Source organism: Macaca nemestrina, chromosome 7 (assembly GCF_043159975.1).
Source record: "Macaca nemestrina isolate mMacNem1 chromosome 7, mMacNem.hap1, whole genome shotgun sequence".
Taxonomy (NCBI): domain Eukaryota; kingdom Metazoa; phylum Chordata; class Mammalia; order Primates; family Cercopithecidae; genus Macaca; species Macaca nemestrina.
This window is the reverse complement of record NC_092131.1, coordinates 131,313,215-131,457,393: the sequence shown is the minus strand read 5'-3', so window position 1 is coordinate 131,457,393 and position 144,179 is coordinate 131,313,215. Positions and strand designations below refer to the sequence as shown.

The window sequence follows — 144,179 nt, the reverse complement described above, 5'->3', positions numbered from 1 at the left end:
CCTGGATGCACATTAGGGACATCCCCTGCCTTGGGGTGGGACTCACTCCATCATAGGAACACGTGTGTGCATCCACACATGCTCACACAAACACATTCATCCAAGAAATATTTATCAATTGAAAGCTTTCTAGAGACAAATGAAAATGAGAACACAACTTACCAAAACCTATGAGCAACAGCAAAAGCAGTCCTAAGATGGAAGCTTATAGCAATGAATGCCTATGTCAAAAAAATAGAAAGATCTCAAATAACAACCTTACCTTATTCCTCAAAAAACTAGAAAAACAAAGACAATCTAAGCCAAAAATAAATAGAAGGAAAGAAATAATAAAGATCAGAGCAGAAATAAATAAAATAGAGATTAGGAAAACAATATAAAAGGTCAACAAAACAAAAAGCTGATTTTTAAAAAAGACAGTCAACAAACCTTTAGCTAGACTAAAAAAAAAAAAAAACCTCAAAATAAACCAGAAATGAGAAAGGAGACATTACAACTAATACCACAGAAATACGAAATATGACTACCACAGTAGTTGCAACAGACTACCATGAACAACTACGCACCAACAAATTGAAAAACCTAGAGAAAATGGATAAATTCCTACACACATACAACCTACCATGATTGATTCATGAAGAAACAGAAAACCTGAACAGGCCAATAAATGATGAGTAATGAGACTGAAGCAGTAATAAAAAGCTTCCATCGAAGAAAAGCCAAGGACCTGATGGCTTCACTGCTAAATTCTACTAAACATATGAAGAAGAGTTAATACCATTTTTTCTACTCAAACTGTATGTATTAGTCTATTCTCACACCACAAATAAAAACATACCCGAGACTAGGTGATTTATAAAGAAAAAGAGGTTTAATGGACTCACAGTTCCATGTGGCTGGGGAGGCCTCACAATCATGGTAGAAGGAGAGAGGTGCATCTTACATGGCAGCAGGCGAGAAAGAATAAGAGCCAAGTGAAAGGGGAAACCCCTTATAAAATCATCAGATCTTGTGAGACTTATTCACTATCACGAGAACAGTAGGGGGAAACCACACCCATAATTCAGTATCTCCCACTGGGTCCCTCCCACAACACGTGGGAATTATGGGAGCTACAATTCAAGATGAGATTTGGGTGGGGACACAGCCAAACCATATCACTATACAAAAAAAAAAGAAAGAAAGAAAGAAAAAGAAAAAATGAAGAGGAGGGAGTGCTTTCACATTTATTCTACAAGGCCAGCATTACTCTGATACCAAAACCACACAAAGATACAACAACAACAAAAGGAAACTACAGGATAATATTCCTCATGAACACTTATGCAAAAATCCTCAACAAAATACTAGTAAATAGAATTTAATAACACATTGAAAAGATCATCCACCATGATCAAGTAGGATTCACTCCAGTGACACAAAAATGGTTCAACATACACAAATCAATAAACTTGATACATCACATTAACAGAATCAAGGACAAAAACCATATAATTATTTCAATAGATGCTGAAAAAGCATTAATTAAAATTCAAAATCCTTCATGATAGAAACTCTCAACAAACTAGGAATAGAGGAATATATAATACCTCACCACAATGAAGGCCATATATGGCAAATCCACAGTTAACATTATACTGAATGGGGAAAAGTTGAAAGTTTTCCCCCTGAAATCTGGAATAAAAAGGGATGCCTACTTTCACCACTTTTATTCAACATAGTAGTGAAAGTTCTAGCCAGAGCAATTAGACAAGAGAAAGAAATAAAAAGCATCCAAACTGGAAAGGAGGAAGTCAAATTGTCCCTGTTCATAGATGGCATGATTTTATATATAGAAAACCCTAAAGATTCCATAAAAAAACGTTAGAACTAATAAATTAACTTAGTAAATTTAAGGATAAAAATATTAACATACAAAAATCAGTAGCATTTCTATACACAAATAGCAAGCTATCTGAAAAAGAAATCAGGAAAGGAAATATATTTACAATAGTTACAAAAAAATACCTAGGAATCAACTTAACCAAGGAGGTGAAAGATCTCTACAATGAAAACTCTAAAACATTGATGAAAGAAATTGAAGTGACAGTAAATGGAAAGATATTCATGAATTAGAATAACTAATATTGTTAAAGTGTCTATATTACTAAAACTAATCTATGGATTCAATGCAATTCTTATCAAAATATCAATGACGTTCTTCACCAAAGTAGAAAAAAAAAATCTTTTCTTTTTTATTTTTTTCTAGACGGAGTCTCACTCTGTCACCAGGCTGGAGTTCAATGGCGTGATCTCGGCTCACTGCAACCTCCGCCTCCCAGGTTCAAGCAATTCTCTTCCCTCAGCCTCCTGAGTAGCTGGGACTACAGCTGCGTGCCACCACGCCCAGCTAATTTTTGTATTTTTAGTAGAGATGGAGTTTTACCATGTTGGCCAGGATGGTCTCAATCTCTTGACCTCGTGATCTGCCCACCTCAGTCTCCCAAAGTGCTGGGATTACAGGTGTGAGCCACCATGCCCAGCCGAAAAAACAATCTTAAAATTCATATGGAAAGGCAAAGACCCCAAATTGCCAAAGCAATCTTCAGCAAAAAGGACAAAACTGGAGGCATCACACTACCTAACTTCAAAATATACTACAAAGCTATAGTAACCAAAACAGCATGATACTGGCATCAAAACAGATGCATAGACCAGTAGAACAGAATAAAGAACTCAGAAATAAATCCCTCCATTTTCAACCAACTGATTTTTGACAAAGACACTAAGAATACACATTGGGGAAAGGATGGTCTCTTCAATAAATGATGCTTGGAAAACTAGATATCCACAGGCAGAAGAATGAAACTAGAGCCCTATCTCTCACCATATACTAAAATCAACTCTAAGTTGATTAAAGACTTAAATGTAAGATTCAAAACTATGAAACTTCTAGGAGAAAATATGGGAGAAATGCCTCATAAGACTGGGTTGGACAAGGATTTTTTGGAATAAGACCTAAAAGGCATAAAAGGAAAAATAGACAAATGAGATTACATGAAGCTAAAAAGCTTCTGCACAACAAAGGAAGCAATCAATAAACTGAGGAGATAATCCACAGAAATGGAGAGATTATTGAAAACTATGCAGCTGACAATGGGTTAATATTTGGCATATATAAATAACTCAAACAACTCAATAGCAGAAAAACAAATAATCCGATTAAAAATGGGCAATGGCCTTCTCAAAAGAAGACATACAAATGGCCAATAAATACATGAAAAAAAATATTCAACATCACTAATCATCAGAGAAATGTAAACGGAAACCGCAGTACAATATTATCTCACCCCAGCTAGAATGGCTATAATCAAAAAGACAAAAATAAATAAAATAACAAATGCTGGCAAGGGTGCAAAGAAAAGAGAATTCTTATATTCTGTTTGTGGGAATGTAAATTAGTATAATCATTATAAAAAACAGTATGGAGGCTCTTCAAAAAATTAAAAATAAAACTATAATAGAATCCAGTAATCCCATTCCTGGGTGTATATCCAAAGGAAATAAAATCAATATGTCTAAGAGATACCTGCACTCCCATGTTTACTGAGGCATTATTCACAATAGCCAAAATATGGAATCAACCTAAGTGTTCATCTAATGATGAATGGATGAAGAAAATGTGATATGTATACCTAATAGAATACTATTCAGTCATAAAACAAAATAAAATCCTATCATTTGTGACAACACAGATGAACCTGGAGGACATTATGTTAAGTGAAAAAAGTCAAGCACAGAAAGACAAACCCTGCACAATCTCAATCATATGTGGAATCTAAAGAAGTTGATTTCATAGAAATGCAGAGTAGAATGGTGGTCACCAGAGGCTGAAGAGTCTCTTCAATAAATGGTCTCTTCAATAAATGATGCTGGGAAAACTAAATATCCACAAGCAGAAGAATGAAACTAGAGGCCTATCTCTCACCATATACAAAAATCAACTCTAAATGCATTAAAGACTTAAATGTAAGATTCAAAATTATGAAACCTCTCCCAGTGGCGAGACTGGGAGAGGTTGGTCAACAGGTTCACAGTTACAGTTAGACAGGACAAATAAGTTCTGGTGTTCTATTGGACCAAAGAGTGATCACAGCAAATAACAATGTAGTGTAGATTTCAAGATAGCTAGAAGATTTTGAATGTTATCACCATAAAGAAATGATAGATGTTTTAATTGATGGATATGATAATTACCATAACTTTTTCATATGTAGGCATGCATTGAAACACCACATTGTCCTCCTTAAATATTTATGATTATTATTTGTCAATTATAAATAAAAATTAAACATAATAAAAGAAATATTTAAGTACTTACTTTGCACCAGAGCTTGTTCCAAGTTTTCAGAATACAGCAATGAAAAACACCATCTCTGCCCTCACAGAACTCACATTCTTGGCAGAAGGAGTGCCAATTAGAAAGGAGACCCTACTGCAGCCCATGGAGGGCAAGCTGCAGCAGGGCGGGGCGTCACCTACCCAGAAAGTGCAAGGGGTCAGGGTTTCCCTTTTCTAGCCAAGGGAAGCTGTGACAGACTGTACCTGGAGGAACGGTACACTCCCATCCAAATACTGTGCTTTTCCCACAGTATTAGCAACCAGCAGGCCAGGAGATTCCCTCCCATGCCTGATTTGGGAGTCCCATACCCACGGAGCCTTGCTCACTGCTAGCGCAGAAGTCTGAGATTGACCTGTGACACAGGAGCCTGGTGAGGGGAGGGACATCCACCACTGCTGAGACTTGAGGAGGTAAACAAAGTAGGTAGGGAAGCTTGAACTGGGTGGAGCCCACCACAGCTCAGCAAGGCCCTACTGCCTCTCTAGACTCCACCTCTGTGGGCAGGGCATAGCTGAACAAAAGGCAGCAGACAACTTCTGCAGACTTAAACATCCCTGTCTGACAGCTCTGAAGAGAGCAGTGGTTCTCCCAGCACAGTGTTCAAGCTCTGAGAATGAACAGACTGCCTCCTCAAGTGGGTCCCTGACCCCTGTGTAGCCTGGCTGGGAGACACCTTCCAGTAGGGGCTGACAGACACCTCATACAGGTGGGTGCCCCTCTGGGACAAAGCTTCCAGAGGAAGGATCAGGCAGCAATATTTGCTGTTCTGCAATATTTGCTGTTATGCAGCCTCTGCGGGTGATACCCAGGCAAACAAGGTCTGGAGAGGACCTCCAGCAAACTGCAGCAGACCTGCCACTGAGGGACCTGACTGTTAGAAGGAACACTAACAAACAAAAATGAATAGCATCAACATCAACAAAAAGGATATCCACACCAAAACCCCATCTGTAGGTCACCAACCTCAAAGACCAAAGGTAGATAAAACCACAAAGATGGGGAGAAACCAGAGCAGAAAAACTGAAAATTCCAAAAACCAGAGCACTTATTCTTCTCCAAAGAATCACAGCTCCTCACCAGCAACAAATAAAAACTGGACGGAGAATTAGTTTGACGAGTTGACAGAAGTAGGCTTCAGAAGGTTGGTAATAACAAACTTCTCTGAGCTAAAGGAGCATGTTCTAACCCATTTCAAGGAAGCTAGAAACCTTGAAAAAAGGTTAGATGAATGGCTAACTAGAACAAACAGCGTAGAGAAGATCTTAAATGACCTGATGGAGCTGAAAACCACAGTACGAGAACTTTGTAAAGCATACACAAGCTTCAATAGCTGATTCTATCAAGTGGAAGAAAGGGTATCAGTGATTGAAGATCAAATTAATGAAATAAAGCAAGAAGACAAGATTAGAGAAAAAAGAGTGAAAAGAAACAAACAAAGCCTCCAAGAAATATGGGACTATGTGAAAAGACCAAATCTACATTTGATTGGTGTACCTGAAAGTGACCAGGAAATGGAACCAAGTTAGAAAATATTCTTCAGGACAGTATCCAGGAGAACTTCCCCAACCTAGCAAGGCAGGCCAACATTCAAATTCAGGAAATACAGAGAACACCACAAAGATACTCCTCGAGAAGAGTAATCCCAAGACACATAACTGTCAGATTCACGAAGGTTGAAATGAAGGAAAATGTTAAGGGAAGTCAGAGAGAAGGTTGGGTTACCCACAAAGGGAAGCCCATCAGAACTAACAGTGGATCCCCTGGGAGAAACCCTACAAGCCAGAAGAGAGTGGGGGACAATATTCAACATTCTTAAAGAAAAGAATTTTCAGCCCAGAATTTCATATCCAGTCAAACTAAGTTTCATAAGTGAAGGAGAAATAAAACCCTTTACAGACAAGCAAATGCTGGGAGATTTTGTCACCACCAGGCCTGCCCTACAAGAGCTCCTGAAGGAAGCACTAAACATGGAAAAGAACAACCAGTACCAGCCACTGCAAAAACATGTCAAATTGTAAAGACCATCGATGCTATGAAGAAACTGCAACAATTAATGGGCAAAATAACCAGCTAACATCATAATGACAGGGTCAAATTCACTCATAACAATATTAACCTTAAATGTAAATGGGCTAAATGCCCCAATTAAAAGACACAGACTGGCAAATTGGATAAAGAGTCAAGACCCATTAGTGTGCTGTATTCAGGAGACCCATCTCATGTGCAGAGACACACACAGGCTCAAAGTAAAGGGACAGAGGAAGATCTACCAAGCAAATGGAAGCCAAAAAAAAAAAAAAAAAAAACAAACCAGGAGTTGCAATCCTAGTCTCTGATGAAACAGACTTTAAACGAACAAAGATCAAAAGAGACAAAGAAGGCCATTACGTAATGGTACAGGTATCAATTCAACAAGAAGAGCTAACTATACTAAATACATATGCACCCAATACAGGAGCACCTGGGTTCATGAAGCAAGTCCTTAGAGACCTACAAAGAGACTTAGACTCTCACACAATAATAATGGGAGATTTTAACACCCCACTTTCAATATTAGACAGATCAATGAGACAGAAGGTTAACAAGGATATCCAGGACTTGAATTCAGCTTTGCACCAAGCAGACCTAATAAACATCTACAGAACTCTCCACCCCAAATCAACAGAATATATATTCTTGTCTGCATCACATCACACTTATTCTAAAATTGACCACATAATTGGAAGTACAACACTCCTCAGCAAATGTAAAAGAACAGAAATCACAACAAACTGTCTCTCAGACCACAGTGCAATCAAATTAGAACTCACAATTAAGAAACTCACTCAAAACCACACAACTACAAGAAAACTGAACAACCTGCTCCTGAATGACTACTTGGTAAATAACAAAATGAAGGCAGAATAAAGATGTTCTTTGAAACCAATGAGAACAAAGACACAACATACCAGAATCTCTGGGACACATTTAAAGCAGTGTGTAGAGGAAAATTTATAGCACTAAATGCCCACAAGAGAAATCAGGAAAGATCTAACATTGACACCCTAACATCACAATTAAAAGAACTAGAGAAGCAAGAGCAAACAAATTCAAAAGCTAGCAGAAGGCAAGAAATAACTAAGATCAGAGCAGAAATGAAGGAGATAGAGACACAAAAAACCCTTCAAAAAATCAGTGAATCCAGGAGCTCATTTTTTTTTAAAGATCAACAAAATAGATAGACTGCTAGCAAGACTAATAAAGAAGAAAAGAGAGAATAATCAAATAGACACAATAAAAAATGACAAAAGGGGTATCACCACGGATCCCACAGAAATACAAACTACCGTCAAAGAATACTATAAACACCTCTACACAAATAAACTAAAAAATCTAGAATAAATGAATAAATTACTGGACACATACACCCTCCCAAGACTAAATCAGGAAGAAGTTGAAACGCTGAATAGACCAATAGTAGGTTCTCAAATTGAGGCAATAATTAATAGCCAACAAACCAAAAAAAGTCCAGGACCAGATGGATTCACAGCTGAATTCTACTAGAGGTACAAAGAGGAGCTGGTACCTTTCCTTTTGAACCTATTCCAATCAATAGAAAAAGAGGGAATCCTCCCTAACTCATTTTATGAGGCCAGGATGATCCTGATACCAAAGCCTGGCAGAGACATAACAAAAAAAAGAGAATTTTAGACCAATATCCCTGATGAACATTGATGCAAAAATTCGCAATGAAATACTGGCAAACTGAATCCAGCAGCACATCAAAAAGCTTATCCACCACAATCAAGTCGGCTTCATCCCTGGGATGCAAGGCTGGTTCAACATATGCAAATCAATAAACGTAATCCATCACATAAACAGAACCAATGACAGAAACCACATGATTATCTCAATAGATGCAGAAAAGGTTTTTGATAAAATTCAACAACCTTTCATGCTAAAAACTCTCAAAAAACTAGGTATTGATGGAATGTATCTCAAAATAATAAGAGCTATTTATGACAAACCCACAGCCATAATCATACTGAATGGGCAAAAACTGGAAGCATTCCCTTTGAAAACCAGCACAAGACAAGGATGCCCTCTCTCACCACTCCTATTCAACATAGTGTTGGAAGTTCTGGCCAGGGAAATCAGGCAAGAGAAAGGAATAAAATGTATTCAATTAGGAAAAGAGGAAGTCAAATTGTCCCTGTTTACAGATGACATGGTAGTATATTTAGAAAACCCTATCATCTCAGACCAAAATCTCCTTAAGCTAATAAGCAACTTCAGCAAAATCTCAGGATACAAAATCAACGTGCAAAAATCATAAGCATTTCTCTACATCAATAACAGAGAAACAGAGAGCTAAATCATGAGTCAACTCCCATTCACAATTGCTACAAAGAGAATAAAATACCTAGGAGTACAACTTACAAGAGATGTGAAGAATCTCTTCAAGGAGAACTACAAATAATAATATTCCATGTTCATGGATAGGAGGAATCAATATTGTGAAAATGGCCATACCGCCCAAGGTAATTTATAGATTCAATGCTATCCCCATCAAGCTACCACTGACTTCCTTCACAGAATTGGAAAAAACTACTTTACAGTTCATATGGAACCACAAAAGAGCCTGCATGGCCAAGGCAATCCTAAGCTAAAAGAATAAAGCTGGAGGCATCATGCTACATGACTTCAAACTATGCTATAAGGCTACAGTAATCAAAACAACATGGTACTCATACCAAAACAGATACATAGAACAATGGAACAGAACAGAGGCCTCAGAAATAACACCACACATCTACAACCATCAGATCTTTGATGAACCTGACAAAAACAAGCAATGGGGAAAGGATTCCCTATTTTATAAATGATCCTGGGAAAACTGGCTAGCCATTTGTAAAAAGTTGAAACTGGATCCCTTCCTTACACCTTATACAAAAATTAAATCAAGATGGATTAAAGACTTAAATGTAAGACCTAAAACCATAAAAACCCTAGAAGAAAACCTAGGCAATACCATTCAGGACATAAGCATGGACAAAGACATCATGACTAAAACACCAAAAGCAATGGCAACAAAAGTCAAAATGGACAAATGTGATGTAATTAAACTAAAGAACTTCTTCACAGCAAAAGAAACTAAAGAGTGAATAGGCAACCTATGAAATGGGAGAAAATACTTGCAATCTACCCATCTGACAAAGGGCTCATATCCAGAATCTACAAATAACTTAAACAAATTTACAAGAAAAAAACAAACAATCCCATCAAAAAGTGGGCAAAGGATATGAACAGACACTTCTCAAAACAAGACATTTATGCAGCCAACAGACAGTTGAAAAAATGCCCATCATCAGTGGTCATCAGAGAAATGCAAATCAAAAGCACAATGAGATACCATCTCATGCCAGTTAGAATGTCAATCATTAAAAAGTCAGGAAACAACAGATGCTGGAGAAGATGTGGAGAAATAGGAACACTTTTACACTGTTGATGGGAGTGTAAATTAGTTCAACCATTGTGGAAGACAGTGTGGCAATTCCTCAAGGATCTAGAACTAGAAATACCATTTGACCCAGTGATCCCATTACTGGGTATATACCCAAAGGATTATAAATCATGCTACTATAAAGACACATACACATGTATGTTTATTGCAGCACTATTCACAATAGCAGACACTTGGAACCAACCCAAATGTCCATCAGTGATAGACTGGATTAAGAAAATGTGGCACATATACACATGGAATACTATGCAGCCATAAAAAAGGATGAGTTCATGTCCTTTGCATGGACATGGATGAAGCTGGAAACTATCATTCTCAGCAACCTATCACAAGGACAGAAAACCAAACACTACATGTTCTCACTCATAGGTGGAAGTTGAGCAATGAGAATGCATGGACACAGGGCGGGGAACATCGCACACTGGGGCCTGTCGGTTGGAGGGAGAGTTTGGAGAGGGATAGTATTAGGAGAAATACCTAATATAAATGTCGAGTTTATGGGTACAGCAAACCAACATGGCACATGTATACCTATGGAACAAACCTGCAAGTTGTGCACATGTACCCTAGAACTTAAAGTATAATATAAAAAAAAAAGAAAAAGAAGGAGACCCTATCTAGTCATATGCTGTCTACCAGTTAGAATCAGTCCCACAGGCCACTGATTTCTTATGTCCTCTTCTTTCTGTTCAGAACCCATCTTCAGAACCTCTGGAGCCTTGAAGGCAGTGGCCGGCAGTTCCCACCCCAGCCCTCTCTCCTGTCTCCTGCCAGATTCTCTTTGCTTTTAACCTTTCTGTCCCCTCTCTAAATTCCCTGCCCTGTTCTCTGCCCCCCACCTCTCCATCCCTTCCACCACCTTGAGGTCTCTCCCCAGACCTTTCTCTCTCTTAGCAGTGGAAGCTGTGCACAGGGGAACCCTGGTTGGCAGGAGCTGAGCTGGCCTTGGCACCCACACCTGCCTGGGGACAGCCAGGAGGAGCTCCCTCCACTGCTAGCCAAGTCGTCCCTAAGGACCGTCATGGGGCAAGGGCTGGCCACCTATGGAGTCAGCCAAATGGGTTTCTTGTGCCTCTAGGAACATCCCGTAAAATCGCTTGGTTCCCAAATTAAAGCAGCCACCATTTGGTAAGTGCTTCCTATGGGCCAGGCTCTGGGCTCAGCTCCTAGAAGCATTACCTATTTTAATGCTCCAACAACCAAATGCAGCAGGTATAGTTATTGTAACTTAATTCCCCGTAGAGGACACAGAGCACGAGAGAACTTCCCAAGGTCCCAGAATAGGAGAAAAGCAAGGCCAGGCTTAGACACCCCACATGCCTGCTGTTGGCCTCTGTCTCTGCTGCCTCCCCCATACTCTGTCCCTAGACTTTCCCCCATGAAAACTACTTTTCAGTTTAATTTTTGTTTAACTTTTATTTTTATCGGGCAACTCTTTATCCTATAAAATAGAATGAGTGTTCCCTACATGAGAACTGCTTTTGTCCTCAAGTGGCGTCCAGTGAAACCCACTGAATTTGTCATTGATAACAGCTGAAGGTGTGCCCTTCCTATGGCCATTGGCATGTCATATACTATATTTTTCTAGGCCCAGACAATACATCTGCGATGGCAGAATTTCAAACAGACAGGGAATGGAGCAGATCACTTTGATTTGGGAACGGGGCAGCCCAGGGGTCCCGCAACACCTCCTCCAGGAGGCTGCCTCCTCTGCTGTCTCATAAAGCTGACCCGTCTGCCTGCCCCAGTGAAGCAATCAAACCCTCTGTTCCCTTATTCACTGCTCACCTAGCTTGGCTCCGAGACCAGTGTTGTAGACCTATTAATTATCAGGATAATTAGGGATGGGGAAATCCAGACACAGATACAATCAGTGCCCTCCTCCACCTCCCCGCACATTCCCCTCCCGCTCTCCCTGAAATCCTGGGATACGCTGTGTTCCCCTGTCATCTCCATGTTGCGGCTCCTACTAGACGCACCCCTGCCAGTGCCAAAATGCCCAAAAGTAGGCTGAGTCATGCTCTGGCCTGCCCAGCTGCCATTGTCATGCTGCAACTCCAGTGGAAAACGTCCTTTCGCCCTCTCTGGAGATCTGAGACACCCTAATGGGCCAAGTCTTCGCCCCTCACCCCTAGAGCTTAAACTGCCTCTCACCTTGCCCCCTTCCAACTCAGACTGTAGAAAACATTGGATAAGGTAAGACTTCCTAACCAGGCATCCCTGCACCTAAAAATGGACCACTTAATTTCAGGACCCCCTGAAATTGTCAGCAAAAGTTTCTCTGTGCACTTCTGTACATTTAGCTGGGAAGACTCCACAGCTTACATCAGATCGTCACAGAGTCCCAAGCCCCAATGGGATAAGAATCTCTGAATCTAACATGTCACAGAGACCACCCCCTATAACACTTTACCAAGAACTTAAGCCTCTAAGAGCTCGCTTAGTGCTTGCTCCCATGTGGAGAGGCGGGCCATCACTTGGTTTGGGAGCACCAGCCTGCAGCCAGACTGCCTGGGTTTCATCCCAACATTGCTCCTTTCTAGCTATGTCACCTCGGTTTCCCTATCTGAAAAATAAGATCACATGGCATCTTGGTTTCCTCCTTGCATCACTACAGGGATAGCAGCAGCCTGGGTGCTCCAACTGGAACTCAGAAATCGCTAGGGAACACTCAGGTCATAAACGAAAGGAAGAAGCACTACTATGGACTCAGGCTGAAGTGACAGTCAACAACTCTCCCTCCACCAAGGCCAGCACAAAGAGTCTCTCCCCAGCATCCTCATATCACAGCACACTCCAGGACTGGGGAAGCCCTGAGGATGGCCCAGGGCGGCCCAGCCTCCTTTCTGAAAACAGGATTCAGAGCTCATAGAAGCCTCCCTGCCCTGGGAGTCTTAAGAGAACACTCAAGCACAGAAACCTGGTTTGGCTTGGTAGGCATCCCTAGCCTGCGGAGCTTACCCCTGCCACACACATCTGGAGAGTCAACCATGGCAAAGAGAAATTGCAGGACTTGTCCTGCCCCTCCAGGATGGTGCTGCCAGTCTAGAGTAAAATGCCAAGCACAGGCTCAAGACTCCTCCCAATGCCAATGGTAAGCCAGGCTGCTTCAGGAAGGGAGGGAGGAGAAGGGAGGGAAGAAGAGAGGAAAGAGGAGGGAGGGAAAAAGGAGGGAAGGATGGAGGAGGGAAGAGAATCAGAGAGCGAGGGGAGGAGGAAGAGAGAGAAGGTGGGAGGAAGGAAGACAGAGAGGAGGAGGTAGGAGGGAGGAGAGGGAGGGAAGGAAGGAGGCTCTTCAAGCCTCTTCAAGCCTCTCCATCCCTCCCTCTTCAAGGCAAAATAGACTTTCTCTTAAAAAAAAAAAAAAAAACTCCCCCACTTCATCCTTTTCCTTTCTGAACAAGAGCTTTGTAACACTAGATGGTTGATCCGAAAATAACTATTTAGCCCTTAGACAGAGGTGTTTTTTAACAGGAGAAGCTGAGATATTTTGAAAGCCACCCCTGAGGCGAGAAAGTTGTGCAGAAGGCACTAACTGTCAACGCTCCCCAAGGACAGCCCGCCTGTTCCAAGGCAGGAGGAAAGGGCTGAGCTGTCAGCGCCCGATTCCTGGGGGAGTCTGCCTCGCCCGCGCTCAGCCAGCCAGGCCAGCTTCCTGCCCGGCATGGAGGAGATAAAACACAGGAACACAGATGATCTTACATAACCGAAGCGGGACTGAACATTTTCAGCAAATTACCTCTGTTATGAGCTCTGCCGTAAAATCGCCTCACAAGTGAATTTAGTTTTTCTTCCCTCCGTGCCCAATCAATTAGCACATGAGTAATACCAAGCCCATTAGGACAAACTGATGCCGGGGGAGTTATGTCATCTGCTATAGAAATGATTGCTTAATATACCAGTTGGCTCCGAGGAGCTCTTAGCCACACACAATCTTGCCATAATCAATAGCAACAGTCAAACGACGCCGTTTCCAACGAGAACACTGCTGGGCAGAGCCTGAGCCAGAGCCAGTGTCGGGGACACAGAAGCTGAGTGGGCCCCAAATACCAGCTCCCTCCCTCCACCTTCCTCCTCCAACCTCCCCTCCCTGCTGCTGCCCTTCAAAGCCAACAGAAGAAGCCTAATGGTGACTCAGAGGAATAGAACCCCAGGCACGGTGGGGGCCGAGACGTGGGGGCCGAGACGGTGAGAGGGAGTGTCATTGGGGGCAGGGGAGTGCGGAGAAAGCCTGGAAGACTGGGCTTGCCAGAGCCTGGGAGTTGTGGGAATTCCTATCCAAGAGGAAAAGGAAAGGGATGGGACTCTTTCTGCCTCCGTATTTCCTAGCAACTGCAGAATGGGCTTTCAAAAGGAACATTGAAAGACGTGTGGGATTAAACCCTCTGTGGACCTGAGCACATGTGCGTTCTCAAGGCATGTGTATGTGTGCACGTGTGTGGGCATATTCATACACATGAGTGTAAACAAGGACAGGTGCCCGCACCTACATGTATATGTTTACATATATGCATGTACAGTCGGTGGGGCCAGCATGGAGGGCTCTGTGTGTGTGTGTGTGTGCACATGTGTGTGCGTGTGTAGCTGCTGGAGTACTGCATACATGTGTGCATATGAGTATATATTTGCATGCAGGTATGTGCATGTGTTCCCATTACTCTAGAATGCAGCCATCCTGCAAGATTCACTGGCCTCCCCTATCATGCTGTTCAATCACAATTCTGGGCTGCAGAAACCAAAGGTAAAAAGCTAAGAACCTTTTCCCCAAGATGATGGAGAAGAGAGACAGCGAACTGCAGCTGGCAGCCACCTGAGCATGGCATCATGGAAAAGCACCAGCTTGGTTTTGGAGCTAGATCACCCTTGGATCTGGGCCCTGTCCTGCCATGTAGAAGGGCAAGTTCTTTAATTTCCCTGGGCCGCAGATGCCTCATCTGTAAAACAGAGATGTCAGCATGACCCCGAGAAGGCTAGGCTAAGGGTTGGTACACAGAAAGCACTTAGCAGAGCCTGCCAGAGGAAGCATGCACTCAGCTCAGCTATTGTGATTCACTGCTGTGCTCCTGCCATCTCCTTGGCTGCCCAGACAAGGACCCAGATCTCCAGCCCCTCCCTGCTCCAGGGGAGGCTGAGGGAGCCACTCCATTTCCCTCCTAGCACCTCAGAGAAGAGTTGCCATATCCCAGAGGGTGAACACATCCCACTAGCAGTGTTTGCAGCTTTAGTCTCCACCCATCTCCTCTGGGCAGGCCCCTCGCCCCCTGGCTAGCTGGGTGTCTCCCTGGCAAGGTAATTCTTGGCCTCCATAGTCAGGCAGAGCTGTTTTCAACTAGCTACAAGCCCATGGGCTGGGGGCAGAGAGGGTGAGGGCCCAGCTTACATAGGTGAACCCGGGAGTCCAGCATCTCAGACACACAGCAAAAGAGCCACAGGCCTTGCAAACCTTAAATCCTTTACAGATGAGGAAACAAGTTCCCAAGGTCAGCCAGTGAGTTAGAGCTAGTCCCCGCATCAGACCCAGAGATGTGGGTGTGGAGGTGGGATTTTGTTCCCATGACAGTGGCAGGGTTGGGGGTAGGGGAGGCTGGACCACAAAGCATGCTGGGAGGGAAAATGGACCTGTGGCTATAAGGAAGGGCAAATTAATAACTGGGCATTGTGGGAAGCAGAGGAATGGGTACAGAAATGAGTGTCCAGTCCTCTGAAATGTTCCATGTTTAGAAGCAAGCTGAGTGCCCTCTTTTCCTCCCTAGCCTCATTTTACCCATTCATAAAATGGAAGAATGGACTCTCTAAGCCTATGCTCCCTCCCAGGTTTGATGCTCTGGGACTGGGCTGTAGGGTCCCTGGGTCCCTGGGACGTGGTTGCATGAGCTATAATCTTGCTAGCAGCCGTGGATGGAGAGGTGGATGGGAGTGGCGAGATTCTGGGATGGTGCAGCTGTGCTCCTGCCCCCCGCTCCTGTTGTAGTGTGGAGAGAAAGTCTTCCTCCTACTTTCTGAATCACACATAGGCAACTGTAGAGAGGCAGCTTGGCGGGGAGGCAAGACGTATCCTCCAGCCCCTTCCCTCACTGACTGCGCAGCCGCAGGTGTTGTGTGGTCCTTCTGCCCCTCTGCCCATCTGCCCATCTTAGAGGGCATTAAGGGCCACACTTACCCCAGGGTGGTTAGGAAGATTCAGAGAGGTTGTTGCATCAAGGGCCTTTTAAGTACCGGTCTACATGGCACAGACACAGCAGTGAACCAACAAAACAAACATCTCTGCCCTCTTGGAACTGACGTTGGAAATCAGACATAGGGACAAATTAAATTAAAAAAATAGAAAGAATATCAGGGGTGATGAGTGTCACAGATAAAAAATCAAACAGAGAAAGGGGGAGTGCAGGAGGGGGCACAGGGGAGGCATGGGTGCAGTTCAGTGAACAAGGCTGCAAGAAAAGAGATCTGTTTCTGGGCCTCAATTTCCTCATCTATAATGTGGGCACAAAACCACCCACCTTATCTATCTCCCAGGTTCCTTCTAGGGAATGATTATGGTCTAAGGGGCTTTATGGGGTTTAAAGTCTAGAGGGTGAAAGAGGACTTGGGGGGCACTGGCATGAAATGGGCAAAGGTCATGTTAACAATTGTTAGTCTGGGTCAGGACCACGGCTCAGGGCAGCGACCTCCCCACACTGACCCAGGCCCTGTTACTACTGAGCCAGGCCATCATGAAGCCTCCTTGTTGGGCCCTGTCCCTCCACTCTCCTCCAAGCCTCAGGAAGCACATGGCTTCTGGGCTCAGAGCCCTCTCAGCCCCAGGCACCCCATCTGACACCGACTCCCCACAACTCCCCTCTAGCAGACAGAGCAGGAGGGACTTGGGTCCTGGAGCTTGCTGGGATCTCCCACCTTGTGACTCCTGGGGAGCCAGCTCCTCCTCAGAGTTTCTTCTTTCTCAACGACTAGACAGGAGTCCCTGTGCGGGTGGAACACATGATGTGTGTCAGGCACCTCATCCCACACATGCTGGCAGATACCGGGAGCCCAAGGTTCCCCTCCTCATGTGTACACACATCTTCTTGTCTCAGAAAGTGGCGAAGAATAAATAAGATGCAACCATTAGCTAACTCAAGCATTTACTAGGTGTCACCTGAATACCTTTCATTTGTACTTCATTTAACCCTAAAAACAGTCCCACCGTGGTGTAGGCACACTCACAGTTCTGCAGGTGCCATGAAGTCACTGAACTCTTGGAGCCCCTCTTTCCTTATCTCTAGACCCCTGAGAGGGCGAGACCTTTCCCAGGCCACCCAGGAAGTGGGAACCCAGGCCGCCTATCTCCAGGGCCCTGAGAGTGACCACCCTGCAGTTCCTCCTCAAGATTGTGAATGTGGAGAATGTCTTGAGGACTGGGAAGTATTCAGTGAATGGCAGTTACCACCCAGGTTCAACTGCATCCAGAGGAAGGAAGGCAAGGAAGCTGGGTGGTGCCTTAGATGAGAACCACAAGTTAGGTTTCCCTCCTGGTCCCCAGGCAAAATGAAATTCCTCTGATGAAGAGCGGCTCACATTCACCTCCAGAAGAGCTGTGGAAATATTTTGGTCTCCAGCTGCCTAACTCTTTTCTGTCTCAATGAGTCCTAGACTCAAGGTGTCCTTGGTTAGGGTCCCTGCATTCCCCAAGATGTGTGATGTCCAGGCTTCAGTCTCCTCTTCCATAAAATAAGAGACTTAGAAGACAACAGCCTCAAATCGCTTCACTGACAGGCAGCATTTTTGGTGAGCTGAGCTTTAGACTGAAAGACAGGAGTGCTGAGTTCCAGTTCTAGCTCTGCCACAAGGTGCTATGAAGTCACCGAATGCTTGGGGACTCAGTTTCCTTATCTCTAACTCAAGCATAATATCACACACCCTGCCTATAACACAGAATTCTCATCAGGGAAGAATCAACCCTTAGCTCAAGGTAGGCGGCTTGATGAAGTAGAGAGAGCATGTTCTAAAGAGAGAAAAGAGACTGCCTGGGTTTCGGATTCTGGTTCAGCAGCTTCTGCACTGCTGCATCTTGAGTAAGTCCTTTTCCGAGCCTGCTTTTTCATCTGGGAAGGAAAAAAACTGCCCTAAGGCTGTCGTAAAGGTTAAATAAGCCAAGGAGGTGTTTAATGATTATCCCTCCCTTTACAGAGCATCTACCATGAATGGTATCAGATGTAGCCAGCCTCCGAGATGGTCCCTAGTGCCTGCTGGACCTGATGCCCTTAAGCAGCCTCCTCCACTCTGAATAGGCTGACCTTTGTTAAGAGAGAGAATTTGCAGAGAAGATGGAATGTGGCCTCCGAGCCTAGGTGGGACAAGACATTGCCACTTTCTCCTGCTCCCTTGGATCCCTCACTGTGGGGGAAGGTAGCCACCATGTTGTGAGGACACTCAAGCGGCCCTACTGAGTGTGGTTCCACTTGAGAAGGAACTGAGGCCTCCTGCCAACAGCCAGCATCACCTTCCCAACTGTGTAAGAGAGCCATCTTGGAAACAAATCTTCCAGCTCAGTCAAGTTTCCAATGACTGCAGTCCTGGCTGACATCATGACTGCCACTTCTTAAGGGGCTGGAACCAGAACCCCCAGCTAAATCATTCCTAAATACTGCTCTACTGATGGTAACTCATCATCAGTAACTCATATGCCTAGCTCTATTAGACAGTTTCAACATTTACCGTTGAAGAAAATGCTATACACACCGCACTGTTAAACACAGCGTTTCACACAGATGTCTCCACACTGAGGCACTCATTCATGCACCAACCTCCATTAAACACAGAGTGTCCGGACTCCTGACCCACAGAAACTGTGTGAGATATAAATGTTTATTGTTGTTTAAACTATGACATTCAGGGATAATTTGTTATGCAGCAATAGATAACAAATACTGATGTGGTCTCTGCCCTCTTTAACCTGGATTTAGAGGACAGAAAAGCACATGGAGAGATGGTAACATAAGGTGTGTGTGGTCAGAGCCAACCTTCAGCACCACAAGCTTTTCCAAGGCCAGGGCACAGATGATCTCTGCTATCATTCCTTTCCGAGGAGGTCAGGGAGGCCATGGGGGAGAAGTTGCCCTGAAAAGCAGACCATACTTTCTGCTCAGATGTGAAGGGTTGTTATTAAAAGAAGGGAAATGTCTGGGAAATGTTCCAAGCCTGACGGTTTGACCCCTGAGCCTGGCCACTGAGGGGAGGGTGAATAAGCACAGTTGCCCACATCTGAAGAGCACCGTCTAATGTCAGGCACTGGTGGGCTCCATGCTGGCCTGGCACTCAGAGTCACAACCGTGAGTCTTACAGAAAGGGCTCCTTTACTGTGACTTGAAAAAGAGGAGGAAAAGGACTCCTTAGCTCTCCTAACAGGCCCAGCCACTCTCTGATTTTCACACGCAATGGGGCAGGAAATTGCCCGTGGTGAATGAGCGAGACCTTCTACCTGTGGGTGGAAATGGGTAATGAGAACTTAAATCCAGGCACATCACCGGATCACATTAGGGAGTCAGCTTGCAAAAATGATTAGGAGGGTTTTAATATCCAGCGATTGGACAGATACCCATCTCCTGCAGCGACCTCGGACTCATTAACCTAGTGGTCCTGCGTGGGCAATCAATCATTTGTACTTGTGGAGTGGCCTCCGTCCCAGATCTCTTATAGGGCCTTCCAGAACCCAGAGATTTGAAATAATTAAAATCCTCCCTGGCATGATGCAACCAGCTCCCCTTAAGTGCAACTCGGATTCTCCTTCAGACCTTGCCTTAACGAATAGCCCTAAGCTCACAGCCCCGCCTGGGAGAGTGAGTAGAGGAGGCAAACTGCTGGGCTCACCTCCCACTTCCTTTTTTCTGCCCTCAGTACAGGTGCTGTTAAGAGGCAGTGCGGCCTAGTGGTAGAAGTACTGAGCCCACGGTGGGAGCGCCAGGGCCCCGGGGCTGCTCTACTGCCAGTGATCGTGTTATCAAGTCATGTCCCCTCCCAGACGTGTGACCCACCTGGTCTAGTTCTCTTCATGAGCTCTGTCACTGACCGACTCATAGACCCTCTCCCCGTGACTCCCCAGAGTCAGTTCCTCATGTTTCCTCAACCAAAACTCCCCATCTTCTCCCCAGCCACCGTTTTCCTTTCTGCACTCACTTTGGTACTTCCTTCCAGCAGATTCTATCATCTCATCTCTGCAAATACTTAACCCAGCCCTACCCCTAGGCCACACCTAAACACATCAGCCGAAGGCTTCCTCTGTAGCTTTCCTACCCCTGGCCTCTTCATTCCAGTAAGTCTTTTCTTGGACACTGCTTTCAACACATCATCCATCTGCTCCAAGACAGGCGGTGGCTCCATTGAGCATCGCAACTCTCTGTAAATCCCCCAGTCTGGCCCAACCCACCGCTCACCCAACACATGCTCAGTGTACCATTGGCGGAGTGGTCTCTATCCTAGACCTCTTATGGGGCCTTAGAACCCAGAGATTTGAAATAATTAAAATTCTCCTTGGTGCGGTGCAACCAGCTTCCCTTAAGTGAAAGCTGGTTCATCTTTCAGACCTTGCCTTAGCAAATTGCTCTAACCTTGCAGCCCCTCCTGCAAGAATGACTGGTGCATGCGCTCAGTATCCCACTCACCATGCCTTCCCTCTCCCTCTGTCTGGCAGACCCTGCCATCTCAGCATCTTGCTCAGCCTCTCTTCCTCCCAAAAGCTGGCCCTGTCAGCTCTGGCTCCTGTGGGTCTCTCCCCAACTGGGAACTCCTGCAGCACTGACCCTGCAGCTTCACACTGATTCCCACCAGCTGGAGGTCCCCTCACCTACCTACTTTAGGCTTTCTGCAGACTGACAAGACCTTTGAGAATCCTGTCATCCACATCCCCTTGCAGGGCCTGGAGCGGGGCTTGTTCAGTGTAAATGTACAGCAAATGTTTCTTTTCATCTAATGACTTAAGATAGGGTCTCTGCCCTTGAAAACATTCCTGGAGGAATATTCTGCTACATTTGTATTCATAGAATTTAGAGCTCAAAGGAGCCCAGGAGACCCCTGTTCAATCCCCTACAGATGAAGAACTAAGCCCTGCCCAGCCCCACACCTCCATGGGGGGCCAGATTATACAGTAAAAAGCAGCATTTAATTATCTCAAACACTAGATAGGAAAAGAAAAAACCTAAAATGTTATTATCTAGGTATCAGGAGAGCTGGTTTTGGATCTAAGGTGTGCCTTTTATTTGCTGTGTGACTTTGGGCAAGTCACTTAACCTCTCTGGGTCTCAAGTGTGGATTTTGCTTTATAGTCTGTGTGTGTGTGTGTGTGTGTGTAGCTTTTACATATATATATGTATATATAGAGAGAGAGAGCTTGCAGAGCTTTTGTAGAGTCATTGGCTCTAGGCTGAAGCAAGAGGGGTGGAGGAATGTCACCTTGCTGATAACCAGCAAGCCCCCTAAATCCAAGCTGCTCAGAAGCGGCACTGACCAATCTGCAGCCTCTTGTTCCCACACACCATCACTGCCAGCTGCCCTTTCCCCCTCCTCTTCCTTACCACCATGCCCCCCAGCTGGCCAGGTCAGCCCGCCCACACCAGGCCAGGCACCTCGGCAAACCCAGGCTGTTCCAGATCTTCCCTGAAACCTGCCAGGGGCCAGACTCCTTTCCAGACAGGATCCCTGTGGAGAACTAACTGGGGCTGACAGCCTGGAGGCTTTGTAATTATCTGGAGAGGCAGCAGATGATTGAAAGTTTTCCACAGCCAGACAGAGGGCAACCTCGCCTGGCCAGACTCCCCCCTTAGAGGCAGCATCAGGGGTTCCAGGCCAAGATCCTTCTTGGAGACCCACCAGCCTGGCTCTCTAACACCACCTATTTCCTGAATCAATCCCAGGGGATTGCAGGGTTGCATGCATGATGCCCTACTTGCAGGTAATAGGAGGAGCAAAGGTTCCCATGAATGTACAGTGAAAGGAAGTTCTAGGGAACATGAGGCTCAGCCCCACGTCACTCACCCAGGGGCTCCTCGAGAGCATTCTTGGGACGGGCTGCAAAGCGGGCCCACCAGAGAAAAGAACACTCAGTTTCCGCAGCTCTGCATTTTGATAAAAATGGCTGGCCATGATTAATGCATGGAGTACTATAGAGGAGGAGGCCGCTGGATGCTTTCTGAAGCAGCGCCCACCTTCCAGAAACATGGAAGGCCATTAATTATTGATCCTCAGTCAGGAGATGTGCCTCCCTGGGCAGAAGCAGCTCTGCGATGATTTCCTATGTAAATCTGCAAGAACCCACTGGGAACACCAATGCTGGGTGGGTAAGAGGGGGCCAATCACAGGCGGCCAGCTCCCCCATGGGCCGCCCCCACCCCCGGCTTCCCTGGTCATTCCCTTCGGGCAAGGGGTCAGGCCTGAAGGCAAAGACCCATCCCCAAAGCCAAATTATTATTATCATTACTATTATTATCGATTAAAAGGAGCCCCCACCAAGTCAGCTGACCCTCCTAACAGAGGCGCCTCATTAAATTCCTGTTGTGACAAGGCCAGAGCTTCGAGATCAAGAAAAACTGGGTGCTGAGAAAGGAACAGACACCACCATGTCCTTATTTATGACACAGAGTGTTTTATATATATGAAAAGCCGACCATAATTTGCTTATAAATAATTGACTTCTCCTAGATTAAAATCTCTAGAGGGATTCTCAGTTTATTCACAACAAGGTGCTTCTGCCTACAGTGCAAATTAGGCCCTTTCAAATCTGTCTTATCTCAACCCCGAACGTTATGAAGAGTAATTTTTTTTCCTTCATCCCCTGTAATAACCTTCAACTAACCTTTAAACCAGAGTGAATAATTTAAATCTTATTTTCATATCAATGGAGGAGTCAAGCCAAGCAATTATCTTTTATCTGTATACTCTGTCGTCAGAGCGGCAGGCATAATCAAGTTTTCCCAAGCGAGCCAGATGAGAGAGAGAAACAGTGAGGAAGTGAGAGATGGTATCTGAAGACATTAACGCAACAATGAATTATTCAATAATGAGTACAAGATCTGTCATAACACACACGCACACACACAAGCACACACACAGGAAGCTCTACATCTGCCCAATGTTCCAGGCAGGCCAAGGCTTTCAGTATTGGGGAGGGGGTGCCAGGAAGGGGGTCTGGGCTAAGCATGACAAATCGGCAGATCATCTGCTCAATTAGGACAGAGAGCAGGTGCACGGGGTGCGTTTGCAGCACAGGACGACACTGTTGTGGGCCAAACAACAGGCTGAGAGAAAACACCTAATTTGTGTGACAGTGATTTAGAACAGCTCTAGCTATGATTTTGCTAAAGGGGAGAGGCTCAGGCAAGAAAAAGATTTCAGAGAGGGGGCGTGGAAGGAAGAAGGGAAAATGTTTTTAAAAAATAAATAAATAAAAAGCGAGAAAATGTTGAAATTCCCCACGGTGCTCATTAAAATTCTACCGCACGCACTTCTTCCCTGGGTCCCCCTGGACTGCCCGTGATCATTTTTATTAATTCATAAAATATCGCACCAGTGATTGAGGCTGATGATTAGTGGAGCCGACAAACAGAAGAGCTGGTGAAATATTGCAGCAGCTCCTGTCGGGTCTCTTCAAGTGAAAACACAGACGTCGCATGAAAATTCATCCTTCAACTAGGCCTTGAGCATCCAGGCCGCGCTGAGGGGCATGCGGAGGGACCATTGTGTCTACTGCGGCTCCTGCCATCCCAGAGATCTCGCTTGTTAAGATACCCAGTGGCACCAGCAGACATTTCTCATCCCTATCTCTTGGATTACGGGAAATGCCTGCTTGAGACAGAGATGTCCTTTAACCTCCCATGGGAAACGGACTGTCAGGCATTAACAAGAAGCAGGTCAGAGGTTTCCACTAGAAACTCGGCTCCTGGCTTGGCAGGTGCAATGGCTTAGAAACCAGCACCCACAAGAGCCAGGGTGCTCCCACACTCATCCCGGGCTTTTTTCAAAATGTCCTCATCCTCTGTCCCTTCCCAGAAACTCGATCAGTGGCTATGGAGAAACTCCATTTCTGTGCATCATGTATTAGAACTCCCATTTTACAGGTGAGGAAACTTGTGTCTGGCAATGTTAAATAGTAAGAACAAGGCCTCAGGGCCAGCAGAGATGGAGGTCCTGGTTGCAGGAAAAGCAGAGTAAAATGTTGTGTTCAGTTATAATGACTGTGCTTGTAGGTTTCTACCGTGATTGTCTTTTTCCTTCTGGTTTCTGATGCCCTTTTCCTTTTTTTACTGATTATTCTATTCCACTTTTGCTTCTACATTTGAAGACATAGCACCTACTTTGTGACACTAGGTGGAAAGAAAGACTAAGTCAGTTGCTGTCAACACTGACCTCACCCGCAGAGACTTAATAAATGGGAATATTGAGGAAGGGGATGAGGCCCAGGAATCTGCATTTCAACCAGCTTGCAGGTGAGTCTCATGCTCTACAGATGGAGAACCACTGGCCCAGAGACATCAGAGCTCAAGGCCTTGACTGTACCCTAGAATCACTGGAAGACCTTTTGAAGAGTAATAATTTCCTAGGCCCCACCTCAGAGATTCAGATGCAATTGGTCTGGGGTAAAACCCAGGCACGGTATTGTTCAAAGATTTCCAGGTGTTTACAGTGAGCACCCAGCCAAGTTGAGAAACACTCAGATGTGACAACATTAGAGCAGAGTCTCCCCAATTCCACCGTCAGTTCCCATCAACTAAATATGATCCCACTCCCTAGACCCCTCCATTTACACAGCACCAGTAACTAGACAGGAACAAAAACAAGGTAGAATACATTCCTTTAAAAATATTCATGATTCCATTTGTTTTATGCCTTGGGCACAGAGTCCAGACTAATTTGCATGCATAGATGAAATATTTCAGTTTCTACTTAGAAAATAGCAGTGCTATCTATAATGTGGGAGGAAAGATATACTAAGTGCTTATGTGCTAAACTCAAAATCTTTTCTCCTCTCAATTAGCTCATATAGATATCAAGCTTGTGCTATACGCATTTTGCATTTAATGTATTTGTATAGCTTCTACTGGGATCATTTTAGAATCCTGAGCTCCCAAGTCTAGAGAAAGTATGCAAAGGCAGTTTTCATCTTAGGAGCTTGTTTTCAAAGTAAAGCTTGTTTCTCTTGAGAAAATTGTTCAATTTTAGACTTATTGACAATGCAAATTGTAAAACTGATTGGATTGCCTTCTTTGATTTAGCCACTGGGAAGCTCAGAGCCAAATTAGCCACTTCCCTCAAACAGGGTTATGACTTACACTGTTTATATTCACCTTCATGTCCCTCTTCTGCCCTAGGGTATAAGTACATAAATATGAATAAAGAAAAATAAAGTAAATAGGAGCTCATTTTGGTGCCTCTTGAACACCCATCTATCACCTCCTGCACCAGAAGTCCTGTAGGGATCAGGCAGGTACCATAAATGTGTGGGATAGGTCAGGGGTACCCCATTGCAGGGCTATGAAGACTGTGGAGAACTGGAGAGCACATGCCCCAGTTAAAGGTTCAAAAGTTGTAATAACAAACAAACAAACAAAAATGGTAATCACCGTGTTGTCAAAATGCACCTGCAGGCCACATCTGCCCACTGGCAGCCCCCTTGCTTAAGCCACAGAGAGGAGGCCCAGGACCTGCTTCAAGTCAAGTGACTCTACGAGAGATACGTGAGAAACACTTCCATTTTGGAGAGATTGTTTACACCAGCAGTCAATCTCCATCTTTTAATTTTCACTTTGGAATAACTATTCCAGCCTGAATAGGAGGAAAAGTGTTAAATTCCTGATTGAAGGGAAGTGGATGCTAAGGAAATGTTTGGTAAATGAGCTATTGAATGAGGCTCATTCTTTCCGCTCCCAAAATCTGCTTGAGTGTTGGGAGTTATCACTGAAGCAATCCATGCTTATTGCAGGCAAGATAAACATATGGACACAAACCAGAAAGAAAACACAAATGCATATAGGCAGGATGCAGAGGTGACATAGCCACTTAGCACCTCAGTATATGTATTCCAGGCATGTGTGTGTGCTTGTGTAAGTACAGTGCATATGCCTACTTTTATTCCCAACTTGCGTTTTTCTAGGAACTTCTTTCTTCCAGGGAAAAATCTATTATTTCCCTAAATTATTTTCCTAAACTCTTAGGAAATATGGCACAGAAGATAGGACAATCAGAAAATCTCTTCCAAAACTATATTAATTAAAAAACAAAGATGACTAAAAAGAGCAAAAACAATCAGAAAAATACTTTACAAATGTTAAAAGAAAACTTTCCTGAGATTAAAAATAATAAATCTATATTAATAAAAATGCAAATAAAATAATCTTGATATACCTTGATTAAGTAACTGAACCTTCAAGAATTATAAAAAAAAAGGTCTTTCAGTTATTCAGGCTAAATATATAAATTACATTTAAGACGCAAAATCAGGATGGCCTCAAAATTCTCCACAGAAACATTCCATGCCAAAAAAATTGCAAAAATATCTAAAGTTTGGGAATGGGGAAGTAACTCCCAAATTTTATACTCAGCAAAATTTTCATTCACATATAAAGAAAAGAAAGGCCAGGCATGGTGGCTCATGCCTACAATCCCAGCACTTTGGAAGGCTGAGGCAGGAGGATTGCTTGAGCTCAGGAGCACAAGACCAGCCTGGGCAACATGGTGAGACCTTATCTCTATGAAAATAAAACTAAAATAAAGAAAGATACATCCAAACCAGAGTTAACAAACAATGGATTATAGACCTAAAGATAAGAACTAAAACTATAAAAGTTAAAAAATATATATATATACACACACACACACACACACACACACACACATATACACACCAGAAAATCTTTGCAATATCGTTGCAAAGTTTTCTTACATAGGAGTGAACAAAAATTTATTAGCTAAGATGCAAAAGCAGAAATCATAAAGGAAAAAATTGATGAAGTTTATAAAAATTAAGAGCTTCTGCTCTTCAAAAGTCAGCCTTTAAAAAATGAAAAGGGCAGATCCAGAATGGGAGAAAATATTCACAGTATGAATATCTGACAAAGGGTTTGTCTCCAGAGTATAAAAAGGACACTTATGACAACTGGATTTAAAATAAGCAAAATATTTGAACAGACCCTTTACCATAAAAGGTATATGAAAGCACAATGAGCGCATGAAGAAATGCTCATACTTGTTAGTCATAGGCAAATGCAAATTAAAACCACAACCCCTAGAATGGCTAAAATTTAAAAGACTGATAATTCCAAGTGTTGACAAGGATATGGATCAAGTGGAACTCTATACACTGTAGGTGGGCAGATAAAATGGTACAATCACTTTGGAAAACATCCTGGCAGTTTCTTATAAAGCTAAATATACAGCAGTCATATACTCCATTCTACCACTTGGTATTCACCCAAGAGAAATGAAAACATAGGTCTACATAAAGATTTTGTACAAGCAACTTCATAGCAACTTTGTTTGCAATAACCCCAAGCTAGAAAGAACCCAACTGTCCATTAACATATGGGCAGTTATATAATCTATGAAACAGCAATAAAAAGGAATGAAATCCTGATAAATGTAACAACACAGATGACTCTCAGAAGACATTATGCTGAGCAAAATAAGTCATTTACAGAAGAATGCATACTTTATTACTCTTTAAATATTGAGTTTTAGAACAGATTAAACTAATTACAGTGATGGAAAACACATTAGTATTTGCCTGGGGTAGGGAGTGCAGGGAGATTGATAGTAAAGGGGCACGGGGAAGCTTTGGGGTTAATGGAAATGTTTTATATCTTGGTTGTGGTCATAAAAGTTATATGGATATATACAGAATATGTATTTGTCAAAAGTCAACAACTATTTAGAATTGTGAATTTTATGTATAGAAAGTATACTTTGGCCAGGTGTGGTGGCTCATGCCTGTAATCCCAGAACTTTGGGAGACTGAGGCAGGTGGACCACCTGAGGTCAGGAGATTGAGACCAGCCTGGCCAACATGGCGAAAACCCATCTCTACTAAAAATACAAAAATTAGCCAGGTGTGGTGGTGCACACCTGTGTGCCAGCTACTCAGGAGGCTGTGGCAGGAGAATCACTTGAACCAGGGAGGGAGAGGTTGCAGTGAGCTGAGACTGTGCCAATGCACTCCAACCTGGGCAGCAGAGTGAGACCCTGTCTCAAAAACTAATAATCAAATTTTTTTAAAAAGTATACTTTAATAAAGGCATATTCTAATTTTATTAAAGTCCAAATAACAATAATAGTACATATGGTGGATAATAAGAACTCACTTAAAATAAAGGTATCTTAAGGATTTTTAAAAACATCAACTTAATAGATAAATGGGTGATGGATGTGAACAAGTAAATGAAAACAAGTCAATGGAATACAAATGAATATTTGAAAAGATGGTCATTTGCTTATATTAAAAGCATAAAATAACACTCAGACATCATTTCTTGTCCATTAGATTTTCAAATATTAACATGATTTGGAATGCACAGTGTTTTCCAGGACTTGTGGAAGCAGGAACTCTTCCACACTGTTGGTGGAGGTACACATTAGTACCGCCTTCTGTGGGGCAATCTGGCAAAATCTGAAAGTGTGTAAACCCTTTCAACTGAAAAATTCGTTGCTGAAAATTTACCATACAGCTATACTGAATGTATGCTCAAAGGTTTAAAAGAAAATGTTGGCGCTTTGCTTGCCAGATTTAAAAGAAAGGAAACAAAATAATGTCCATCAGTATGGAAATAAGTAAATTCTGTTATATCCATACATTATACTTATACATAACAAAAAAGAAGACAAACTTATATGCATCCATATGAAAAATACCCATTTACTAAGTAGAACAGTAAGCTAATACATATTTAATATAATTTTATTTTTGTGAATATGTAAGTTTATAAATGCAAAATAAGAGTATAAATGCATACCCACCAAACTGTTCAGGGGCTTTCTTGGGGGTAGGATTAGGATTGCAGAGATGAGGACATGGTGAGGGCTTTATTCTCTCTTCTTCAAGCAATTCTATATTTTTTTACAAGTGTGATTTATTTTTATAATTAAAAATTTCAAAACAAAATCAGTTAATCCCACTCTTTTTTCCCAAACCACTTCATGACTCATCATTGTTTGTGAAAGTACATAGGCCTTAGCTTGGCAGTCAAACCCTCTGTGATCAGATCCAATTTATTATCATTATTACTATTTTTGAGACAGAGTCTCACTCTGTCTCCCAGGCTGGAGTGCAGTGGTGTGATCTCGGGTCACTCCAACCTCCATCTCCAAGGTCCAAGCGATTCTCCTGCCTCAGCCTCCCAAGTAGGTGGGATGATTACAGGTGCCCGCCACCATGCCCAGCTAATTTTTGTATTTTTAGTAGAGATGGGGTATCACCATGTTGGCCAAGCTGGTCTCAAACCCCTGACCTCAAAGGATCCACCTGCCTCAGCCTCCCAAAGTGCTGGAATTACAGGAGTTAGCCACCGCACCGAGCCTCAGATCCAATTTAACAGCCTCAGCAGTGTTTACTGATACACATATTCTCTCAGTTAATCTCCACAGCAGCCCTACGACACTGGGTCTGCATAATACATGACTGGACTCTGAGGACCCAGCACCATGTCTGGCACATGGTGGGTGCTCCAATAAATATTAATAGAAAGTGACCTGAATACCCTCCATCACTTTCTTCTACTTCTACTGGGAATTTCTCAATTCCCAGTGCTTCTCCCCTTTGTGATGTATCTACTCTGTGCACAGTGCTATCTCAATGAAGAAGCAAGGAGAAAGAATGGGACACAAAGATAAATAAGACATGGTCCAAGCCAGGTGCAGTGGCTCATGCCTGTAATCCCAACATTTTGGAAAGCCAAGGCAGGTGGATCCCTTGAGTCCAGGAGTTGGAGACCAGCCTGGGCAACATGGTAAAACTCTGTCTTTACCAAAAAAAATTGTTTTTAATTAGCTGGGTGTGGTGGCACATGCCTGTAGTCCCAGCTACTGGGCAAGCTGGAGTGGAAGGATGGCATAAGCCCGGGAGGTGGAGGTTGAAGTGAGCCAAGATTGCACCACTGCACTCCAGCCTGGGCAACAAAGCCAGACACTTCCGCCAAAATAAATAAATACATAAATAAAAATGTTTTAAAGACATGGTCCTTGCTCTTGTGGCTGTGGACAACAAAAATCTCAGCTATAGGTAGTCTCACAATTGGATCACACTACCTTGACCATCTGCCAAGTATGGTCAGGTCACCAAAGGTAGCACCCAAGATGACCTGGAGCAAATAAGCAGAACTTCCTTGAGTTTCTCTCATCTCTGAAGACATTTTCCCAGCCCTCATAGCCATCAGAGGGCTTCTGGATGTTTGACTGAAGCATCACCCTGTTCTCCTTAAATACAAGGAACCTTCAAAACTTTATTTTTCTCTATTCCAAAGCCTGCTACCAAATCTGGGTTCCAGGAGAGAGGTTCTTAACCCAGGCACATCTTTGACTAATAGAATGAGTTTCCCCTGATGGTGGTGGTGGGAGATGGTACCTTTGCATAAAAAGAATCTTCTTTCTCCTGTATTTTCCATGGACACAAGGTTTATCTGAGCACAGCAGTTCATGCTGCTCAGCATCAGGATTTAGTCAACTAAACTAGTTGGCTGGACAGTTGCCCCCACCTCCCACATCGCTCCCTGAGCATTGAGCCCAAAGGTTGATGAATGGAAGAGGACAAACCCTCCAGAGGGCAGAGAACCCATCCTCAGTCAAAAGGCTGAAAGCACTTTGGGAGGCTGAGGCAGGAGAATTGCTTGAGCCCAGAAAGTTTGAGACCAGGCTGGGCAACATAGCAAGACCCTGTCTCTACAAAAAAAATTAAAAATTAGCCAAGCATAGTGGTACTCACATGTTGTCCCAGCCACTTCGGAGACTGAGGCAGGAGGATTGCTTGAGCCCAAGACCTTGAGGCTGCAGTGAGCTGTGATTGCACCACTGTACTCCAGCCTAGGCAACAGAGTGAGATGCTCTCTCAAAAACAAAACAAAACAAAACAAAACGCTGTGCATAACTGGACAGATCTACTAAATATGCCAATGCAGTGCTGCTCTCAGCTCAGCCATCAGTTGAAAGTCCCCAGCTGAGAATGGTATCCTGAGCTGTGGGCCACCAACTTCTCCCAGACCCTCTCAAGCATGTTTGGGATGCTCTCCTGGGAATACAAAGAAGCAGGGCTAAAGGGAACATGAAGTAAGTCTCCAGACAGAGGCAGGAGTGAATAAGCAGTTTCAGAAACTGGTGGCTTATGAGCACTGAAATCCGGAAGCCCAGGAGGAAGGCTTTTAAGGAACACATGTCTCTCAAATGCCACCCAGGTTTCATTTAAAGAAGTGATTCCTTCAGAAGTGCAGGCAGGGGTCTCCTGGGGTCCAGGTTGCTTGGGGCCCATTGAAGAGAAGCCTAAGGCTGGAGGCACAATGGAAGGAATCGGGGGGAGGTGGAATTCCTGGGAGAAGGAAGGAGGTACTGGCAGCAGGGCTGGCACTGACTCAGCTGCAGGAAACGAACAGCACAACCCGAACCCTCCAGATGAGGTGGGAACAGACAGAAGGACACAGGGGGATACAAAAGTGTATCTGCTTGAAAGTGGTTCTCTCTGGAAGCCCACTCTCCTCCCGGAAGACACGTGCACCCGTGCCCACAGAAGCACGCCCTGCCTGCAGCGTTGGGATCCCATACGCCAGCCGGACCCGGTGCCCACTCTCACCGGGCAGCAGGCTGAGCAGGCACAGACACTTGCTTTGTCATTTCGTGCTCCTGATGACATGCGGGGTGAGGACCATTATCGTCCCCATTTGCTGGATGTGACACAGGGCTCATAGTGTTAAACAATTTGTCTAAGGTCATGTGTCCAGGGAGCGAAGGAGTGAACCCAGATGTGTTCAGGCATGTCAGGTGCATGCTCCTCCCGGAACCCTGTCTGCAAGGGCCCCCGGGGGAGGAGCTGTAAAGCCCACATGACTCCTTCCCTCCACGGGGACAAATGAGCAGGTTAACAATCCAGCTACCCTCCAGCGAGGTTTGAGGGACACAACATCCATGTACTTAGAATGCGTGTAACGACGGCGCTTCATTAGGATGGAAACAGCAGCGCAGAACAGCATCATCTTTACTCTCAGATCAGCTTCTCATGACAGGAGCAAAAGTTCAGAAAGTTACGGGTTGAGGTAGGGAATTCTTTTTCAACAGGATTTCAGAAACAGTGAGTTCTAGTCCTAATTCTGCTCCAACCTGTTTTTGGGGTAAGAGAAGGTGAAATTTAAGCTGGGCCTTGGAAGATGGGGAGGATGGGGGTAGGGCTGATAAAAGCAAGATCTGGAGGTGGGTGGGCCTCTCCACTGTGAGCGAGGGTCTCTATTAGCAGAGGGAGACGCACTCTGCCACAGTGCATCTCCAATGTTGCTGTTTCTCCCAAGAATTTACCCTCTCCGCCCAAGATGTTTAGTCTGTCTCTTGTTGACGTAATACCTGTTGAACCTACCATGATGCACAACGCTTTTCCATTACACCTCCCGTCCTCAAGCAAAATTGGAGAGCATAGCATAATTATAGCTCTCACCATAGATGCACGGTGACCATTTTACTAAATGTATTGGATGCAGAGGAAGTTATTCATGTTCACCCAGAAGTCTCTCTTGAAGCCCCCCACATCTGAGTAGAGGCTGGGGTGCAATAGACACCCCTAGCATGCAGGTAGATGGGGGTTAATAACCTTCCTGACAGTTACAATATGATGACAGACCTTGGGTGCTGCCTCGCACTTTCAAACCACATCAAACTTGGGCTCTCCGAGTACACAGACCTAGAAGGAAGAAACTGCTCTCTCATCCTAAAGAACACTCCCAGTCTCCTTCCCAATTTCTTAAAGAATGGTCTCAGTGCCAACTTAAATATTGCATTTGGTTGGGAGAGGAGGAACCGCGAGCCCAGAATGGAAGTCAAATTATTCCACAAATATTGCTTATTTAAATAACATTTAAAAAATACATCATGTTCAGTGATGAAGAACTACTAAATTATTGAATTCCCTGAAGCATCCTATGAGCTTTAAAGTGGCTCATGAAACCCTATAAAAGAATATAATAAATAGACAAAAAGGAACGCCGGGCTCCATGTCAGAATGCCTGTGCGCGCCAATGCTAAACATCTTCATGTAATCTTTCCACTTAAACCAATGATTAAACAGATTAAACAGATGATTAAACAAATAAAGATTAATGAAACAAGTAAAGTAATCAAATCTGTATTGGTGTATAAACGAATGATTCCAGACAATATTAGAACAAATTGTCTAAAACTAATAGCGAATGCGTCAGTTCAGCTCCAACAGCTTTTGTTGGGCTCTCACTTGGATGTAATCAAAACATTTGTTTAAACTAAGATGGATATGAGGCGCTAAGATGTCAGTTTTTTGAAAGAGAAAAATAAAACAAAAGCAATGTCTTTGGTGAGGAGATTGGCACCGCCAATGGGGCTGCATTACTGAGGAATCTGGAAATGTTACGTTAAGGGATACCCTGAAATTTAATATCTCTCTGTCTATTTTTGAAAATAGGCTCTGCCCAAATTATAAATATAAGCAAGCCAAAAGAAGATGGTGATATCTGAAGTACTTGAGAATTTGAGAGGGAGAGAAAAACCGTTTACCCCTCCACCCCCAGAACTTTAGAAACCCCTTTTTAATTATTGGTCATTGATATGCTAATTACAACACATGCTTATCATTTTCTTCTTTCCTTGAGAAGCGACTATTCCCTGTGTGCTCTTGGAAGGAATAAAATGAGATTTCTTAGCGAGAATGCTCTATTCAGATTTTTTTTTCATTAATTAAAACTAGTGAATTTTTTTTTTTGTCCTACTTACGATAGTTACTTTGTTTCAACCTGCTGACGGGTACTGGGGTTTTAATTGCAATTTGTTTGGGATTCCTGACAGAGCAAGTCTAAACCCTTGCTACTCCAGGTGTGGCCCTTGAACTAGCAGCCTCACATGGAAGCCCATTAGAAATGCAGGTTCTCAGGCCCTGTCCCAATCTGCTGAATTTGGATCTGTGTTTTGTCATTTTTCTCAGGTAGAGTTTGAGAGGCACTGAACTGTGTAGTTTGGGTGGTGGAAAATTCTCTCAGCACGTCAGCACAGAGGTGAAGAGAGAAGGGCCATTATCTTTCTTCAAGGTAAGACTCTGTAATAAATGCTTTGAAAACATTACTTAGTGAAGAGTGGCTAGCTGGAGGTCTGCTGCAATGTTTTGGCTGGGATCACAGGGCCTCTCAAGGGGTAAGCAGAGCAGCCTCACGCTGTGTCTGTCCTGCTCCTGGGGGCCTGGCCACGTTGCTGCCTGCTGGGACAGTGGATGCAGGCTGTGAGGGGAGGTATCTTGGTTGACACTGTTGGATTGCAAGCAGCAGAAATCAGACTAGACTAAGAAAAAGCATAAGTCATTTGCTTGTTTCTTTTCCATAAAGATGCAAGGAGGCTCCTGGAACCTATAGGCAAGATGCTGCTTCAGGAAAGTACTGATGCTATCACCCAGACAGCCCCATGACTCTCTCCCCTTCTCTCTCTCTCTCTCTTTCTCTCTCATTCTTTCCTCTGCCTCTCTCTGAGTCTCTGTTTAATGTGTCTCTCTGAAAACCAGCTCACTCTGTCTCTAGTTTTTGTCGCAGCTATCTGCCCGACTATACCCATCGCAGACATATTACTTCCAGCTACCTACAGACTTTGTCTCTCGGCCAAGTTCCAAATTCAAGATGAGAGACCGCAGGTGGCTTTGTTTAAGTAGTGACTACCCAGTCCAATCAACTATGTGGGTGAGACCATGTCGAACAGCCATGCCTATGGGGAAGGTAGCCCTGTGCATGGCAGGTGTGTGTGTGTGAGAGAGAGTGTATGTGTGTGTTCTCAGACAGACGGAAGCACAGCAGCTCACCCAGGGTTAGACAGTAGTGGCAGAGAAAACACTGTGGGCCTCAGCCTCCTCTGAGCCCTCCTCAGTAGTCTTCCTGGGGTCCTGTATGAGCTAAGCGAGCCTCATTGTCACTCTCCTTGCCCTCTCTCCATGCTATCACCTCCCTTTCAGCACCAGACTCTGGTCTTCAGTGCTCACAGGCTTTCCCTTCACTGTTCAGAAAATACCGTACCTGTTGGGGTTCCTTAGTGTCTTGAAATGTGCTGACAATGGCCAAAATGCCAACATCTCAGACCCTGATCTCTGAAGGAGGCTGCACCTAATAGCGTAAAGCAGTCTGTGTGGTGCCGTGGACGGCAGTGCGTGGCTGCACCATTCCTCCGGGGTAGCTTGTGGGAATCTCACAGGGGCCTCCAGAAAGCAGCACCTGCTCTGGAAGGTGGAAATGAAGTTATCTGGTGAGATATTTGAAAGAGGAGATATTTAGGAGTGGAATTGCTTTTTTGGAATTCCCTAATCACTCCCAAATCAGGGGATTGAGAGAGGGAGAGATCAAGAAAGAGCAGAGAAATTGATTAAAACTCAAAGAGCCTGTTAAAAATACAGAAGCCTGGACCCCACCTGATGGTCCTGAATCAGAATCTCTGGAGGTGGAATTTGGGGATGTAATTACTAAGCTTCCCTTGGCACCACTCCCCCGCCACCCTTCCCCCAAGTGACTGACTTGGCCTAGCCATATGGGCACCTAGGAACCACTGCACTGACCAGACAGGGACCCAGGGGGCCCGGAGAGGTCCCTTGTTCTATGGTCAAACAGCAAGTTGGTGGTGGGCTTGAGACTGAAGTCTGGGTCTCTCAACTCACATTCTAGTATGTTCCCAAAGCAGGGCAAGGCTCAAAGATGGGGGAAGGGGAAGCCAACCGAGAAAAAGATATAAAGTTCTTTAGATCGGAACAAAAATATTCAGAAGTCAGAAAGGCTTTAATGTGCACAGCTGCTGGCACCAGGTTAAGGACACCAGGACTACCCCTCTCCTGGGCCAACTAGAGTCCCCTCCCAGCCCACCCCAGAGTGCAGACTCGGTCACACTCCCTACTCACTATTAACTCAGGTCCTGTGGCAAGGGAAAAGACCAGAGACCTTGGAGTCAAAGGGGCCTGTGTCCAGGCTTTGGTTCTGCTCTTTGTGTGATCTAAGAACAAGTTCCTAAATGTCTCAATGTCTCAGTTCCTATCTGGACGTCAGTCCCCTCAAGAGCAGAGTCCAAGAAACAGGCTTGCCTGTAGGTCATTTACCTTGGAAAGGATCCAGAAGGAAGGACCAGCCAGGGGAACATGGGAGGTGGGAAGCTCATACAAGGATCCATTATTGAGTAAGCTACTGCTACAGCCACCTTCTGAGCCACCCTAGAGAATACATCACAGAAACGTCCAAGCAGGGAGGAGTGGAGAAAACATTCCTTGCTGGCTTCTGTTCCTCACTGGTTAAGGGCAACTGCACGGCTCCCTCTCCTGCCCATGGGGTCCCTGAGCCACTTGATGCTTTGGCATCCGACAAGCCCCGGGATAGGAAGTGAAAGCCCCCAGAATAGTGGGTAAAACCTTCTTGGAACTGCTCATTAGAGTGGCTGGAGCAAGAGGAGGGACCAAGATTTTCATAAAGTATCTGATAGAGTTCCCTGTATGGTTTTTATGGGATAAGAGCAGAGTAACAGCCCAGAATTGGGGCTGCAAGCAACAGAAACTAGCTGTGGTTATCACAAGCAGAAAGGACCCTCAGAATCAACAAGGAACTGAAGAGCAAGGCTTGCAAAATGGAGAAAACAAACGTAACTGCTGACAGCCAAGCGGTAGGTGGCACAATGAGCAGGTCCACTGCTGCGGGGCTCTGTCATGAGTCCACTCTAATGGTCTCTTTACCTTTGACGATTTGCTCATGATTCAGAGTCCAGGTGGGAGTGTCTGAACTACAGGAAGTAGGCCAGGTGTCCTCACCAGAAATACTCCTGGGACTAAGGAGGAAGCATCTTGCCCCGTTTCCTTTCCAAGGTGGAAGGCAGGGCTTTACCTCCCACCAAGATTCATCACTAGGAGAGGACTTAGGGTTTGGCAGTCCAAAGAATGAAAAATATTACTATTTAATACATAGCACATGTGAAATGTGCCCAATAGAGAGGCTGATGCTTAGCAGTTGCTCAAGAAAACTCAAGGAAGCTGAAGTGATTCACAGTCCGTGATGAAGTCATCTTTCTGACATTCTCTGGTCCCATACCTCACACTGTGACTGACCAAGGCATTTCTGTAAGGAACCGCAGGCCTCATTAAAGCCAAACCCAGAACCCACCAGGGAAGCTTCCTGATGAGAAGAGGCCGCTGTGCTGACGAGTTCCCGGCTGTTCTCCCTCAGCTCTGCCTCTCTGCAGGATTAACTTTGATTTCTGCCGCCCAGAGAGATCCTCAAGTCTCTTTCAGAACGCTTTGCTCCTTTCTAGCCCTGGAGAGTTTAAGGATTTACGTTTGTGTTGATGAGGGAGGTGCTGCCTCATACCATCAGGGAGCCCTAACATGCGAGAACTGGAAAGGATACTAGAGAGAGTCTCCCCATTGTCTGGATGGGGACACTGAGTCCAGAAAAGGTTGTCCAAGATCACATAGCTTGTGAACATCAGGGCAAGAACAAGGGACTCAGTTACAAAATCCCTCAACTCTTTCCTCTGGATTGGTCAGCTCTCCACATACACCCGCCCCCACCCCGCCTCCCCCGACGACAGGATGCTTTAACCCAATCACGTCTTTAGAGATTGCCTTTAAAAAGAGGCTCTTTCAAGTATCAAGGCCAGCCTTCTCTCGCTTCCCCACTCACTCCTGAGCTACTTCTGAGCCATTTCCCTTGTGTGCGAAGGTTGGCAGTGATGGTGTTTTGAGTGATTTCCATGACAAAGAGCCAATTTGAAGACCATGAAGATCTACAAATGTGCCAAGACAAGGACATTTCAGCAGAACCATGACACCACGTCCTCTTAGACCTGGAAAGAATTTTGGAGAATTCCAAAATTAAGAATGAAGCCTTATTTTGCCAATGAAGAAACAAAACCCATAGATGAAAAGTGACTTTCCCAAGGTCCCACAGCTAATCAGTGGCAGATCAAGGCCTAGAGTTAAATTCCATTCTCCAAGTGTGATGTTCCTTCCATCCCACTATGCTGGAGAACGCTTCCCCATCCCAAATGGCTTATCCGTTGAGTCATCTCTGGCAAAGTCCTTTGGCAAACTTTCGCCCTTCCTTTGTCCTCAAAAACAACATCTTTCCACACCACTTTGCAAGCATCCATTTGCTGTCCTAAAATTACTGCAGCCTCATGTGCTTATTTTAGCTACAATGGGTTGCAATTTACACTCAGCTTGTGTGAGTTGCCCAAAAGCCAGAATCAATCCCCAATCCCCATGCAAGCCTGTCTTTGAGTGGAGATCATGAAACGCAGGCCAGTTATGGCCAAAAAAAATATCAAGGAGGAAAGGATTTAGCGAGCTTCTGCCCTTTCCACATTCCCTGGGTCACTAAAGAAGCTACTTCCATTAAGAATTCTCACTCGTCTGTAACCCAAGAAATAAATCAGGTGCTCAACTGAACCACACTTCCAGGGTGGCTCCCCATCATGTATCAGGGAGTTGGCACTGCGGGCACCAATATTTATAGATCAGGTCAAGCAACGACACATTAAGCACGTTCTAAGAAACAGGTCTTTGCATGCTCGACACCAACAGGGAAGGAGTGAAAGAAATGGAGCGCTGGAGACCTGCAGAATGTTTCAAGCAGCCTTGAGGACGTGGAGGGCAGTGTGGGAGGTACGTAGGAATTCCCGGGTGCTTTTCAATATCCATTTAATCATCTAATAGTTCCTGTACTTTAAGGTGGTTGTCTGAATTGTGGGTGTTTAAGCAAATATCATGCTTTTCAGCTTCAATCCATCCTTGTATTCCTGCAGTGCCCAGCACAGTAGCTGGCACACATTGGGTACCCAGTAATTGTCTGCTGAAGGAATTAATTAATCCCTTTACAAAATAAAAGCAATGCAGTCTTGCTCATAGTTCTACCCAGCAAGGGTACACCCACTGAGTAACTGCTAGGTAAGTAGCTTTCCATAGGGTGTTCCATGGCTCCTGCCTTCAAGGGGCAGGCAATTTAGCAGAGGAAGCAAGTAGCATACACGTGGTATGATGATATTTTTAATCTTTAATGTGTTTTCTCTCTTGCTTTCTTGGAGGGTGACCTTGGTCCATCCCAGGGAACCATCTGCCTGGGGAGAGACTAGACTTTGTTTCCAAAGGGATGCAGAAAGAAAGATTGAGGCAATATTCAGTTATTGACACACAAAATAGGATTACGCATGGGAGCACTAGTCTAGTGGCGCACCCAGGTATTGTCTCAGAAAGGATATTTAAAATTCCTTTATCTTCTCCACTAGCAGGCTAACTGCCAAGACCAGGGGATAGTTCACACTCTTCCTACTCAGTGGGCAAAACATGGGCCCTGTTTGCCATTAAGGCTCAAGCAATCCAGTCAAGCAATGACACATTAAGGCCCAGCCAAGAGTTGGAGGTGGAAAGTGGGAGGATACGATGGGTGTGAGCCCCTCACTCTCCCCCAACATAGAAATGGCTGCAGCAGGGGGTGATGAGCCCACCACCAAGGTGGACTGCAGGCCAGAGGGCTAGACACAGGACTGGCTGACCTCAGCAGGTCTGCATCTACGGGCATTGAGAAGAGGCAGAGTCAACCAAAAGGTGCCACTGAACTACGGCCAAGCCAAGGGAGACCCATCACAGTCTTCCCCTGCCTCAGGCTCTAGCAGCGAATGACCCCAGAGCAAACAACACCCAGGTGGACAGGGCAAGGGAAGACAGGACACACCATCCACGGGCTTAGACTCATCCCCCACACTGTCACCATATGGATGTATAAGTCCCTCTTCCCATGTATGTGGACCCCACCTTAGCAAGTGCAACAGTTGAGTATTTTTACTCCAATGAGCAAAAATTTTCCTAGTGGGGCTGTTCAAAATTATTAGAGCCAACTACATTCAGTCATACTAAGAAATTCAAATTGATTTTTTTCCGTGCTCACCAGTATTGAGAGGAAGATCTGGTTAGTTATGGAAAAGTACCAACCAGTTATATTTTCTCTGCGTATATGAATACATATATCTCCTGCGCAAGGTAGCGTGTCATGATGGCCAAATGAATGGAAGGATGGGAGGCCGGCAGAAGCCCAGAGCAAGACCAGGCGAGGGGAGAGTGGGCATTTCTCATTCCTGTCTGACCAGCTCTACTTTCTCAGTTCCAGTCATCTGCTCTTCCTTGGAGAACACACCTCCCACAGGCCAGGTGGTCAGGGTGAGGTTATCAGTCACAGTCCCCTTCCCACCAAGGCTCAGGCAGATGATAGCCTCCACCGGCCATCAGAGAGGTGGCGGCTATGTGAATGTAGTGATTGGTTCTGGGCGGCTGTGTGAGCCAAGTAGGACTGCTCAGGTTTCCTCTAAAAACCGACATGCTGGGGGAAAAAGAGATGCTGGGAGAGACAGGAAACTTCTTCCTTTTGACTTTCAAGCCATAAGGAATCAGTCTTCAGGCTACCAGGGCCCATACTCCTTACCTCACATGGAGAAGGACACTGACTCACAAAGGGAAGCCAAGAAAAGAGATGGCTAGAGACAGACAAAGTCCCAATGGCATAATTTGTTCCCTGGATCCATCTGTGCCTCAGGTTAACCTTAGACTCCTCAGTTACATGAATCACTAGTTTCCATATTTTTCTTCTCAACCTAGTTTGAGTTGAGGTTTTTATTGTTACCACCAAAGACAGCCTTACTCATATAGAGCTATCAGGAAAGCTTCTGGAGCAGATGTGTATCAAGCTAAACCTTGGAAGATGAGAAGTGCAGTGGGCTGAATGTTTGCATCCCCTTGGAATTCATATGTTGGCATTCTAACTGCCCCTGTAACAGAATTAGAAAGTGGGGCTTTGGGAGGTGATTAGGTTATGAGAGTGGAGTCCTTATAAACACAATTATGGCTGAGCTCAGATGGCTCATGCCTGTACTCCCAGCACTTTGGGAGGCCAGGGCAGAAGGATCTCTTGAGTCCAGGAATTCAAGATCAGCCTGGGCAATGTAGCGAGACCCTTCTCTACAAAAATAATTAAAAATTAGCCAGATATGGTGGCTAATGTGCACCTGTAGTCCTAGCTACTTAGGATGCTGAAGCAGTAGGATCATGTGAGCCCAGGAGTTTGAGGCGACAGTGAGCTATAATCATACCACTGCACTCCAGTCTGGCTGACAGAGTGAGACCCTATCTATTAAAAAAGACACAAGAAACATGATCTCCCTCCACCACATGAAGATACAGCAAGAAAGTGGCCTTATGTAAACCAAGAAGAGGACTCTCACCAAGAACCCAACCATGCTGGCTCCCTGACCTCAGACTTTCAACCTCCAGAGCTGTGAGAAACTAAGTTGTTGCTGTTTAAGCCACCCAGCCTATGGTATTCCATTACAGAGGCCCAAAGTGATTAGGACAGAAACTTGTGTGTTCAATTTTTAGTCTGGTGACAGGGATGGACAACACAGAAAATGGAGGAGAATGAACGCGGACATGGAAGGTGGTATGTGGGATCTATCTGGTTGAAGCATAGGAGTGTAGAGAGAAGAAGTGGAGCACAAGGCCCAGAGTGAGACTAGGCCCAAATTACAGAGATTCTGAATAGCAGAGAGAGGAAGGCCCTCCATTTTCCTAAAGGCAGTGGAGATTCATAAAAGGTGTTTGAGCAGAATATGGCAATATAGAAATAGTCTCATGCGAGGATTACTCTGACCTTGAAGCCAGAGATCTTATGCAAATTAAACTACAGCTTCCAGGTGGTCATTCTCCCTGCATTTCTTTACATTGGTGTCTATACTCACAATTAAAATGAGCATCCTAAGAAGGACCTTAAAAATCACTGGGTCCAACTCCTACTTTTACTAAAGAGAAAACTGAGGGCCAGAGAAGGGACATGACTTGTCTGAGATCACTAAGCAAGCCAATGGCAAAGCGTAGACTAGAATCCAGGTCCACATGTGCCTAGACTGTAAAAGAAATGTCAGAATCTTTTAGCAACTTTTCTCCTAGGTAAGTGGGAGGCCAAACACCTGTATTTATTTTCTATTGATGCAGAACAAATCAGCACAAACTCAGTGGCTTCAAATAGCACCCATCTACCAGCTCATGGCTCTATAGGTCAGAAGTCAGCACAGCATTGCTGTTCCCTGATCAGGTAATGACACAACTGAGATCAAGGTGTGGCCAGGCTGAGTTCTCAACTGAAGGCACTAGGGAGAAATCCACTTTCAAGCTCATTCTTGTTGTTGGTAAAATTCATTTCCTTGTGGTTGTTGGACTGAGGTCTGTTTTCTCAAGGACTATTCTCAGCTTTTAGAGGCCACCCAAACTTCTTGCCACGTGGACTCCTCCATTTTCAAGCTAGAAATGGTGTATGGAATCATTCCCATACTTCAAGTTTCTAACTTTCTCTTCTGCAACCAGCTGGAGAAAATTCTGTGCTTTTAAAGGACCCATGAGATTAGGTCAGTCTCACCCAATAATTTCCTTGTTTTTAAGCCAACTGTTTAGGGACCTTAATTATATCTGCAAAATCCCTTCACAGCAATACCAAGATTGGGGTTTGACAAAGAGGGGAAAGTGTGTGTGAACCAGGGTAATCTTGGGGATCATCTCAGAGTTCTGCCTCCCACAGCATCATACTGCCATCCCCCAGCATGGGCCACTAATTGGGGAGTCAGACAGCTTATGTCATTGAAGTGGGATGTGCATTGGGTGATATATAACCACGCAGAAGACAAGACCATCACCTCAAATAAAGAACCAGAACTCAAGGCTCAAAGCAAGGGCCCCTTGGCCCAGGGCAGCTATCTGAGCTAAGCAGCCCACAGCTGTATCTGTCTGCATTGGGCATCTATGTTTGTTTAGGGGATTCTCCTCGTGATTGACAGTACTATCTGTGACCCACATAAGTGTGCCGGCAAGATTCAGCATGGTCACGTGCACTTCCTTAGTAACTCCTTCATTTGCGTTCCTGGATTTGTGACATCCTACCATTAGCTGGCCCGGCTCTTCCCCACCCCTCTCCTGCAACTAACTCATGGCCCTGAAAGAATCTGCACCATCCTCCACTCTCCTGGGCCAGCCTGTGCTGGTCACTGTGCAGCCTGGAAGACCCATCAGAGTGATGATGACCCATGCCCTCTGCTGAGTGACCACACTGCAGCAGCATGGAACCCAACATCTCCCGGGTCACTGGCCTGGGTCATCTGGATTCAACCAATCCAGCCCAGCCAAGCACCCTTATGTCAGCCATGAGCCACGTGATCAGTATTCAATAAGTGTTCAGCACTTAACTTGTTTAATCAATTCCTTTACAGAGTCCCATGGGACTGACAGAAAAAAACTACCCAAATACAGAAATCCAGAGGGAAACAAAAGGAAGAACCCATTGTTACTCTAATTCCAGCCCCTGACTTCCCTCCTCCCTACAAGGAGAGCTTGCCCTTGGGAGAGGCCTGCTTCCCAATGCCCTGGGACAGTTCTGGAAGGTTGGCACCCCCAGCAGGCCCCCCTAGCAGGAGCCACTCAGTCTGGGAGAAGCAGCAACTGCCACACTGTCTTGTGCTCCAGCAGAGGGCTGACTCTGATTCTCCCAGGCTCCAGCAGGTCGGCTCAGCTCCGAGCAGTTTGTTTTTTGAAAGTCTCATAAATTTCCAAGAAACTTCTCCAGACAACTGTCACGAGGCTGCACCTGCCAAACAAACACAAACAGAGCTCTCCTCCACCAGATTAGTTACTTAATTAAGAAGAGAAAGAGACAAGGCACATAATGTGGAGATAATTACCCATCTTGCCAAGTCTCCAAGTGTAGCGTGGCACACGCGAGCAAATTGCAGCACCGCCGCTAATGCATATTCATCCAAAGTTGTAACTGCTGTGAACATTTTCCACACAGACAGCAATATGTTCAACCAACAATCTGAGCTCCTTCTCAGATTCCAGCATCTTCCCACACCCTTACCCTGCCTTCCCAGGCTCCCTCTCTGTCTTTCTGTGAAGGAATTTGCTAAACAAAGCAAATAGCAAACCAGTTACAAGTGAATGTGACCAAAATCCATTCCAGGTGACGCTGTTGGGAACAATCAATTCTGGACCCAAAAAAATGAGGTGAGGTGTTCGAGTTTTTTCCCTAACCTGTTTACTCATTCAATTTAATTTCATGTAATTTAATTACAAGGATTTATTGAGCATTTACTGTGTTAGGCCCAGTGCCAATCAGTACTAAGACACAAAGATGAGTGCAATGAGGACTCATCCCAAGAGGCTCACAATCTGTGAATAGAGGAGCTCTCCTCCATGAGATAAGGTGGGTGGGTATTATTTTAATCCTCTTTGACAAATGAAGAAACAAGGCCAAACAGTTAAGTAAACTGCCAAAACAACAGAGTAACTAAATAGGTGATTGGGCCTTGATCCTAGATTATCTGACTCCAGTTTCTATGTACAAGGCAGACAAGGGGAAATTCCACCTTGGAGACAGAGGAGAACAGAAGAAAGAACAGAGCCTGGAAAAGCACAGGAGATGTGGGCTCTGCCACCTTAGACAAATCACTGAACTGTGAAGGTTTTCAATTTTCTCATTAATAAGATGCGGATGGCGAGATCTAAGAAATAGAAGTGATGATAAGATTAAATAAAACCAGATTCTTAATACTACTACCTAGGACAGTGACTGGCACTTGGTAGATGCTTAGTAAATAGTTGTGTGCTTCCCTTGGCCAAAATAGAAGGGCACAATGGGCACAATGGGAGACCAGAGGAAGGAGAGATCTAGGATAATGGGTGAGGCTGGGGAACCTTAGGCAAGAAGTGTAATTTGAGTAGATCTTGATGTGGGAGTAAGACCAAAGCAGACAGAAATGGAAGCAAGGACATTTTAGGTGCTGACAATAGCATGAAGGAGAGACACACAGTCAGGAGAAAGCAGCAATGCTGTGGCCAGAACCTGGACTTCTGAGGGTGAAAAGGGAGATCAGGCTGGAAGAGTAGGCTGGGGTCAGGTGGTGTGCTGTCCTGATTAGAAAAACAATCCAGGACACTTGAAATATAGTTCGGAAAAGTAGAGCTAAGGTCACCCCATTAACAAGCAGACAGTCAGGCCTTTAGAGAAGAAAGAACATGAGGAATCCCATACACATGGAGACAAAGGAATGGTTTGATTACTTCTAGACCATGCTCAGGTGGTGGGGAAATTGACAACGTTGTCAACTTGGTTTGAAAACACACTTGGCCATCTTTCTCAGATGGCCTACTCCTCTCTGTGTAGCCTTCCTTGCCCTGGGTCAGCCGAGAGAGCCAATGAGAGACCATGCTAAATTTCTTTAGAAAGATGAATACATTGGCTCACTCTGAAGAAACTCAGAATCGCCTTTCCCATCTAAAGCTAGGCCCTGAGGACATCCAAGGATAGTTAGGAAAAAACTACCATTACCACTGACTTTCTTGATCGAATCCTAAGCAATCAGGGCATTTCTATTTCTGCTTCATCTAGCAGGAGTAACAAATACATTCAACTAAGATGTCAACTCTAATTGATTGGATCTACCTGGAGCACAGAGTAGTGAACACCGTGAGGACACTTCTGGTTCAGAGAGAACATGCACCACTATTGTTTAGCAGTGCCTGTCAAGGGCATGGAATGGAGTGGCTACATAGCTATTTGCCATCCTTGGCAATCATTCCTTGGTCTCTGGTTACTTTAAGCCTACATCGAGTCTTGGTGTTTTTTTCCCCCCATTTCTAAAGGAGTGGAGATCAGAAAAAGAACAAAAGAACAACAGTAGCTACCCCATATGTTGAACTCTCATGGTGTTAGAATGAAGGGAAAGTAGCTTTGTTCTCAAATTGCCCTTTCATGGCTAAGAATGAGCATCAGCCTATTGTACTGGCTCTCAGCTTCCACAGTGCATCAGAATAGCCCAGCTTTCCGCGCTACCTACAGAGGGGTCCATACGGCGTTGTTCTGGATTCCCGTCGTAACTTAAAGGGAAACTTTCACAATGTCCGGAGCCCTTGATGTCCTGCAAATGAAGGAGGAGGATGTCCTTAAGTTCCTTGCAGCAGGAACCCACTTAGGTGGCACCAATCTTGACTTCCAGATGGAGCAGTACATCTATAAAAGGAAAAGTGATGGCATCTACATCATAAATCTGAAGAGGACCTGGGAGAAGCTTCTGCTGGCAGCTCGTGCCATTGTTGCCATTGAAAACCCTGCTGATGTCAGTGTTATATCCTCCAGGAATACTGGCCAGAGGGCCGTGCTGAAGTTTGCTGCTGCCACTGAAGCCACTCCAATTGCTGGCCGCTTCACTCCTGGAACCTTCACTAACCAGATCCAGGCAGCCTTCCGGGAGCCACGGCTTCTTGTGGTTACTGACCCCAGGGCTGACCACCAGCCTCTCACGGAGGCATCTTATGTTAACCTACCTACCATTGCTCTGTGTAACACAGATTCTCCTCTGCGCTATGTGGACATTGCCATCCCATGCAACAACAAGGGAGCTCACTCAGTGGGTTTGATGTGGTGGATGCCAGCTCGGGAAATTCTGCGCATGCGTGGCACCATTTCCCGTGAACACCCATGGGAGGTCATGCCTGATCCGTACTTCTACAGAGATCCTGAAGAGATTGAAAAAGAAGAGCAGGCTGCTGCTGAAAAGGCAGTGACCAAGGAGGAATTTCAGGGTGAATTGACTGCTCCAGCTCCTGAGTTCACTGCTACTCAGCCTGAGGTTGCAGACTGGTCTGAAGGTGTGCAGGTGCCCTCTGTGCCTATTCAGCAGTTCCCTACTGAAGACTGGAGTGCTCAGCCTGCCACGGAAGACTGGTCTGCAGCTCCCACTGCTCAGGCCACTGAATGGATAGGAGCAACCACTGAATGGTCTTAAGCTGTTCTTGCACGGGCTCTTAAGCAACATGGAAAAATGGTTGATAGAAAATAAACATCAGTTTCTAAAAAATAAAAAAAAAAAGAATAGCCCAGAGAGCTTTTGACTTGGTTAACCCACAGATAACTGGTTTCAGTTGATCTGTGGCAAGGATAGGCATCGGTATTATTTTGGCATGCGTTTTGGTTTTCTGTTTGTTTGTTTGTTTGTTTTAGACAGAGTTTCGCTCTTGTCACCCAGGCTGGAATGTAATGGCGCAATCTTGGCTCACTGCAACCTCTGCCTCCCAGGTTCAAGCGATTCTCCTGCCTCAGCTTCCCAAGTAGTGGAATTACAGGCACCTGCCACCATGCCCTGTTAATTTTTGTATTTTTAGTAGGGACAGGGTCTCACCATGTTGACCTCGAACTCCTGGTCTCGAACTCCTGACCTCAGGTAATCTGCCCACCTTGGCCACCCAAAGTGCTGGGATTACAGGCGTGAGCCACTGCGCCCAGCCTCATCAGTGTTTTTTAAAACTTTCTAGGTGGCTCTGATGCGCAGCCAAGGTTGAGGGTCTTTGTGCCTACTGTAAGCTCAACTGACGAAGCAACATCCAACATCCAGTTCATGACTTAGGTCCCACCATGAGGTTCCTGTTCCTCATTTGAAGGAAAGGCCATCAGAAGGTTCTAGCCTTTGCCCTGTGTGTGCATAAAGCTCAGCTGATGATAGATATAAGGTGATGGGAACTGTGAGAGGGAGAGTGTATTCTGCTGGTATGGTCAGGGAAGGCCCCACAGAGTCAGGCCTGAGCTGGGCCTTAGGAAGATGGGCAGAATTTGGACAGACCAACTGACTTGCAGGGAAGGCAGGGGATCATGGGACGTGGGCAGAGACTGGAGGCTGGTGGGAACAGAGGCCCTAGACAGGAGTGGTGAGAGAGAACATGAGGGACCAAACCCATGTGGCCACAGAGAACTTTCTGAGAAACGAGGTCATGAACCTGGGGCCAGCTCCTGCTAGGGGTGAGCTCTCCCTAGACTTACCTGCCTGCCAAGTCCTCCTTCTGGGGGCCCCACATCTAGCTAGCTTCTAGCCCCAGGTACCCAATTGTCCTTCTGATCACACTCTCTCTATAAATTTCATTCCAAAAATAAACTCCAAAAATAAAGTGAGACTTGACCTGACCTGCCCTTAAGAGTTCACTAAGGCCTCCCTCCCTCCCGACAGAACACTGGGCTTCCTTAGGCAGTGTCTCCCCTGCCTGAGCCCCAGGGCCCCTCCCTGTCAGTGTGTGTGCCTGAGACTGTCAAGAGCCTGTTGTTTCAACTTGAGACCTGTCCACATTGTTTCTCTTGTCCACCCCTGTCTTCCGCCTGTTCACAGGGACTTCTATATTAGTCATCTGTTGTCAGGGAAATGCTCGGCTTCCCCCAAGGTGTAAATCCTGAGGGATTCAAATGGGGAAAAGGGGGAAACGATTTACTAGGCTGGCTTGGTCCATATATTCTCCAACACGTGGATGGCAAATGCTGGAGTGGGGTCTCGCAAGGTGGGGTCCTCCTACTCCTAGCATTCGCATTACCAGAAAGGCTTGTTAAATGCAGACTCCTGGACCCCTACTCTGACTTCCTTAATAGAGGGTGTGCCTTAGGATAACCTGCTGATAACCTGGTAAAACGGGCATCTGGAGGTCAGGAAAAAAAATCATCTCAGGCATTGTTGGTATACAGAATATGGTTCTAGAGGGCTGTGGCATTTTCTCTGACTTGACCATGTCTGAGTGTTTTTAACAGTGTGTCCTCCTCACTTGCCATCCATAGGGATGTGTGTGTGTATGACACAGAGCTAGAGAAGCAGAGACACAAAGAGTAAATAAATACAGAAACCCAGACTTGTGCTTTGGAATGTTTTCTCTGGGCCCCAGTAAGCTACCTCCTATTCCCTTGCAAATCACTTGGAGCTCTCATGGTGAAAAGGGTGTTTCAAAGTTGTTAAAGACAAATCGGTATTTAATTAAATCTCCATTCCTGATAGAAAGAATAGTAGCGGTCAGAATCATTTTGTGCCAAGATCAAACACTCACAGCTCTGCCTGTTCCCCGGGGAACCACAGAACCATTCCCCACTGTTAAGTGGACCAAAGACTGTCTCTCTTTCTGCTTAGGTATCTGTTAATCATTGACACTCAGTTAGCCCTGTAACATATTAGAAAGTGCTTTGTAGAAAGTGCTTAGAAAGTCCTATTCAAATATGAGGGATAATTATTACACGGACCTGTTCTCTCCACTGAGAGCGTCTACTCCAGCTTGTGTGCTCTGCCACACATCACTTTGTGTAATTACTGGTGGAGGTCCTGGATTCTCATCCCTGTTTTACAGAACCAAGGAGACAGAGGTGTAAATGACTTGCCCAGGGTCACACAGACAGTGAGAGGCGGGGTTCTGTGTGCTTCTAGAGAAACCCTCTTTCTACTTTGCATTCTTCAGTGCCGCGTTTTCTTTCTTTCACCGAAGCCAGGATTCTCTCCACTGGTTAGTGACATCCCGCCTGACCTTCATCGTGTCCAAAGAGGCAGTGACATTTTCAAAGCAACTCATTTTAATTTCTTCTGATTAAAAATGCCTGCTGGCATATATGCTATGGAGACCATTAGGAGGTAAAAAGCAATGGCGTGAAAAGCAGCAAACCAATCACAGATGGCTGTCAGGTCACTCGACCTGGGGACATAGGTATGCATGCCCCATGTTACAGGGATTGTGAGCCTGCCTCCTTCCGTGTGTTAGCTGGATGTCCACTGTACGAGGGTCCTCGGGGGCAGGAGGAAGAGATGGAAGACACAGCCTGCCACCCAGGAACTTGTATTTGAATAGCTTCCATTTGTGCAGAATGTGCACTCAGCCCTTAGGCCTTCTTTTACAAGGTGGTTAGTGAAGAAGGCTTACGGGTTTAAAAGGGGAGCATTATTGGGAAGGGGGTGGTGGCATCTTAGTGATAATGCTGGTGGTGTAGAAGAGCAAAGCTGGATGGTCCTGGAGGCTCATGCCCGAGATGGCACCCAGCAGGTAGATTTGGCTCCAGGATCAACAGGCAGACTCCAGGCTCTGCACATTGGAGCCAACCACTTTGCAATAAGACCTCTTCATCACCGGGAAGCCCCCAGGTGGGGCCCAGGAATCTGCATTTAACAAGCCTCTCCAAGAATGCCAATGCTAGGAGTAGGAGGACCTCACCTTGTGAGACCTCACTCCAGCCTTTGTCATCCAGGTATTGGCGAAGTACTAGTGATCTACAATGACTACGCCACCTCTGTAGGCTCCGTAGTCAGGGCTTATTGACTAGATGTTCCCTGGCCCCTTTCCCATAAGGAGGTAAAGCATCACAAAGGCGGGAGTCTTCCAAGGGCACATCCAGTGTGGTGAGCATGGCCTAAATAGGCACTCTGAGAGATCATTCAAGCTCCAGGGTTGGGTGTGCTCCGCTATGTCTCTGCTTAGAGGTTGTACTCTGGGACACCTTACTGTATACATAAGCATGCTTCCTTTGCAGGGCAAACATGATGGTAATTGTATTTTTGTAAAGTGGAGTGAGCAAACAATATGCAAAAATCATGAGACTCTGTCTTTGCCTGGGGGCTGGTTCCAATGGCTGGGTTGACTATATGGGAAAAGCTTTAGAAAAGGTTTCCTGGTTGGGCCCAGCCAACTGCCAGGGACACAGCAGGGGAGCGAAAGGCCTTGTTTCTCTCATGGGAGTCCTAAAGGGCACCTGGAAACATTGGGACACTGTGGTGACACTTCTGACCGGGAGAACACCCTGGCCTTGCTGAGGGCTCTGGATGGATGAGGAGGAAATCCGGGTCCAGCCATGGTGATGGGCGGTTCCCTTCTCCATATGTCAGAAACAGACCCTGATCCCCTGCTCAAACAGAGCTGTGTCTGGGACTTGTGCCTGGTTCTTTAATTGGCAGCATCTCTGTTAGTCCTCACAATGACACAGTGAGGTCAGTGTTTTGAACACTGTTTGATCAAAACATTGGCAGTATTATTATTCTTATGAGTTATTATTGTGTATTTGGGGGGTTTTGAATGACTTGCCCTAAGTCACATAGCTGGTAACAGCAAAGTTAGATTTGAACTCAGTCAGCTCTGACTAATCCCAGAGCTCTTCTACTGGAACACCTCAGGGCAGCGGGTCTCAAGATGTGGTCCCTCAACCAGCAGTATCAGCATCACTGGAAATGCAAGTTCTTGAGCCCCTCCCCAGACCTCCTGAATTAGGCACATTGGGGTGGGTCCAGCAACCCACATGCCTCCAGGGGATTGATGCTGTTCAAGTGTGAGGATCCCTGGTATAGGGAGGTTCAACAGGATACTCACACACCTCCCAACCACCCCTACTCCCACCCCCAGATAAAATTTCAGAACTTTGGCCGCCTGTGGTGGCTCACGCCTGTAATCCCAGCACTTTGGGAGGCCGAGTTGGGCAGATCACAAGGTCAGGAGATCGAGACCATCCTGGCTAACATGATGAAACCCCATCTCTACTAAAAATACAAAAATTAGGCAGGTGTGGTGGTGGGCACCTGTAGTCCCAGCTACTTGGGAGGCTGAGGCAGGAGAATGGTGGGAATCTGAGAGGCGGAGCTTGTGGTGAGCGGAGATGGCGCCACTGCACTCCAGCCTGGGTGACAGAGCAAGACTCTATCTCAAAAAAAAAAAAAAAAAGAAAGAAAGAAAGAAAAATTCAGAATTTTTTAAAGCCTTGCAGGTGTTTTCTTCCAGTCTACCTTGAAAAAGTGGTTAATCTTTCCTTTTCTGGGCCTCACCATCGCAGCTTGGACCCCGTCACCCCCTTCCTCATGATGAGGAAATATCGTGCAAAGAAATATCAGGCAAAGCAAGTCTATGAGAGCTGAGCGGGTCAGGCACAAGGCAGCAATTAGAATCAGGGAGGAAGCTGGCAGCAACAGGAGGACAGTTATTTTGAGTGCATTTTTTAAAAACAACAACAACATAAGGTGAGTCATATCTTTATAAATTCATAAAATTTCCCTCCCACCCGCCTTGGTTCCCAGTCCCAGGAAGGGCCACTGGATGATGTGAAGACTGTGAGCTGCGTCCACTGCATTTCTCCAGCCCATGCAACCTGGTATCACGAGGAAGCGGGGATGGGGTCCAAGCTGCCACAGTGAGACCCAGGAAAGGAAAGATGAACCTCTTTTCCAAGGTCGGTTGGGAGAAAACACCTGCGAGGCCTGACATGCTTGTCAATGGAGGGAGTATGTGACTCCCCTGGCCAGGACTAGAGGGTGACAGGCAAGTGCCTGGAGCACATTTAAGGAGACCCTTGCCTGGCCCTGCAAGTGAACACTTTCTAAAAGTTTGCACCCTAGCCCCCAACCTACATGAAGGTCAGCCCTAACTTTACATTAAAATTTTTGTTTCCCCCGAAGAAGTTACCTGAGTCAGAGCCATTGTTTCCTTCCATGATTTGAAGGAGACACCTGCACAATAACCAGGTGACAGCCCAGAAACCTCTGCTAACACCTGCTTGCCAGTGGTCCCGCCGTGGGGAGCGAGCCTCCCTCCCCTCACCAAGGCGGGATTCATGCTGCTGGTACAGTGCCCGGGGGACTCCCGCCCGGCCCGCCCAGCTGCCGGGAGGCGGTACCCGCCCGCGCCAGCTGCCAGGCTGGCCTCTCCGTGCTCCAGAGCCGCACAGCTCTGAACGGCGGCAGCAGGTGGGAGCCCCACCGGGGAAGGCAATGAAACTCACAGCCGTAAACGAGTTTATTATTGTTGTTAACTGGGGAAATAAATGTCTCAAGCACTAATAAAACATTGTGTTTTCTGCTTTTATGTCTTGAAGCCCCGGTTTCTCCCAGCACCTTGTCTGCTGGAGCCGGGTTGGCCCTAGGTGTGTAGGGCAGGGTCTGGTGACTGGATTCCCTGGCGACCCCTTCTCCCATCAGCCCTGGCTCAGGCCCTTCTGGCTCCCTTCAAAGGTGTCAGGAGAGAATGGCACAGCAGGGGATCCTTGAAGGGAGACTTTTTTTGTATGGGGGAAATAGACACAGACCTCCAGATGCATACATAGAAGTGCCATCTTCTCCCTTCTGTTCTTGCTCGTGTGGGTGAGGGTCCTACTTTTATCTTGCAAGCACCTGACAGAGAATCTTGATGACAGACGAGGTGCTGCTCTCTCTGGGCCTCAAGCTCAGCATCTATAAAATGAGGGACCAGGTGGAGATTACATAGGCCCTTGAGGCATTGAAGTTTTATGAGTCCATGAGTGGATTCTAAGATGCTGAGGACAGGTTCCCCTCGGCCAGGTGTACCTTGGGCAAATGCAGGTGAGGACAAATTCTTCAGGAATTTTGGGCTCTTTATTGGCCATAGGTTGTGTTGTTGTCAGGCCAATGCTAGATGCTGTATCAGATAAACTTGAAATCATCAAGAGCTTAACATAAAGTAAGTTTATGTCTTGCTCCCTGAGGATGTTTCTGGTTGATGGGCCGCTCTCCTCCACAGAGTGATTCTGGGATCCAGGCTCCACTGGTCTTGTGGATCTGCCCTCCTCTAAGGCTTCCCAGTCCTCTGTATCCACTGGCAGATAAGGGAGGAAGACCAACCAAAGGTACAGAGGCTTCTGAGAATCCTGACTGGCTCACCCCATTGGTGGGAATTGGAGACACGACCCGTGATGTTAAAGGGGAGCCTGGGAGATGTAGCCCATGATTGAGCAGTAGCCTCACATATGGGCTGAGGGAGGTGTAAATTTCTGGTGGACAGCTGGTCCTCTTTGCTGTGGGCTGTAGCCACCACCTCCACATGTCCTGGCATCTGCCCCATGAGAGGGCACCATTGTCACCTGCCAGGGAAGAACCATGGTGACTCCACAAAGATGCCCTTTGCTGCCTCAGTTTCTCCAACTGGAAAATGGAGTGACTAAGAGTACCTACTCCCTCAGGCTGATAAACAGTTTAAATCGGATGGTGCGTGTTAGCACCCCCCACACGTGGTACCTGCACAGTGAAAGTTAATTAAGGAAGGTGGGGAGGGCTGGGGCGGGGGAGTCTGCCTTAGAGCCAGTGAAGCCGGGGAAGAGGCAGTTAACGTGAACGTGGAAGGGAGGCAGTCTGACCTCTGTCCTAGCAGACATCTTTAAATCCCAGCCTGTGGTTCTCATATCTGAGCCCGGCCATAGCCCAGTAAGGTAGAGCTGTGTGTATATGTGTGCTTGGTTTCAAATCACACAAGCAAAAACAAACTGATACCAAACACCTTCCCTCAGACAGTGAATATGTACACACAATCACACAGAGAGAAGAGAGAAACAAATAAATAGACTTTTTTTGTCCAGAAAAAATGATGCAGTTTTAGCCATAGATGCTTATGTACTATATTTAGTGTAGGTTTGGCACAATCATATACTGCCTTACATTATTTGAGGGTTTAAGCAAGTATTTCAATTCCAAAAATAATTACCCTGCTAAGAGTTTTGAGAGAGACAAAAATAAGAGATGTGTTGTCCAGCTCCCAAAGAGCCGACAGCGTGGATGGAGACGGCAACCTATGCGGGCCATTTAAATAAAAGCCCTGTCCCTGGAATCAATGCTGGCACCACAGCTGGGACAGCTCCAGGGGAGAGCAAGGGATTCTGCCATGATCCAGCAAAGCACTGATTCCTTTACCAGGTGACAAAGTCACCTTCCTGGATGGCCCCTTTCCTTGATGATGGGCTTGGGATGAGGAGGTGATGGCACCATGAAATGAGCCTGGCTCAGTGTCGTGCGAGCTGGCTTTCTGATCCTCTCTGGGTCATTTGAGAACTGCATGACCTCAACAGTTGTGAGAATCAGAGTCAATCTGTGTAAAGAGTACATTCAAGGGCCTGACACCTGGTCGACCTTCCACAAGCTGCAGGAAGTTCCCACTTGATGCGAAGGGAATGGAATGTTCTGTTAAGCTCTTGGGAATTGCCTACATATTCTAGAGACTGCTGGGCACACAGTAAAGGCTTAATGCATGGTTGAATTGGATCAGTGATGCTGCAGGCCAGTTCTCTCCCTCCCTCCCTCGTCCTTCCCTCTTCTCTCCCTCCTCCTTCACCTTTTCATCCCGCTCCCAGCATCCAGGCAGTTGAGACACCCCACATATGGAGAACATCCTTTGCTCTACTGAATTCTCCTGCACTAACCTGAAGGCACCAACCCACTGGGAGCCAGAATGGGATGTGTCTCCTCCTAATAGGGTGGGAAGCATACAATTTTAGGATTCGCATGGACCTGGATTCCAATCTCAACTCTACCACTTACTCATCATAGCTTTGGACGAGTTATGTAACCTCTCTAAGCCTCAGGCTCACCGTGAGCAAAGTGGGGGAAATACCTATCAGGAGAACGAAGGGACTACAGATGGAAGCACCATGTAGTGATTTTGCAGATATTAAATAACTGTCAGTCCCCTTTTCTCACGTGTAGTTTTTCCTGGGATCTGGGCAGCTCTGCAGCCCCACTTCTGTGCTCCACTCGATTCTCCACCATTGGAACTTCATATCTTTGGTCTTTGATCCCTGTGAAAATACAATGTCCGTTAGGAGAAAACCTGGCAGGCTGTGCATGGTGAAGAGTGCAGAGTAAGGAAGACTGGGGGACATCAAAAGCAAACTCATAACTACTTTCAGCCTGGATGGCAAGTAGATTCACCCTGACTTCTCATGTCAATCAATTGGTGGAGGCTACTGGGGGTGTTGTATTGAGGATATTGTGTTGAGGAAGATTCCACGGTCACATCCAGCTTGGGGAGAAGGCATGTGTGATCAACAGGTGGTATGTGTGAACAGGGCAGGGAAGTCCTTGGCTCTTGTAGGGTGTGGGGGCAGAAGGCTGAAGTGCCGCAGCCTGGGTGCTTTGGTTCTTGCCCTCCTGTGCTGAGGTTCCCTGTGCTCAGCACTCACTGGCTTGTCCCTCCCACCCTGATCATTCCTCCAGGAGGCCCTCCTGATTGCTCTTCCTAAGCATGTCCTGGCCTGTGCTTTGCTTTCTCCAGGCTGGTCCAGCCGCCTGGCTACTGGGCATTGATATTCCTTCACTGTAAGCCCAGCTGCTTCCAGCCAGAGCTGGCTCTTGCCACCAGAGGGAAATGGTTTTGAGCATGCAGCGCCATGCCCCAGCATTCTTCTCCCTGAGCCTCATTACGATATTGTCGATATTCCCCGCGAAAGGGCATCTCTCTCGACGCCTTTGCTTTTTTATTAATGTGTGTGAAGGCAAGTCAAGCCTGATTATCATGAAGACAATTGCTGCAATCCCTCCTGGAGAAGGCTCATCCAGACTGTGTAGGCGGTTTAATTTCAGAGACCCATTAATTGGCAAAATTGCTTAAGCAGCTGCTCTCGGTGTCATTTCAGGACCACTTTGTGAGAAGCAGAGAGGAGGGGAGAGGGAGGGGAGGAAGCAGGCTTCCCGGTGGGCCAGCCTGCCCAGCCCCGCGCAGTCCTTCTCTCCCTGGCACACAGACACCAATGTTGAGGGAAGATATGTTATGGCTTGGGCTTGCTACTGCCTGTGCCCCGGTCCTAGGCAAAGTCACTCGGCCCTCAGACGCGCATGCACACACCACCCTTCTCTCCACTGCCTCTTCTTTCTCCAACCATGTTCAGCCAGTAGCAAATTCCCATTCACTTTCAACATCCGGTTCAGAGTGCCAGCTCCTCCAGGAAGCCTCTTGGGATTTGATCTGTCCAGGACAATTTCTTTTTCTAGCTCCCTAGTCACTCCAGAAAGCTCCTCCTTCTAGTCACTGACACCACTCCACCACAAGTAACTCCTTTGACTGTTGGCACCATAGATTAGTTTTGACTGGAATCACAGTAATCTTTCCCATAAGGCTTCTTTTGCTCAACCTTTTCTGTGAGACTCATCCATGTTGTGTGTGGCTTTTGGAACAAATGGGCTTTTAATAAATGCCTCCTGTGAACCCAATTCTAGCAACACCCAGTTTACCCTTCCTTCCTGCTAACAGAATCCCAATTTATAGGAGGTAGTAAAATGTGCAGCTAAAGGACTACATTTCCCAAGCTTCCCTGCAGCCAAGGGTAGCCAATGAGATGTCCATGGAACCCCCTCAGCAGGGCTCCTGGAAAACTCTGCAGGGGATTGAGTGGGCTGGGAGGCCTTTCTGCCTCCTCCTTTTTATGCCTGGTATATGAGTGTGATTGGAGCTCCAACAGCCATCTCGGGTCATGAAAAGACTTGAGAATAGGGCCATGCGATAATGTGGAACAGAAAGCTAACAGAGCCTGGACCCCAGTGGCATCCTGGAGCCTCCACACGAGTCCTGGACTGCCTTCCTCCAGGCTTGCTTAAGCCACTGTTACTTATATTGTTGGTTATAGGCAGGAGAACTTAATCCTAACAGTTAACCAATTTGGTGCATAAAACCTTCCCATGGCATGCAGAATAAAATCCAAATTCTTTGCTGCGGCTCATATAGTCCTGTGTGATTTGGTTCCTGGCTTCTTTTCTGATTCTTCTCCTTCCATTCCCCCACTTGCTATCCACTCACATGGACCTTCTTTCATCTCCTTAAATAGCTCCTTAAATACTCCTTAAATAGCTCCTTTTTTGCCCCAGGGTCTTTGCACAAGCTATCTTTCCGGTAGGAGCACTCTTTCCTCTACAACATGCCTGCTTTCTCCTCCTCTTTCAATTTCACCTTAAGTGCTGTCTCTTTAAAGAGGCTTTCCCTGAGCACCTGATCTAAACTAGACGTCCCTGGCACTTTTCATCTTGGCACTTATCCCACTTGGTAAGTGGCTTATTTGTTCAAAGCCTGTTTACTTCCACTAAATCCTCTGTACTATGAGGGCAAAGACTGCAATTCTGTTTTGTTAACTTTAAGGTCCCCTGAGTCTACCATAGTACCTGACACATGGAAAGTGCTCCATAAACATTTCTGAATGAGTGAATAAATGAATGAATTTGAGAGAAATACAAAGGAGACTATAGCTCCCAGCTCTACAATAAAGGAGACTACAGATCTCAGCTCTATAATAAAATAAAAGCAATAATGCATATAAGATACCAAGATGAACAAAACAAACAGAACTTAGAAACCAAGGCCAGATTGGTGGGTGGATATCAAGGACTTATACAAACATGAAATGTCCTGAGACTCCAGAAAAAGGGAGGGGAGAGTTATCAGGGAAAGCTTTGAAGGATGGGGACAATTGTACTAAATAAAAGGGTGAAAAGCAATCAGCGTACAGAAGAAAGTCTATTAACTACAATTGAGTTCATCTGTGAGTAACAGAAGTGCCAAAATAACAATGGCTTAAAGAAGACACAAGTTTGTTTTACTCTCATATAAAAGAAATTAAGTTGCTAGGGACCTAGGTTATTTCTGTCTTGCTTCTCCACCATCTTTAGTGCATTGCCTCATGGTTTAATATGGTTGCTTATGCTCCAGCCACTACCTTCAGAATCCACACACCAAGAAGAAAGAAGGTAACAAAGAACTTATGCTAAGTTTTTTTAACATTTCATTGGACAGAACCTATTATATAGTCTCTTCTAGTTTGAGAGGAGGCTGGGAAATATAGTCATGATTCTGAGCCCAGATAAATGTCAAGGCTCTATTATTAAGGAAGCAGGGCAGAGTGGATACTGGGGTAAGCCACTGTAGTATCTACCCTAGGACAGGGAACTAATTCCATTTGTGGAGGTGTGGCAGATTGCAAAGAAGGCCACAATGCCACTATTCACAATATCAAAGACTTGGAACCAACCCAAATGTCCATCAATGATAGACTGGATTAAGAAAATGTGGCACATATACAACATGGAATACTATGCAGCCATAAAAAAGGATGAGTTCATGTCCTTTGTAGGGACATGGATGAAGCTGGAAACCATCATTCCAAGCAAACTATCACAAGGACAGAACACCAAACACCGCATGTTCTCACTCATAGGTGGGAATTGAACAATGATAACACTTGGACACAGGGTGGGGAACATCACACACCGGGGCCTGTTGTGGGGTTGCAGGAGGGGGGAGGGACAGCATTAGGATATATACCTAATGTAAATGGTAAGTTAATGGGTGCAGCACACCAACATGGCACATGTATACATAGGTAACAAACCTGCACACATACCCTAGAACTTAAAGTATAGTAAAAAAAAAAAGAAAGAAAGAAAAGAAAAGAAAGAAAAGAAGAAAAAAAAGAAGGCCACAGTGCATGGTTGTTCCTCTCCCAAAAGTAGAGTATATTTCCCCACCCCTTTATCTGGGCTGGCCTGTGACTTGCTTTGACTAATAGCATGTAGCAAAAGTGACAGTGAGGCTAGGCCTCAAGGGGCCTTGCAGCTTCCACTCTTGCTGCTTGTTGAACACTGTTGCCATATACACAGGCCTGAGCAAGCCGGCTGGAGGGTGAGGAAGCACAGGAAGAAAGATCAAGGCACTCCAGTTGATAGCTAGACAACCACCAGGTATGTGAGCAAGGCTATCTAGGACCAGCCAGCCCCCAGCCAACCTGCCAAAAGGTGCAAATGAGCAGAACTAACCATCAGACTTGTGAGCTGAATCTACTGCTGTTTAAGTCACTGAGTTTGGGTATGGGTTCTCACCCAGCAATAGATAACTGGTAAGGCTACAGGTGAGGACACATTGGAAGTGTCTGGGGTTGTGAGTGGAGAGGAAAATCCTTAGGAGGCTGATGTCAAGATTGTTTCTCCCAAGTAACCCCACTGATGTTTGTTTAATGCACTGATTCCAAAATGAGAGTGTCTTCCTGAGAGTCAAAATTCTTCCAGTTAAAAAAGCCCTGTAAGAGGGATTCAGGAGTCTCAGGCTCCAAAACTCAACAGTCCACAGCTATGGTGGGACCTGAAGCAAGTTCCAGCCCCTCTCCAGTCCTCATGGCCAGCCATGGTGTGGACTTCGGAGGTTACGCAGTAAGACCAAGTCAACTGACATGGAAGCAAAGAAGACCAAGCTGGGACTCAGAGAGATGAGACATGGCAATGCAGCGCTGGAAATCCAACAGTGATCCCTGAGCAGTCAAAGGAACATTTGCTGGAGACAGAAGGAAGAAAGAGGGCTCAATGCAGCCTCCAGCACTGCCTTCCTCTGGGGCTCTTTTGTGCTCCTTAAAGGTGATATTTGTCACCTCCCCTTATCTTTTCCTAGCAGAATCACAGAGACCCAAAACAAAAAGTGACTTTGTTCTGCCTAAGGCCACTCAGCGAAGAGATGACAAAGCTCACCTTCATTGTGTCTCTGGATTTTGCTCTACTGCATTCCCTACCATTCTAATTGTCTTGCCCCCAGGAGCCAGAGTGATGGTTGGTATAGGACCCCTGTGGCCCCAGAGCTCCAGGATGTCTGTGATGTACCAGGTCACCCCTCCATCCAGTTGGGATTGGGCCCTGGATCTCCATAGCTCCTCCACATCAAAGGGGCAGACAGCCATTCCTCAGTGAAGGGACACCCCACTTCACTGAGGAATGACTGCATCACTGCATGCTCCCATGGCCACACAGCTTTCCTCCCAAAGTGGGAGGCGATCTGTCCCCGTCTCCCCAAATCCAGCTCTGGGCATGAGACATCAGACCAAGAGGGCATAGCCCTGCTTTCCCATCCCCAGGAGGGGAGTGGGCACATCTGCTGCTCCTCTGCCCAGTAGCCTGCTGAACTCAACTCCTGGGGGCTACACTCCCTACCCTAACTACCACTTAGTGGGCTCATCTGCTTTCCTGGCTTCTGCCTACATCCCTGGTCAAAACACCTGGCCAAGCCGAACCTTGTGATCAGCAGTGCCCCTGAGAGTGAAGGAGCAAATGGTCAGTGCTCAAATTCCAGCTCTGTTACTTGCTAGCTGTGTGATCCTGGGCACTTTAGTTAACCTCTCTGAGCCTCATATGTAAAACCATCATGATACTACCCCACTCACAAGGTAGTCGGAGAGATTCAAAATTAACCTTCTAACAAGAAAATGTATCATCGCCGATCATTCTGGAAAGTAGGGGGTACCTGTGCCCAATAATGCGTGTTAGCGTCAGCATCCGCACTCTCTGGTCTTCACTCTCTACCCCCAGGCTATCCCTGGGAACTATATTTCCCAGGATCCCTTGCCTGCTGGCTTCCTGTTAGGTTCAGCCAACAGGAGACACTGGTGGGAGATTAGAAGGCAGGAAGGAGAGAGAAGGCATTTGTCTGCTCTCGGCAGAGACACTTTGTCACCATTGCAGGCTCCCCAGTGGGGAGGAGGAGGGAGCTCCCAGCAGCTGGGGCTTGTAGGCCCCATTGCCCAGAACAGGAGCAGCTTCCTCCTGGTCTAGGGGTAAGAACCCTCTTCTTCCTTTTGCCCCTCTGACTCTTTTAGCCCCCTTGTAACCAATTCTCCTCATTAAATCTGCTTGAAACATCTAGAGCAGCTCTTGTCTTCCTGTCTGGGCATAGATAGATGCCATGGACAACGGATGCCCATGTCTGGAGGATTTCTCACTTACCCTGTGCATCCTCCACTGAACCGTAGCTCAGGCCCTCCAAAGTGCCAGAGCCACCTAGGCACCCCCACACGACTGACACTCAGAGCAGACCCAAACTCAAGCCTCAGTTTACCTTATTTCTGGGATCAATGACTCAAGACCTTGGCCCTCCTCTCCACAAGAGGACCCAGCCTTTCTGTTCTAATTAGTCAGGTACCACACAACAACATCTCAGTCAACCATGGACCACATATACAATAGTGGTACCGTAAGACTATAATGCCAAATTGTTACTGTACCTTTTCCATGTTTAGCTATGTTTAGATACACAAACACACAATGTGTTCCAGTTTTCTGTGGTATTTGGTAGAACAACATGCTGTACAGGTTTGTAGACTAGGAGTAATAAGCTATACCATCAGCCTAGGTGTGTAGTAGGCTACACCACTTAGGTTAGAGTAAGTACACTCTATGATGGTCACACAATGATGAAATTGATGCATTTCTCAGAATATATCCTTGTTGTTAAGTGACACGTGACTGCACTTTCTCCCACCAGCCCCAGCCTTGGCCCCGGCAATCCTCAGCTCACTCATTCCCCACCCCTGTCAGGTGCTCCCAGCCACTCTGGTAGGACAGAATCCTAGAATGCATACAGCTTCCTGCCAACCCCTTTGACAAAGCAGTAAAGAGAACGGCTGTGCTATGAGGAAGGGTGCCCAGCACAACTCAGAGGTTACTCTGGGACTGGATCAGCCCTGCAGAGTTCTTCTAGTCCGGCCTTTCCTCATCAGAATGGGAAGATATTATTAAGCCCATTGTTCAGATAAAAACAATGCTGTGTTAGTCCATTTGCATTGCTATACAGGAATACCTGAGACTGGATAATTCATGAAGAAAAGAGGTTTATTTAGCTCATGGTCCTGCAGGCTGTCCAGGAAGCATAGTGCTGGCATCTGTTTGTGGTGAAGTTTCAGGAAGCTTCTCCCAATCATGGCAGAAGGCAAAGGGGAAGCCAGTGTGTCACAGGGTGAGACAGGGAGCAGGAGAGAGAGGGAGGAGGTGCCAGGCTCTTTTAAACAACCATATTTCATGTGGACTCACCATGAGAACTCACTCATTACCACAAGGATGGCACCAAGACATTGATGAGGGACCCGCCCCCATGACCGAATCACCTCCCACCAGGCCCCACCTCCAACCTTGGGGACCACATTTTACCATGAGATTTGGAGGGGACACAGGTCCTAACCACATCAAATGAGCCCCAAAGTGATTTGCTCATGGCTGTCTTCTGGGAAAAGCTCCCATCTGCCATCAGCACTCACCGCTTCCTCCTGTCAGTTCTTGACAACTTCTCTGCCCTATTTCCGGTGTTCTTAGGGTTGACATGCCCCTCAGCAACACACAGCCCTCAACTCAGGCTGAGTCCCAAATTTTGGAGTTTTCCAATCTTGAATCCCAACACAACACAATGTCCTGGATTCTATCTCTGTCAATTGCTATTTTCCACCAAGGAAGTGAAAAACTAATTCATACTGAAGTATCATGGGTCAGTGTGTCCTCTCTTCCTTAGAAACACATTTGTTTCTTAGCTGAGGCCTTCAGCAGGGCCTCTCTCTCCAGCTGTGCAGGCTGTGCACTGCACCACCCCAGTGGGTCTCATCCATGGCATGGGCCACGTGAATAGCCCTCCTCATCCACCTAGAGTTGTACAATGCACATTTAGACGGTGCCCTGCCTTTCCAGACACAATGTTGAATCCAAAGGAATACATTGCTAGAAAGAGCTCATGACAGGGACTTAAGAGACCCAGGCCTGACCTGGAATCTCACATGAGCCATTGACTCTTTCTGGAATTCTGTTTCCTCTCCAAAAAAATCAGAGCTCTACAAAATATATCTGTGCAGAACTGAATACCTTAAAATATTTATGCACACGCTTTCTCACTCAATCACATAGTGGGCAAGGCAGGCCCCATTCTCCCCATTACAAAAAGAAGCCAACCAAGGACCAGGGTATTGAGGACTTACCCAGCATCTCACAGCTCCAGAGGACTGGAGCCTGACCTTGGACCAGATTCTCAGGCTCTCCACCGAGTCCTCTCACACTGACATGGGGAGGAGCAGCTTTTAAGCTCTAAAGTTGTGTGAAGGTTTGTGCCCAAGTGGCGTGTTGGCCATCTCCGGCAGCACCATGGCCAGTGTCATGCCGCCTCGGGGGTCCATCGACTCACTCCCCGGAGGTGGCTCCGACTCCAGCTTCGGCTCAGCGTTGGCTCCTCGAGGTGCCAGGTGGAATCCCGACATTTCTTCCGCCTTCCCCAGGCCTGGCAAGTGGAGCCCAAAAACAGATGCCTAGCACCTTGTTCTTGGCGAGAATGACGGATTTTCGAGTCCCCTTCCAGGAGCCGCGCTCGCTTCCCCGGCGTACATACTGTGTCAGCCCTTCCTGAGCTAGTGAAAATAAACAGTGTCATTATCCCTCCGCTGGCTGCTGTGCAGTCTATCTATACCACTTAAGACACGGGATAAATGGCTTCTCCGTTTCATAATGAAAGGAATATTTCATTTTGCAGAGCTGAGGAACTGTTTATTGAGCATAAAAACAACATTTATACTGTGTTTTGATAATAAACTGATCTGGAAGTTGGTTCATTTAGGTGATGACTTGGATGTGACTCACTCATCTCCTCGGGCGTTGGTGTGGGTGGGGAGTGTACGGAGCCTGTGAGCTAGGGGGTCACAGGGCCCTGAAACACCCCTCCTATTTTCTGTGTTCATACTCAGAGTCTTCACAATGATCCTAGGAGATGGCTGTCATTACAATTCACAGGTGGGGAACTGAGGCATGGAGAGGCTAAGTAGCTTTCTCAAGTCATAGGTCTAGTAAATGGCAGAGCTGTGAATTAAATGTAATCAGATAGGCTGAGCACGGTGACTCATGCCTGTAATCCCAGCACTTTGGGAGGCCAAAGTGGGAGGAGCACTTGAGGTCAGGAGTTCGAGACCAGCCCTGCCAACATGGTGAAACCCCATCTCTACTAAAAATACAAAAATTAGCTAGGCATAGTGGCGGGTGCCTGTAATCCCAGCTACTTGGAAGGCTGAGGCAGAATTGCTTGAACCCAGGAGGTGGAAGTTGCACTGAGCCGAGATTGCACCACTGCACTCCAGCCTGGGTGACAGAGTGAGATCTATCTCAAAAAAACAAACAACCAAAAAAAAAAAGGAAGCAGACAGGCTCCAGAGCCCACTCTCTTAAATATTTTGCTGGAGATTTGTTCTCAGCCTAAGAGAAGTCTAGAGCATGGCAGGAATACACCAGCAGGAGGTGGATGAGAGACTTTTACAGTTTATGAACGTTGAGCCCAGCACTAGGTCTTTGCCCCAGCATTGCTCTGCAGTCCTGATCGCAGTTTCCTAAAAATGGAGCCAGTGGGGGAGTGGGTGCTGGGACTTTGCTCCAGAAGACTCCCTCTTTCAAGCTCCTCCTGTCCCTGTTTTTTGCAGACAATGCCTCCCATTCACAGGTTCTGCCTCGGTAGCTCTGGACAGTTACAGTCAGGCCCTTCACAGGATTCCCTGCTCAGAAATGATGGAGCCATCCTCACTGCTGGATGTGACCTGCCTCCACGCCTTGCTGATGAGGGTCCCTGCTGGCATCTCCACTCTGCCAGCACCTCCCCCATCGATGCTCTCGTTCACTCACAAAGGTACCGGATAGGGAGTTTATGGTAATACTTGTAGCCACCGGGTGTTGCTAGGTGCCAGGCACTGTGCCAAACAGTTTTCATGGGTTATTGTTCATCTTTACAGCAGCCATGAAAGTTAGGTATGACTTTCCTTGATTTAAAAAACAGACTCAGGAAGGTAAACTAACTTGCCTAAGGCCAAACAGCTGGTAGCTAACAGAGAAGAAATGCAAATCCAGGCCTATCCTCTCCCAGGCCCTTGGGCTTTCGCTACTGTGTCTCCTCTCAAAGGCTTCAAGAGTGAGGCCAGATTAGACAGATTGTGCTGGGTTTCCTGCCCTTTACCCTCTACTCCAAAAAAAGTGTCTAAATTTCCTCTCACTGTCTCAGTCTGTCCCTGAGGTAGGCTGAATAATGGCCCCCAAGGATATCCACATCCTAATCTCCAGAATTCACGAGTGTCGCCTTATATGGCAAAAGGGACTTTGCAGATGTGATCAAATTAAGAATTTCAAGAACAGGTGATTGTCCTGAATTATCCAGGAAGACTCTACCTGTAATCACAGATATCCTTCAAAGAGAGAGACTTGACTGCAGAACAGAGGATGGCAACGTGACATCAAAAGAAGACACTGGAGAGATGTGGCCAGGAGCCAAGGAATGCTGCCAGCCACCTTAGATGGTAGAAGAGCCAAGGAACAGGTTCTCCTCTGGAGCCCTCAGAGGGAAGCACCTCTGTTGACACCTTGATATTAGCCCTGTGAGACTCATTTTGAACATCTGACCTCCAGCACTTAAGAGAATAAATGTGTGTTGCTTTAAGCCACGAAACTGGTGGTAATTTGTTATAGCAGCAATAGGAAACTCATACAGTGCTATTCAGCCCAATCTTCCAGTGTGGTCCTGATGCCAAAACAAGTGTCCCGTGGACTCAATAGATACACCTGAATTTGTCGCTGTCCCAGTATAGAGTCAGGAAATCCTATCTCTATTTACATAGCGTTCCACTGAGGAGAATCCTGAAGTTCAGAGAGGGGAAGTGACTGCCTAAAATCCATCCTAAGTTAGCAGTGATGAAGATGGGACTCAAACCCAGTGCCTCTTGCTTCCATATGAATCTTTTATCTACATTTTAAGGCAATCAATAACTCTAAAAAGTTATAAAGAAAAAATAATTGTGGGATCTCAGAGCTATTTATTTGTGTGAGTGTGTGTGTATGTGTGTGTTTCTCTCAGCACTATTTTGTTTGTTTGTTTGTTTGTTTGTTTGTTTTTGTCCCCACAGCAGATTATAGGCCTATGGTATAAGTAAAAGAACATTATTCTGAGTTAGCAACATTATTCCACTTCCCGGTTTAGGGCTTTTTTGATGAGAATGAGATAACACTAAATGTTCACCCAAACATTTCATGTGCCTCTACGTGGGATTATTTGACTAGCTCTGGTCAAAAAATGTGGTGTGGTGGAAGGGAGATTTGCTACTTCCAGGCCTTGCCCCTAAAACCTCAATAAACTCCCCTTTTTAGATGCACCTTGCCCATTGACTGGGCAGCTGAAGACCTCGAGGAGGATTTGGAAATACTGAGGCCCTAGAAATACTGAGGCCCTGCTAAGGGTTAGCAGAGCCTAAGCTATGTAAAAAGAAACTAGATCCCTGAGTCACCACTTGGAGGAGAGGTGCCCAGGAGAGCTATCCGACAGCAGTACCCACATTGGACCTTGCAGTAGTGATAAATGAACTATCATTAGGTTAAGTCATTGGGAATTTGGGGCTTGTTACTGCAGCACAACTCAGCCTATCTTGACTGACAAAGATGGCAAGATGGTACTCAATGCCTCTCAGGTACTCCATAAATGGAATTACTAGAAGGGCCCTTAAAATGGAACCACTTCTGTGGGTGAATATCAGATAGGATCTGTGGTATATGTCTATACACACCTTTCCAGCTTCACCTGGACATTCACCAAAGGACTGAGAATTAATAGCCAAGAGTGGTTACAACAACCAAAAAAAAAACGGCTTGTTAACTTAACCAAACCTTCTTCTACTGTTTCCCCTTACACATCATCCCATCTGAGAGAGGTCATAAAGACAAGTTATTCCTGGAGAGAGGGTCAGGCCCTAGGAGAATGGGTGTGGCCCTGGAGGAAGAAAGGGGAGGGGAGCAAGAGAGGGGGGCAGGGTCCATGTAGGCAAGAGTAGGGGATCAGTCCTGGGACCTTCCTTTCCTCTGTCCCGCATCTCTGCATCACCACCCTCTCTATCCTCATTTTGAAGGAGATGCCATCAGAGACTTTGGAAAGTGGATCTAAGCTTAGCAGACTCTGGAGGACAAATGGCCAATAGACATAAAAAAACATGTTCTTATGAATCATCTCCCAAGGAATCCTGAGAAATGGGAATTACAACAACATATCCAGGGAAGGTTTAACCTCCTGTATCTTATCAACTGTAAGACACATTTCACAATCTGACATTGTGAAATCAGAATGTATATTACAGCCAATAGCATGTCACAGTGTCATTAGCAGTGCTTTTTATTTTTCGTGGAACATACAATAATAGTGTCTTAGATTAGACAAAAATGTGGTAGAAATGTGGTTGGAATCTTTTTTTTTTTTTTTTTTTTGAGGCAGAGTTTCACTCTTGTTGCCCAGGCTGGACTGCAATGGTACGATCTCAGCTCACTGCAGCCTCTACCTCCCAGGTGGAGTGATTCTTCTGCCTCAGCTTCCCAAGTAGCTGGGACTACAGGTGTGTACCACCATGCCTAGCTAATTTTTGTATTTTTAGTAGAGACGGGGTTTCACCATGTTGGCCAGGCTGGTCGCGAACTCCTGACCTCAGGTGATCCACCCACCTTGGCCTCCTAAAGTGCTGGGATTACAGGCGTGAACCACTGCGCCCAACCAGAATCATTTTTAAAAAGAGCATTGCTGTATTCAACTAGAAATTGTAATGGGACGTTTAAGTCTCTAGGCACATATTACAATAGCAGGAGCTAAATCCCTGAGTCACCACTTGGAGAAGAGTGGCCAGGCATAGCAATTTTCAAATTTATGAAAAATACATAGATGGTGGTATTTAATAAAAAAAAATAAGATTGCAGTATTTCACAGCATACATGTGATATTGGAGTAGTGAACATTGGAACTGCAGTTTTTATATTGGGACTATCTTTAGGTAAATGGGAAAATGGGTAGGACATGCCTTTCATGTAGTAGACATTCAATAAATAGTTGTTTAATTATTTTTAGAGTCTAGGTCTAATGACTAATCTTTCTTTAATTCTCTTCCTCTTAAATTTTGTTTCTCTTCCTTCCCCACTGCACTTTCTTAATTTTCTATCATGGGATGCTTGGGGAAAACTGTCAAATTTTTAAATATTTCAGGAAACTTCTCAGCCTTCAGGTCCACTTTCCTGTTTCCCAGCCCTTTACTGAAGCTTGTAACTATTGCCAAAATATGAACATTTTCAATGTGTCAGAGTTACAGGCTCTTTGAGTTGTCAATTTTCTTCCTGGAAACCTCTGTGGCCAGTGGTGCCTTTGTCCAAGTTCTCATCCTGTGTCCAGGAAGAATGAGGTACGCAGACAAGTGAAGGGTGAAGATGAAGAGGAGCTTTATTTAGTGTTAGAACAGCTCAGAGGAGACCCGCAGTGGGTAGCTCCTCTCCGTAGGTAGGTCATTTCATGGTGTGTTCAGTTTTCAGCAGAGAGGAGGCCCTGGAGGGGTTGGCTCCTCTCTGCAGACAGGTCATTCAGACATCTCTGCAGGTCTCTGAAGCTCTCAGCAGAGAGGGTAGCTCCTATCTGCAGCTGGTCATCCCATCTCTCCATCCTCTGCCCTGCTCTGGCTGAGCCCAGGGCTTTTACGAACCTCAGAGGGGAGGAAGTGCATGCCAATTGGTCCATGGGCAGCCATGGATGGGCCTGCAGGAGGCGTCACAGGTCCCCTCTCCAATGTGACTGACAGCCTAGCCCCCAGCCTTCAGGCCCTCCCTGGCCTGAAGGAAGGGCCTGACTGGGGACCTGCCTCCTTCCACCCAGGAATCTGTCTGCTTCCCATGGCCGTTCATGGTACCAGGGCTTGGCCCCACTCCGAGATCAGAGCAGGCACCAGGAGAGGAGAGAGTCCAAGCAGTGGAAGCAGATACCCCTGAGCCTGCAGGGACAGGGAAGGGCCTTCCTGGGTCCCTGAGGGTGTAGGCTGCAGGGATGCTGGGTCCCACGCCTGGGAGGGTGGCCACAGCTACACCCAGGGAGCTCCCACTGCAACTCAGAAAGGGCGGGACTCCCACCAGCTCCATGGAGTGTGCAGCCCCAGCCGTGCCTCCTTGCTGCACCCTGTGTGATAGCAGCAGTCACTGGCAACATCAGGTCCAATGCTCAACACTTCCCATTCATAGTCTAGAATTTTGTGAATCCTCTTTTTATGGCTCTTAACTCACCCTGCCTTGAATTTTAGCTACTTCTCTGCTTGTAAATCTCTTAAGGCAGGAGTTAGGTCTTTGGGTCTCCTAAGGGGTTTAAGAATGTTAAACCCCTTCATCTAAGGTTGTAACTAGCATTTAGCAAGTACAGATGCTCCTCAACTTACAATGGGGTTATGTCCTGATAAACCCAATGTACGCTGAAAATGTCATAAGTTGAAAATACATTTAACACACCTGACCTACCAAACATCAGAACTTAGCCTACCCTATCCAAAACATGCTCAGAACACCTACATTAGCCTACAGTTGGGCAAAATGACCTAATAGAAAGCAGATTTCAAAATAAAGTGTTGAATATCTTATGTAATTTCCTGAATTTTGTACTAAAAGTGAAAAATAGAATGGTTGTATGGGTACTCAAAGTACAGTTTCTACTGAATACATATCACTTTTGCACCATCCTCAAGTTGAAAAATCGTAAGTCGAACCATTGTTAGTTGGGGACTGTCTGTGCTCTCATGATTGAGTAGATAAAGGGATGACAGACGAGTGGATAGACGGATGAGTGAATGGATGAGTAGATGGCTGGATGAAATTATTTTTATACTTTTTACTCTTAAGTCATTGGAAACAGACCAAAACAAAGGTCCCCTATGACATCAGAAAGTTAGAGGTCCCTGAGGCAAGGTTAGATTTCGGAAGGCACAGCCTTCCGATGTATTGATGTATTCAATACTGCAAATGAGTAAAAATAATAAAGTTCCTGCAAAGTCCAGAAATCCAGATGGGTGTCTGCCCCTGGCCAAATACGCATGATATATTCTTATTAATAAAGCCAGACTAGTGTCCTCAAATTATCCAAGGAATACATTTGCCCACCCACAGCGGTGGGGGAAGCGATTACTTATTAATAAAGCGATAGCTAAATCTAATTATATCCCCATCAGAGGCAGCTGGTAATAAAACCAGGCTGGTCTTCCAGAGCTCGGTGACCCTGCTGACCTCAAATCAAAGTTTAAACCATCAGTCAGCTTCCAATGCATTCCCAGCACACCTACCAATTACGAGCGCCCTGGTGCTGCTGTCTGCCAGGGGTCAGAGGTCACCGCCTGCACTCGATAGCTGGGAGCTGGAATGGGGCTTTAGAAATCTCATTATCCTGTTAACCATACATTTATCTGACAAGATAAAAGAGACTAGGTGACCAAGCTATCATTAAAGATTAATAGAAAGTATAAAAAATTCAGCTGCAACCAGCATTGCTGTTTAGAGCTTGTGATCGGCATGACAGGGTTATTAATCAGGGAACCAAAAAGATTTAGGTCTTTGCTCTTGATATTTTCTATTTTTATTTTTAGTTTTGTTTTTTCCCTCCCTCTGTCTGAAGTCATTACCTCGTCTCATATCACCCCAAACTGGAGGTCAAAGGAGACTCCTGCTAATTGGCTCTTCCGGCTTCGAATCATAACCCATCGGGCTAATTAGAAAATTGCCAGCACTCGAGGTGACGTGGGATGCAGCAGGGGACGCTGGTGGGCTGGGGCAGCGGTGCCAGCTGCTTACTGGGCTGCCGCCCTTCTCGCGTGCCAGGCCTGTTAATCAGCGGGGGAAATCAATACATTTTAAATTTAATTCAGTCCTGTAAGGCACACCCAAGCCCCAAGATGATTTCTCCTCATTCGTGATTCCACTTCAGTTTTACATGAAAGATTTTCAGCCCACGCCTACCCAGGAATCAGAGGGCAGGCTCTGTTTTTAAGGCTTAGGGATTCTTTTTATTCTTTCCAGTTCTCTCTTATCGCCCACCCACCCCTGCCGACCAGCTTCCTCCCCACGGCATCCTCCTTCGCCTTTTTGATGATAAATCAATGTCCTTTTCCTCTGCTGCCCTGGAAGATGCAAGCTCAGATGACAACTCAGCTGCTCCCCTTCCGCCCCCAGGGCCAAGGTGAAGAGAAGCCAGGAAGATGTGCCAGTGAGAGAATGTGGATGGTTTCCAGAGCAAAGAGGCAGCTTTAATCAACCTGTGGAAGGGACTTGCAGCTCTGGATGATCTTTAGAAGGCTGATCAGGAAGCGACACTGACCAGGGGTGCCTGGCATTCTTCCCTGCCCTGGGATCAGTGTGGCCTCAGGAGTGCACCCAACAATGCCATCAGGCTGCCAGGACCCTCTACTGCCAACTGAGTGACCTTAGGAAAGTCAGCTGGCCTCTCTGAGCCTGCTTCCCTGGGTGGAAAACGGGGAAAACCCCTCCTTCTTGGGGTTGTTTGAAGATCAAATGGAATTCTTGAGTACAATCTCTTCCATTGTAATGGCTTCCTGGCTTGCTCCTACTTCCTCCCTGCTCCATTAAAGCTTAATCTGATAAATCAATTAAGTATAAAGTACTATTGGCTGACCTCTGGTTAGTTGCCAGAGTTCAAGGACAACAATTTATTCCTCTGTGCAGCTTACTACCCCCAACCAACCCAACACACTTCCCTTCAACACACACACACACACGCACACACACACACACACACACACACACAGAGTGAGTTCTCAGTGAATTGTCTAATGACTTCTTCTTCCAGATAGGAGACACTCTTCGTGCCTCCATGAATATAGGCTGGCACCAGTAAGTCCTGTATAAGTACTTAGTAGATAAAGGAATGAAAGCCTGGCCAGAGGGAAAATCCAAACCTCCTGCTAGGAGGAAAACCAAAGGTCAAAGCTGGGTAAATAGAGGAGAGGAACCAGTCCCAGTAGCCAAGGTAGGTGAAACAGAAAGAAAAATCAGTAGAGAAGAGACAGGTTGGGAAGAAGAGTGCGAGGTAGGTCAGGAGAGTGGTCCAGGTCGTGCAATGAACAAGGTCTTCCGGGCTTTGAAAGAGACATGACTGTAGCTTTGTGGCTTAAGGCTGGACTTCATGGTTTCTAGGACCAGGCTTCTCTGGAGACCATGGAAACTGCACTGCCCAATTGCGTGCTGGGGAGTTCTGGTGAAAAGACTGTTTTGTTCCACTGAGAAGCCAAGGAAGCAAAGACACAAATGGAAGAAATAGGGAGGTTTTTGAGCAAGAGTGGCAAGAGAAAGTGACATTTCAGGGAACAAATGATTAGTGACATTACACAGAACAGGTCAGAGGAGGAAAGAATGCAATTGGGGGAAACTAGTGAGGATGCGGCCCAAGGAAGACTCAACAAAGACTGAGGCCAGGATGACGACGGTGGGAAAGGACACAAAAGACATAAACATGAAAGGAAATCGAGACACAGACTCCCTCTCTGTGCCCCTCAGCCTGCTTCTCACCTTCCCTGCACCTGTGTCTCAGCCAAAGCCAGCCCTCAGGGCCCTCCCAACCGCATGCCCCGGGGCCAGGCCCAATTACACCAGGTAAATAAAAAGGAAGTGTGTGGTTTCTTCTTTCGTTTCTCTCTCCTGACTTCCTCTGACTGCCAAAATTTGTCTGTCCCATCTGCAAAAATGTGACATTTTATATTCAAAGCAGTGCATGTCTAGTTATTTACTAGATGTGCGTTTAAGACATAATTACATTTAAAGTATTTTCCCCCAGGAGTAGTGTTCCTTTAAGCAACAGTGCTCATTGTTTGAAGATCCTGCATTTGGGGAAAAGAGTTCAAGATGGCCCTGTAAACAGGTCTTGCAGACAGACACAACAACAGCTACTTCTAAAACCTCCTGGCAGGTTCTGGGGCTGGAAAGTTGTGTATCTGTGTGTCTGCACATGTGTGGGTCCATGTGTCTGTGCATGTCGATTTGTGTGGGTGTGTTCTAGGTATGTGTATGTGTGAGAGAGAGAGAGCATGTGTTCATGGAACATGTGTTTATGTCTTGTGTGTTGTGAAGGAGCAGAGCATGAAGAAGGAAACTAGTGTCTTTTGAGAGCCTACCGTGTTGCAAGTGCTTTGGGCATGGCCTTATTTAATCTTCAAATATTCTTGTCTCAGTGTAACAGCTGAAGAAACTGAAACTTAGAGAAGTAAAAGAACTTGCCCCAAATTAATCTGCCCATAAGTTTCAGAGCTAGAACTCTAATTCTCATAGTCTGTCTAGTTTGTGCTAAAAAGACTGAAGAAATAAAAGTACCATGTCATGTTTTCACTCAGTGGCATGCTTCGTATTTTCTCAGATCCATCCATATGTAATCATGTATATGTCATTTTCTGAGTCCCTCCTGTCCTAGGCATTGTGGTAGAAACCTTACATATGCAATCTAATGCAATGCTCACCACATCTCTGGAAGCAGGTTTATTGGTGCCATTTCAGAGATTTTAAAAAATGAGGCATCAAAGGATTAAGTAACTCCCCCTCACAGAGCTGTAATGCAAAGGCAGCTTTGTTCAACTCCAAAGCCCAAGCCCTTGCCCTTATATCCCACTGACTGGTTTCATTATTACTCAGTTTTGAGTCTTGAGAATTTAGAGTCTAGGTAGGTAGGAAAAGCATACATGTGACAACCAAAGTTATCACACGGTGGTCTGTATGTGAAGGCCAGCAGCTACCTTACATCACCAAAACTCAGATTATCTCCATCTTTCTGCTCTGCTACCCTCAGTCTGTCGGTTGCCTTTCCTTGTGGTTACAAGACAGCTCCCAGAGCTCCAAGCATTGCACACAGCCTTGACCATACCCAGTGAAAGACAATAGACTAGTTAATTCTTGTTTCTCTGTCTTTTTTCCTCTTTTAAAATCTTTATTTATTTTATTTCTACTATATCCATCTAACTTTTTGTCTGTGTGTATATATAGAGGAAGGCTGGGAAGATGTTTACCTGTTGAAAAGGCATCTTTGTGTACTTTGATGCATAGCTTGATTTGTTTTTGTAATGAACATACAGAACTTTTTAGAAAAAAATCTTTAAAAAATGATAAAGTCAGCATTAAAGAAATGAAACTAATCTCACAGTGTCATTCACCTGCGTAAGATGCATCATTGGCTTCCCCACCACAGACCGGATGAAGGACAAAATCCATGGCAGTTTATAAGGCCCTTCTGTCATGTGGCCTCTCTGTTCTTGCCAGAGGACTCTGGTCCTCAGACATGCAGATGTTTCTGTGCTTCCTGCCTTGGTTCTGGCGCTCTTTCCTGCTGAAGAACCTCCCCCCACTGCTCCATCAGTGGAAACACTGTGCCTTCCTCAAGGACCAAACCAAAAACACCTTGCTCCTTGCAGCCTCTCCAGGAAGCTCAGTCAGGAGATATTGCTCTCCTATCTAGAGGCCAGATTTTTGTGCATTTTGCAGTGTGGTGAGTTTGGGTCAGTGGTATGCTGGAGCCAGTGGCTTTCATCCACTCTTGAGACCTGAGTCTATGCATCCCTTCCCAAGATGTCATATTGGTGTCTTGGAATCAGCCACGGTGAGAATATTTATACTATGGGAATTGACAAATACTACATTTTTTTTTTCCTTAGGGAAAGTTAGTTGTTAAACGTTTGCCAGTACACCTCCAGTTTGGGGAGGGGTCCATCTCAAAAATTAACTCAGAATTAATTCAGGGAGGCCAGTCTTATTTAGCTCCAAACTCCATCCCCCACGCTCCTAGCACAGTGCTGTGCTCAGTTCTAGACAATTAGCTTCTGCAAGTAAAAGGGCAATCCAGGACCCCACTGTCATTGCCCCACTGTAGGAGCCAGCCAGCCCGTGGCCCTGGGCTGGAGCTATAAGAGCTGCCATGGTGCAGGTTTCCTGCAGGCTTCCTGGAGACATCGGGCTGTCGGGCCCCACCTTTTGGAAAGGGAACAAGCAGGGCTTAACAGGAATGATGGAGATGTAAAATGGCCCCAGGCCATCCCAAATCCCTAAATCTTACACAATAGAGAGGCTTAAGTGACTCAGTAAATGAGCCAAGGAGTTCAGGTCTTGGAAAATGCGAAGTGGTTTGCTAAACCATCCCAAGCAGCATTGATCATCAGCTTACTGGTGGTGTCAGAGGGGCCCATCCAGTTCCCTCAAGCACTGTCTGTGCTTTTCAAGAGAGATTGCAAGTGACAGAGGAGCACAAGAGGCAGGCCCTGGCAAAGCTCAGACTGGGCCCCTGAGTCCGCAGATTTACAGCTGCGACCTGGAGCAGGCCCGGACTGTGCGTGGCTAGGGTGGAATTAGGGGGCTAGGAGCCCTTCAGAGAACTGATACAGACAACCATGCGTCCAAGTCACTCACATCACAAAATCGTGTGGCCCTCGGAACCCATATCTACATGTGACCCTAAAGCTGTATGAGAGATGCGGAACAGCATCCTTCAGAGACAGATCCCAGAAATCGGGGTTCTGACATCCCTAGTCCCAGAAAATGCCCAGTCTGCAGGTCATTCTGAATCACATTTGTTGAAGAAATAAATCTGAGTTCTGGCCTGGCCTTTGCACTGTGCAACCTTGGACAAAGCCTTTCTCTGTGGGCCTCGGTTTCTCCATATGGACAATGAGGCACTTATTAAACTTTATGGGCTTAGTGATACCCTCTCCCCACTTCAGCCCTGTCACCTTATGTTCCTAGGTATTTCTAGCTGTGTGCCCCACATAAGAATGTAGGGCAAGACTGGGCGCTTGCAGGGGTTTAACTCACCCAGCTGGTCTGCACAGGCCAAAGCTTGGGGAGCCCCAGCCTCCCTGGCTCAGGCCCTGTGCAAACCAGTCTCTCGCCCTGTCAGAGGGAGGGACTGCTCCCTGGAGCCCACCCAGCTGGCTGGGAGCTCTCTGAGTGCCTGCCACTGTGTGACAGTCATGCGATGAGAGGGAAGCTCAGCACATGTCCCCAGCCACCATCAGTTGGCGGTTCCTTGAGTGGAGGGATGTCAGAGGCACGTCAACACTTTGGCGGCTGCTATTCCAGGCGGGCGAGGCAGGCAGAGGGCCTGTGGAGTCTGCAGAGCCAGCCCTCGGGGGAAAGGAGCCAAGACACAGAAGGGGCTCAAGCTGCCCTGCCCCTCACCCCGCAGCCTGTAGGGGGCTGGGGAGAAAGTGGGGGAGCAGAGAACTATTTCTTCCTGTGTTTTCTGCCTATTAAATACTTTACAATTTGGTCTCATTTCATTCTTATGATAACTGTACAAGGTAGATACTATACCATTGCCCCCATTTTTCAGAAGAAGCTCAGTGAGGTGCTGTGTCCTGCCCAAGGTCACTCAGTCCTCAAGGGCACAGAACTTTCTGGATGACAACTGCAAGCTACTGAACACCACACTCTCAATAAACCCAGTGTTCTGGACTGCGTGTTCGTGTCTTCCCCAGATTCTTATGTTGAAACCCTAACCCCCAAAGGATGGCGTTAGGTGGCGAGGACTCCAGGAAGTAGCTGGGTTCAGATGAGGTCGTGAGGGTAGAGCCCACAAGATAGGATCAGTGTCCTTAGAAGAAGAAAAAGAGATAAGGGTGCACTCTCTGCCTGCACAGACCAGGGAAAGCCACGTGAGGACACGGGCAGGAAGAGGGCCTCACCAGAGCCCAGCCATGCTGGCACCCTCATCTCCAGCCTCCAGAGCTGCGAGAAATAAGGTGTCGTCTAAGCACCTTATTTCTGGTTTGTGTTATTCCTTTACAGCAGCCTGAACTGACTGAGACACCTAGAAAGCAGGTGTCATCCATCCACTTGCTCAACACCCCACATTTCACCTGTTAATGGCGGGGTCCATCCACTCCTAGCCCAGCTGGAGGTGCCCTGGGCCCCGGTGTTCCCCAGGCTCCCCAGTGTCTAGAGTATCTTGTGGGGATGTCCACTTGGGACAGCAGAGTTTAGTTTGGGAAGCCTGTGTGGAGTTCCCATTCATATGAGGTTCAGGGTGGTTGGGGGCAGGCAGGCTGATGTGACCAACCCCTGGTGGGGAGCCAACCTGGGACTCAGATTTTGGGCCAGCCTTCCCCAGGGACACAGCCCCACTGGGGACCCAGCTCGAGGGACAGGTTAGGAGGCTGTGGCTCCCCCTGCCCCGTACCTCACATGCCTTCTCCACGCTCCTCCCACCAAGCCTCTCCATGCCCCCACTGTCGCCCATCTCATCTCTCCCCCAGGAAAAAGCCCTCCGTCTCGTTTCCTCCCAGGAAGCTTTAAAGGTCCATCGGAAATTGCTTTAAGACCCATTAGGCGACCACCCCAAAATTGGCGCAGTAAAAACAGGTTTGCCTGCCTTAGAAACCAGGCCACCCAACCCTCCACATGGCTCTTCCCTCAGAGGGCTTTTCTAGAAGGGAGGGGGACAGGGATCACAGACAAACCAACCCAACTTTAGTTCTCTTATGCCTCCTAGGAGGAAACTCAAGCTCAAAGAGGCTGGCTGGCTCACCTAAAGGCACCCAGAGGGCGACAGCAAGAGCTGGAATCCAGGTCAGCCGGGCCTGTCTGCTCCGAAGTCCCTACTTTCACCAGACCCTGCATGCTCTGCCGCCATTGTCTAGACTCCAGTTGCATGGAGCAGCTCTGTGAGTTATCTCTTCTCCCAGCCTCTGGGGACCCCCATCTTCTCCACAGTAAATATCAAGCCTGCCTTGGGCATGGCCCTGGGACCCTTCTCAGCCTGGGGCAGCTCCAACTCCCATACTCTTCTTTCTTTATCCCTCACGCTTCCTGTGTCCAGGGCTCCTTGTTGCCTCTCTCTCACTTCCATCTTCAAAGCAAGTATTGAGGGCAAGCTAGAGACTCCGCTAGTGCCAGAGATAGAGGTGACTAAGGTGAGCAAGCTCCCTGCTCTCAGAGTTGATACACTACTTGGGGGAGGCAAGTAAATGAATAAATCAGTAAGATAATCTCTCATAGCATTGAGTGTCAAGAAGGTGACAAAAGCAAAATAAGCTTTCCAGCCTGTCCCTGGCTGTTGCCCTGCATAGGGCCTCACAGGTCCCCTCACTTCACCTGGGTAGCAATCATGGGAGGGGAAGAGGAGGGGGCCGGGAAGACAGGGAAGGAAAAAAACGCCAGGACAAGCCCTTTGGAGTGCGATGTTATATGGAACTTCCATACTGACTGTGGAAAGTAGAGATTCTCCCCAGTGCGACAAGACAAAACTGAGAGTAAGAGAGGCCGCTCAAAGGCGTAGAAGCCAAAGCAAACTCCAGCTCTCCCGACTCCCATCCGGTCCAATGCTGTTTCCAAAGCACAAGCTGCCTCCCATGCTCAAGATGAGGCTATAGCCATTTCTTCTGCTCCCAGCCCGCATAGCCCCTAACCTGCAACAGCCTCCCTGCTCCTACCCCTGCTATAAATGGCCATGATGTGCAGCCATGACCGAAAGCACTCACCGAGGTGCGCCAGAGAGTCCAGCCAACGGAGCCATCTCACAGGAAGGCGTTCAGAGTTGTCATTTCTTCGTGGGCAGTGCTCTCCATCCAGCTGTGTATACACATTCGGCACCTGCTATGTGCCACTCGTTCGGTGAGGTGCTGGGCATATGATGAGGCAGGCAGAAGCCTGGCATTCCATAACTGGGTACAACAGCTCATGCTTGTAATCCCAGCACTTTGGGAGGCCGAGGCAGGAGGACCACTTGAACCCAGGAATTTGAGACCAGCCTGGACAACATGATGAAACCCCTTCTCTAGAGAAAATACAAACATATTAGCTGGGCATGGTGGTACATGCCTGTAGTCCCAGCTACTCAGGAGGCCGAGGTGGGAGGATCACCTGAGCCTGGGGAGGTGGAGGTTGCCATGAGCTATAATCATGCCACTGCACTCCAGTGTGGATGACAGAGTAAGACTCTGTCTCAAAAACAAGAAGAAGCAGTCTGACACTCCAGTGAGAACACAGCCATCCGGCCCACCATCACAGAAGTCAGTATGGAATCCCAGACTGGGCATACACTGTGGGCTGTGGAAGACAAGACAGGGTGGCACAAGAGCATTTGAAAGGAGAACTGTTGGATTCCAGAGGGTCCCTGAGGAAGGAACAATGATCTGGCATTGAACAGGCAAGGGGAGGGTTAGAAGGAGGAGGAGACACAACAGAAGGAACAGCCTGTAGGAAGGTACATGGTGTGTTCTAGAAACTGGGGAAAGGCTGGGTGGGTTTAGAAGCAGAAGCAGTGAGGAGTGATGGAAGAACTTGGAACTGGGGCTGTCAGCAAGGGCCCCACTACATAGGCGGTGGGCTGTAAGACATGGGAAAGCATTGGGCCTCGATCCTGAGGCTACAAGGAGACCTTGGAGCTCTTCGACGTGCTTGAGCTTTTAGAAGATGACCCGGCAGCCACGTGGGTGCATATCTCCCAGGACATCTGTCAGGGTCTATGAGTGGTTACCAGGAGAGACGATGGTGCCTTAGAGCAAGGAGATAACAGTCAGAGACGGACAAGCGATTGGTTCCAGAGACGTGAAATCCAGGAGGTGAAATTGAGAGGTGGGGACGAGGAAGAGGGAGACTAAGCGTAGTCTGAGTTCTAGTCTGTCAGCGAACATAGGTGGAAACTGCAGCCCGCATGGATGAGACTTGCTTGAGGTCTCACTGCCAGGCTTGATCCTGCATTCTGGACTCCAGCTCTGTTTCTCAGCGTCTTTCTCAACACACAGCCCACGCGGAGAAGAGCAGGGAACCACTATCTCTTTGTCCCCCTAGACCAAGAGGCCCTGGCAGACAGATGGCCCTGGTCATCCAGGTGGGCCCCCACTCCTGTTGCCCCATGGCATCACACACAGTCCTGGTGCACAGGGGCCCAGTGGTGCATGTGTTGGGTTAGTATAGTTGACCAGGGATCCAGAGAACATGTCTGAGTTCTAATCTGTCCCCAGGGAGTCACATCTCTTGGGAATCCTCTCTTTAAAATATTGTTTCTGAGAAGAAAATCGTATCAGGTTATGCAAAAGCCCTCCAAGTAGTACCAAACCATGGGGGAATGTAAAACATTTTCATTGCACAGCACAGGGAGGAGCTGCCTAGGAAGCTGAGAAGGATCAGCATGACAGGGGCAGGTGCAGTCCAAGCAAAGGCATGAGGTAGGGAAAGCGTGAGGCCACTGCAGGGAGGTGGCAGGTAGATCACAAGGGATTTTTGTGTATATTATCCTGCGGTTCGATCTTCACAACAGCCCTGTTCAGGTAAAATCACTCTTTCATTTCTCAGATAAGGAAACGGAGATGAACAGCACTGCAGCAAATTTCTCCAGCTCACCAGCTCCTAAGCAGTCGAGCCAGCTCCTCTCACCCACAGGTAGCCAAGCCCTTAATAGATGAGAAATCGCTTGCCGAGTTAAAAGTTAAAAGTGACTTACTGATGACAACAGTCTCCCAAGGATCTAGCTAAGGAAGAACTTTAAGTGGCCAGGACCTCTGAAGGTCCAGTTTAATCTTCCAAGGCAATTTGGAGAAAGAAATTGGCCTTTCTTGAGATGGACTGGAGCAAATACATTTGCTCTCTTTCAATTTTGCAAGCACCTGTCTCCCAGAAGCGGGGTGGAGGCAGACTGGAGGGTGAGGAGAGGCGTCCCTGCCAGTCTCTGCCTGCACTCTTCCCCTCCCCCAGCACCTCAGAGGGGCAGATAGGGAAAAAGAGTCATCGGTGACACTGTGTGCTGATCAGCAACTTGAGCAAAACTTAATTGCTTCCCTGAACCTGAAAAAATATCAAACTGCATAAATAAATGTGCTTTAAATTATTAATAAAGGCATTTACATCTGGAGTTGGAGCATGAAAATTAATTTAATTTTTTATGCTAAACGGGCTGGTGTAGCATATGATTTAAGGATTCGGAGATACAAAGGGCAGGGAAGAAAAGGGAGACAGAATGGATGCTATCTTGGGCATTTTGCATTTAAAATCTCAAAAACATAAGAAAGAGGAACGAGTAGAAAGAAAGGGTGGGAGAAAGTTCTTCTTCAGACGCAGACTCAGGCAACTTTAATTACTGAGAAACAAGAACACGAAGTTACCTCAGGGCTCCCGCAGTTTGAAGTGAACCTGAAGACTGGCAGAGCTCACATTTCTGTAAAGGGGGTTGTTGCCTGACTTCCTCAAGGGGCAGGCATAATTAAACCTGAGGTGGAGATGCCCATCAGATGCACTTGGAAAGTAGGTCTGAGAGCATCAAATAATGCCTGCGTGGCTTTGGGGAAGGGACCCAGAGCCTGCTGACCCCTGCCAGCAGCCCTGCCTGACACTTGCCTGGCTTCTGGAAAAAGGGTGGTACCAAAGAGCCCTGGGTCTGAATCCCAACTTGGCCACTAACTGGTTGAGTGACTTTGGCCCAAGCTTGTCCCCTCAGAGCCTCAGTCTCTTCCTCTGGAAAGTATGTTACAACGCCTGTCTCACAGCATTTTTGTAGGGGTGTAACATGGCATCTAAACATTGCTGAGACGGAGGCCAGATGCTGTTAGGACAGAGCATGGCCCCACCTACATTTACCAGGCCCTTTGATATCCCTTGATGTGCCTAGATGTTTGTTGTTTCTTAAGGGAGAAAGGAAAGGAAATGTGGGGTAGGGGACTTGATTTGAGGGGTGAAAGGAGAAAGAGAGAAGATACAGGACCCCTGGGACTGGGTGGAGCTCCGAGATCCAGATGCTTGAAAAAGACTTCATTAGACGTTGGAGAAAGAACCGCAGTGCAGAGAGGTGAAGTCCCCTTGCCTCCGGTGTAGTGAGCAGAAAATTCGGGATTTTAGCTGCTCCGGCCAGAGGCCATGCCCTGAATGACAGCCCCTGTTGCCTCTCACTTAGCAAATTCCCCACCTGTCACACAGACCTGGTAACACTGAACTTGCAGAACTGTGTGAGGATCAAAGAGGGCCACAGGGCACCTTGTACTCAATTGGGCTCTCAAAAAAAGTGTTCCCTTTCCTAGGCCCCGGGCCTTCCCAGAGCCAAGCTGGGACAGAAGGACAGAGATGAGCAGCTGAGCAGGAGTCCCTGGGGAATAGGTGCCCAGCTCCAAGATGGCTGGCATCGGCACCACCCCATGGCTGCCTCTCAAGCTGGAGCCCACTCCAGGACCTGAGCATCTGCCTCTGTCCTACCTTGACCTTTCTGCCTTTCAAAGGGTCAAAAACACAGTTGCTCCTTTTTCCAACAACTTCCATTTTCACTGCAATTAATTCATGTCAATGTCCCATTTCTCTCTGCCTTTTGCTGTTCCATCCATGATTTCTGCCAGTATCTGAAAGGCCTTGGCTTAGTAGAAAGTGTTGGCTGTGGAGTGACACAGGCCTGCATTTGAAACCTGGAGGACTTGGGCAGGTGCCTCTGGGCACCCTGGGTTCCTGCCTGAAAAACAAAGATGGTAACGGTCCCTACCAAGGTGGTCAGGCGGGGCAGGCAGGACTTAAAGGTCAGCCACCTCCTGGAGCAGGTCTGCCCCGTGCCATCACTGCCATTGGTATCACTCTTTCCCCCGCTTGCCCCTGGGACCCAGCCCCAAAGGCAGCAAAGTACAACAGAAAGGGCACGTTCGCTGTGGGAACACGTCTAAAATAAAAAGGAGGCACCTGCTGCAACTATTTTTTCATGGTTTTGGTTTCTCAAATATTGGCAATCATGCCTTCAAGAATGCTTCCAGAATTGTTTAAAAAAAAAAAAAAAGCTCCTTAAATAAAATTTTAATTAATCCTTATGAAAGATAGTACATTAGTTCAGATTGAAATTATGATACAGCAGAGGTCCATTTTATTGTCTATCTTTAGATTTTATTGCGCATCGGGGACCCTCTTGTAATCATAGTGTGAAGTAAACATTTACGTCCATTCTATAGGAGTTGAAGCACAGTTTTATATTTTATGTGACGATAGACGTCTACAACTGCCATCTCCATTATGACACAACTATCGGTCACTGCTTTGATTTAGTTACCATTGGGACGTTTGTTGGCAACATCATCCCCAGTCACTGCATGGCTCTTTTGGAGAAGTGTCTTCCACTTACTTTCTAAGAACAAACTGTTAAGGGAATCAAGGTATTTCTGAATTACACATGTTTTGTGTTGAGCTTGAGGGGGAAAATCACATTTTCTCAGAAATTGCTTTAACTATAAGTGGGGTCAAAAATTTCACCTGGGGCCGGGTGCGGTGGCTCACGCCTGTAATCCCAGCACTTTGGGAGGTCGAGGCCGGCAGGTCACTGTAGCTCAGGAGTTCAAGACCAGCCTGGGAAACATGGCAAAACCCCATCTCTACAAAAACCACAAAAATTAGCCAGGCATGATGGCGGATACCTGTAGTCCCGGCTACTCAGGAGACTGAAGTGGGAGGATGGTTCAAGCCCCTTGGAGGTGGAGGATGCAGTGAGCCATGATCACGTCACCGCACTCCAGCCTGGGCAACAGAGCCAGGCCTTGTCTCAAAAAAGTGAAAAATAAAAATTCACCTGGAAGTCAGGAAGTGCTGAGCCACCCATCAGCTTTGGTACTGTCCTCCTTCACTTTCTGAGGCTCTCTCCCTCCCAATGGGTGAGCACTTTCGAGCCTCTGAAATTGCCTGTAAACCCACGCATACTTTTTTCTGGGGACACAGAAAACAGTGAGAACCAGACCCCCCACTCACGCAGGCTGTGACTCCCCTCAGCCCACACTCCTACATCACGATCCCAGCTCGAAACCTTCTTGCCCCTTTTCCTTCTCTCAGTTCAGGGGCTCATTAGTCCAGCTCATCTCATAGGTGGAATTTGAGCCTAGCAAGACCCGATCCCAGTCTCACCATACTCTGTGACCTTAAGCAAGTCCCCTCCATTTCCTCATTTGTAAAACGAGGATGGGCACACCTACTCCACGGGGTTGATGGGAGGCTCAGACATGGTGGTGGGTGTGAAAGTGATTTGTAAACTGCAAACAGTCATACTTTTATCATGATCATCATAATTATTATTATTAAGTGATAAGCACACACCTGGCTAACTGTATTCATCTCTCTTAAAATACCCAAAGTCTCTTGACTGGAGAAGCACTTGTGTTTCTAAAGATGCAGTCATGGAGGAGGGAGCCTCCTCCTCCTCTCCCCAGGCTGCATCCCTGCTCATAGAGTATGGGTGTCCCCTGCCCGCTTTAGAAATGAGCTGGGACTGAGCGCCTGGATAAGCTGCTAATCTGAGCTGTGAGCCCACCAGACCTGGCCCAGTTCAGGGTGGGGAGACACGTCTTTCACTTCCCGCACTCGCGTGGAGGCCGTGCTCTTTTTCCAAGGATGTCGGGTGCCCACCAGCCTTTAACATACAGGCTTTGCCTCCTCTGAACTGTGCTCGCTGTGTGTGGAAGCTTCACGTGTCAGACCCTACAGGGAGGAAGCAGTGCAGGGCCTTGAATCCCTGGCACCCATGCTGAACCTACTAGATCTCCAGGTAGTAGGATGTCAAATGCTGAGTTCTTTATTTGTTCAATAAATACTTTCTAAGTAGTTGTTACAAAGCAGTCCCCATGACAGTCACCAAGAATCGGGAGATCAGAGGAGGAGGATAAGAAAAATCTGAACTAGGCCGGGCGCAGTGGCTCAAGCCTGTAATCCCAGCACTTTGGGAAGCCGAGACGGGCGGATCACGAGGTCAGGAGATCGAGACCATCCTGGTTAACACGGTGAAACCCCGTCTCTACTAAAAAATACAAAAAAATAGCCGGCCGAGGTGGCGGACGCCTGTAGTCCCAGCTACTCGGGAGGCGGAGGCAGGAGAATGGCGTGAACCCGGGAGGCGGAGCTTGCAGTGAGCTGAGATCCGGCCACTGCACTCCAGCCTGGGTGACAGCGCGAGACTCCGTCTCAAAAAAAAAAAAAAAAAAAAGAAAAATCTGAACTAATTGTCTCATTTCCCTCTCACATAAATTCTTCTCTGTCTGTGTCATACTGGGTTTCTGTCTCTCCCTGCCACACACATTTGCTCTCTTGAGAGGCCCTCTGGCTGAGGCCGAGGCCTGCTTTCTAGACAGGCTGGAGCAAGTGGAAACCCAGTTGGAAGAACAGGTCCACTGTGCCTCAGGAAGGCACCCCAACCCTGTCACACCCCTAGTCCCCTCCCCACACCCAGCTTTCTTCCAGACAGAGCTCCCCAGACCTCCTCTGACCCTCAGGCCCTCCCTGCCCGCCCACGCCTGGCTCTGCTTCACTTCCATTTCTAAGATTTAGAAGCAAAGACGGAAAGAGAAGCTTGGTGGGCCCAGCTGGGCTGTGGGAGGAGAGGGGAAGGGGCCCCAGGATGGAGCAGAAGTCGCTGATGCGCCCGAGTTGCCTTGCGGTTTAGGCCCAGAGGTTCACGCGAGCGAGCGTGCTGTGGTGAGCGCGATAACCGGTGAGCCACAAGGCGATTCGGAGAATTTCTGAAGGCTCTGTAATAAAAGGTGACAGCACAAAGCCCATGATAACAAGGCCGAGCCGCCGTGCCAAGAAGTCAGCAGTAGTGACAAGAAGGGCTTGGCAGAGGTGGGGAGCCAGCCGCTCCCCCTCTAGCAAGGGAGCACACACAGAGGATGCCTCCCTAGCTTTCGAGCAGAGACAATGAACCCACTTGGAAGAACTCACTTGTGCGTGGCTGGGGTGAGAGTGTGACAGGAATAGAGATGAGCCCCGGCCAGGCCCTCCCTGGGATTCCACATGTGCCTGCTGCCTGCAGTGACAGTCAGCTCCAGACCGTCCCAGCAGCTGTCCCCTCACCTCCTCCTGGCTATCTCAGGATGGACGTGACCCCGGCCTCCAGGGTAGCAGGCCAGGGTGGACAGCACAAGGATGATGCCCGGGAGGGAGAGCCTGACAGGGGCCCAGGTGGGTGGTTTCAGGCACACTCAGGGAGGCTGGGAGCTGCCGATAACCCAGGGCTAGGGGATGACGCCTTCACTCCTTAGTATGCACCCAAGTCCTGCCCACCCTGGTGCCAGCCTGCCCTCTCAACACCCTCTCCCCACGCTGGCTCTGATGCCACAGTGTCTTTGCACCACTGCTTCCTCTGCCGTAACGCTCGTCCCTTTCCTTCCTGCCTGCCTGTCCTTCCGGACCCTGCTCAAATGTTTCTCTTCTGTAAAGTTTCCCTTGACCCCTGGCAAATGTGTGTGCCAGAGAGAGACAGAAACCCAGTGTGACACACACAGAGAAGAATTTATGTGAGAGGGAAATGAGACAATTAGTTCAGATTTTTCTTCTCCTCCTCCTCTGATCTCCTGATTCTTGGTGACTGTCATGGGGACTGCTTTATAACAACTGCTTGAACTGCTTTATAACAACTGCAGAACACGCCCCCAGCAGCCATCTACTTTACACACCCCTCCAGCAAAACCATTTGTTTTCCTGTCTGACTCCCTTCTAGGTGCTGAGAAAAAGGGTTATGTCTTTGTTTACCTCTTGTTCCCAAAGTCTAGCTCAGAGTCTGGAATGTAGCAGGCACTCAATGATGAAATGATGAGGCAGGGAGGGAGGGAGAGAGGGAGAGAGGGAGGGAGGGAGGGAGAGAAGGAGGGAGGGAGGGAGGAATTGAGGGATGAATGGATGGAGGGATGGAGGGTGAATGGATGAAGGGAGGGATGGAGGGGTGGAGGGATGGAGGGAGGGAGAGATGGAGGAATGGAGGGAGGAATGGAGGGAGGAAGGAATGGAGAGATGGATGGAGGGCTGCGTGGATGGATAGAAGGAAGGAGGGAGGGAAGGATGGATGAATGAATGGAGGGATGGGGGATGGATGGAGGGGTGAGTGGATGTATAGAGGGATGAGAGAGGGAGGGATGTATAGAGGGATGGAAAGAGGGAGGGATGGATGGAGGGATGTGTGAATGGATAGAGGGGTGGAAGGAGGGAGGGATGGATGAATAGATGGAAGGATGTAGGGATGGATGGATAGAGAGATGGAGGGATGGGTGGATAGAGGGACAGAAGGATGGGTGGATGGAGGGAAGGAAGGAGGAAGGGATGGATGGATAGAGGGATGGAGAGAGGGAGAGGTGGATGGAGGATTGGATGAATGGGTGGATGGATAGGGAGATGGAAGGATGGGTGGTTAGAGGGATGGAGGGAGAGATGGGTGGATGGAGGGATGGAGGGATGTTTGGGTGGAGGGATGGAAGAATGGATGGATGGATGGATGGATGGATGGATGGATGGATGGATGGATGGATAGGGAGATGGAAGGATGGGTGAATAAAGGGATGGAGGGATGGGTGGATAGAGGGATGGAGGGAAGGATGGGTGGATGGAGGGATGGAGGGATGTTTGGGTGGAGGGATGGAGGGATGGAGGGATGAAGGGATGGAGGGAGGCATAGGCAGAGGGATAGAGGGATGGGTGGATGGAGGGATGAGTGGATGGATAGAGGGATGGAGAAAAGGAGGGATGGATGGAGGAAGGGATGGATGGGGAGATGAAAGGATGAGTGGATAGAGGGATGGAGGGAGGGGTGGGTGGATGGAGTGATGGGTGGATGGAGGAATGGGTAGACAGAGGAACGGGGGGATGAGTGAATAGTGGGATGAAAGGATGAGTGGATAGAAGGATGGAGGGAGAGATGGGTGGATGGAAGAAGAGTGAAAGGAGGGAGGGATGGATGAATGGATGGAGAGATAGAGGGATGAGTGGATAAAGGGATGGAAGGGTAAGTGGACAGAGGGATGGAGGAAGGGATGGGTGGATGGATAGGGATGGAGGGATAGAGGGATGGAAGGATGGAGAGATTGAGGGATGGGTGAATAGAGGGATGGAGGGATGAAGGAAGGATACAAGCAGGTAAACATCTTCGTAATCCCACCAAACCCCCACACCCCCTCAGGTGTAGTCTGAGGACCTGTACTATCTCCAATGCTGGAGGCCTGAGTCCCCCACCCATCTGTCATAAAGCCTCTGCTTTGTCTCTGACATCAGAGGCCCTGGCCAAGGTCCTCTCCTTGTCCACCTTTGTAATCTCATTCCTTGGATCTCTGGTTAGTACTTGATCCCTGTGAAGTGGGTTGGACCCCATACCTACAGGGGGTCATGGGAGCCCAACTTTCTTCTCAGAAATACACCAGAAGGTTACAGACTGTTCCCCTTGGCAAGCCCTGCCTGCTCTATCCGGAGATGGAAGGTGGGACAACTGCCCCCAGGTCAGCTCCAGCAACAACTCCCCATGCAGGCCTCAGTCAGTGCTCCCTGGGAATCCTCCAGGCCCTCCATCTCCCCACTAAAAGCCCTTCCTGCCCAGGACTGGGATCACATCAGTGCCCAACCCCAGGAAGATTATTCACATCAGACGTGCAGGCATCAGCCGACCAGAGCAACGCCAGCCATGAGCCAGAGTAGATGGGCAGGGGCCAGGAGGTGCAAAAGACTGACAGGAACAGGTGTAAGCCAGAGCTAGCCAGCTTGGTTCTGTCTGGTTCTGAGCACTGGAGGAAGGAAGGGATTCATACCTGGGAACCTGGAGTGGCCAAGGGTGTCTGGAAGCCTGGGCATCTTCTCTGCTGGATCCATTGCTGAAGATACAAACAGAGCCAGCCCCCACTCCATGGCTCCTCAAGGGACACAGCCCAACACAGACACAAGAGACACTCAAAAACAAGGCCAAGACTTCCTGTCCCCAGCCCCCTCCCTCGAGGGACCTCAGAGCACCAGGGAGCTCTGGTGACTGTCCCCACCCCAGAATTCTGTCCACATCTGTGTTCTTTCCTTGGCCTCCCTCAGAGAACTATTTGTGTCCCTGGCTTATGGGCAGTCAGACTGCCTCAGGTGTCCTCCCTTCTGGAAGCTTCCATCTCCTCCACCACGCACACTGCTTCCTCCAGGGAGCATCAAAGCCACACTGCAAAGACACAGCCAGGCCTCCGCCCCACGGCCCACCCGAGCCAACAGAAACAGGCCTTCCTGCTCTTCTCATTCTAGAAAATGGAGAGAAATGCTCTTCAGAGAAGCAAATGACAGGGGAGGCCCCCTATAAAGACAGGTCAGCCATGGGGCTGCAGGCAGAGCTGGCTTGGGTCCCCACTGAGTGATGTCTGGCAGATGAACTCCTCTGAGCCCCCGGTCCCTATCCTGTAAATAGAGATGATACCAGAATGCCTGCTGTATGGCTCCGGTGGTAAGCAGTAAGTGAGGTAGTTTAATCCTGAACTTAGAGGGTACGCTGCAGGAAAGGGTTCAACAGGCCACAGATCTCTTTGTCTGTGTGCGGATTCAGGGTCTCCCTCATGGACAACTCAGGCTCTGGGGTCAGACATCCAGGTTTGAATCCAGCCCCGCCGCTGACCAGCTTTGTGTGCCTTTAGCGACTAACTCAGCCTGCCTGGCCCTCCAGCTCCTCTTGGCGATGAGACCCAGTGACAGTCCCACATCCGAGGGCCTGTAGGAGGACTGCATGAGGGGCCAGCATAACATTTAACACAGCAACCGGCATGGAGTAAGCGCTCAGCGGTTCTTTCGTTATTTTTATTCCACACCAATCACAAGCACAAGGCTCTCCTCTTTTGTTCTGGAGCCACAAGTTCCTTGGCCTCCAGGCCCCTGAAAGAGCCAGGTGGAGGGGCTGCCAGCGCAGGAACCCTCAGAGACTGTTTCATCAACCACACCTCCTGACCAAATCAACATCACCTGTGGGACACTTGGCACCACTGTGTCACCCACCAGGAACCGGCTCCTTAGGTCAGGTCAGGAAACTGTGCCTGCGAGTGAGTTCCCAGAACAGGAGAACATTTCCCTGAAGCTCTGCCCCCTGGGCACAGGTGCTCTGCGAGGTGAAAGGGGATGCAAGCTGCGGGTGCACAGTGTCTCTGGCTGAGGCCCCAGGTGGGAGATCAAACGCTTGGAGCAGGCGCAGCCACAGCTGGGGTAAGGCTAGAGCGTGGAGAAACCTGCTCAAGAGAAGGTAAGTGACTGTCCCAGGGTCACGGGGCAGCCAGTGCTCGGCCACATCACAGGACTCTGTGTCATTGCTTTGCTACCTTTCTGCAGGCCAGAATTCTGAGGGATCTTCCTTTGCATGCGTGTGCCATTTTCATCACTTTTGAAAAGGCATATACATGTTTTTTTTTGTTTTTTTGAGGCAAGGGCTCATTCTGTTGCCCAGGCTGGAGTGTAGTGGTACAATCATGGCTCACTGCAGCCTTGACCTCCTCCCAGGCTCAAGCAATCCTCCCAACCTCAGCCTGCCTCAGCTGGGACTATGGGTGTGCAGCACCATGCCTGGGTAATTTTTCTGTGTTATTTTTTTACAGAGACAGGGTCTCCCTATGCTGCCCAGGCTGGTAGTGGAACTCCTGGGCTCAAGGGATCCTCTTGCCTCAGCCTCTCAAAGTGCTGAGATTACAGGCATGAGCCACTATGCCTGGCTTAAAAAGGCATCTTTTTGTTTTGTTTTGTTTTTGAGATGGCGTCTTGCTCTGTCACCCAGGCTGGAGTGTAGTGGCGAAATCTCAGCTCACTGCAACCTCCACCTCCTGGGCTCAAGGGATCCTCCTGCCTCAGCCTCCTGAGTATCTGGGACTACAGGAACATGCCACCAGGCCCAGCTAATTTTTGTATTTTCAATACAGACAGGTCACCATATTGACCAGGCTGGTCTTGAACTCCTGGCCTCAAGTGATCCACCCGCCTCAGCCTCCCAAAGTGAAAAGACATCATTTATATACCTTACGTCTGACCATTTTTTTCCTGAACTTTTTACTCAGATGATTTTTTTGATTGAGATGACATTCACATAACATACAATTAACCACTTTGAAGTGCACAATTCAGTGGCATTTAGTGCATTCCAAATGTTGTGCAATCATCAGCTCTCTCTAGTTTCAAAACTTTTTTTTATCACCCCATAAAAACACCTCATACCTATTAAGGAAGCACTCTCCATTCCCTCTCCCTCCCTCAAACCCCTAATAACCTCTAATCTGCTTTCTGTCTGTCTGGATTTGCCCCTCCCCTCCCCTCCCCTCCCCTCCCCTCCCCTCCCCTCCCCTCCCCTCCTCTCCCCTCCTCTCCCCTTCTCTCTCCTCCTCTCCCCTCCTCTCCCCTCCGTTTCCTTTCCTTTCCTTTCTCTCTCTCTCTTTCTTTCTTTCTTTTCTTTTTGTTCTTTCTTTTCTTTCTTCTTTCTTTCTTTCCTCTTCCTTTCTTTCTTTCCTCTTTTATTCTGGTTATAGTGTATAAAAGAAATCATCATACAATATGCAGTCTTTTGTGAGCAGCTTCCTTCACTTAGCGTGATGTTTTCAATGTTCACCTACTTGTAGCATGCATCGGTATTTCATTCCTTTTTGTAAGTGCGTAACAGTCCATCATGTGGATCTATCACATTTGTCTATCCATTCATTCACTGATGGACATTTGGATCATTTTATCTTTTTTAAACATACAGAAGAGTTTAAAGAATAATATAACGAACACTCATTTTCTCACTACCCAGATTCAGCCACGGGGCCAGGACTAAGGTGAGACCAGTAAAGTGCCGCCAGCACTGCATTGAAGGAGGCACTCACTCTTGGGGCCTGCAAGGGGCAGGGTGGACCCTGCAAGGCCATAGCTGAGGCACCTCGCTGGCCTGAACATAGCCCAGGCCCTGTTCAACTGAACATAGCCCCAGGCCCTGTTCAACAATTTTCATATGTTGCCATCCTGCCTTTATTTAGTTCTATGAACATTTGTTTTGCTGAACCATTTGAAGATAGGTTACAGAGCACACAAGGCTTCATCCTCAGTTCCTTGAGTCTCTTTTTTATAGAAAACTTTGTTCCTAATGTGTTCCTATTTGTTATTTACTCTTCTGTGGAAGAACAGAAAAATGTTCCCCTACATAGCCATGGACCCATTCTCAAGCATGACCACATCAACCATAATTCTGTATAGTCTCTGCCTCCAGTCCATATTCACATTTCCTGATTCTCCCAAATAAGTCTTTCATAGGTTTTTTGTTTGGTTGGTTGGTTGACTGTTTTGTTTTATTTATTTATTTATTTATTTATTTATTTATTTATGAGACAGAGTTTTGCTCTTGTTGCCCAGGCTGGAGTGCAATGGCGCGATCTCAGCTCACAGCAACCTCCACCTCCCTGGTTCAAGGGATCCTCCCACCTCAGCCTCCCAAGTAGCTGGGATTATAGGCACATGCCAACATGACTGGCTAATTTTTGTACTTTTGGTAGAGATGGGGTGTCACAATGTTGGCCAGGCTGTTCTTGACCTCCTGACCTCAAGTGATCTGCCTGCCTCGGCCTCCCAAAGTGCTGGCATTACAGACTCATGAGCCACTGCGTCTGGCCTTGTTTATTATTTTCACCAGGTCTTATGTCATTTCCCACAGCATTTGTGGACTTGGGGCATCTTTTATGCTAAAATATCCTCAAATTTTATCTCCAGACTATTGACTTTTTGAAGAGTCCAAAACTTACAGTCTTATAGAATGGCCCATACCGTGGATTTGCCTTATTGTTTTCTTTTTCTTTTTTTAAAATAAATTATTTTTGTATTTGTTTAAATAAAATTTTTTGTACACTTTTGTAGAGTTTTTTAAAATAAAAATTTGTTTGGTGGGTGCGTGTTTTGAATGCACTAAATGCCGCTGAATTGCACACTTTAAAATGGTGAATTGTATGTTATGTGAATGTCATCGTTTTTGTCAATTTTTCTTCTTTTTTTTTAATAAAAATATTTTGTCCTACTGTGTTGCCCATGGTAGTGTCAATCTCCTGGCCTCAAGCCATCCTCCAGCCTCAACCTCCCAAAGTACTGGGATTACAGGTCCAGCCCGATTATTTTTTCTTGTTGTCATTAAACTTGTTCCTCCATACCCTGTAAATCCTGTGATCTGAAAGTCGGGACTAATGCCTTAATTATATCAGGCTAAACATTTTGGCAAAAATACTCCATAGGTGATACTGTCTTCTCATCACCTTATATCAGGAGGCCTGAGATGTCAGCTTGAGCAACTAACAAAGGATACTAAGTCTGAGCATGTGGCTAAACGTATGACCATCATCTTTCCCTATTATAATGGTACATTTTCCCCTTTGTACTTAGTAAGTAATCTGGGGGAAGATTTTTTGCAGCTGCACAAATATCCTGTTCCTTAATAATCGTTCACCCAGTGGTATTTAACATCTATTGATGATCCTGCCTGAATCAAGAGTTACGTTGGAGGTTGCAAAATGGTGGCTTTCTGTCTCATTCCTTCTACACGTATCAGGTGGCGTTCTTTTGCAAAGAACTTTCCTCCTGCCTACTTCTCTCCCCCAACCCCCACCGACACACACACACACACACACACACACACACACACAATGAACTCATGAATTTTCTATTTGTTTAATGTATTTTAATTAACTACAGTCATTCTTTTTTTGTTTTGTTTTGTTTTGAGACAGAGTCTCACTCTGTCGCCAGGCTGGAGTATAGTGGCGCGATATCGGCTCACTGCAAACTCCCCCTCACGGGTTCAAGTGATTCTCCTGCCTCCGCCTCCCCAAGCAGCTAGGACTAGAGGGCCCATCACCATATCCGGCTAAGTTTTGCATTTTTAGTAGAGACGGGGTTTCACCATGTTGGCCAGGAAGGTCTTGATCTCTTGACCTCGTGATCCGCCCACCTTGACCTCCCAAAGTGCTGGGATTACAGGCATGAGCCACCACACCTGGCCCCCTTACACTCATTCTTTCTGATGCTCAGTAGTCCCGAACTTAGCCAGGCAGATCCCTCAAGTCAGCTTCCGCATCCTTTCCTTGTGACCTCAGTAGTTTTTAAACATATCTTTCCTTCTTGGGACCATAAGACCTCCCAGGCTTAACATGGAGCTTCATTTCCATGGATCTGGAGTCAGCCATTTCTGCAGAAAATTTTAGTTCCTTCTGGTGGGTAACAGCATTTAGAAATCAAGATCTGGGTACTAGGTGGTCTCTCTGCTCCTGGGCTGTTACTGCACCAAGGCTTTTTCAGTGGACAGAGCTAGGAAAAATAAAATGAGCTCATAATTATATAATCTGTTCAAATTTAACATCCCGGGTGGGTTTTTTTTTAATTCATTTTCTTAAAACTGTAATACTTGAGTCTCTGTTTCATAGAGAATCTTGTTTCCTAATATATTCTTATCTACTAGTTTCTTTATTTTTTAATATACATAAACTTCCTTCAAAATTACCATGTTATCATTACTATTTACCATAAACCTACTAGGTAAAGCTTAAGACATCATTGTAGTTTTATTTGTCCTTAAAATATATCCCACCACAGATTTACAGTTAGGGTATTTTTTTCAAAATTATTTGAATAGGTTTTTGGTCGTGTGCGTGCGTGTGTGTGTGTGTGTGTGTGTGTGTGTGTTGGTGTTTTTGTTTGTTTGTTTTGCTGTGATTAAGCTCTCTAACTCACAATTAGGTTTATTTGTTTCTCTTTGTGCACAATTTGGGGAGGGTTTTTCCTATTTTTTAAATTTAATTTGATTTAATTTTTTGAACATGTAAATCATGTACAAATTATGTGCAAATGATTCAAAACACAAAACTATATTTAAAATCCTATTTGGAGACATTTCATTCCCATGCCAAGTCCCTCTCGTCCTCCTCCATTAGTTTCCAGTTTATTCTTCCTGTATTCCTTTACATGTGTGTTATTCATGTGAGTACATACATAAATACATACCATTGTTGCCTCTTCTTTCTTTCGGAATTCATGTGAAGGGTGTAGATGGGAACCTGCAGTCCTGGAAGGAAAATAATTTTAAATGAGACAAAGGTGCTTTTGAATCTTAGCTCCACTCCCTGCTAATTGTGTGACTTGAAGTAATCACACAGCCTCTGAGTCTCAGTTTCCCTATGTGTGAAACGGGATAAAAACACTTACCTTGTATGATTTGGTCTGTGATTAAGATCTTTCTGGCATTGTACAAAAGGTAAATTCTAGAACAAGGAGCAAAATACGCAAAACAAAGTAGAAGAATATTTTTTAATATTTTTTCAAAATTTTAAACCTTCCTGTACAAAACATGAGCCCAGGATTCACAAGTAGAAAGCAATTTTGGCTACTCTGACTATGGAGTAGCCATTCCTTTGCTTTCTTAAAAAATTTGCTTTCACTTTACAGAAGAAAAAAAAAGAAAAGAAAAAAGTGACTTCATAACGATGTAAAACATCTCTATGATAAAGGACACTGTAGTCAATGTTAAAACATAAGAAATAGACAAGGTGAAAATGTTGGCAACATATTTAAAACACATCAGGCCCAATCACTTTTGAAAAACTGCTTGGCAGTTTCTAATAAAGCTTAAACATATACCTGTGACCCAGTTATTCAGCTCCTAGGTATTAACTCAAGAGAAATGAGAACATATGTTTACACAAAGACTTGTATAAAAATGTTCATAGCAACTTTATTCATAATAGCCCAAAACTGGAAACGACTCATATGTCCATCAATGAGAGAATGAATAACCAACGCATGGATTGTCTATACAATGAAATACTACTCAGCAATTAAAACGGACCAACGGAAGACACACGAATCTCAGGAAAATATATGTGGAGCAAAGAAGCCAGACATGAAAGAATTTACCTGTATGACTCCATTATATGAAGTACAGGAAGAAACAAATGTAATCACCGGTGATAGAAATCAGAATAATGGTTGCCCTTGGGTATTGACTGGAAAGGAGCCAAGGGAACTTTCAGGAGCAATGGAGATGTTTTATGTCTTGATGAGGGCAATGATTACACAAGTTATACATTTGTCAGAATTCTTCAAACTGCACACTTGAGACCTGCATATTTTGCTATGTGAAAAGTGCATCTCAATTAAAAGGACAATAAATTAAAAGAACATGTACAAAGAGCTCCTAAAATATCAATAAGAAGAGGATAATAAGTATCCTAGAAAAATGTGCAAAGACTATGAACAAACAACTCATTAATAACGAAAAATGCACATCCAACAAACAAATGAAGAAAGATGTTCAGCTTCACAAGTAAGCGGGGAAACGCATGCTCAAACATTAAGCTTTTATTTTTACCTATCAGGTGGGCAAAAGTTAAAAAAGATTAATAACATCAAATGCTGACAAGAAATCAGAGAAACAATAACTTTCATGTACTATCAGTTGGTGGAGGTTATTGAAAGGCAATTTGGCAGTGCCTATCAAAATTTAAAACTGCATGCCCTTTGATACTGCAATCTGACTTCTAGAAACCTATACAAAAGAAAGGTTATTTAAACTTACAGAATGAAGTGGATCTATATGCACCAATATAAAAGGACCTATAACTAAGTGAACAAAAGTAAAATGCAGAATAATATATAGCATAGCACAATCCCATGTATATTATTATAAAACCTAAGTGTATACAACTACATACATACCTACATGACTATTCAGAGAGTGCACAGGAAAAATGTACCTTAGGTATTGATAGGGTTACTTTGGGGGCGGGGGGATGTGAGGGTGTTTGGTAAAGCAAAGGTTTCTCATATTGTATTGTATATTTTTAGTATTGCTTTGATTAAGTTGGTGCACATGTAATTGCAGTTTTTGCCATTACTTTTCATGGCAAGAGTTGAGCACACAGTATTACTTTTAATAGCAAAAGTTGAGCTCACAGTATTACTTTTAATGGAAAAAATCGCAATTACATTTGCACCAGTTTAATACAGTAAGAGTGTTCCAGCTGAGCACAGGGGTTTACAACCATAATCCCAGCACTTTGGGAGGCTGAAGCAGGCAGGTCACTTGAGCCCAGGACTTTGAGACCAGCCTGGGCAACTCGGCAAGACCCCATCTCTACAAAAAACTGAAAAATTAGCTGGGAATGGTGTCCCGAGTCACCACTGTAGTCTCAACTACTCAGGAGGCTGAAGTGGGAGGATTGCTTGAGCCCAGGAGGTCAAGGCTGCATTAAGCCAAAACTGTACCACTGCACCCTGCCTGGATGACAGAGGGAGAATCCAGCCTCAAAAATCCAGCCTCAAAAAAAATAAAATAAAATAAGTGTTCCTGTATTCTTGGTGTAATTTAAAAAAAAAAAAAAAAAAAAAAAAAAAGGTTTTCAGCAGTCTCTAATGCTAAAGATTTGTTAAGGAATCATTTAACACATGTTTAGCCCTTAATAGATGTCCAGCATCATGGGAGGGGGTAAAGGAACCTAAAGAAGTGGGTCCCGTTCAAATCCCTGTACATTTACCTCACAATGATCATGAGATATGAATCATTCTACATACAGTCACTGCTGTCATCCATCATGCACTTGAAAACAGTTGACAAACATTTAAGTGCATGAGGATAGGGTCTCACTCTGTTACCTAGGCTAGAGAGCAGTGGTACAATCATGGCTCACTGCAGCCTTGACCTCCTGGTTGCAAGCGATCCCCCTGTCTTGGTTTCCCAAAGCCAAGGCATGAGCCACCATGCCTGAGCATGAGCCACTATGCCCTGCCCATTCAAATGCATTCTTATGTGTGTGGCAGGGATAGGGAATCGTTTCCTAAAATTAGTAAATAACGTGGGTTAACCCCTTATCCAGAACCCTAGAAGCTGATATGTGCTGAAGATCAGAAATATGATGTTAGTAGGTGCCACTGTGCAAAATCTGTATGTTACACAATATTCCTAACGTTCTGGGGAAGCAGCTTGCAATCAACACACAACATTACCACAGCAAAATGCATGAATATTTCTACTGAATATAAACATTACAAATAGTCACAGGTCAGTTCAGCTCCAGTTCTGCTGCCACATGAGTTTGTGCCAAACTGACGAAATAAACTTTTGGTTTTGAGAGCTCTTGGGATCTCAGAATTATAGATAAGGGCAAGATCCCTCACTAGACCTTTCCTTTTAAAAGCCATTTCTGATTACATAACGCTCTTTGATTTCAGTCTGTCCTGTCATAGTTGAGCACACAGTGGATGAACCCAAGTTAAGAGAGCAGAGCGTTGCTGTCCCAGAGGCCTGGCCTTAGTCACGTGGAGTGATTTCCATCTTTGGACCAACTGTATTATCAATAGGAAAGCTAATTGAGAGCATGGGCTCGGTAAGATGGGACCTTGGGAAAGGATATCACACCAGGGTCGGTGTATGCCGAGTGCAAAACGTGGCTTTTGGTAGCCAGGTAAATGCCTTTTGTAGGGATGGATACACTCGCTGCTGTCAGCCAGCTCTGGCTGCTTCTACCTGGATTTAAAGAACCCCATCGGGCTGGCTTGATGAATCCCTAAATTAAAAACACCTGAGTGCCTGGTACCTGAGGTCTGTTTTGCACATACAAGAAGCATGGGAAAAGGTGTGTGCTTGACATACGCTCCTGGACTCCAAAGTAGAAGACTAGGCAGGAAGACGAGGTCAGAGGTTATTTGCACTTCCCTGCCAGCCAGGTGGATGCAATCCGCCTATTTCCACAGGGGACCTGGTTTGAGGATTTGAGGGAAGTTCCGATCACCAGCATTTGGCCTCTTTCTGTTTTTGTCTCGCTTCCAGGAACTGATGCAGGAAGCACATTATGACATGGTCACATGCAGACACACGCGGTGCAGGATAGACTAACCCGGAGCTCCGCTGAAACCCTGGCTCCCGGCCGACCAGCCGTGGCCAGTGACTGTGTGCAGTCTCCGATCTTCATTTGTGCGTTGATGTGGGGAAATTCAAAGTCAGCATATGAAAGTCAGCTCTAGGGCATCAGGGTCTAATGCGCAAAATTTTGCAAAATTTTGCAAAATTTCACACGAGAGGGGGGTTTGAGTTGACGCACCCACGTGGGTGGCGGCCTGGGTTGGTGGTGCCCCCTGCTGGATGATAAAAGCAAATGCAACTCTTCTCTGGAGAGAAGTGTTCTGTCTGATTTATCAACGAGAACAAACAAACAAAACACTCGAGGGCCGGGTGCGGTGGCTCACGCCTGTAATCCCAGCACTTTGGGAGGCGGAGGCGGGCGGATCACGAGGTCACGAGTTCGAGACCAAGCAATGAGTCACCATGAGCAAGAGTCTGCAGAGCCAACAAGCAACAGATTGAAACCAGGCTGTCTTAACCTAAATGCTATAAACATTTCGGACCAAAATCCTTTACTGTGGGAATGTTTAGCAGCAACCCTGGTCTCTACCCACAAGATGCCAGTAGCAGTCCCCACTGCCACCCCCAGTCATTACAACCAAAATTGTCTCTAGACATTGCCAAATGTCCTCTAGAGGAAAAAACTGCCCCCAGTTGAAAAACACTAATTTAGATTGTCAAAGACTTCAAATAATACAATAATCAGATAGGTTATAAAATAACAAGGTATGAAATGATTAAAAAAGTAAATGATGGAATGGAAACAAAAGATCAAGGAATAAGAGATTACAAAACGTACAGGCAGATGTTTATAAAGGATCAAGTAGAACTTCCGGAAATGAAAAAAAATATCTTTGAAATTTAAAAGTAAATGGATATGCTTGACACAGATAAAGAAAGAATTAATGAATTAGAAGAGAGATTTGAAGAAATTACCACAAATGCACCAGGGAAGTTAAAGAATGGAAAATTTGATAGAGAGGTTAAAAGACAAGGAAAATATGAAAATGGTTAAGCTACGATTAATCTGTGCTCCTCACAAAAGTAAAAAGACAGTGGGAAAGAGGCCACATTCAGAGAGATAATGCCTGAGACTTTCCAGATCCACATATGCAGGAAAACTGAAAGATTCTAGGCAGGATGAAAGTGCAGGTTGTTGTGAGTTGCATGTATTAATAGAAAAGTTGAGGACTGGCTGGGTGTGGTGACTTACGCCTGTAATCCCAGCACTTTGGGATGCCAAGGCAGGCAGATCACCTGAGGTCAGGAATTCAAGACCAGCCTGGCCAACATGGTGACACCCCATCTCTACTAAAAATACAAAAAGTAACCGGACATGGCAGCATGCACCTGTAATCCTAGCTGCTCCAGAGGCTAAGGCAGGAGATTGCTTGAACCTGGGAGGTAGAGGCTGCAGTGAGCCAAGATTGTGCCATTGTACTCCAGCCTGGGCGACAGAGGCTCTATCTCAAAAAAAAAAAAAAAAAAAAAAGAGAAAGAATGAAAAGAAAACTTGAAGACTGAGCCAGAGCACAGCCCTGAAGGATGGGCTTGTCCACCACTGAATCAAGAGACCTTGGTCTGAGCCTTGTATTTTACAGGGCAGCCTAGGAGTTTCCCTGGGGATGGAATTTAGAAGGGTGAAGAGGAAATGGGATGGTGTTCTAAGCAGGGAGGAAAGCATGGACAAAGGTGTGGAGGCTTAACGCTTCCTAAGCCAAGGACAAAAGGAGTCCTGTTGGGTCATACTGGGGAACACTTAAGGGAGTATTATAAACCACATTGGATGAAGAAGGTAAGACCAGGCTAGGGAAGTCCCTTGAGAGAAAAGCAGAGGCTTTGGACTTGAAACTCGAGGCCAGGGATTGGCAACTATAACCTGAGGGCCAAATCTGGCCCACTGCCTATTTTTATAAATAAAGTTTTATTCAAACAGAGCCACACTCATTCATTTCATATCATCTATGGCTGTTTTTGAGCAACATGAGCGGAGATGAGTAGTTGTGGCAGAGACCACATTGCCTGCAAAGCCTATAATATTTATCCTCTGGCCCTTTACAGAAAATGCTAGCTGGCCACTGCTGTAGGTGGGCACAGCCAGTCAATGAGGCCTTTCAGGAGCCACCAAGATGGTAAAGACAAGCCTGGCAGTGGCTGAAGGACAGGGCATGTTCTAAGAGGAGGGAGAAACGTGCCTAACCTCTATTGTTCCTGCCTTATGCTCTTCCTTCACCCACATTATCATTGTTACTTCTCCTAACCACCCTGCCCAGAAGCTGTTACTATCTCCATTTCAGAGATGAGGAAAATGGGGTCCGGAGAGGTTAAGTGACTTACTCAAGGTTACCCAGCACTTCAGGGCAGAACTGAGATTTAATTTCAAGTTGGTCAGATTCCAAAACCAATGTTCTTCCCACCACACCTCACTGCCTTTCAGGACACTGAATATCCCAGGTGGGAGGGGACAGCCCCAAGCCAGTGCGTTGGCTACTGTGTGTCACAGCCTGCAACAGTCCAAAGTGGGGAGACGGTAAGTGTTTCACTTCCCTGAGAACAAATGTAGGGGCCAAGTCTGATCTAGAGAGGGGACTTCTGCCCAGGATTCTTCCAGCAATTGCTCTCAACTTGTTCAAACATGGACTCCACCGTGTCCTCTCCACCCCATACCTCCGGAGGCACTGGCTCTGCCAGGAATGCATAGCGTTCCATCTTCCCCCAGCCTCATCTCACAGCCAGATGCTAAAGGCAGTTGGGAGATACCATCTCCCCATCTACAAAAAAAAAAAAAAAAAAACCCCACACACACAAGGGTTGGAAGGCCTGCACTGTGTCACCCACAAGAGATGACCCAGTTGATTTGCAGTGAGATTGCAACACAGCCTCTGCTTCCACCCCAGCCGATCCTAAGCCCTGGAGCGGAGGGGAGCTGGCCTTGTTTCCACCCCTAGCCTGGCTCCTGTTCCTCTCGTGACTAATTCGGATCCTTGTCTGACAGCCACCCATGACCACTTCATCCAGAGAGGCCCCAGCAGACCTGCGTCTTGGTTTTGCGGTCAAACTGGTTCTTGAAACTTCCCCAGAGGTCCAACAGGGTTTAGTCTGTCTGTGGGGAACTGTAACTGGCTGTCCCTTGAGGTTGAGCTGGTGGAGGACTTGATAAAACCATGAGAAGGAGGTCAGGAAAGTATGACTTCTACCTGAGGCCTTGGTTATCTGTATGGTGTGTAAGACAACAGGAATCCACCCAGCAGATCCCAGTGGATGGGTCTGTTCCTTATCAGCCCCCCATTGACCCAGAAGCCAGGTCAGATAAGCCTCTGCCCCCAGTGTTTCTATCAGGAAATGAACACAGAGCAGGTGGGAGGAACCCTGTGACCCCCTAGGCTCATTGACAGTCTCTAGTGAGTAATTGCTACACCCTCCTACTCTCTTGCCTTGGGAAACAGTCAGAGTTATGTGACAGCTCCAGGGTAGACCGGACCCACACCTACTCGTGAGCTGGGGTGTCAGCTCTTCTGGATGCAGAGGGAGCGGAGAGAATGAGAGACACCTGCCCATGTTATCCACCAGCCTTCCTCAGACTCGGTTGCCAGCTCCTTGTCACAGCCCCACTTTGTTCTGCTGTGACAACAGTGTGTGCTCACATAGGGTAGTAGAAGGAAAAAGACCAAGAGAAAATAAGGCAAACAATATTTCATGAGCATCTATTATGGGCGAAGCTCAAAGTTGGGCACACACAAGCATCATCACATTTTTTTCCTTATGCAGCGATGCATACATGATTTTTTTAGACTCTGCATGTGCATCCCTAAGACACAGCATAACATAAACGTGAAAGGCAGCTGCAGAGACAGCCCTTCCTGGATCCCTGCTCTGCTATCTGCGTGGTCTCAGTTTACACATCTATCACATAGGAACTAAACAATAATAAGTATTTCATATGGTAATTACAACAATTGAATGAGGTCATTTATACAAAGTACTTGGAATAATGCCTGACACATTGAGAATAAAAATAGTAGTGTTAATTAATTGTGATTTTTAAAAATCATTACCCTCTTTTACAGCTGAGGAAATCAGACAGGGTCTGAATTTACAGTGAGGAAATCACACAAGGTCACAGCTAGAAAACAGCAACACAGTGAGCCAGGCATGGTGGTGCACGCCTGTGGTCACAGCTACTCCAGAGGCTGGGGTGGGAGGATCCCTTGAACCTGGGAGGCAGAGGCTGTAGTGAGCCATGATCTTGCCGCTGCACTCCAACCTGGGTGACAGAGCGAGATCCTATCCAAAAGCCAGCCCAGCAAAAGAGAATGGCAACGCTGGTATTCATATCCGTGTCCATCTGATACCACTACTCCTCATTCAAAGATTTTAGTCCTTAAGGGTCAAGTTAAGAAAAGAAGCTCTGGAATCCTGAGCCCCAGAGCAAGGCCACTGCAAAGCAGCTGCCAGAGACTATGGCAGTCTCCAAAGAAGGGAGAGAGTCATCTTGATAAAGTCATGGGGGTAAGGCTCTCTAGAAGGTCCTTGGGACTTCTCAGTACCCCCAGGGCAATGCCTCTGGAAAAAAGCCGTTTCCAGAGGTTGCCCATCCCTGAAGACCAGCCAATGATTATACCGAAAAGACTCAGGGAGACAGCTCAGCAAGGCCAGTGGGTGGTGAAGGGCAAGGCCAGTGGTGGTGAAGGACAAGGCCAGTGGGCGGTGAAAGGACCCCGACCACAGATAAACATAAAACCCCATTGCCCAACACCAGGGCAGATGCACGACCAGCACCCACCTATAAATGGTGGTAGCTGAGCGTTGTATCACCCAAGACCAAAGTGGCAGAAGCTACTTCTGGTGGAGCATCCTTCCTTGGCAAGCCCACATCTAGATACAAAGTGGACCAGGTGTCTGGAGCCTAAGGGGAGCTTCCCAGCTCCCTGAGTATCCATTTTTCCATCTGTAAAATGCAGATGATCAGACCCAGCTTCCAGGGCAGTGCTGAAGAATGAGGTTGGGTATATACAGACAGAGTAGAGGGTGAGGACAGAGTGTCACCAGCTTTTCTCCATGCACAGCAGGGTGCTAGTAAGGTATACTTGTGACCCTCTGCTCACACTGTGCTCCTAATGCTCCTGCCCAAACCTGCTTCCCATTCCTTCAGAGAAATGGCTTCAAGATGGGTTTCTTCTGAGCTCTCTCAATGTGACCCCCACACCTAATGGAGAATAAAAGTGCAACTTGAATATCCCTGGACAGGTGTAGTTGATAGCTTTGTCTCCATGTTCTGGGGACCAATAAACATAAAAACCCTGACTTCCTCCAAAGATACTCAGTTTTCCATCATCAGTAGGTTAAAGGGAGGGGCCAGCACCACTTGGAGAGGAGATTGCAAAAGGGATTCATTCATTGAATAGAAGCCTCAAACTGTAGCCTTCAAAATCCATAGGACAAGGGTCGTCCTGAGCCTCTGATGCCCTGTGGTTGGACTTCATGACTACTTTGAAGACAGAGCTCAAAGCCTTCTTGATAGAGGGCTTTCTGTCTGTTGAAGGTATTTATGGGCACACGAGTTCAAAGCCAGTACAATATTGGCATGCAGGAATTAGAGAAGAATGAGGAGACAGGGTGGGAGAAGGGTGCCTCCATGACTCAACAGATCTTTCTGCGAAAAGGGCTTGCTCACTTCTTGAAATTCCTGAGACTCCACCTCTACAGCCCCAGAAGGCTGAGCTGTGATAAAATCTACCCTCTCCCAAGGCCTGAGGCACACCAGGTATCCAGGAGGGAGATGAACTCACACTCACTTCCAGAAACATCTGAAGATTCCACGATGGTTGCTCTGAAAATCTGTTGGAGGCTCAGAAAGGTACCAAAGCCGCTCTTGGGAAGACAAGCAGACAGCAGTGAAGGGAACCAAATCCTTAATGACTCTGGGGACTGGAGCCTTTGAAAAGAGATGGTTTAATGAAAAGGTGCTGTCAAGAGCTAGCTGCCTAGAAGGCAGCTTGTCCTCGGCTGGCTGCTCTCTCCCTGTTACCTCCCTTCTTGCTTAGTCAGGAGCTCCTGCTCAGCCTTGCAGACCCCCAGACCTCAGTGCCTGAGGATTAACCCCTGCCAGTTTGGACAAGAAGGAGCCATAGCCCTCAAATGCACAGGCCTCCTTGATGCCTGGAGATTGTTCTGTTACCCAGTCTGTGGCCCTGGGTTCTAGACCTATTGTTCCTGCCAGTGCTCAATCTGCCACTTCCCCAGCCAGGTGGTGACCATGGCAACTGTGGCTTGGAGAAGACAACGCAACCACAGGTGGTTTTCTACAGATGGGTCAAGTGCACAAAGTTATTCATTGTTTGGCCGAGAGAACTTCTAGCTTAGAATTAGAATGCATCTCTAGGGAGGACTTAACCTTGACAAGTAATTTCTTATTTAATTTTCAAACACTGCTTTGATATGGGTACTATCATGTTTCCCATTTTAGAGATGGGAACCTGTGAAGGAATTTGTTCTTGGTCACACAGCTAGGAAGTGACCGAGCAAGGATTTGAACCCAGATTGGTATTATTACCAATTATTATTACCATTATTATTATTTTTTTTTTTTTTTTTTTGAGACGGAGTCTCGCTCTGTCACCCAGGCTGGAGTGCAGTGGCCGGATCTCAGCTCACTGCAAGCTCCGCCTCCCGGGTTCATGCCATTCTCCTGCCTCAGCCTCCGGAGTAGCTGGGACTACAGGCGCCCGCCACCTCGCCCGGCTAGTTTTTTGTATTTTTAGTAGAGACGGGGTTTCACCATGTTAGCCAGGATGGTCTCGATCTCCTGACCTTGTGATCTGCCCGTCTCGGCCTCCCAAAGTGCTGGGATTACAGGCTTGAGCCACCGCGCCCGGCTATTATTACCATTATTACCAATCTGGGTTCAAATCCTTGAATCCTGTTCAAATCCTTGAATCTGACAATAGTTAGATTGGCTTTAGAGTCAAGCTCACACACTTTCCTCCTTGTCTGGAGCTCCCTAATGCTGACACACTGTCTTGGAGCACCCTCTAGATGCTCATCTGATGCCTGATTCCTTGGACCCATCTTTAACCTCCAAGTACTTCCAGGCCTGGCCTGCGCCTGGGCTCAGCCTCCTCCTCTACAACCTGCTCTCCCTGCTTCTGCTCTGCCTCTGCTCTTCTTCCTGGGTTCTGGAGCTGCTGCCACCTGCAGGCCTCATGTGCAAGGACGCTTGAGCTCTAATAGAGGATGTCAGAGCAGGAGGGCTGGGGACCCTATCCCTGCTGTGTATGCTCCTCCATGGTGGTCAAGTGAGGGCAGAGGCCCAGGAGTTTTAGTCTCCTGGATAGATTTGCCTCCAGGCTATTCTGCAATGACAATCTGGATCCCACAGGAAAAAATGGGGGTGCACTAAAGTCAAGTGCACATAAGCAATGGGAGGCATTAAGATGAGCTCCAAGGGAGATCTTACATTGGAGATGAGTCAGTCTCCTGCTGTAGTCCTGCCTAAATTGCTCTCAGAAGGAATATTTTGTGTGTGTTTCTATACTACCTTTCTTTTCTAGCTCACGAAGGTGTTTACTGACGGGACCGTAATGCAGCTGGAGGAATCTATGAAGCTATGAGATGTCGCCCTGATTAAGACTAGGATGGGCTCTTCTCCTCCAAGTAATAGATGTAATCAACACTGATCAGTGAGGGATCAAGAGAGCCACAACCTCATGGTGACAAACAGATTTAGAATCTGTGGCTGAAATTCAGACTGCACCGCAGAGCTGGGCATTGTCTGCTGAGGTACCCAGTCCAGTAGGAGAGAAAGAATAAGTCTACATAGCTCTGGTTTTATTTCTAGATTTGCCACTGGGACACTGTGCCAGCCTCAGTGGCCACCTCCCTTTCCCTCCGTAGATAATTCACATAGAGGAAGAAAGTGGGTGGAGGGAAAAAAGAGTGGTGGTTAACTTTGCAGCCTGTAAGAGGTAAGCACTACGGGAGTTGCTTTACATAAACTACCTGCCAATCCGCTAGGGGGCAAGTAGCAGATTCCCACTTTAAAAAGGAGGAACCCCAACATCACACAGCGACTTAGTAATATACATGGAATGCAAAGCAATAACAATGGCAATAATAGAAATACCAATCCGACAACAGTCAATATGTATATAGAACAAGCTGTGTTCTGGACAATATATTGATTCCTTGAAACCTCACCAAAAAAACCGTCAGGTCGGTATTATTATCCCCATTTTACAGAAGAAGAAAATGAATACTGAGATCTGTAAATCCCACCCAATGCCAGCTGCCCTGACATCTTTCCTCTTCATGTCACAGAATTGTCATGAGGACCAATGGCATCGGGGAGCAGAAAACATTGCATATTCCCCAAAAGAAAGTTGTCCCTGGGCCTTACTTTGCTTCCTTCCCAGAGTGAGCCATGCTCTGGAAGGGATATTTCCATAGCTGGCCTCTGACAGCACCAGTAAGCACCACGACTTTCAGGAGTACAGGACTGTACCTTTGACGGCTCCAGGCCCACAACAAGTTGCATCCCTAGACCACAGGGAATGGCAGCGGATCACTGCCTCATCTGCCCAGAGCTGTAGAGGCACCTCTCCTGGTAAATTGAAAGCCCAGGAGCTGGTGCAGATTTCGTTTTGTTTCTTCTGTGCTCCCATAAAACTGGAGTAGGGGGTTTCAAAGGTGCAAGTACTGCTGGAGAAAATCCCGGGGAGTGGGGGTAGGGTGAGGGTGGAGAGGAAGAACTGGCTTAGCAGCAAATCTGGAATGGGTAAGCAAGTGGGATAATGAATAGGAGATGAAGGACTGAGGCTAAGAAGGGTAGGAGAGGGAGACGGACAGAATGAAAGAAAGAAACACAGAGATGGAGACACAGAAACAAAGAGACAGAGATCAAGGCAGAGAGATAGTGAGAGAGAAAGAAGAACACCAGGGCTGAAACTCTCCCCACTGATGCTGCTACTAGAAGGCTGGGCTGGCCTGGGTCTGCCCAGGGCACGTGACTCTTGGCCTCTACTGATCCTAGAATTCTACCACCTTCCAAAGAACAGAGCAGAAAGGCTGCTTCTAGTCCAGGAACATGCAGGATGAGGCTCCATCAGAGTAACTGTGCCCTAGATCAACCTCACCATACCACCTACAGCATGCATTGCCTCCTGAGCATGCTTATGTGTGCTGTGCAACCTCCTACAGGAAGGAGGTTAGAGATTGAAAATTTAAGCTTAGAGGGAGAAGCAACATGTTTAGGGTCACCCAGCAAGTTAGTGTCCTGCAGAGATTGGAGCCCTAGCTGAGGAGTTCACCATCCTGCAGGACGAGGGGCCTGCTGGCTCTTGGAGGTGAGTCAAGGGACAGAGTGCCTAGGATGAGGGTGAGGGTGCAGAGGTCTCTCCTACCTCCCTATCCCACTCCAGCCAAAAATCCAAGCCGAATAAGACACAGGAGCCAAGGTGTTTGCATCATCTCCATCTCTCACCATTCCCTCCCATGGTCTTTCCGGCAGTTCACTTGGTCCTTGCCGCCTGCTCACTTACACAGTCAGGGACCCATGAGCATACCTGCCCACCAATCCCTCCAGTGCTCCAAACCCTGCTCCTCTGTAGGCTGAGAGGGGCCTGAGCGCTTCACTGCATCAACTTTAACCCCATGTGGTCCCAGCATCATCCACTCACAGAAAACTCCTCGATGGCCCTGCCCTTACAGAGCTCACCAAGTAACAAGAGACAAACACGTATCATAACTCACCTGGCACAAGGAGAGAGTACAGAACAGAGTGCTGGGGAGGACAGGAAGCAGCAAGGGCCAGCAAAGCTGGCAAGGGCTGGGGGCTCAGAGTGTGCAAAGGCACAAAGGAGAGGGAACAGGTGGTCTGGGGTGGCTGGAATGCAGGCTGCATACTAGGGTAGAATGGAAGGCTCTGGTGGCAGGAGTCCTAGAGGCAGGGCCAGAGAGGTGGCCTGGGGCCAGCTTATGAAGCATCTGGTCCCTTTCTCTCCATTCCCCACCGCTATGGAGTCAAGGCTCCATGGAGGCAACAGGCAGATGCAGAGGGTGCATGGGCAGCAGAGTGGCCAACACTTTCCCACAGCATGAGCTCAGGGCTATGTCCAGGGCCTGGTGCTCAGCGAGCCCCTGTTGCATGACACACTGCCTTCTGCATCCCCCATCCTCCCTTAGCTCCTGCATCCTCACCCCCTGCTGAGGGTCACTGATGCGTAGGGACCCAGCCTCGGCTCCCTGCACACTGGCCCACATCACCTGCCACCCTTAGTAGTCAAGAGATCATGTTGAAAGGGAACCTTTTCATCTGGCACTCTTTAGGGAGATCTTTCTATAGGAGGCAAGCCTGTGGCTGCAGGAAAACAGTCAGCATTCCTATCTCCTATGTTAAAAGCCGCTGAGTCCACCAGCTGATTCCTCAGCTGTATTAAAATGTGCAATAAGAACTGGCCCAGTGGGTTTCCCTAGCATTGGTATAGCAAACCCCAGGGTTTCCTCTGTGTATACCTGCCTGTGTCTCCTAGCAGGGTGACAAGCACCAGCAGTGTGCAGAGTCAGGGTAGATGGGAGTGGCTGAGATTCTTGATGCCAGCTGTGAATCCCATAGAAGTCCCAATACTCAATAGCCAAGCCTGGAGAGACTGACTTTTATTGTGGTGGCTTTGTCTGTTGGGGCTATGGTACCAGTGCTGGGGCCTTAGGCTCAGTCAGGCTATGTCCCAAGGGCTTCAGGCAAGATTTCACAGGAGCCTGAGTCAGAAATCCTGTGCTTCTAACGCTTCCCTCTGGCTGGGACACAGATGCAGCCAGTGCCAGGCTAAGGCCATCACCTCAGCTCCTTCTTTGGGGCCCCAGGTGCTGGCCAGGGAACCAACTCTCCATTGCCTGAGCGTCTGTGTCTCCCAACCCAGGCTCTGACCCTACTCTTGGATTCCCTCGGGACTGGGATCTATAGGATCCAGGATCAGGCCAGAGAGCATGGGAGAGACCTGAGGTGGAAGTCAGACAGAACTGAATTGTGAGACTCACATCTTCCACTTACTCACTGTGTGGCCCTGGGTGGGTTTCACAACCTCTCTTCGCCTCAGCTCCCTCACCTGTAAAAGGGAGATTCCATTGTTCCCTTTCAGGGATGTTGTGTAGGCTGAACAAGGTGATGTCCAGACAGTCCTAAGCACAGCAGTAACTGGCCCCCAGTGGAGCTCAGTAAACTTCAGCTATAATTATAAGCTGTTATAAGGCACTTGGCAATGGAGTAGATACTCCATAAACAAGCATCATACAAGTGTAAATAATTATTAATTATTATGATGACTAATCATCATTATTATTGATGATAAACGTGAGAAATGCTACCCAAACACCAGCTCCCTAACTCAATCTGTTTGCAGACAGACATCACTCCTCAACCATGCAGAAAAAGTCTGGGACCCAGAAAGAGAGCTGGTCCCAAGCACCCTAACAGGGAGCACTATCCTCCCTCCAGTCCCCATGCAGCACTGCACAGGCTGGTCTCACCCCGGCAGGTGACATTCACCCAAATGCATCCCATCTGTCTGTTCAGTCTGCTTATGGCCTGCGTCTTTTCAGCTTGGCTCCTCTGTGTCTAGGTTGTTAAATATTTTGGATATCGCCTAAACAAGAAATGTCTTTGTGATTCCTTGAGTCCTGGCTCATGAGCAGCAAGGCCGACCTGAGTGCAGAAAGTGACCTGGGGAAATCCTGGTCAAGCTCCCAGAACTCTGCTTCTTAGGTGAAGTCAGATAGGCAAAGAGTGAGCTTTGCTGAGCATGCAAATTTTACCACCATCCTGAAAAATGAATCAGGGCAAGGCCTGCAGAGGTACACAGGGCCTAGCTCAGCACCCAGCAGTGTAGGAGCTCAATAAGTACATGGATGGGTGGAAGGGTAAGTGGGTGAATGGATGGATGGGTAGGAGGATGAAGCATATTAACCATGCCTTTTTTTCTGTAGCCCTTATGCTTTGACATCTGGGGCCTTGCTGACCCTGGAGAGACTGCCCCAGTCTCTATAGATAGTCCAGTCAGTCCTACAGATCATGAAGGACTCACCTACGAGTGTGCCTTGCTTATGTGTCTGAGTGCAGTCATGCTGCTCTAACAAAATACCACAGACTGGGTAATATAGAAAGAACAGAAATTTATTTCTCACAGTTCTGGAAGCTGGAAGTCCAACATCAAGGTGCTAGCAGGTTCCATGTCTGGCAGGTGAGGACCTAGTCTCTGCTTCTAAGATGGTACCTTGAACACTGTGCTCCAGAGGGGATGATACTGTGTCCTCATAAGGCAGAAGAGCAGAAGGGCAGAAGAGAAAAATGACAAAAGAACCTAGCTAGGTCCCTCTGGCCATTTTGTAGGGCACTAATCCCATCCATGGCGTGGAGCCCTCCTAAAGCCCCCCCGCCCCAATATGCTTGCATTGGAGATTAAATTTCAACATAATTTTGGAGAGGATGCAAACATTCTAACCATAGCAATATGCAAACAGTCCTGAGACTATCCCTGCCCCCAACCTCCTCTACTGTGCTGTCACACTCCAGGCCCCTATTCCCCTACCGCAATCACCCCAGGGCCAGGTACCAAACAACTAGGGACTGTGTCCCAGAACCTTGACATTATTCAAACTAACTGATCCTAAACCTGCTTTCCCTGCCCTGCCCATCCATTCCCACAGAAACCACCATAAAGGCTCCTGCCCATGTTTTCCCCTCTCCCCCTGCCTCCTGACTGCCCCTGCTGCTTCTCCACATGGCCTCGCATGGCATGACATGTTCCCTTCTCCTGGAACTGTGAGTAGCAAACTTTTCCATGGCATCAGCTCCTGATTTATTGGCCGTGACATACCTGAATGATAATAAAGCCTACATCTTAAAACAGAGAGGGAAGGAGGAAGGGAGGAAGGGAGGGGAAAGGTGGATAGAAGAAAAGAAGGAAGGAAGAAAGGGGGTTAGACAGATGGATAAAAGGAAGAAAGCAAGGGAGGATGAAATCAACCTGGGCTTCAAGTTTCTACAGGAATGACCTGACTACAACTTTGCTCCATGGTTTAAAAGCAGCAGCTTTCTCCTACCAAGTTTTGGCTGTGTTTGGGAGAATGTACCTTCGCAGTGCCACAGGCCAGCAATCAACACAGCATCTTCTCACTCCCTTTGGAGACAGAAAGACCTGGATCTGAATCCTGGCCCTGCCATTCACTGGCCATGAGACCATGGCCAACTGACTTAACCTGGGTGGGAGACACACACATATATATGTCTACCTTCCGAGTTCCCTGATGCTAGAACCAGAAGATGCAGGCATAGCATGGCTTCCAGCACAGAGTACACACTCCCTGACAGTCATAATGAGCATTATTATTCGGCTATTCTGCAATCCCGCACCCCAAGTGCCATCTGGTAGAAAGACTGTGCTATTTGGTCTAAATGTCTTCCTCACCCAGAAGCCCCTATTTGGGGCTCTTGGTCTCTGCCTCACCAAAATCAATGTTAATCCCTTCCTGGTCCCCAGTCCAGAGTTCAGGGCTCAGCAGGCAAACGTGTGCTCCCTATCCGAAGGACTAGAAGGACCCTACAACACACCACAGGCCTGCATTTCACAGACCTCTCTTCTGGAGTTACGCTGACCCTCCCCATTGAGATGCTGCTTGGCTTTTCCTGCTGCTTTTAAAGTGAGAAGGGGGAGGACCTTTACGCTGGAATCGCATTTCAATTTCCCCATCTCCCCTGTACACCATCACTCAGTAAAAATAGCTAATTTTAAAATGGCTGCTCTTATGATGGACGAGATTAATGGATCTTGAAGAGCAGCCAGTATACCAACTGCTCCTGCAGCCATGATGAAAGCTAATAATGTAGAAAATTCTGCCAATTCCTTTAATTCATGAATATTTAAGCCTGTGAAAAATCTGTCAGATTATATCATTTTTTTCTGGTGATTTTCCGCCTAAGTACGTTCATGGCGGCCTGCCAGTTGCTCAAGAAACTTCAGCAGGAGCAAAATCATTTCTGTTGTTGTTGTTACTATGGATGGCCATCTTCTCCTTGCTGAATTTATCCCCTCATCCCGGGGTGGAGAATCAGGTGCACTTGAGACATCCAAAGGCAACCACGGTGATTTCCCTCAGCAGGCACAGATTCCTCTCCCAACCCAAAGGCTGGCAGGGACTTTTGTGAAAGGAGACCGTGGTTTTCAAATTGTGTTCCACAGCACCCAAGTCTTCCTCCTTGGGGCCCGGGGGATCACTGGGAGGGGTTTGGGCTGGACATGCTGCGTGCACGGGGTTGTCGGACCCAACTTCCACTTGCACCAAGCAGTTCTGTTTGGTGCATTGAGGTTCCATGCAAAACTTCCCTGCAAATAAGTGTTGCCCCAAATTAAAAGAATTTTAAAGGCATGAGCATAGAAACCACAGCTCTAACATACCCCTCCTAGCTCAAACAACAAAGGGAGAAACTCAGCCCCCATGATGGTAACTGTTAAGCCCACCTCACAGGAAACACTAGCAGTGGCAGCTGAGCTGCAACCAGGATCCGTAACTGCAAGTGAACGCTCTCTCCCCCTCTCCAGCACACTCTGGGTGACCTCTTGGGCTCTGCCTGTTTGGGGAAGGCAGGAAGTGAGGCTCAGATGGGCCGCGGCTCCCCAGCCACAGTGGAAAGTCCTCTCTGAAGCCAAGATGTTTCCTTGCAAAGACGAGAGAGAGAGAGAGAGAAAGAGAGGGAGAGAGAGAGAGAGAGAATGAGCATGTTTAGTGACTTGAGAGGGAGGGAGGGAGGGAGGGGTGGCCAACTTCAGAGATGATTATCATTCAGGGACTTGTTGGCTGGAGGAAGGAGCGAGCTTCTTTTTATAGGAACTCCAGTTCCTCATTTTGTTCTCTTCGGGTTATTCTCCAAAGAAAGCCGGCTCTTGAGTCAGCTGGCAGGAGAGCGAGGTGAACGCGCTGGTGCTGGCCGCAATGGCCCCGGTTCAACGCTTGCTCCAGCTGGTCACGTCCTCACCGGGGTGGCCGGCGGCCTGCCTGCCCACGCTCTGCCAGGAGCCCAGGTCAGCCCTCGCCTCGCCGGGGCCGGAGCCCGTCCAAAATCAACAAGTCTTTTGTGCCTCTCCTTTGGACGCTGTATAATTACAGCAAACATGTATTGGCGGTGCACAGCGATTGTGAGGCAATTGTTGAAGGATCTCAAATGCGCTTGGCATTTGGTCTTGGAGAGCAATTCGAGGAACCACAGCTCCAGTTGGCTCGTGCTGGCCAGAAAACAAGAGATTTTCAGAAGTCGTGAGTGGTGTGTTGGCACGGCTTCCATGTAGTTCATCAGCTATTTCCTTGATAGTGGGTTGCGTTTTACCACCAAGCCAACCGACTGACTCATGAGTCAGGGACTTAAAAAATAAATAAATGAGGGAGGCCATCAGTGCCCGCTGAGCAAAACACGTCAGGCTGCCGACAAAATGGGCCCCTGCTGCTTTCCGGGTGGTTTCATTTTTCCTCTTTTTGTCTTCTTGTTTGAAAACTATGAAAGCGAAACTGCACACCTCCCCCTTCAAGCTGTTCCATTCCCATGGGCAGCCAGAGGAGATGGGTGGGTGACGGGGTCTCCCAGCAACACCATCTCTCGGCAAATTCACATGCCCATCAACCAGGCTTGAATGAGGTGTCCAGCATGTGCCTGGCTTTCAGAGGGCCTCTGTGGAGGGAGGTGAGGTTCATTGAGCTGATATTAATTGACCACATGACATGGCCCAGGGCACTAACCCAGGTGTGGCTTGCTTTAGCCTATGGAGAGCTTAATGAGGGCAACAGCTTTAGGGTCATTTTATAAATGAGGGAACAAAGGCTTCTGAAGCTAAGATTCATAGTCAGGTCACACGCTTAGTAAGTGGCAAAGTTGGGGTTGGAACCCAGATCTGTCTGATTCCAATACTTATCCTACCAATATTCATCTCATTCCAAGGCTCACCTTTCCATAAATATCCAATGTTTTGAGTGCAGTGAGTTCCTGGAGCTTACAGGGGTGATTCAGACTGACATGGTCCTTGCCCCTCCAAGGTTGACATTTTAGCTGGGAAGGCAGAGTCAACGATGAAGTAGACAATTGATCCTTTCATTGCAATTGTGGTTCTTGCCCTCAAGGAAAAGGATAGAGTGGTTACAGCACAGGGCAGGGAACTTGGCCTGGCTTCACAGGCCTAAGAAATGTGAGGGATGATAGGAATTCAGTGGATAAAGCATTCCTGGAAGTGGGAACCGCTGGTGCAAAGACCCCTGGGTGAGAAGATGGGTGTGGTGTTGTGGGGGAGCAGACAGGAGGTCAGGGAGCCTGAAGTGCCCAGGATGAGAGAGCCATGTGGGTGGAGAACCTGGCCTGAGCCCTGAAGGCCAAGGAAATGACTGCAGGGGTTTATCCCAACAGCGAGCGGCAGCCATTGATGAGTTCTAAGCAGTGGCATGATCAGATCTGTTTGTAAACGGACCCCCTGGGTTGCTTTTATGAACAACAGACTAGAGTGACAGGAGTGGCTGTGGGGAGGGTCACTGAGAGATTAGTGATACTAGTGGCTCATGGTCTAGGGTCGAATTCAAGACATACGCTGCTGGGCACAGCCAGGCCTTCTCTCCCCATCCACCTCATCTCCCCTCAAAGGTGCTCCCAAGAGTCTACCCGCTAACCAAGGTCATCTCATGATGGGGGAATAATCTAACAAATGCAGGAACAACACCCAAAAAGCAGAGTGACTAGGCTGTGGCCTCACAGCGAGTGAATGACACCTATTCTTTGCGGCGCTCAGTCCTGTGCCCCAGCCCCTCACCAGCACCTCTGCTGCGCCAGGAAGGGCTCCAGTACATGTGCCCAGCTCCCACTGAGGCCAGGGTTGTGGTGGCTGCAGAAGTCATGTCCCCTTCCTCTCCTCCCTCCTGCTTCACAGTATTGAAAGCCATTCTTCTAGGCAATCCCTTGTGGACCCTTCAAGTTGGCTTTTGAAATGGCTTAGCCAGATTTCCTCAGACTTGAAGAGTGACTCCTTTCACACCTTCCTGCCTTTGCACCTGCAGTTTCTTCCCCAAGCAGTGCATTTACTGTCTTATCCATCTGGTGACTTAGTGTGAAGTGGAGATCCAGAGTCCAGCGAGAGCTCAGGGATCCTTCCCCCAACTCCCACCCCAACCCCACTCCACCTCACCCCTTACTCTTGCCCAGGATGAGTCAATCACAAGGGCCAAATTTCACATTTTGTAGGGTGCAGGTTTCAAGGAGAACAGAGGTCACAGAGCTATAAATGGGTCTCTTTCCTTTTTGCTTCCTGGCAAGACGGTCTTTGGATCAGTCAGTGCCTGATTGGCGTGCTCTCCCTTCCCTTCCCATTCCCTCCCCTCTCTTTTTCTCCTCCCTCTCCTGTCCTCTCTTCACCCCTCCCCATAGCAGCTGGGCCCAAGACCCTCTGTCCAGGTCTAGGAGGCCTCAGCCTGGCCAAGGCAGTAGGCTTGGGGCAAATGCCCTTTCCTGCCCTCTGTCTTGTCCTCCCTCTGCTGCTCCCATCCCCTTAGAGGCCGGAGCCAGACTGAGATTTGGGCCCCATATGGGTTAGGGAGAAGGGGCTCCCAGAGCCGTTCACTGCTGGGTGCCAAGCTTCTACCTCTCTAACATGTCACTTTGGCTGTTCTGTACCATTGCTATGAGGAGCCCTCAGGAAACTCCTGGGGAAGGGCAGCATCCAGGGTCCTTGGAGCTTTTGACCTAACACCATCCTCAGAGCATCACAATCTTGCTGCAATTTCTAATCTCCATTTTGCAGGAGGCTCAGATGGGCTAAGGAACTCTTTTCCTGCTAAGTGGGAATGAGCAGGTGAAGCTGAGCCTGTTCTATTGCTTTCCGGATCATGGAGGAGGAGGAAGGAGATGGAGGAGAAGGAAGAAGAGAAGAAGGACACAAGGCTCTGTCCCTATCAGCCACCTGGTGCCCAGGGTAGGGCTGTGCCCCTCAGAGCACGAGCCCTGCAGAGAACCGGGCATGGAAACGAGCCTCCCTGCCCAGCACCCCACTCCTAAGAGCCCACATGGGGGCCAGGGCCTGGAGACTGCAGGGCGAGCCCCTGAGACCCCACAGAGCATCCATCAGCCCCAGGAGGGCTGCTGCACCCTATTCAGGCTCCCCAGCCAAAACACCACTGAAGGCATCAGCTTGATGAGGTGCAGCAACTGGGATTTGATTACTCTGGCCCTGCCTCAGGCTTTTCCCAATCTTTCCTGGAGCTCCAGACAGGAGCACCTGGCACTTCCCACTCACTGCCCCTTACGTCTCCCTTAGTGTCCCTCCCACCACAGCACCCCAGCCGCTGCCAGCCACCTGCTCAGGGCAGGCCTCTCTCCCTCCGGGTGCCCGCCCTGCCCTCTCCACCTCCCGATGGCTAGGACAAGATGATTTACAGGAGCGTGGCGGGAGGGACGGTGAGCCGGATTAATGCACCAGCAAGCGGCCGCCTCACTCACCAAACACACATCATGAAAACTTATTGCTCAGAAAACAGCACAACGCCACTAATTCATAAATGTTTAATGCCTCCCACAGTGGAGCAGCCAGGGCTTATCGCCTCCAGGAAAGAGGAGGCTGGCTATTCCCAGGCCACCCTCCTCCCACTCGCCCAGCCTGGCCTTGGTGGCCTTCCCACCCGCTCCTCAGCCAGGCGCCTGCCCAAGTGCTGAGCAGGTGGTTTCGCTTCCTGGTGGTTTTTATTTTATCTGGCCCAAGGATGCTCATGACTGAGCCCTGGGTGGTGTCTTGGGGCAAGGAGGTGGCACTCAAGATGGCCTCCAGGCCTGCTCATTCAGCCAGTCCTCCACAGACACCCAGGCTCAGGGAGAGGGGCCTGGAGAAGGACAGAGGACGGTCAGACAGAAACCAGGAGGGGACCCACAGCTGTCACCCCTGCACAGAGGGCCTGCCTCAGCTGGCTGCACTGGAGACGGGGAGACAGAAAAAGAAACAGAGAGAGAAACAGAGAGACACACACATAGAAACAGAAGGAAACGAGAAAAAGCGGCAGAAACAGAGAAAAGAGAAACAGAAGGAGAGAGAGAGGGGGATCAAGCGAGATGAGGGAAAGAAGAAGCCAGCCCTTCAGCAGGAAGATGGCTTCAGGCTGGGGCGCTCTCCCAGGTGAGGAAGGATTCATCTTCCCTGGCAGCCTTGGAGACTTGGGGAAGAATGGCAGGCCCGCTGATGGTCCCATCCTATTTAGGACAGGCAGGAACAAAAGGAGACATGGTCCTCACTGATTCACTCCTCTCCCAAGGGTCTGGCCAACACCTCAGTCGTTGCCACAGTGGTGGATGGCATAACCTCCCACCTGCCTCGAGTCTCCGTGTGGCCAGTCTCTGCCTGCCCCTCCCTCCCATTCTCCAGCCCCTGTGGACTGAGCTCTCTGGAGTGCAGCTTCCCAGCTCATTTGCCTGCTGGCTTCATTTGGGGTTAACCATAGGGAGGCGCCAGCAGGAGATGAAGAGGGAGGAGGGAGGTTAGGGGGTGTCTCTGGCATCCTTGCATCCTCTGTGCCCATGCCTCCTCCTCCAGGGGTCCCACTGTCACCAGGTTTCCATAACAGGCCAGGACTGGTAGCAGCTTCCACCCTCACCAGGCTCTGGAAGCTGCAGCATTTCTGCTTCACCCCCTCCACCCTGCCCACCCCTCGCTAAGAAGTCCCTGCATTCACTCCCCTCATTTGAGCCATCCGAGTGGATCCGTTCCCTGCCAGGACCCTGACAGGGCCTTGCTTCTCTACCTCTCACTTCGTCTTCCTCTAGGCCCTAAAAGAGGAGGTGGAGAGGGCAAGGTTTGGTGGGAAAGAGGGCCAGCTGTGTGGATCAGGCAGGACTAGCATTGAGTCCTGGCTGTGTCATTTAATAGTCATGAGAACTTGGGCCAATCCCTTAATTTCTCTGAGTCTCAATTTCCTCATCTGTAAAACAGAGATCATGAGAGCAGCTTCCTCTCGAGTCGAAAAGATGAAATAAGACCCGTGTTCACTTGGATTCTTCACTCCTCTGCTCAGCACGCGGCCAGTGGGGAGAGGGCAATGCTGCAGAGAGGCCCAAAGGCCAGGGCTCCCCAGCCACCCTTATGGGTTCTGCAGAGTCCTCCTGTATCTCCTAGGCCCAGCAGGCTGAAGCCTTTCCCCTATGGGCCCCAAGGGTCTCAGGAACCCTCACTCCCCACCCCTAGACCTCAAAGCCACAAAGAAAGAGATGACTATTGCAGTTCCTGAAGTTACCCTCAGACCACAGGGAGACAACTGACTCACCCCGATCCCCGGAAATGAGGCCACCCTGAGCCAACTCTGGGCACCCCACCTGCCCCCAGCCCAGGGAGCTCCCAGGATGAAAGGAAGGTGACCATGAAAAGGTGAAGGTGACCACCTGCCCCAGCGAGTGGCCTTTCTCCCTGTTTCTGCTGGGTCCCATCCCCAGGCTAAATAAGAGTCATAAAAATAAGCTCTATGTAGATGCCACCTCTGTGCCACATGCGGTGCACAAATGCAGTGAGTGGGTGAGTGGGCAGAACAGCACAGAGATGAAGAGATTGGCTCTCAGCTCAGCCTGCCTGGGTTCCAATCCCAGAGAGTGGCTTATCAAAGGGTCATCCTGCTTTGATGAGCCTGCATTGCTGCTCAGAACACAGCAACAGTCCCACGTCAGCTCCCGAGGGGCCCTGAACCAGCCTCAGTATCCAGGGAAGCCATCCCTGCTGCTCTGTTACTTTTTTTTTTTTTTTTTTTTTGAGACAGAGTCTTGCTGTGTCCCCTAGGCTGAAGTGCAGTGGTGCTATCTCAGCTCACTGCAGCCTCCATCTCCTAGGTTCAAGCAATTCTTGTGCCTCAGCCTCCAAGGAAGCTGGGATTACAGGCATGCACCATCATGCCCAGCTCGTTTTTGTATTCTTAGTAGAGATGGGGTTTCACCATGTTGGCCAGGCTGGTCTCAAACTCCTGACTTCAAGCAATCTGCCTGCTTCAGCCTCCCAAAGTGCTGGGATTATAGGCATGAGCCACCACTCCCCACGGTCTCCACTACTTTTTTATTAGGTGGAGTCTTGCTGTCACCAGGCTGGAGTGCAGTGGTGCAATCTCGACTCACTGCAACCTCCGCCTCCCTGGTTCAAGTGATTCTCCTGCCTCAGCCTCCCAAGTAGCTGGGGCTACAGGCACATGCCACCATGTCCAGCTAATTTTTGTATTTTTAGTAGAGATGGGGTTTCACCATGTTGGCCAGGCTGGTCTCGAACTTCTGGCCTCAGGTTATCTGCCCGCCTTGGTCTCCCAAAATGCTGGGATTACAGGCATGAGCCACTGTGCCCAGCTCCACCACTTTTTAATGGTCAAAATAATCTGACCAATTGGCCATTTCTCTTATACCATATGTTCATTCATTCAAAAAGCATTTACCAGGCACCTACTATGTGCCAGGCACTGCAATGAATGTAAGACAAAGAAGCAAGCAGAGGTCTGACCACATGTGCCTTGTACATTTTGCAGAAGTTCTCTCTTTGTTAAGAGCAGTGGCAGGTCTTTTTTTTTTTTTTTTTTTTTTTTTTTTTTTTTGAGACAGAGTTTTGCTCCTGTTGCCCAGGCTGGAGTGCAATGGTGCAATCTCGACTCACTGCAACCTCTGCCTCCCGGGTTCAAGCGATTCTTCTGCCTCAGCCTCCCAAGTAGCTGGGATTACAGGCACCCGCCACCATGCCCAGCTAATTTTCGTATTTTTAGTAGAGATAGGGTTTCCCCATGTTAGCCAGGCTTGTCTGGAACTCCTGGCCTCAGGTGATTTGCCCATCTCAGCCTCCCAAAGTGCTGGGATTACAGGCATGAGCCACCGCACCCAGGCTTTTTTATTTTTTATTTTTATTTTTATATTTTTTTGAGACAGAGTTGCGCTCTTGTCACCCAGGCTGAAGTGCAATGGCGCAATCTCGGCTCATTGCAATCTCTGCCTCCCAGGTTCAACCGATTCTCCCCTCTCAGCCTCCCAAGTAGCTGGGATTACAGGTGCCCACCACCATGCCCAGCTAATTTTTGTATTTTTAGTAGAGACAGGGTTTCGCCATGTTGGCCAGGTTGGTCTTGAACTCCTGACCTCAGGTGATCCACCCACCTTGGCCTCCCAAAGTGCTAGGATTACGGGAGTGAGCCACCACGCCTGGCCTGTCAGCCTTTAAAGCATCATGGGAAGGAAGGTTGCATGATCAAGTTTGCATTATTTCCTTGGCTGCAGCATAAAGAACAAAGGGTGTAACTGAACAGGGAGGGAGGGCATGGGGTCCCTCACAGCAATCAGGTGGGACACAGTGGCCACGTGGACCAGTGATAGAGATGGTGATGGAGCTGGAGAAGATGGCGATGGATTGGAGACTAAATTAATAGGGGTTGGTAAGGGACTTAAAATGGAAGGGTGTGGCAGACAGAAGAAAGGATCAAGCATGACTCTTGGGTTTCTGGATCCTATGACCAGGTGGATGGTGTTGCTATTCAGTGAGATGCAGAACCCTGGAAGGGACCAGGGGTGGAGGGGAAAAGGTCATGACTTTGGTTTTAAGCATAATAAATTGGAGCTAGTGTTGACATATTCTTGAGAAGATGTCAAGTAGACAGCACATGAACATGGAGATCCAAAGCAAGTCAAGTCATCTAGGTGAAGGGGATTGTTCAAGGCAAGGCAGTGGATGATATCTGCTGAGGAAAGAGTTCCACACCCTGAGAATCTCCAAAATGCAAGGCCGGTAGAAGAAGGGAAAAGTTGCAAAGGAGCCAGGGAAGCAGTAACGCAAGAGATAGGAAGGAAGTCAGTTAAACGATGTGTGCTTGAGCCAAGAAACACGTATTAAGAAGGACAGTGCAGTGTGACAAGCAAGGTTAAGGAAAATGAGGACCGAAAAGTGTCCACCAGGTGGAGTAACATGCAGGTCACTGGGGCCTTAGCAAGAGCTGTTGTGGAAGGATGCTCAGGCTGACACCATCTTCATCAAAAATTTGCTCCTCCCCTACTCTGCTGGGCACAAGGTATATGGTGGTGCCCGACAGAGCTGCTTACCAGATCCTCTGGCTCCCCACGTTCCAGGTACATGGTGAACTCACACCTTCTAGTCCCCTCTAGCTGGTGGGGCCATGTGACTAGTTCTGGCCCATGAGTTGTGAGCAGAGCAGTTCTCACTTGCAGATCCAGCATTTAACTGCAGGTGCGAGACCCTCTAGGCTCTGTTTTCCTTCTGGTGTGGAGACTGGTGAGGGTCAAGGTGGTGACTGTTCTCTCAGCCTGAGCCTCAGTGACTGTGATGAGCAGAGCCTGCTTGTCTCATGCTTTGGGACTGCCTTGATGTTCTGCTATAGTAGCCCACATCCAGCTCAGTGTTCTTCCTGCAGACATCTCCCTCTTAGTTGCACAAAAATAAACAAGTAAATAAGCTTTACCCATTGATTGAGGTTTGACCTCTCACAGCTGAGAAGCATCCGTGGCACACGAGTGAGCCACAGCTCTCTGGCTGGGAATCCCTGCTTGAGCAGATGGCCTAGGGATATAACAAAAGGAGGAGGTGCACCAGGGAGGAGCAGCTGATAAGAAGAGAAAGGAAGAAGCAGCAAGAAAGATCATTGACAAGCCGAACTGGGAGCTTCCACACTGAAATACACTTTCCCTGGCCAAGGAAAAAACTTCTCTTAGAAGGCAGGGGAGTTTTAAAATGAAGGCTTTGTTATCGGACTGACCTGGGTTCCAATCAGGTCTCTTCCACTTAGTTCCTTTATGTTGGTCAAGGAATGAATGATCTCTCTAATCAGTGGTCCAGGCCCCATCATTTTCCTGCTTAAATTCTTCCCATGACTCTGCAGCTTTCAAAGCAAAGCAAAAGTGGAAAATGCATGACATGCAGGCTGTCGCTCCCAACTCCCAGGCCCGTGGAAGATATCACCCATGGATCACAGCACTTTTTCCTAGATGCAGCCTCAGAATCTTTCTCAACACAGTGCTTCAAGCATTCACCACCAATCCAACACAGTTGACTTTTAAGATACAATGTTTTTGCCATCTTTAGCCTTCTGAATGTCTATAAATGTTGTAATTTAGGTCCCATCTGCTCTCCCCACCTTAACTCCCAGAGGTCTTCCTCGCTTATTTTATCTTCCAGTCACATTGAATTAGCTGTCATTCACCAGTCTCCACACCAGAAGGAAAACAGAGCCTGGAGGGTCTTGAACCTGCAATTAAATGCTGTGTCTGCAAGTGACTTCCATGAGTTCTGCCCTGCTTACAACTCATGGGCCAGAACTAGTCACATGGCCCCACCAGCTAGAGGGGACTAGAAGGTGTCATTAAACCAGGTTCTCTTACCCCTCTTTGCCCTTGCTCATGTTGCTCTCTCCATCCCATTCCACTCCCCACCCTGAGCCCAACCTCAGACTCCTGGAGACCCTGCTTAAGTGTCAGCTCAAGGGTTCTCCATGTGCTCATTGCACCCTATGTGTATTTCTGGTGGAGTGCCACACTGGATGGCAGCTGTGCACTGCAGTGACAGTGACTCCCACCAGCCTGAGGTCCCCTGAGGGCAGAAGCATGCCTTTTTGTGTTTAGATGCATCCCTCTACCTCTCCCTAGCACTGCTCCCAGTGGGTCCCAGATAAAGATGAAGAGAGTAAATACAAGATGAAAATGCCAGGGAGAGGGCAAAGATTGCAGGCCCACACTCCTCCTCTGTAAAGTGAGGGTAAGGACCTCTCTGTCAAGATTGGCATAAAAGGGAGATAACATATATAAAACACAGTGCCCAAGGCATGGGAGGCACTTCTTAAATATTTGTGGAGGAAATTAAGGCATGAAGGAAGGATTAAATAATGAAAGATAAAGAGAGAAAGAATAAATTTGAGAAGGAGGAAACTAAAGGCAGAAGGAGAGAAGACAAATTCTGAACAAGCACCTGCCATGTATCATGTACCATTCTAGGCCCCAGGTATACTTAATGGTGAAAAACAACCCCAGATATATTGCTGTACCCAGGAAGCTCACAATCTCAAAGAAAGAAAAACCACCTTCTTAACCCAAGTGTTGGATCTAGGCCCTGCCATTCTTTCCCAAGACTTGAATCTCTTCCCATGACCTTCAGAATCAAGGCCAATCTCCTTAGCTTGGCATTGCAAAGTCAGGGTAGGTAGACTATGCTGCAGTAACAAACAGCCCTCTACATGTCAGTGACTTACACAAGTGTATTTGTCATTCAGACAAACCCACTGCAGTTCCAGTGGGGACTCCAGAGTGCTAGCCCCACTGTGTTGACTCAAGATTTTGGGGTGTTTTGTTTCAGTGGCACCTCCATATGTCATATTTCCCATTTCTCTTCTGCTCCAGACAGTGAGGTTGAAACTCCAAGTCTCATTACAGAGCATTTGTTGGGCTATCTCTGAGCCATTGCACAGCCTTGCCCCCTGCAGAGAAGAGGTATGGAATCCACCCAAGTGTCCTGCAATGGATAATTAGATAAAGATACCATGATACCTATATATATACACACACACACACACACATATACATATACATATACACACACACACATATATACACACACACACACACACACACATACACACACAATGGAATTCCATTTAGCCATAAAAAAACAATGGAATCCTGTCATTTGAAGCAACGTGGATGAAAGATACATACCACACCATCTCACTCATGCGGAATCTAAAAAAGTTGATCTCATAGAAATAGAGAGTAGAATGGTGGTTACTAGAGACTGGAGAGGAGAAGGGGAAGGGGCATGGTGAGAAGTTGGTCAATAGGTACCAAGCTACAATCAGATAGGAGGAACAAGTTCTGCTGTTCTATTACACACTAGGGTGACTATGGTTGACAGTATTGTATCATATATTTTAAAATAGCTAGAAGAGAGGATTGTGAATGTTCTCACCACAAAGAAATGAAAATGTATGAGGTTATAGATGTACCAAATACCCTGATTTGATCATTACAGAATGTATACATGTATAAAAACATCACACTGTACCCCATAAATATGTACAATTATATGTCAATCTAAAAATTAAAAATAAATAAATAAATAAAGGCATGGACAATTAACAAGAAGACACAGCCCACTCACTCCCACCTTGCCCAGCTGGAAAGTGTTGAAGGGTCCTGAGATTCTGATGCCATGAGCTCAGCTACACAGGAGGGCATGGGAGAGAGGGGTGGAAGCAAGGTATCCAGCAACTTCCCTTTGGCCTCATCTTCTCCATTGAAAAATGGGTAGATCTACCTTTGGGAAGGGTCATAGAACTCCAAGCAGCTGGAGTCTTTACCCCTCCCTGCAGATAGTTCCTACCCAGGGGCAGCTATGAGCCTGGCCTGTGAAGTGGAGAGAGGGAAGAAATTCATCTTGAGGTTGGACATTCTCAGCCCATGGCCACCATGTGTCAGCTGACGGGAAGCAAGCCAGGGAGTTCAAATAGAGAAAGAGGAAGAAAGCAAACTGACCCATCTCCCTGGTTTCCCCCACGCCGCTGCAATGCACTAGAGGATGAACCAGCTCATTCTCTTCACTTCTTTTTCTCTTGGTAGTAGCGGTAGGGCCAGGGGGTGAGTAAGCCAGAAGGTTCCCCAGTGTGGTCTCGGTTAAGGTCGCTGGATACTTGCTTCTGTCCAATGGGTGATGAGTTCAGTGTCAACTCACACCTACCCCACCCCCCCCCCGGAGGCCCTCTCTTGGGTTTTTCTTTCCTCTCCCAAGTTCATGTCAAAACGTGGTCAACCCCCCACACTTCCCTCACCCATGGCCTGGCCCAACCAGCTCCTAACCAGAGCACAGGGCGCAGTCCATAACCACATCTTGCAACATGATTCACTGCGTCTGTGGAGGGACTGATGCAATTGTGGGTGAGGAGTCATTTCTACTGATGGGGAAACCACAGCAACCCGGCCAGGGCTGGGAGGGCAATCCATGGGGACCTACCCTGAGACAGGCCATGACCGAGAACCTCAGGGTCCCCAGAGCAACCCAACCACACTATGACTGAGGCCAGAGAGCAGAGGCCCAGGACATACTGTCTTCCTGCGGAGAGGCTGTAGGCTGGCGGCCAGGAGGAAGGCAGGGGTCTTGGCAAGAGAGGGCCTGTTCAAAGACAGCAACTATTCCAGGAACCCCCAGAGTGATCCATCTTTCTCTCTGAGCAACACGGACGTGTGAGGTTCTTGGAGGAGGCCAGGCAACCGCAAGCAGGAAAATCGCTTTCTCTGGGTGCTGGGTCTGTGCCTGGACCAAAGACTGAAGCCGCCTTGCTGCTCACTGCACTGCATGGGAAGCACACGCAGCTGCCTGGAGAGAATGCACTCCCACCGCCTGAGCAGGTGCCCAGGAGACACACAGAACTGAATCTGAAATTCCAGTGGCCCAGCAGCCTGCATGCTGTGGCCTGGATCAGCTGGGCACACCTGCCTTGGGTGCCTGATCTACTGTTCATTTCCAACGCCCAGCTCAGCATTGGATGTGGGGTGTCCAGCGGACCCTGCGCTTGTCCCTCTGGCTATGTGAGCTCAAGTCAGCAAATTCCCCTCTCTGGACTGCCCCCTCCCTCCTCCGAACCCTGCTGCTCACTTCTGCAGCTTAGCAAGGGATTATATGATGCCCCGTGACAACACTTGCTCTTTCCCTGTGTTTCTCTCTTATTTCTGCATTTTCATCATAAGCCATTCTAGACAGGGGCTGGGTTAGCCTCGAGAAGTTATCCCTGTGCCACCTCTACTCACCGATCTTGACACATCCCTGCAGGGGAGGTATTTTTACCTTATTCCACTGAAGAAGAAACTTAGGCCTGGAAGGTAATAGAGCCTAACAAGGACACTAGTAAGGGGCAGACTTGGAGCTAAGACCCAAATGCTCTTCAAAACCCCTGCCCAGAGTTCTTTCCAAAACCCGGCCACCTAACCCAATCCTCCATGGGGTCTCCTGGTGAAGGGCCAAAGAGATGAGGATCTCTCCAGAAGGTGCCAAGCAAGATGTAAATATGAGATAACGTTTGACCTCCCAGATCTGCAGGTCACAGACCTACAGCTCCAAGAACCACATTTTTAAAAATGTGCCACCCCCCCCGCCCCCCATCCTCACTGTCCCTCTGGCTCACAGACTGGAGGCTCCCTGGAGCACCATAAAAAACAAAACTCAGCCATCCATGTGCAAGCCTGACCCCTGGTGACCAGAACCTTGAACTGCATGGCCAACCAGGCAGGCCCAAGAAATTAAAGACATCTGGCACTCATTCACTTGCCCAGCAAGCTTCTGACCAGCACAGAGCTTAAGGATTAGGCCACATCTACCTGCCCTTCAGCCCAGGCGACTCTGGAACCACAGGCAATGGGACCTTATTAACCTAGCCCATCACATGGCTAGCACATGAGTCCATCACAAGCATAACTCATGCATCATGAATCCCACAGCCACCTGGGAGGCAGATGAAGTCCTATCCCCCATCTAGAGAGAAACAAGAGCAGTGAAAGCAACGCTCTGAGATGTCACAGAATCAGTGACAGATGCTACACTCAAGCTCAAAGCTAGACTTTTCTGACTCAAAATACCATCCCTTCCAATTTTCCAAACATCCTCATCCTCTGGTCACTAAGGGGCAAGAAAGAGATGAGGGAACGTGGTTCCCAGGACACCCCACTTAAAACAAGTGGATTTTTACAAAATAAAATAAATCTACTTAAAATAAATAAACTTATTTAAAATAAAATACATGGAAGACAGCTTTCCTCCTTCTCCCAATCAACAGCCTGGAAGCACAGGATCCTTGACCTGAGAGATACTAGGTCCAGAGGGGATGGACTAGACTAGGGCTGCTAGGTTAGCAAATGACCATCCAGGATGTTCAGCCACATGTGAATTGCAGGTGAGTAATGCCTGCACCACTTGGGATACACTTATGTAAGGTTTACCTTGAAGTTCAAGTTTAACTGAGGATCCTCTATTTTTTCAGCCAACCCTGGACCAGATGCAACTGGGGAACGAATGTGAAAGAGGGGCAGCCGGGCCAGAGGGGTGCAGGAAGAGCCTGAAGGCCTACCACGTGGGGAGAGAGGTGGGAGATGAAGCAGGAGACCCACATGGGAAGGTGGGAGTTACTGCAGGCCTTGAGTGGGATGAGTGTTTTCTTGAGGATTATTCTGACAAATGTGTGAGGAATAAGCTGAGTGGGGGAATGGGGACGTGGGGGGTTCAGCTGAATAGAGAGGGATGCCTGGGTGCCTATGGGATGGTGGTTTGTGTGTAGTTGCCTGGCGAAGGTGGAGGAAAGGAATGGATTCCGGATCCATCCCGAAGGTGGAGCTGGCCAGAGCGCTGCCTTCCCCTGCAGCTCCCTTTGAATTTCTGGCCTTGGTCCTTCCCAGTTCTGCCCCTCAAACACCCGCTGGGTTTCCAGCCCCAGTTCTGACTTCCCCTCTCTTTCTTCTCCCTTGTGTCCTCCTCACCCCATTGCACTCTGACTGAGTTAACAAAGGGAAGGAGAAAGAAAGTCGCTTTGTTCTTTCTTTCCCCAGCTCAAGGCCTCCATGCCCCTCAGAGGATCCAGCCACATGGCCCAAGTCCCACTTTCCTGGGAGAAGCTCTCTCCACTTCTCCCCAGAACCCAGTGCCAGAGCAGGAAGGGTGTCCTGCCTGCTGTCCCCGGAAGCAGGAGGCTGAGGCCCTCAAGGGGCTATGGCTCACCCCCTTCTGCCTAGGGAGGACTAAGATACCAGCGCCCCCAGACGCTCAGCACTTACCAACCCCACTGCTGGGAAGTGCTCCCTGCTATCCAACCCGTTTCTGCTGCACTTTAGACCCATCTCCTCAGGGTTGAACCTCAGAAGGAGATGCAGAATGTGCGTCCTCCTGCTCTGGGCCAGTGGTTTCAGATTTGTTCCCCAGTTAGGCCACTGTAGGGGTGAGGAGCTGAGGGACAGGTCCCACTCCAACCATCCAAGTTCCACTTATCCATACTTAACAAACCGGGGCCCCTTGTAAAATTATCTTTTTTAAAGGGATCCACTGGTGAAAATATTCACCCGTGTACATGTGAAAACCACAGATAGGTTGAGAGATGCTCTGCTCTCTACATAAAGACTCCTTGAGTTCAGCTTTCCCAGCTCCATGTCATCTGACGCCTCCTCCCTGAGCCTCTATGCCCCCTCCTGTCACCGTCCCTGAGGCTTGGGCTCACTGACCCTCTCTCTGAAGATCTCTCTATCAGAATCCCTAACACCACATTAGGCATGGATTATCACCCCATTTTACAGATGAGATCACTGAGGCCCAGAGGTTGCAGAACCTGAACTGGATCCTGGGGGTCTGGCTTTGGATGCTGGCCCCACATGGGCTCCTGCTGCATCCCTAGCCCAAGCTGCCCACCAGGATATGGACCAAGGGCTCAGGAGTCCCAAGGCTGAGAATGGCCTGACCTCTGCTGGAGGAGTCAGCCTCGGAGCTGGGAGCTCCCTGGGGGTCATGCTGTTATCAGTGGGGGCCAGACTCCCCAGCAGGGAGAAGAATGAGGTTTCTGTGGTCTCAGCCCTGGAGACTGATCCCTGGTGTGCCCTCCTTCCTACAGCACCCAGGGACCTGCCTCTGCCCCTCACCTATGACCTGATGGGAGAAAAATGTCCACCGTGCTGGGAGACAGCTTCCGGCTGAGCAGGACACTCCATCAGCTCTGTCGCTCATCCACACACATGCCGAGAGAAGCACAGCCCAGCTCACAGCAATCTAGTGAGGTCCCATGCTGCTGTCCTGTGCCAACCATCAGGGAGCCCAGAGCCATCCAGTTCAGTGCTTCTTGCCCTTCACTGGGCATCAGAATCAAAACCACAGAGGCTCAGAAGCACCCACAGAGGTTCCCTTGACCTAAGGTGAGGCTTGGGCCTCAGAATTGTTTAAAAGTCACCCCCGTGATTCTCCAGGCAGCCAGGGTTGAGAATGACCATCCAACCCAAAGCATCCATGTCACAGAGGAGGAAAGTGAGGCCCAGAGGGAAGATCTGGTGACACATTAAGATAGGGCCCAGGACCACTGGTCTGGATTCAGGAATCTTTGCACCCACAAACCAATGTTCCCACGTATTCACTCAGCCCTGGGTTGAGGGGAGGGGAGAATGGCCACCGTGGACCCAGCATCTGAAGGAAATTCTGGCCTTCCCTCCTGTCCTCAAGCCAAGTCCTCCCTCTCAGATACTGCTCCATGAGTCACACACAGTGAGAAGGTGATTCTGTGTAGACAACCACAGCTGTTTCTCTGCCTCAGTTCACAGTTGTAAGTACCTACTTCATGCAGAAACTCTTGCTAAATGCTTTGCTAGCATTATCTCATCTAGAAGATCTGCTGTTTCCGGCCAGAACTGCTCCACTTTCACCAAGAGAAAAACATGAGCTGGCTTCACCCGACTTAGTAGCCATGCCCTGCTTCACACAATCCAAAAGGTCTCTCTTGGACATTCTGACAGCCAAGAGGAGCTGCACTTCCTGCTCAAGGCAGGCAGCAACCGGTCTGACTCCGAGTCCCACCATCTGCCTGGGCAGAGCTCAGGAAGGCACAGAGTCGGCCATCAGGACCCCTGAGTTCCAGTCCCAGCTGTGCCATTGAGCAGCTACAGGGTCTTCAGCAGGTCATTTCCTTCCCTGGGCCTCAGTTTCACCATTCCATAAATGGGAACGTTGAACTCAATCATGGATATTGAAATGTGTTTTGTGGGGCAACACTTTCTTGGCATAGAACTGCAAGCGGAACACACAGACCCCCATGGGCATGGTAGAGGAGCGGCCAGGGTTCCAGAGTTGGGCACTTGGACCCTCCCAGCCCCTTGCTCTCTGAAGACGCTCCCTAGAACTCTCCAGAGCCTCCCAGTTTGGTCTATAAAGTCTCCTTTGATTCCGTCATGTCCTCCTGGTGTATGACCAGAGACAGGGGTTCAGAGGAGGGCAGTGGGGAACACATAGGGGTTCTGATAAGGTAAGAGACAACTTAGAAAAAAAAAAAAAGAGTATCTGCTGTAGGGCAGGATACAGAGTTCCTGTTTTCCAAAACAACCAGGAGAGGAAATTCCATGCTCATTTGGTGTGACTCTAATGATGGCAGAGGCAGGATGGGAAGGAGGTGACAAGGTCCCCAGAGCACCCAGGTAAGGGGAGGGGGCCCCTGGGGGACCCCTGGGAGGAGGTGGGACCTGCCAGCATCCTCGGTTCACACCTGGAAGAGGTCCCCGATCTGTAATATGTAGGACGGGGCTCCCATCGTGGATCCCCAGGAATACCCTGGTCTGTTTCCTACTCTGTGAGAGGGGCATACCAGGGCTGCTGGAAGGCTATGGAAATCATGCAGAGGCTCAGAGCAGGGCCTAGCCTGTCTCCAGCAGTTATGACTTCTTGGCTGTGGTTTTCCGTGTTGTTATTTTGCTCCCTTGTGGTTTGTAGGCTCCTTTGATTGGGTGGGGGCAGGGCAAAGTCATCTACTTCTTAGAGCTGGTGGAAACCTCATTTTAGAGATAAAGAAAGAAAGTGAGGCTCAGAGAAAGGAAGGTCCTTGCCCAAGTTCACAAGCTGGGGCTCAAGAAGCCCAAGTCAGAACCAAGCTGGGGCTTGTGAACCCCAAGTGAGAACCAAGCTGGGGCTCGGGCCCCAAACTCCAGACTCCAGGAGACCCTCCCCACAGGCCAAGCACATGGCCGCTGGCTTCCTCCCTGCTGCTCAGCCCAGTGCCTGCCTGCGTGGATGCGTCCTCCCACACACCCTCCACCCACCCGGCCAGTGGCGAAATCACTGACCCCCAGGGCAGTCTTGGGTTCCTGGGTCCCGATTCAGCCTCCCCCTGAGAGCACACCCCCCTGGCCTCACCGTGCCAGAGCCTGCCATTGCTCTAACTGCCCCCTGGGGAAGTGGGGCAGCCTGGTCTTTGTCCACATGAGTCAGGTTTCCAGAGCAGAAACCTCAGGCAGAGCCACATCGCACAGCCCAAGCCCTGCCACCACTCCCCACAAACCACTTCCTGCCCCGTTCCTGGCACCACCAGCCTGAGGCTCGCGGCAGCTGCACGGCCCTAGTCTCTGCTGCTCCACTGGCCCCAGCCCACTAGCACCCCACCCACCCACAGGCAGGGGTGGGGCAGGACTCTGTCCAGGTGGACAGGCCACAGGCTGGGTCACCCAGGCAGCGGAAACCCCCAGCAGGAAAACCAGGCCTGGCTGTTCATCAGTCCTGTCGCTGTCTGTAATTTGGTTGTCCACAGGTCCTCCATGTCTGTCCACAGCAGGGCAAGGAATGAAGATGCTGGGCTGGCAGCTCCCACCCTCCACCCAGGGCTGGGGCCCAGCTGTGTCTGTCTTTCCAAAGGAAGTTTCAAGGAGAACGGAAAGAGCACTGGATATAGAGTTAGATAGATCTGGGTTTCAACTCCAGCTGTATCATTGCCTTACTGTGATCCTGATCAAGTGATTTCAGTTTCTTCACCTGTAAAATGGGGAACATAACATCACCCCTTCCAGATGTGTTGGGAGGAGTGACTTAGCTAAGACACAAGCCTACACTGTATCTGGCACATAGCTGATGCTCAATAAATGAGTGTCCTTCCTCTGCAGCACGATGACAGGGGTTCTGGTGAAGCAGTGACAGGCAGCAAAGTGTTGGGAAGAGCCCTGCAGTGGGAGTCAAGAGGCTTTGGATTCAATCCTGGCACTGCCTCCAACTTGCTGTGTGTTGTTAAGCCAGTTGGAGCACCTCACTTGTCTTTAGTTTTCAAGCATAAGTCTGGGATATGGGAGCAGATGGTTTCCAAGGTCTCCCTCAGCAGTGACACTCTAGGCTTGGTGCTGACAGGATAGTGACACGGCTCAGGGTGATGGGAACAGTGAGAGGGATGTGGTCATGACCACTACCAGGTGCACGGTGCAGCTCATCGGTGACAGTGAAGATAAAAAGGCCAGTGGTGGTCTGGGCTGGGGCCCAAGCTTGCTCAGGCAGGGTCCAGGAGGCAGCTCCAAGGACACTATGCTGAACAGTGAGAGTGGCCTGCGCTCAGGACAGGTGGGCACCCTCTGCCAGCCAGCCTCACCCACCATGCTCAGGAACCAGGCCTTGTTCCCACCCAACAGGTGGGCACCAAGAGTGCCCCGGAAGACTGAGGCCCTCCTCTGCCTTCAGGGAGTTTCTGCTGGGGAAAGACAGACTTCACAATGCATGCTCATTCATTACTAACCATCATAACCACACATCAGAACACTGATTTACTGCTTGAGGTCGTGCCCTATGTTAAGCCCTTAATGAGCATCATCTCATTTAATCCTCCTGACAACCCGGGATGAGGTCATCACTATCATTCTTTCTACTCCACAGTGGGAGGAAAATGAAATGCAGAGAGGTTATGCTCCTTCGCCCCACTGTAAGCAGCAGAACGAGGATTCCACAGAGGCTCAGGGGGAGCCTTGGGGCCTCCAGAGGAAAGGATCTTTCTGCTAGTGGATTGAGATGTCCCAGAGGTGGGGACATGCAAGTCAGGTGATGACAATCCTGGTTCTCATTTATCGAGCACTTGCTAATGTCATGCACGTCTAGGTCTTCAGGGGAGATTCTCATTTAGTCCTCACTTCCACCCCTGTGGCAGATATTATTATTCCTGTTTTACTGAGGCACAGAGAGGTCAAGCCCTACTCTGTGCGGGGGAAAAGGGGGCCAAGCAGAGGGAATGGCTTGGAAGGTACCATGCTCAGGAAGTGGCAGGAGGTTGGTGTGGCTGGAGGCTTAGGTGCTGGGAATAGAGGTTAGAAAGGCAGGCAGATGGGGCCAGGTCATGATTCCCGCACCTGCCCCCACAACACCGCCTGGGAGGAAGGGACCCAGGTCCTAGCCTCGCTCAAGAACTTGGCATTCAAACTTAGGGGCCTCCCCCTCCCACCCAGTTCCCAAGGAGGCGGCCTGTTAGTCACCTTGTGACTGATACATTCAGACTCAGAGTAAGCAGACAGATCATAGGGGCCCCTAATCCCCTCACACCCAGAAAGCTGGGGAGAGGCTAGAGAGACAGGCCTGGAATCCATGGCCTCCGGGGGAGATAGGGAAAGCTCATTCCACCCTCCTTCCCCAAACCAGTAGAGCGAAATGCCAGCGTGATTCATTTTTTGAAGACAGAATAAACAAGTCCAGAGAAGAGATTAGGTCTTTGTTTCCCCCAACTCAAGACAGTTGGAAAAGCAGAGTTAGAAATGCTGCAACCCAGGGTTGGCAAACAGAAAATTAGTGGCAGATTAATTTCATTGTCTCGCTGGGGAATGGAATCCTGTACGATAAGTATAGGATTAAAGGGAGATTAATTTCTCATCTCACCAGGTTGGAGGGAGTCGCCTGCAGGGAGTTCACTGGAGTTCTCTGCCTCTGGAGAGCAGGGAGACCAGTTTCAATGGAGGAGAAGCAAGAATCCCCAGGGTATCATGACGGGGCTGAATGGATTGCTGGGTCCAGGCCCCTCCTGTCTGCCCTGATAGCTGGAAGGGAAGCTCTGAGCTTTCAGCAACCCAGGGTACTACATCACAGCCCCTCTACATAGCTTTGCCTTCATGCGAAGGTATGCTCAGACCCATTCCTTCCTACTCACAAGCCCTTGTGTGCCCATTCTGCCCTTCCTTGTAACAATCTTTAACTAGTGTTTGCTAAGTGCCAATGCTTCCCTTGGAATCATTCGGTTAACTCTTGCAACAAAACGGAGAGGAATGACCATTATTATTCCCACTTTACAGAGGAGAAAACTGGCACACAGAAAAAGATAAGTAGTACAGCAGGTAAGTGGCAGAGCCAGGATTTGAGCCCAGGCCATCTGGAAACCAAATCTGTGCTCTTCACTTCAAGTTTATGCCTCTCCAAATACAGGGTTTGCTTAAAATGGAGCATGCTTGTACTACGTGGTGTTTCTCTGGACTATTGTAGTGGCCCTTCTTGGAATGGTCCCCACCCTGCCCATAGGCTCTGCCCAAACTGGAAGCTTCTTGGGGAGAGCTTTGAAAGTGGTCACTGGACCTAATGTGGTAGACCCAGCTGCAGCTTCTACAGGTGGAGAGTAAGCCAGGATGGGCCACGCCAAACCTGCTCCTGTAGAGGGATCTGCCCACCCAAGCAGTCCAGTGCTGGCCAGGAACGGGTGTGCCACTGCCCTTGCTGTGGGGAAGGCAGGGTGGAACAGCCCAGGCTCAGCCAAACCTCAAATGGCAAGCTGCTCCAATTGCCTCCCAGACCATGGTTAGGATGGATCCAGAGAAGGCCAGCATAAGAAAAACAAAAAACTATATCTTGCCAGCCAACTGAAGCCAGACCACAGTGTGGCAAAGACAGGAAGGGTTTGATAGGACTCCCAGCTGGGTGCAAGGACGTATGTCTGGTTTCAAGAAGAACCAATGTCTAGTTCTCACCCAGAGGGGGCAAATAGCCTTCAACTTACATGTCAATGCCAATCAGTTGGTAGTGGCTGCTGAGAATGATGCCAAAGTCACATCCTGGCTCGGCAAGGACACATTCTATCATTGATTAGCAATGTCTCCTTCCTCAGTTGCATCAAAGTGGTGGCACGACTGCAGCTTATTAGCCACCCCGTTAGCTCCATGGTATGACACTTCAGACCCTCCCCAACAGCACCACAGCTTCGTCTCCCCCTCTTCTCCATCCCTCTCACCTCTATAGCCCTTTAAGCTCCAGCCACATCCAGCTGTTCACTGTTTTCTGATAATAGCCCTAAAGGCAATATGGACATGTTTTGGAGTGGCCTTTGTTCCTGTTGCCTTCAAAGCCTTTCCACCGTTACCTGCCTGGTGAACTCATTTCATCCTTCAAAACGCTGTCTTGGCATCACTGCCCTCAACCCCTACCTTGACAGAGCTCATCACTTTCTCTTCTGTACATTACGATCAACAGAGTCAACATTGCTGAGTGGTTCCCAGGCCCGGCCTAGCACCAAGTTCATTACACGCATCATCCTTATAACCCTGCATTACCTTCTAAATTGATGCCCATTTTACAGATAAGGATATGACACTAAATGGTGTTGAGAACGTGCTCCAGGTCCTCTAGCTGGGCCATGATGGGACCAAGATCTGAACCTGGCCTGTCTAGTTCCAGAGCCCAGATTTTAATCATTGTGCTGTGATGTGGCAGCTGTCTTCTCTCACTCTATTGGCCCAAGCTATAATTTATTATGTACATATCTATCTTCCTTTATACATAGTTGTTTCCTAGATGGAAAAGGCCTTTTCTTTATCCCATAGTCTCAGCAGCTAGCCCAGAGCCCTGCACACTGTGGGCACTCAAAAAATGCTGGCTGAACTGGATTTGACTGAGTGCAGAGAGCTTTCTTGTCCTGTCCCCTGCCTCACATGCCAACCCAGTCCTCCTCCCAGGAGTCCCCTCAGCCCTGCCTGTCGAATCTGGGTAGTGAAAGTTTACAGGTGCCTAATGGGGCAGAGTGTTTGTGGGTTATCTCAGGATGGGCGAGGGCAGGAAACTTTTCTGTGTGGGTAATTTATCTACCTAGAAAGATTACAAACTCACAGCAGAAGAAGACAAAATATACATCTTCCCTTTTCTTTTTCTTTATTTTATTTTCTTCCTTGCTCTTGCTGCTTATTTATTGAGTGCTTCCATTGTGTGAGGCACGGGCTGAGTCCTAGGGGAGCATGCCTCCCAGCTAAAGTAGCTTGACACCAAGTGCACTCTGTGGACAATCCACTGGAACAGAGTCCTTGACTTGCCACCAACCCTCCAGATTCCAATTCTGCAGGGCCAGGCTGAAGCCCTGCCCTGTCTGGCTTTAACAAGCCATTTCTGATGTGAAGCCATCAACAGTGGCTGAGCCATAGAAATCCCCACGCTGGCATCGAAGCCATCAGCGACATGGCAGTTCGGTGATTCACTGAAGGTCTGACTGTATGGGGAAGGGGGCTTTGGGCATCCTGGCCCCTTTGCTGCCCACAGGGAACTAGGGCCTCCTATCTCCAACTGGCTCGCTTGAAACGTCCCTTCCCCCAGGAAGCAATCTCTGATTTATCAGGCCAGGTTCTATGCACCTTTCTTTGTCCATTCACAGGCCCACTGCAATGGCCTGATCGTTTGCCTCATGCCTGCGCTGGACGGTGAGCTCCTGCAGAGTTCTGATTCACTAATGCGTGGTGTCTGGCCCAGGATGCTTGTTTGTCCAAATACATAAAACATTCTAACCTGCCCAATACAGCCTGGCTTGAATACACAGGAGCCACCCATCCATCTGGGTTCCAGAGGGCAGTCAGGGTGGGGGTGGAACCAGAGAAGAGGAGGGATTCAGTGGTGCCGGCACCAGCTCCCCAGGGGGAGTGGACAGGGAAGCCTGGCAGAGCTCCAGGCAGATCAGGTGAACATGCACAGCGACATGCTGTGGTCTGAAATGCAGCCCCAAATTCTGCCCCAGAGAACCCTGAACAGCCAAGGCCAAAAGGGAAGTCAGCCCCTATGGTGTTCTTTTTCCCATGAGCGCCACGTGGTAGCTGCCTTTTTCTGCCTGCGGTTTGTTGAACTGTCACTTGGCTTTTCCATGCTCGTTATGGAGAGATGACACTAACTGGCAATTCCATTAGCAAGCACAACCAGGACAGCAACATGCCCAAGACTCCGTGGAGCAGCGGAAATAATGCAGGAAAACCAGATAGATCTTGATTCTCCTCCACAGTTTGGCTCCTAGCTGTGTGACTTTGGGTCATAATGTGTCTTCTCTAGGCCTCTATTTCCCCACTTGTAAGATGGAAATAATCTTTGGCTCAAAGTTGGGGTGAAAAATAGATGATAAAGCAATTCTAGAGGGCCTGGGAATTCTTTCCCACCCTGCTATGACTGTGTCCCACCTCTTGCTTGAGGACTTTCCCAACACTGATTATCCATCTGCCTGAATGTCCTCTCCTAGTGGGGTCTTCCACTGGTTTTTGGTCCAGTCTTCCATGATGTGTTGCAAAGCTCTGGTTAGAGCAGAGGTTATCTCTGCACACCCCTTAGATAACGCATCACTTCTTCCAAGGCGGAAACACGTCTTTCCTAAGGGGAGGAGAGCACAGGGCATGATCCCAAGAGGTCCTGAGCTCCATACACCTGCACTGGGCTCAGTGACACCTCTGCAACTTGGTCACATTCTTAGTGATATCTCTTACTCGAACAGCCCTCAGCAGAAGGATATCTTCGTTTTAGTATTTGTAGGGGAAGCTGAAGCCCCCGGAGACTTTGAGCCAGGGAGTCCCCAGAATCATTAGCACCCTGGGGTGTGGAGGCCCCTTCCATTGCTGACATGCACACATCTGATAAAGTGGTATGGGCTCTTTCCGGGCACAGCAGAGGCCTCATGGTGGCCAAGGAAGACCCTGTCCCTGCCCCAAGAATGGCAGACAGGCCCCTTCCCTTCCACAGAGCTGCGGTGGGCACAGAAGATCATTACAGCAAATCAAGAGGCTGAGAATTCAGGGGAGAGTCCTCTGGATGGGAATCATAGAGAGGGGATAATGATGTGTGTGTCATGAGAGCCTCCTGCATGCCAGGCCCTGGGCTCAAGCTGTTTGCAGACATTATTTTCTGGCTGACCCTCACACTGATCCTTACAGGGAGGAGCTGCCACTCGCTCCATTTTGCAAATGAGGACACCGAGCTGTACAGAATGTAAGTTACATGGGCCCACCACAAGTTAGCGAACACTCACGATCCAAAGCCCCCAGGCCTGATTCCAGAGCCCTAATGCTTTCATCTCCCAAAGTGCAAATTCAGGGAGCTGGTTCTTATGGGCTGGAATCTTGTTTCTCAGCTTCTCCCTAGACAAGCTCCATTCCACCCACCCTCAAATAGGTTCCCATCCCTATCCAAGGGAGGAAATTGAAATCCCCAAGCCAGGAGGCCAGGAGCCAGCATGTTCCAAACCTGGCCCTGTCACCCAGAGGCCATCAGCGCCTGCTGCTCCTGCAGGAGCCACACAGCACTGTGCTCACAGACCAAGCCTTAGTGCCACCGGGACCCAGGCCTGTGTCCCAGCTCCACCAGCCCCCAGCTCTGTAACTGAAGAAAAACAACTTCAACTCTCTGAATGTCAGCTTCCCACCTGTGATATTTGGACAAGATTCTTTATTTTAGACTCATATAAACTAAATAAGATAAAGAATACACGAAGAATCTGGCATGTAGCTTGTGCTCGGCTAATGCTAGTTCCTCACGTGATTTCCCTGTAAGGCAACACCCCCCAGACACAGCGAATCATTCCATCAGCTGCTTCTGATTTTTTTTGGCACCCCTCTCCCTCACCAAGAAAGGAGATAACTAAATATTTCTGAATAGGAGGCAGGAAATAACCAGGTAGGCCCCAGCTGCCTTTGCACGTTACTTTACATTTTTATGAAATGAGGAAATTCCCTCTCTCACCTCCAAGTTCCTGGGCTTAATGAACCCAGCCCAGGAGGAAAACATTCGCTGCTACTCTTTGGTTGGTGTGTGGGTAGGAAAAGCAGATATCCCCTGGTCCCACCACCCCCAGGCCCACCGGAGCAAAAGATGAGTCCTCTGTCTTCACTGACGCCAGGCGGGGAGGTGGGCATATCTTGAATTATCCTACAGTAGAGCTCACACCGAAATGCACTTCCAGGCTTTAGGAATATCCAGGATATGAAAAGCGAAATGTGCAGAGGAATTCTATCAGGAAAGGGGCAGACGCCATCCCCATTTCAAGGGAAAGGACATGGACATGCGTATAAAGACTTGGAGAGTCCCCAGACGTCAGAGGCACCAGCAGCCTCCTCTGACTGGCCCTGCGACCGTTCATCAGGCCAAATGTCTTGACAATGTGCATCAGAAAGCCTGAATCTGCCTGGGCACAGTGGCTCAGCCCCTGTAATCCCAGCACTTTGGGAGGCTGAGGTGGGAGGATCACTTGAGCCTAGGAGTTCGAGACCAGCCTGGGCAACACAGCAAGACACCCTCTCTAATGAAATTTAAAAAAAAAAAAAAAAACACAAAGAAAAAGAAGCCTGAATCTGCCCATGTAGATGTGACTTCCACAATCAGACAAACAGCCCTTTATAGAAACTTGTAAGAAACAGTTCCTTGTGGGGGTGGTGGAGTGGGTAGGAGGGTTGCAGTGTGTGGGGGCAACAGGCAAATAGAGGCACCCATCGTCTCCTGCTGAGAGGATGCCCAGGCACCCACACACCTGCTCTCTATGCCTAGAACCCACCCCCTCACCTGGACTGGCCAGTCAGAGTGGTCATGCTCCCACAGACTCCTCAGGCCTGGTGATGGTGTCACCCAAACCCGGCTCTGGAGCCAGACTGGTTTCAGATCCCAGCTCTGCCACGAGCTGTGTGACCTCAAGCAGGTCACTTAATCTCTCTGAGCCTTAGTTTCCTCTTCAGTAAAATAGGGACAATAAAACCACCTGACGCGTTGTCAACATGGATTAAATAATAATGAATGTGCCTAAGGTATTGTTTGAGATCAATATCTGGAATCTATTATTGTGGTTAACACTTCTGATCAAGGGGAAGGGGTTGGGCTGCCCCTCTACTTCCTCTCCCAGTGCCCACAGTTGCTACCCTCCAAGGGCTTCTTCCTCTTTCATGGCTGCCCTGTCTTCAATGTCCATTTCACCTCAATGCCACCTGCATCTTAGGTCATCTCTTGGCCTCAATTCACCTGCGGAAAGCCCATGAAATGTTCCAGCACAAGCCTCCTGGCTGCAGAGAAGGCTCAGATCTCTGTGCAGAAACCAAGATGGCCTTGTATGAGAAGTCATGATGAACACCAGAAAGGACCTGGGTAGTCCGGGAAAAGGAGGCCCCAGACTGGGAGTTAGGGCCCGTGGACGCCAGCCCCAAGTCTGAGCCACTTCACTGCTCTGGGTCCAGCTCTTCTTTGAATAAAACAGGAAGGTTGGACCAGAGCTGTAGATTTTAAATTGTGCTACTTGGTGACACCTCCACACCCACGGGCCCAGGAAGGCAAGGCTGAGACGGCATAGCTCTCTCTAGTCTGTTTGATGTGATATTGGGGCCCCATGGGTGTTCTCGCTTGAGACAAAATCAGCTCTTGCAAAATCACCACTCCGCCAACTGCCCTGGACATCTGCCTAGACCCTGGGCCGAGTCAGGAGGAGGTGGTCAGTTCAGTTGCTGAATGAATGACGGGAAGAGCGGGCCACTGATTGGGAAGAGCAAGTCCTGATGGAAGTGCATGGAAAAAGGAAAAAGAAGAAAAACTGGTAAGCAAGAAAGAGGGTGTCTAGAAAAGGAAAGTGGAGGGGGCTTCCAGGGTCCCCATGCACCAGCGCCCACACCAGCCTCACGAGGGGCTGGCCAACCTGGACGCCAAGAGGGGGTGCTGTCTCTCTCCCGGCAGCTCCACCATCTTCTGCCCCGAATGTCTGATGGCCCCGCAGGAAGGACGGTGCTTCCCAGATCTGGAGCAGTGGAGACAGCCGGTAATGAGACCCTCTGGGTCCCCTCCTGCAGTAGCCATGCTGCATTTGGCCACCAGCTGGGCCCTCCTTTCCAGCTGCCACCGCCTCCATCCATACCATGCTTGTTAGTTTCAGCCGAAACCCACAGTGTAAGAGACACGGGCCTCACTGACGGCTAATAGCCAGGGCTGGGGTGCCTGGCCAGGTTCCCGCAGCAAGCTGGTCAGACTCCCATCCCACCCGTGCCCACACCAGTCCCTCCACCTACTGCCTCCTCCACTTAACATTTTGTTCTGGGCAGAAGAACCTTCTAGAGAGGTCTCAATGCTCAATAATGACAGGCACTGGCACCTGCCATCTCTAGCATCTGAGAGATACGTAGGCCCATTTAACAGATGAGGAAAATAAGGTCCAGAGAACAACTTGTCCAGGTCCACACAGCTACTTGGGTAGAAGCAGCACTTGAACCCTGGTTTTCTGATTCCAAAGCCAGCGCCCTTGCCAACAATAACAGCCACTGCATATCAGCCCTATCCATGTCAGTCTTTTTGACATTCATTTGCATATTTACATCACAAGGTGAAAAAGAAACTAGTCAAAAGTAATAGGCGAGAAAACTTGAGACACTGATTCTCACAGTGTCACATGGAAGGAGAAAAGGGGCCTTTTATTTGTCACCACTTTCAGAGTGGGCCTTTACATCCTCAGTATTCAAATGGAGAAACTGAGGCCCAAGGAGGTTAAAGAACTGAAGTCACCCCATGTTTCATGCAGCGAGACCATCACAGGCCAGAAAGTAAGCTGCTTCCACTCCCCAAACCGCCCCCCAAGCTGTGCAGAGCGCTCACTGGGCGCCCCCTGTGCTCTCTGCCGACAGCAGAGTGCTAGATGCTGAGGCTCCTGTCTCAGGGCAGCTGATGGTGTGAAGGAGGGGGTTAGAATAATGTCACTTCCTGTAAGAAGCTTCCTCTAAGGGTCCCCTGGCTCCCTGGCCTGGGGCCAGGACTTGGTCACACCCTTTCCTCACACCCTGTCCCTTTCCTTCTCGCCACAAATCACAGCCCATCATTCTACATAGGCGGGGTTAACCAAATGAAGCTTCTGTCCCTTTTCTAGAGTGTAAAGGGACCTGGTCTCCTCTGCCCAGCACACAGCCTGGCACAAGGAGACACCCATAAACAGCTGAATGAATGAATGCATGAAGGAACGAATGCTGAAGCAGGCAGTGAAGTGGGAGGGCAGAGAATAGAGAGAGGGGTACAAATGCAGCCACCCAGGGAGAGCATAGAAGAGAAAGGTTGCATTTATCTGCGGGTGGGGAAGACAAGCCACGGCAGGTATCCACAGCCGAGCTCACCCTAGAGACCAGCCCCAGGGCCTCGCAGCCGCTCTGCTCTTGAGCAGGCAGTGGAAGACCGGGGAGCGGGCTTAGTTTCCACCATGCCTCCAGCCTGCCTGGGACCTTGCTCGGGGGCCTTTGCTCTTCTGGGCCGCAGTTGCTTCTGCTGTAAACGGGGTGGAGTTGTCCTTGTCAACCTTTGAAAACACTTCTATTTCTGAAACCTCACAGCTGGGCCCAGCCTGCAGCTCTCAGGGTTTCTTTCCTTAACACCAAAAGCCCATCCCCTAAAGCCTTGAACCCCCGCAGGGAACACTGCCTCCAAGACAGCTGGGTTAGGGGCTGACCCTGAAGTGGCCAAAACTTGTGAGACTTCCCCTAAATTCTCCTGGGGCCTACTTGGGGCCCTGAGCCCAGCTGTGCCTTACTCACAGCCACAAGTCCCGGCTCTGCTGAGTCTCAGCTCTGTGATCTTGGACAAGTCTCCCTCAGTGTTCCCATCTGTAAGACAGGAGAGGAACCTTATGCCAGCAATACACCTCCCCAAGGTGACTGTGAGCTCTAGGTGGAATCAGGGAAGTTCTGCCTGCAGAGGGAGGACATCAGGACCAGGGAGGAACGTGTCTTTGAGGTGGCCTCCCCTCTCTACCCCGTCTTGTTTCCATGAATGCCACGCTGTGTCCTGGGGCCTGTCTTCTTTGTAATCCCAGTGTCACTGATGGCAGCGGAGGTGCTGCTTCTTCCCAGGGCTGGGTCAGTGTGGGGGTGGGGGATCTCCTGAAAGCCAAATCAGCACCCTCTAACCTCGAGGTTCTTGGCAGTCGTCGGGGGAGCACCTGCAGACAGGAAGCACTGAGCTTCCTCCACCAGCTGCACACTTGGCCAGCTCCTGAGATGCTCTGGGCTCAACAGAGCCCAGCATCCCCTGTGGCCTGCAGGAGCTCCCCCCCCAGCGCCAGCATCTGAACCTCGGGGTGCTGCCTGGTGAGGAGGGGCGGAGCTAAGACACCAGCTCCAGAATGTTCCTCAGGGAACCTCCCACTGCACAGAGGAGGGGACGTGAGCTGCCCAGCGCCCCCAGGCGAGGCAGTCCCAGGCCCCAACTCTTCAGCTGCACATGGTGCCCTGCAGGTACCCATGGGGATGAGCTGAGACTGCAGAGGGGAGCAGCTCACTGGGTCCATCTGCCACCTGTGGCACGGGGGCGTCTGAGGGGCACCCCCCACGGGCACCCCAACACGGGGGCTTAGGGACTCCCACATTTCCATTATGAGGGCTCAGATTTATGGGCCAAATTCAAGCCTGAAGCTTGTCTGTTATTTGGCTACAAAAGAATTCCTGGTGGGAGTAAATACCACCCACCCCTAACAAGGTGTCAGCCCTTCACCTTCTAGCTCCAGCTGCTCCCCAAACCCAGAAAAACCCACTCTGATTT

General features: G+C 47.9%; 2 protein-coding genes across 2 annotated transcripts; one reads left to right on the top strand and one right to left on the bottom strand.

Annotated features, from left to right (window-relative positions):
* The first annotated feature begins 45,968 nt into the window (after positions 1-45,968).
* Positions 45,969-47,015, top strand: LOC105487697 (small ribosomal subunit protein uS2-like). Its single transcript, XM_011751241.2, has one exon. It carries the CDS (start codon positions 46,041-46,043, stop codon positions 46,926-46,928), a length of 888 nt encoding a protein of 295 aa, XP_011749543.2. The 5' UTR covers positions 45,969-46,040; the 3' UTR covers positions 46,929-47,015.
* An 8,039-nt stretch (positions 47,016-55,054) lies between these two features.
* On the bottom strand, positions 55,055-88,865 carry LOC105487692 (putative proline-rich protein 21). Its single transcript, XM_071099249.1, has 5 exons — positions 88,805-88,865; positions 86,769-88,180; positions 79,161-79,346; positions 78,779-79,074; positions 55,055-55,486 (listed from the first exon to the last, which is right to left on the bottom strand). Exons 1-2 carry the CDS (start codon positions 88,863-88,865, stop codon positions 86,790-86,792), a joined length of 1,452 nt encoding a protein of 483 aa, XP_070955350.1. The 3' UTR covers positions 55,055-55,486; positions 78,779-79,074; positions 79,161-79,346; positions 86,769-86,789.
* Positions 88,866-144,179: the final 55,314 nt, after the last annotated feature.

Excerpts from the sequence above, each read along its gene's own strand:
- LOC105487697 (XM_011751241.2), top strand. The coding sequence starts at position 46,041 with ATGTCCGGAGCCCTTGATGTCCTGCAAATGAAGGAGGAGGATGTCCTT.
- LOC105487692 (XM_071099249.1), bottom strand. The coding sequence starts at position 88,865 with ATGGATCCAGCAGAGAAGATGCCCAGGCTTCCAGACACCCTTGGCCAC. Across the intron at positions 88,181-88,804 it reads TGGCCACTCCAGGTTCCCAG|GGGGTGTGGGGGTTTGGTGG; the intron begins GTATGAATCCCT and ends ACTACACCTGAG.